The 142,594-nt window shown below is 47.9% G+C and overlaps 3 protein-coding genes, 1 long non-coding RNA gene and 1 pseudogene across 7 annotated transcripts in view; 3 read left to right on the top strand and 2 right to left on the bottom strand.

Annotated features, from left to right (window-relative positions):
* Positions 1-6,172, top strand: part of NODAL (nodal growth differentiation factor) — a gene marked incomplete at its 3' end in the record, with an annotated part of 6,786 nt that extends 614 nt beyond the window's left edge. Inside the window, exons 2-3 of the mRNA XM_082674040.1 lie at positions 3,480-4,177; positions 6,020-6,172. Coding sequence (XP_082530166.1) covers positions 3,480-4,177; positions 6,020-6,172 — 851 coding nt within the window. The remainder of the gene's footprint in view (positions 1-3,479; positions 4,178-6,019) is intronic.
* A 2,667-nt stretch (positions 6,173-8,839) lies between these two features.
* EIF4EBP2 (eukaryotic translation initiation factor 4E binding protein 2) lies at positions 8,840-33,105 on the bottom strand. Of its 2 annotated transcripts, XM_082674181.1 has the most exons (4): positions 32,648-33,105; positions 17,334-17,519; positions 15,704-15,778; positions 8,840-9,355 (listed from the first exon to the last, which is right to left on the bottom strand). In XM_082674181.1, exons 1-3 carry the CDS (start codon positions 32,790-32,792, stop codon positions 15,747-15,749), a joined length of 363 nt encoding a protein of 120 aa, XP_082530307.1. In that variant the 5' UTR covers positions 32,793-33,105; the 3' UTR covers positions 8,840-9,355; positions 15,704-15,746. The 2 variants fall into 2 exon arrangements, with proteins under 2 accessions (XP_082530307.1, XP_082530306.1); XM_082674180.1 differs by lacking the exon at positions 8,840-9,355 and having other exon boundaries at positions 13,592-15,778.
* A 1,114-nt stretch (positions 33,106-34,219) lies between these two features.
* LOC309834962 lies at positions 34,220-37,050 on the top strand. The gene is made up of 3 exons (XR_014297913.1): positions 34,220-34,613; positions 35,384-35,441; positions 36,416-37,050. It is a non-coding gene; the product is annotated as an uncharacterized lncRNA (long non-coding RNA).
* A 34,597-nt stretch (positions 37,051-71,647) lies between these two features.
* On the bottom strand, positions 71,648-72,862 carry LOC309835033 (transcription factor E2F4-like; annotated as a pseudogene). Its single transcript has one exon. The product of its transcript is annotated as a transcription factor E2F4-like (transcript).
* Positions 72,863-74,215: 1,353 nt separating this feature from the next.
* On the top strand, positions 74,216-140,745 carry LRRC20 (leucine rich repeat containing 20). 2 transcript variants are annotated; one of them, XM_082674255.1, is made up of 5 exons: positions 74,216-74,308; positions 80,110-80,248; positions 110,039-110,188; positions 120,699-120,866; positions 138,187-140,745. In XM_082674255.1, the coding sequence occupies exons 2-5, from the start codon at positions 80,167-80,169 to the stop codon at positions 138,339-138,341; spliced, it is 555 nt and encodes a 184-aa protein (XP_082530381.1). In that variant the 5' UTR covers positions 74,216-74,308; positions 80,110-80,166; the 3' UTR covers positions 138,342-140,745. The 2 variants fall into 2 exon arrangements, with proteins under 2 accessions (XP_082530381.1, XP_082530382.1); XM_082674256.1 differs by lacking the exon at positions 120,699-120,866.
* The last annotated feature ends 1,849 nt before the right edge of the window (positions 140,746-142,594 follow it).

The following is a 142,594-nucleotide window of genomic DNA, read 5'->3' as shown; positions in this document are numbered from 1 at the left end:
TGGCGAGGGCTACGGACAACGCACATAGAACGCTTAGCACAAAACCAGGCATGGTAATGTATGGTCGTTATTATTGCTACAATTATTTTGTCTTGTCAAAAAAAAATTTTTTTTCCCTTTTCGCGAGTGAGGGTGAAGGCGTTCCGGGGTCTGGCGTTGGGAGTGTCTCTGGCTGAGACTGAGGTTCGAAATAGGGTGTCAAGCATGTGACATCAGGGATTAGGTTTCAGAAATTATGGATTAGAGATGAAATGCCCCGAAGTCGAGAACTGCGGCAGGCTTGGGTCATCCACCCCAGGCTGGGTAGGTGTCAGTGTCCCGGACGACACCGGGCTCGGGGCCTAGATTTGGAGCGGGCGAGGTCACTCCCATGGTGACCTTGAGAGTATCAGCCACGAGGATGGGGCAGCGTGCGTTCTGGGAACTGGGCGCAGGTAGATGTTGAGAAGAGGGAGCCCTTCCCGCGGGGCTCCTCAACTCCGGGCAATCCACATCCCAGCGCCCGGGGTGGCCCCTGCCTGCCTGCACCTCTCTCTGCCTGCCAGGGCCAGACGGCCCTCCCCGGAGTTCGGGCGAAATCCACATCCGATAATCTGATTTGACGGCCACCCGCCGGCCCCCTGTGATCTGGGGGTGGGGGCTCCTAGCTCCCTGGCCAGCCGCGCCTGGGGTCAGACGGCCAGTGACCGTCTCCGGAAGGGTCATATGGGGACTAGTCAGACTAGGGACACACGGGGGGCGGAGCAATTTGAAAATTACTGGAGTGCTCTGCCCTGCCAGAAAGTTGGGGTTGGGGGGTAGGTGGATGTGCAAAGAGTGGGAGGCGCACTTTTGCAATTCACTCCCTCCTTCCAGAGAGTTCTGGAAGGTTTGTGGTGATTTGACAGTCTGGGAAACTGGGTCTGGTCCCTCAAACCCTGCTTCCCAATTCCCCATGTGTCCCTGGCACATCAGCTGACTTTTCTAGTCTCCTCCCCGTTTGTAAAAATTAAGTGCCCGGCTTTCTTTCTACCTCATTTGTGTGAGCGTGGTACCTTTCCATCTCAGGTTTATTTGTAAGCTGCACAGGATAAGGGGAAATGGGTGTTGGAATCTAACCAAATCAGGTGTGCATCCGTGTCTTGTGTCTTTCACTGTTTAACCATCTTCACCTTGGACCTTAGTTTCTTCATCTGCAAAATGGTGATAAAGGTGGGAAGGATTTAAGGAGACAAGGCTTATAAAACACTTGGCATGAGGGAAGCAGTTAATGGTAATCACCCTCATAATTTATAATAATGTAGGGTGGGAACTCGGTGTCACACTCACCCTCTTTTTCTACAGAGTCTGTGACTCTAACTCAACACCCTGTTTGAGGGGAAAGGAACCCAAGATCATGAGCCCTTCCTTCTTTAGAATTGGAAGTGGGTCGAGATTTCACTGGGGCCCGTGTGGCCAAGTCTGCATTCAGTCTGTGGATGGGTTTCAGGGTGTCCATGAACCCCTTTCTTATAACCACCCCCAAATCACATTTATTGTGTTAGTAGGAAATGCAGTTTTTCTGGGGAGAGCATTCTTGGCTTTTATCAGGCATTGGTGACCCTCAAAGATTAGACCTCCCCATTATTCTAAGATGAACCAGAGCCAGATCTAAGAAAACCTTTTAGCACTGTGTCCTGGGGAGCCCTTGGCTGCAGGTAGGCTAGTGGGGTCTCAGACTCTTCCAGCAGGAAGGAGTATCCTCCTCCCTGCCCCTGCACCCACACTGCCATCCCAGCAGCAGATGACTTTGTTCCCCTGTCCAGGTCCCTCACTGCCTGGACATCTGCATTTCTAACTTGGACTTGGGTAATAATAAGAGGCAGTTGATGATGGCCGTTTATTGCACTTTGGTGGTTGTGCTGGGCAAAGCACTTTACACACATTATCTCAGTAAATCTCAACACCCCTGTGAGGTGGATACTGTTACCATCTCCCTTTTACCCAGAGGGAAACTGAGGCCCAGAGAAAGCTGGCTGCCCAGTGTGGCAGCAAGTGGCAGAACTTGATCCATCACCAGAGACACCGGGTCCCTCCTCTTAAACACTGAGCTGGAATGCCTTTAAAAAGCCATTTGTGGATACTTGAGATAGTGTGTTTTAAGTCCTGGTGTAGGCGGAGCTGTAGCAGAGTTGCTACACGTCACGGGGCGATGCTGCGAAGGGTAGTGGGTGGTGTCAGCCTCCTCCCCACACCTCTGGGGAGTTGCTAGTCAGGGGCCGGTTATTGCCTCCTGCAGGTGCTAATGAGAAGGGAAGTGGAAATTAAGTGAAAAAGAACATCTAGGGATGGGCTGGGAGAAGCTTCAGGATGCTGAAGCTGGGAATTACCCCCTTCTAATGCAAGCTGGACTTCCCAGAGAAATCCACTGACTATCTGACCAAAGATGTTCTGTGAGACAAAGAACCAAAGGGTTACTGTTTTTATTTCTAATGAATAACCTCTGCCTTTTATTTAGCAATAGACCTTGAAACATCTTCATTTCCCTGGGTCCTCATGACAATGCAGGGAAGGGTAGGGCATTACTATTGCCACTGCAAAGATGAAACTGGGCTTGAAAAAAGTTAAAGATCACTTTTAGCTGACCTGAAACATCCACCAATATGTGCTATTCCCAGACATCAGACCACATTAGTCCAGAACTAAAATGAATGGAATGTGCTTCCCCATTCCTTTTCATTCAGGATGGGTTTAATTGTCTGGGGTGTGTGCTTGCTGTGTCTGCCCTGGTGTGTGGATGACCTGGAGTGGGAAAGGGTGAGCGCCCTGCAGGTAGGTAGGAGAGACTACTGGGTGGAAAAGTGCAAGGTCAGCGCACAGTCAAGCTTAGGATGTCTTTAGAAACCTATTTGTAAGGTTGCCAAGAACTCTTGAAGTGTCTGCCTCTGTCTTTAGGAATTGGTGGGGGAAAGGGTGACCAGTCTTTGGCTTCCGTTGCCTATGCCTCCCTGGGAGCTCCAACCCTTATGATCTGTGAATCGACCTCATTGTGCTGTAAAACAGGCCACCCTTTCCAATGAGAAGACAAAGCCTGGCAAACGGGCCACAGGGTGGGTGGAAGTCCAGGATTTCTGTCAGAAAGCTCAGGGCTTGTCCTTAGATTGCATGTGTGAGGGGAGAAGGGAGAAGGAGATGCACTCATCCAATTTTTACCAATTGTTCTCTGGAGTGTCTTGAGGGGGGAGCAGCAGAACAGTGATTTGGAGGTTGGACTTTGCAGTTGGGCTTATTCTTGGCTTTGCCACCTTCCAAGAATGACACCTCACGCAGGTAATTTAACTTCTCTGAGCCTCAATTTTCCTCATCTCTAAAATGGGTTCAATAACATGCCCAGCTCATAGGGTTAGGGTGACGATTCATATAAGGTAAGGGCTCAGTCATGAGCTATGGTGGTTGTTACACCAACTGAGGCTGCAGGAGGCCCCCACTCACCTGCTTCCTTCTGTTTTTTTCTCACCCAGATGTGGAGGTGGACGGGCAGAACTGGACCTTTGCTTTCGACTTCTCCTTCCTGGGCCAAGAAGAGGATCTGGCATGGGCCGAGCTCCGGCTGCAGCTGTCCAGCCCTGTGGCCCTTACTCCTGATGTCCCACTCTCAATTGAGATTTTCCACCAGCCAAAGCTGAATGAGGATAAGGACCCACCCAACTGCCCAGAACGTCTTCGAATGGACCTGTTCACTGTCACTCTGTCCCAGGTTACCTTTTCCTCAGGCAGCATGGTCCTAGAGGTGACCAGGCCACTCTCCAAGTGGCTGAAGCACCCTGGGGAGCTGAGGGAGCAGATGTCCAGTTTGGCTGGAGAGTGCTGGCGGCGGCCCCCCACATCACCTGTCACCAATGTGCTCCTCATGCTCTATTCCAACCTCTCCCTGGAGCGGAAGCGGCTGGGTGGCTCCACCCTATTGTGGGAAGCTGAGAGCTCCTGGCGGGTCCAGGAGGGACAGCTCTCCCGGGAGAGGGCCAGGAGGCACCGTCGATATCACTTGCAGGACAGAAACCAACTGTGTCGGAAGGTCAAGTTCCAGGTGGACTTCAACCTGATCGGATGGGGCTCCTGGATCATCTACCCCAAGCAGTACAATGCCTATCGCTGTGAGGGCGAGTGTCCTAACCCCGTGGGGGAAGAGTTCCATCCAACCAACCACGCATACATCCAGGTGTGATGCCAAGGCCTGGGGAGGGGAGGTGGTAAGCTGTGGGGGAGAATTGTCCTTACTACCAGATCAGGACACTGGCTTTGCTGTTAGGTTACTGTGTTCATTCATGCACAGTTATTTGAGCACCTACAATGTGCCGGGTTCTGTGACAGGTGTTAAGGATATAGAGATGACCAATGATAACACCCTCAGAGAGCCTACATGGAGTCATGCCTTGTCAGGTGACCCTGAACACACTGCTTTCCTGGTACTTTTTCCTTCTGTCATAAAATTAGGGGTGGAAAAAAAAAATAAATAAAATAAATTAAAAAAAATTAGGGGTGGAGTGTGTAGACTGGAGGGTCTCAGTTCCTCCCACTGCCCTGACATTCTAGGAAAGGAAGTTCAGAATTTGGAGTTTGGGAATAGACAGGCCTGGGTTTGAATCCTACTCATTAGCTATGTGATATTGATCAAGTTGCTTACTCTCTCTGAGCCTCAGTCTCCTCATCTGTAAAATGGGGATAGCAATGCCTTACTTCTAGGGTTACATGAGATGATATGCATACCACATGTGTAGTATCAATAGTTAGCAGGTAACAGGTATAATGTTGTCTTACCATTACTAGAAGTCTGTAACTCATTAATGCAATGGGGGCCGCGTTTATGAGGCCAAGGTAGAGATATTACTGTTCCAGCCACTGTACTTCTGCTGCCTAAAAACAGGAGTTGGACACTCATTTTGCAGAAGTAATAAAGCCAGAGGCTACCACCAGGTGCCACTAATCAGCCTATGGTCTAGAAGGTGGTGGAGGGAGAGGAATGGAAGGAAAATGAGGTGGAGAAAGCAGAGAAGAGAGCTTATATATGGTGGTCCTGACCTGCTCTCAAAGGTCACACGGGATCAAAGTGTTTTTATTTTCACTCTATGAGGCCTAGACTGAGAATCTCTTGGACCTGTAGTACATCCTCCATGCCAAGCCTCAGGCAGGGTCCAGAGGCTCTGGGAAGAATGTGAGCTGAGCTCGTGAGAGGGAGGCAGTGGTGGGGGCTGGCATCCTAGAGGAACTGTCCTGGGCACAGGCCCTCCTGAGTCTCTCCCAGGCCCCACTTCTGTCCACCAGCCTACCTGCAGCACGATCAGAGGGAACCAGAGACCCAGATAGTCCCAGTCACCAAATCTAACACTGACCCGAAAAGCCACCACTGGACCACAGGGACAGGGCCCAGTTCCAGAATGCCAAGGGCTTGTTACCTTTTCTCCCGTTGACTCTGTTTGCCCTTCTCTGGGAAACAAAGCAAATCCCACAAGAATTTCCGCATGACTCTCTTCTTCATATTTCTGGAACTAAACCAGGAGTTTCTTGGAAGATTTTTAAAGTTGGTATTCACTCTAGACTAGAACAATAGGAGAACATATGTTACCTACTGCTCTACCCAGATACAGCTTTTAGAATCTTCTGTTTAAAGGCTGTTTAAAAAAATTTATTTTAGGGCTTCCCTGGTGGCGTAGTGGTTGAGAGTCTGCCTGCCGATGCAGGAGACACGGGTTAGTGCCCTGGTCTGGGAAGATCCCACATGCCGCGGAGCGGCTGGGCCCGTGAGCCATGGCCGCTGAGCCTGCGCGTCCGGAGCCTTGCTCCGCAACGGGAGAGGCCGCAGCGGTGAGAGGCCCGTGTACCTTTAGATATTAGAGTTGATGATGTATTGGCATTCTGATTCCTTTATGAAAAGAATTTTCTATTTTTGCCCCCAGAAACTGATTTTAACTCTCTGTAACTTTTTCACCCTTTACCCAGAAATGACACCATTCTGACCTCACCACTGGGATGTGAACTGACACCCCTGTCCTCCCTTTCACAGAGTCTGCTGAAACGGTACCAACCCCACCGAGTCCCTTCCACCTGCTGTGCCCCAGTGAAGACCAAGCCCTTGAGTATGCTGTACGTGGACAATGGCCGAGTCCTTCTAGACCATCATAAAGACATGATTGTGGAAGAATGTGGGTGCCTTTGAGGAGCTCCTGCAGGTGTGTTGGATTTGCCTGTACCCTGGAAGGTTGGGAAGCTCCTAGAAGACAAGATAACCATCTAATCCAATGAGGAGAAACAAAGAGGGGGAAAAGTCCCTCTGTCCACCAGACCTAAGGAGGAAGGGCTGCCACCCTGTCCTTGAAGGCTCTGTGGGGTCTGGTTGAGCACAGAGGAGAGGGAGGAGGAAGCCTGTGAAGCAGGCTTGCTGGGTTTTCTCTTTGCTGAACAGACAGTAGCACGTGAAAGCACTAGTGCAAGAGTCCTTTAGCTGACTTTTTTCAACCCATGATCCCCCGGAAATTGTATGCAAGAGCTGGAGCATATGTGCATTTATTTTTGAGGTGGGACAAGGTTGTATTTAACTTTTGTGTATTCTCAAAAGTGGCCTTTGACATACACTCACCCACACCCTTGCCGCCTGAAGATTAAGTATCACTATGTAAAATTAAAAAAGTCCACTGGCTTTGGTTGCCTCAGGCTGGGTCAGGGAGCCCCCGCAGAGTGGATCTCTGCTAATGAGTTGTACATACAATGAAGCCATTGTATAGTTCTCCTAGGCCCGCTGGTGCCTTTGAAGGGTGAGGCAGGAACTCGTCCAAGAGAACTGGCCACGTTGGACTACAGAAGCTGGAGCCCTGGGGCGTCCCCAAGTCAGTCTGCTTTGGCGGGCACAATCCATCCAAGTCTAAAGCTCTCTCGACAGTTCACCTCAGTCTGTCAATGCGTGCTATTGAGGCCCCTGGGCTTCCTATCCATAGTGGTGAAGACACTGCCCTGGGTGGCAGACTTGCGTTATGGTCGCAGCTCAGCCACTGAGAAGCTGTGTGACCTCCGGTGAGTAATTCACTGCTCAACCTCATCTTGTGAAATTAAAGCAGGCGGATCCTAGTGCCTTTCTGTGATTCTTCTTTTCTCTCGCCAGCTGGCCTCATTGAGCACTGCCAAAACAGGGGCTGTACTTTTTTTGTTTGGCAAGGCGAGGGGACCATTTTATTGGGAATGTCAGTCCACAGTAAACTTACCCTGCTTTCCTAAGAAGCCCATAGACTAATGCTCCAACCTTAGGAAAAATGATTCCAATCTATGGGAATACTTGTTTAGAGGGGACTCAAACTTGACTTGGTTGAGTCAAGGTAGTAATCCTGGCCCAGGAAGGGGTTGGCTAGGCTAGAGCCAGGCCTGGGCCTGAGAAACCTCAATGCCCCGATTCAGCAACAAAACTGATCCAGTTGCTCATTCCCTGGAGCGGAAATAACCTGCCCTCCCCACAATTCAGAATCGCAATAGGATTCTGCATTTGACTCTACTTAGAAAACAGTAGAGCTGGGGAGGCCCTGTGAGGTCAATTTTTGTACCATCCTCTTTCCTAAATGAGACCCCAGTGAGGCCTAGCGGCCTGATGCTACAGCTAGGAGTGGCAGGGCCAAGAGCTGAGCTCTGCTCTCTGGAGCCCCAGGGGCACCATTCTTCATACCATCTAGGGGTCTTTGCGCTCTTAGCTTTGGGTCAAGGCCTTAGCCTTTGGAACCAGACATTTGAAACCCCACTTCCACTACCAAACTTAAGTTCTTGGGAGTAAAAATCCTATCCCAGGGCTTTAGAGCACCCTCTGTACTAAATGGGTGCCCAACTGTTCTTCTATGGCTGGGGCCAGGAAAGCGAAAGGTCAAGCTATTTGTGGCTATAGCTTGTGGGAGTGTTTACAGTTAGCAGCTCTACCAACTCACAGAACAAACCCCACTGATGACAGGACACCACCTCATATCAAGCAGAAGACGCAGGCACAAAGGAGTGAAAGGACGTTTTGCTGACCCCTGCTAAAAGCTCACTGCAGTGTGTCAGCGGCAGGGGCCTTCTGCTGCCTGGCCAGAGGTATTTGGGGCTGAGCCTACAACACAGCTCCGTGCTCTGGAACCTACCTGCTAGTGCAGGCTTTGTTAAGTCTGAGGAAATGCTGCCTGCGGGAACTGAGTCCTGCCCTACCCTGAGGGCCAGGAAGGGGCTTTCAGTCAGAGGTATTTTAACTTGCTCTGAAGGCAAAGGTCTCCTTCCGCTGTTCCTGTAGCAGTGCCAAGTCAGTAGCCGATTGGGGGAAACTGGATGCATTACTCTCCTTGGCTGGGGAAGTGGGCGGGCCTGGTACAGGGAGGAGTAGAGAAAAGATAAAAGCAGAAACTGGGAAGCGGCTGTGACTCTCACACAGCAACACAGTCGGGTTAATCTCCATCATGTAGTCTCCCCTTTTACTAGCAGTAAAAGCCTTATCCCTCTATCCTAAATTGCCTTTCAAGGCGATACCCTATTTGCCTTTGGGGCAAAGTAAAGGATATATGAAATGGCTTTCAAGATTATCTTCCCTTGAAGAGATTATTTCATCCTTCTAGGGGTCACACAAGCCTGCTCCACTCCCAAACTTGCACATTCTGGGGAAGAGCAGACCCAGTTGACCCACCTCTACTGGTCACACCAACTGAGCTGTAATTGAGCTCTTGACATACCAGCCACTGGGCTAAGTGCTTGCCATGATCCCACCTGAGCCCACAGTCACCCAGGTAAGACCTACTTCTTAACTTAACCCTATTTTAGAGAAGGACACCAAAGGTTACAGAGACTGGGAATCCTGTCGGAGAGAATGTGACTGCTACTAAGTGGTACAGAAGGAATTCAAGCCTGTCTCACTCCAAAGCCTGTGCTCTAAACCTCTACGCTGTTTTGTTCTGTGGACCTGTTTACATGGTCCACAGGATTCTTGAAAGGACAGGATTCTTGCTCTCAATACTAATATGTGAGCCTCACTGGATTAATAATAGCAAGGAATGTGATGCTCACGCAGCAGAGTCTAGTTTATTTTCAGACATCAGATATGATGGATTTCTAACAAGTGCTCCTGAGAGGCAGAGGCAGCCCTCGTCAGGAAAGCTGTTGTCTGGGCTTCCTCCAGGCTGGTACCTAAAGAAGGGCCTTCTTGGGTGCATCCAGCCCCAGCATGTACATGTTCACTTCCAAGCTCCTTAGGGAAGGGACACATCACCTCCTGGCACATACAGGGCCAGATGGACAAAGTGCTCCGTAAATGTTGAGAGGAACTGACACACGAAGTGGCCAACTGCCTTTGCCCATCTTCCTCACCAGGCAAGATGCCCAAAATGTGTCAACAGGATTTCACCTGAAATTTAAAAAAAAAAAAAAATTAAAAACACCAAGGTGATACTCAAGATCTTTATTGATTCAAGTGTAACAGCAACCGTTGGTGAGAATTTAACTTTCCCCCTAATTTCCAAACACTTGCTGGTTTGGAAGGACAGTTAGAAAAACAAGAAACAAAAACCTGATCACGGAGTCACACAGGACTGCCTCAGGACTGCGTGGTGCCCTCTGTTCTCCATCCACGACAGTGAAATGGACAGGCTGGGTAAGGGGATACCCACATTAAGGGAGACGAAGGGAAGACCAAGGAAAGTACTGGCAGTCTCTGTTTTTCCATTCAGAATGGATGGAACTGGGCCACTGGTGGCACAACGACAGGGAAGAACATTTTTTTTTTTAATATATAAAAAACATTTTAAAGATGCTTAAAATGGACATCCGAAAAACGTGAGTGTCCTCTGGGCTCTCCAAGACACCCTCTTTAAGGTTCGCCCCTGGGTAGCAGAGGGTCTCCTCACCCAGGTGGCAAGAGATGGGCTCCATCTCCAGGCGAAGGAAAGGCACTGGCTCACAGTCCTCAGTGATTGGAACACACACCAGGAGCAGGATGCCTCACCACACAGCTTGCCCCTCATCTCTCGTGTTACTCCCCCACTCTCCTGGTTTCAAGTAAAAATGACCCTTGGCCTGGGCTTGGGTTTTTTGTTTTGTTTTAAAGATCAAGATGGAGACAAAGGGGGTACATTGGGGCAAGAACGGATATTCTGTGCTAGATTCATGCAATCTCAGGTGTTCAGGAATTTGGGGTTTAAGCACCAGCAAGAGCTCCCTTTGGAAATTTCAACGTGGCCAAATGATTATCAAGCACTGCAGCATCTCTCTGCCAGCCTCCCACTCTTAGAAAGGTGGCAGAGAGAGAGTTTAAATACCCCAGGAATGTGTTTCATCTCAGTACTATTTTCCATTGGGGATCCAGACAGTATGGTCTGCCAGGGCTGCAGGCGGAGGAAGCAAAGAGAAACCACAGATCATCTGAACAGGGACTTGAAATACTTCTCCTAAATCTAAGCTTTGCCAAAAGGTGTCAACTTCCAGGACCAGCCCAGAGAAAGAAATGTAAATTACAGAGGGTGGGAAAGGTGACAGTAATGACTGTATCAACCATCCTTAGTCTTCAATCAGACATGTCCGTGAGCAAGCCTCAGGGAAACGCCAATACTCAACTGGAAAAACATGACTAGAACAGGAAACGCCCCTGGGGTATAAGCATTCTAAAGAATTGTGACCCGACTGCCTCAAGATCTGATGTCATCTTTTATCAAAAGCTGGGAGAGAGGTAAAGCGGTGGGGATAGTAATGGGTGGTAACTACGCCCCCTTTCAAAGTCCAGACAGAAATTGCCCTCCCAAGGAAACAACGCTTCTTTTTTGTTTTTTTTGACAACGCTTCTTTAAAACAAATACTACCCCCTCCTAGATATCATGGGCAGCTAAGAGATTGGGTTTCGCAGATTAATAAATAGCTCCCCTTATCATGTAGTCCAGAAACATGATAAGGGGAAGTTTTGACCCAGAGAGAAAAGCACCGGGCCTCCCTTCTGGAGGGGAACGTAAAGGGCTGAGGGCCCAGGCTTCAAGCAGCCAAGATACATGATACCCCTAAGGTCTGACAGACCCAGAGAGCTGGTAACCCAAACAGCAAAAATAGAAGACCACCTATTTTGACTCCACCTCAAAATCAGACGGAAAAAAATTCACTTGAAGGTGCTTTGAAGATGAGTTCGTTAATTCTGGAAGAAGTACCTTTTTCTTTTTTTTTTTTTTATAGCTGCCTCAGCAGCAATGCTTTTTTATTCAAGCATACTCTAAAGCAAGCAGGGCTATAGATAAAATGCTGGGAAGAGTTGGAGCATAAATCCAAACAAGAATTTGCATCCTTAAGATGTCTGAAATCTCTAAAAACTTGGCACAGGTGCCAGAAACACATAGCAGACATTCACTAAACACGTGTTGAACTGACAAGCTTCATCTAAGTTTTTCTTCAGGGTGAAGACAGCACTGGTTCTCTTTAAGAACCCGTTTCCATCAGGAAGCCCAGGATGAGGTGGGCACGCAGAGTTAACCTGCAGTGGATTTAAAGAACAATAAAGCACAGACAGACATTTCTAATTCCCAGATGTTCCCTACTTATTGAGAAGTGGCTTCCTGAGTGACAGACCTGGCTCAAGTCTGCTTCAGCTGGTGTAGTTTGTGACAGCAGGTGCCAAGCATCGACTCTGGTGGGGACCTGGCTTCCGGATGCTCTCAGCTATGTCACCCTGAATCAGAACGGTTAGCTTTCCTCAGCCCAGTAACCCAAAATGTAATTCAAGTTTGCTCCCTTTGCTTAACAGCCCTGACTCCAATTAAGTCCATTTGAGTGGCTCAAATAGAAGGATCCAATTCCCTTTGTCAATTCCTGGCTAAAGGAGATACCGAGCAAGTAGTATCGAGTCTTAGATACCAAGCCAAGGACTTACAAAGAAGCAACCTTGGGCTGCTGGCAGTATACGCCAGGCAAATGTATAGATACATTCTCCTGGGAATTGCCATTTCTTGCCTCCCCTCTTAAAACTGGCAGTAGCCGTGGGGAGAGAATCCGTTTTTCATCTGTTTGTCGATGCACATCTTAAGAGAACTGTTTTCAGTAACAACACCTCTCTCAGTATATCATCTACTTTAAACCTACCCCCTCTTGTTGACCTGGTTTCATTCTCTATTGGGGGCGAGGTGGTTTTAAAGTACACCCAAAATTCTTTGATACCGCTCCATGCAGTAGGTGGGGTGTAACTCCCCTCCCCTTGAGTGTAGGCTGGCTTAGTGGCTTGCTTCTAAGGAACGGAATAGGAAGGCGTGATGACGTGTGCTTTCGGAGACTGTCATAAAAGGCACTGCAGATTCCTCCTTGCCCTCTTTCTCTGGGATCACTTGCTCAGGGGGAGCCAGCTGCCATGCTGTGAGGACACTCATGCTGCCCTAAAAAGAGATCCACACAGAAAGACACTGAGGCATTTTGCCAACAGCCACAAAGAAAGCTCAGAAGTGGATTCTCAAGCCCCAGGTGACTGCAGACCCCACTAACATCTTGACTGCAACTTCCTATGACCCTGTGCCAGACCCATCATGTGAAGCTGCTTCCCAGGTCCCAACCACAGAAACTGACAGATAATGTTTGCTCTTTTAAGATGTTAAGTTTTGGGGTAATGTGTTAAACAGCAATAGATAACTAACGCAGATGGAGGGACAAAACTCTTGGCTTGGAAGCTAGAAGCCAGCTTCTCTACACTGTGGTCTTGAGAACACAATAGCTATTTCAACAGAATATGAGGAAGTGGTGAACTTAATGCACCACACTACGAAGGAGGTAGAATCATGACAATGCATGTCTCCTGCTGGAATTTGGACAAGGTCATTTCTCACCGACATGGATTGTCCCCAGAAGTACAGAAACATGGTTTTCTCCTAAGAAGAAAACTACAAATAATCAATAAGATTTTAAGAACCGCCTAAATCAAATGCTACCCTAAGGGGGTTCCCTTTCCAGGAAAAAGCCCAGAGAGATTATTCATTTAGGGCTTCAACTGTGAGATTCCTTCCAAACATACAGGAGTAAACCACCTACTGGATTCTGGCTTGCCCTGAAAATGATTCTATGAGGCATGGCACAAAGGTGTCATCTGTTGGAAGTTCATCTATTGCCTTGTGAAATTATCTTTGAAATGCCGATTTATGGAGGCCAAAGTATCTCTAGTAGCAGTGGCCTCCAGGAAGGAATTGCACCAAGCAGTATGGAGGTCGTTACAGAGATGGCTAAAGGATTGGGAAGCTGCTATATTATACAGCTGACACTCCCAAGAAGTACTAGAAATATGGCCTCTGATTAGGGGGCCACATGCAGCAATTCCTCAAGAGAGCAAACAAGGGGAACATGGCATCTTAAGACTACTCAAGCTGGCATGTTTTAAATTCACTCCCCGTCTCTCAGTGAGGAAGCCGAGTTTTCATGTGCAGCAGTAAAGAGCAAACAAGGGCACGTGCTTCTGCTGACAGCCCGACTACTCGCTGTAGTGGAGTCAGATTCCAGAGGATGCCCAGGCCGGGCCCTGAGGAGGATGAAAGCGTCACTCCCAAAGAATCAAGCTCCCAGGGGACAATGAGGTCCTGAGCAAGCTTCTCATGCAAATTACCAATGCACCTTAAGTTGTTCCAAGAGTATGTAAAGTGAAATTTGGAGTTTAATTAAAATCAACACAGAGATACATTAAAAAGCAAACAAAAAATACTTTTCCATTCATCAATTTTTGAAACTGAAAGCATCTCCAAAACTGGAGATCCAGCTTATTCCTGAGAGACATCAACCATCACAAAAGGTTTCACTTTTTGAACTCTTCACATTTTGTAGCAGAAAACAGAACAAAGTTCCTCAGACACCCTTCCTTCTTTCTGTCTAAAATGTATTCGCAAACAGGGTCTCTTCATAGTTCAAAAGAAAAACAGCTTTCTATCTTAGCCAACTGGCCTGTTACTCTCACCCTGGGATCTGATCTCTTAATAAGAGGGTTCAGGGCACCAAATCCAACCAGAAATTCCCAGGACACCAGTGGCTATTTTACTTGTCTTTCTATGAGGAGAGTCACTCTCCCAGGATTACTGGGCCAGTCAATAGTCAGGACAACGGGATGGGGGATGAAGCAGCAAAGGGTAAGGGAAAAGAATGAGGTTCCATGAACAACCCAGGGAAGGCAGAAGGGTCCAGTTTCACAATCCACCCACTTACAAACTCCAAACATGCACACCCAAAACTAGAGCGAGAAGGAAAGAGCTCGTAAGGGACGAGGGAAGACGAGGGATGGTGACGTGGAACAGCAGACTCGCCTACGGACAATCCTCACCCTCCTAACACTGGAAGATGTGTAATTAAAAAGTTGCTGTTCAAAATTGTACTGAAAACATATCTAAAAATAGGTCTGTACTCATCTTAAAAATAAAAGGTCACTCCTCAGTTAAGAGGAGTGACAGATACTATCAGATACCGACACTTGAGGTATCCCGGATGTACATTTGAAAAATGGCCTGGCAGAGATAAGGGAGGGAAGGAAGGAAGGAGGGACGGAGGGAGTGAAAGACGGGGAAATTCAGAGTACCATGGGAAAGATAGAAAAGCGGAAGGAACGCATTTTTAAGCCCATGCTTATCTATCTCAGCAGCCAAACAAAGCAGGTCCACAGAGGAAAGAAGTTCAGCTCTTTTCTAAGAGCGTTTCTGAAAGTCAACTTCAAACTCAAAAATCACAGACAACAAGTAGCACAATGCTCACTGGACTGAAAAACAAGGACTACTGAGCCTGGGTACTCAAACAGTTCAATGTCTTCCGAGGTCATTCCTGGGTATCATCCTGTAGAGGACTATTGGGTTGGCCAAAAAGTTCGATCTGGTTTTTCTGTAACATCTTATGGAAAAACCAGAACGAACTTTTTGGTCAACCCAATACATCGGGCCTTATCCAAAGAGCCTCCGGGACCTGCTCTGGGAGCAGGAGAAATCACGTGGATAGCTCAGAGTACAAAAGGATTGCAAGCAACAAGATGCAAGCAGGGAGGGGTGGGAAAAGGGGAGGAAAAAGAACAACTGGTGACCGAAGACCCCCTTCCGATGTAGAGTTAAGAAATGTTTGCACAATTGTGATAAGTAAACAAATGGGAAGATGAACTATAATACTAAAGACAGAAGACATTCCTCCCAGAGGAAGGAGGGGAAGTGGACCTCAAAACAGTGCCCCAGGGTAATGCTACCAGAGATGTACAAACAGCGTTCGGTCCCCAAGGACAAACACCTCAAGGTAAAAGAGAAAGCAGCTCTCTTCCTGTTTACTATTTCCATCCAAGGGTTTTCAAGACCCCAAACTCAGACTTTTGCAGCACTGAAACATGAGCAAGACAGGGAGGAGAGACAGAGGGTAAGAACAGGAATGATGCTGAACCTATCAAACCTCCATATCACTTCCCCAGACTTCCCAGCCAGCCAATTATTGGTAGGTTGATATTTGATTTGGGATTAAAAAAAAATGGGGGGAAGGGGGAACCAGAGGTTAACTGTTTTAGTCTGTGGGCTGCTTAGTTCTACAGAAATATGCGAAGGGCCTTCAATCTAACTGTCTAACTGGGAAGGGGAACAGGAAATAGGGAGAAGAAATAGTCAGATGCAGCTCATCTTTGCATCCTTTGGCACCCGGAGAAGGAGCAGGGGAGCAGGAGACTGCAGCAGGGATCGCTGGGACTGCCTCTTCTGTCTCTGCATTGTTGATCATATTGGCCAAATCAGGTACACACATGTCTCAGTGTTGCCGCTTTTCTTCTGATCCTCGCAGGACAGTCAGATGTCCATCTCAAACTGAGCATCATCTCCTGGTTAGAATGAAGAACAGGAAAAGTTAAGCATGAAGAGGTAAAGAAAAACAGTCTTAACTATAATTCCCTTTGCACAAAGGTCAAAAAGGAATTCAAACTGTCCCATTCCCTGCAGCCTTGAAACAACTATTCTGCTTTGCTTTGGCTAGTCTTTTTAATCTGGGGGAAAAACAAGAATGGCAGTCAAATCACCCACAGGGAGGAGCAATTGGGGGAAAGGATACAAGTGAAAACTTTCTGAGTGTCCCTTTGTCCAGAGGTTGACCAAACGGGAGCTCCTGGGGAGCACCTGGCCATCTATCAAGTCAGCACATTCTTCTGGAGGCTCTGAACTTTGGCCTTGCTCTGAATCGACACTTTGTCCATTAAAAACTCATTTGGAATTTGAGGAGGCAGAATGCTGGCTCGTGTAAAAGGGTCATGGAGTGCAATCCAAGGTGTACTTCAGGAGCTGGCCATTTCCACAGACACAGAGAGGACTCATTAATAAACGTGTGTGTGTGAGTATGGGGGAGTATTTACTGAAATATTATAGGCAGTCCTGGAAAACGGGGTGAAAAACCATACTGCTTTTCCCTACACCAGGGGTCCCCAACCCCCCAGCCACGGACTGGTACTGTGGGCAAGAAGCTTCATCTCTATTTACAGCCGCTCCCCATTGCTCGCATTACCGCCTGAGCTCTGCCTCCTGTCAGATCAGCTGCAGCATTAGATTCTCACAGGAGTGTGAACCCTACTGTGAACTGCGCATGCGAGGGATCTAGGTTGCGCGCTCCTTATTAGAATCTAATGCCTGAAGATCTGAGGTGGAGCTGAGGCAGTGATGCTAGCTCTGGGGAGCGGCTGCAAATACAGATTATCATTAGCAGAGAGGTCTGACTGCACAGAGACCATAATAAATCAACTGCTTGCAGACTCATATCAAAACCCTATCAGTGAGGGGCAAGTGAAAACGAGCTCAGGGCTCCCACTGATTCTGCATTATGATTGAGTTGTATAATTATTTCATTACATATTACAGTGTAATAATAATAGAAATAAAGCGCACAATAAATGTAATGCACTTGAATCATCCCAAAACCATCCCAGTCCATGGAAAAATCGTCTTCCACAAAACTGGTCCCTGGTGCCAAAAAGGTTGGGGACCGCTGCTCTACACCACAAAAATGACGTTCTTCTTGTAAGAAGCAAGGTCTGTTTCTTGAGGGTGATGGAAATGGGAGCTATTAAATTGTTTTGTTTCTCTGTGTGTGTGTTACCCTTAGTCCAACAAAGCCCAGGTTCAAGGAGTCCTCTTTGGGATTTACCATTCCCTGATTTTGGATTCTTCCTCACCCCCCAACCCCCACCTATATTAGATCCGGTTATGGTTTAGAACTCAGGGTTTTCAGAACAATTCAATAAGCCTTGGTGAGGGGAGTGTGGGGAACCTTAGAGACATATGACTGAATATTAGTTATAAGTGAAGCATCAACATTTTTTCAACCCACAGCAGACTGACATTTGAATCCCAGGGCTACCCTCTTGGTCCCTAATACCAGCATTCTCTTACCAACTGCATGCTTCCTGTCATGATTGTTCAAGTTGTTCAAATTGTTTACTTCTATTTTGGAGTCTTCAATTAAGGTGCCGGGGCTAGTGACTCCTGGGATATTGGGCAGGTGGCAGGGCGGGGTCTGAGCCATGGGAGAGTTGCGACGATCCAACAGAAACTTTCGATCATAAATGATTCGAGTTCCTGGAAAACAGGGTTTAAAGAAGACAGAAGTTTTGTATCCTGTTTCAAATACAATTTTAGGACAAGGAAAGTAGAAATTTACCTTCACTTTCCTTGCTTTGAAAAATAAGAACTTAGTAACAATTCAAAAAGGCAGGACTTCCCTGGTGGCGCACTGGTTAAGAATCTGCCTGCCAATGCAGGGGACACAGGTTCGATCCCAGGTCCAGGAAGATCCCACATGCCGCGGAGCAACTAAGCCTGTGCACCACAACTACTGAGCCTGCGAGCCACAACTGCTGAGCCTATGTGCTGCAACTACTGAACCCCGCTTACTCTAGGACCCATGTGCCGCAACTACTGAGCCCACGTGCCACTACTGAAGCCCGCACACCTAGAGCCCGTGCTCTGCAACAAGAGAAGCCACTGCAAATGAGAAGCGCACGCACCACAACGAAGAGTAGCCCCTGCTCGCCACAACTAGAGTAAAGCCCGCATGCAGCAACGAAGACCCAATGCAGCCAAAGAAAACAAACAAACAAACAAAAAGGTAGCTGAAATTATGAGGAATGAATCATTCTGGAAAGCAGAAAACTTAGTTCAATTTTCGAAAAATGAATAATTTGAACTATTTTGGATGGAAATTTTTCTAATACAGATTTTAAAACTTTTTACCACCTTAAACTGAAAACCAACCCTTTCTTGATGAATCCGGTTGATTATTATGAAACTCATTTATTATACTATGTTGTGACATAGGAAGTCTCAGGGCCTATTCAGTTGGTGCTCTGTATTTTCCTTATACTGAATAGGATTCAGATAGCCAGGTTGTGCTTATGGCCCTCCCCACCATGGTTTCCTTGTCTCCTCCCTCACTGTTTGGCTAAGAACCATCTTTTGTCCATGTCGTAGTTTGGTTGCCCTAACCAAATACCACATTTTGGGTGTGTTACACAGAAATGTATTTCCTTACAGTTCTTTCTCATCGTGTCCTGCCACGGGGGAGAGGGGAGCAAGCTCTCTGGTGTCTCTTTTGGGACACTAATCCTATTGTGAGAGCCCCACCCTCAGGACTTCATCTAAACCTAATTACCTCCCAAGGCCCTATCTCTAAATATCATCACATTGTGGGGGTCAGTGCTTCAATATATGAATGGGGGGGGGGAGCACAATTCAGTCTACAGTACATCCTTTACACCCATTCTAACTTGATACATCTAATCTGTTGGGTTTGGAAACTGGTGATCTGCTTATTTTAACACTATGTAAAATACGAGCAAGTAGGCTGGGAAGGCGCCTGATGGTTTTCCAATGAACAAAGGGAAGGAGCTTTAGTGGATGGATTTTGTTGTGTCACCTCCACTTTTGTCCATGGCTAGGTTTCAGAAGGGTGAGATTTCACCGTGAGATGTTCTTACTAATATTCACGTTGCAAGTCGGAACAAGATTATTCTCACTTCTGTAGTACACTAAGCTTGGAAACTGAGGTGAGGTGGTGAAAAAAAAGCACAGGATAAAAGCAAGCTTTCTATTTCTAAATTATATATTAACAACAACATAAACATTAAAGAATTATAATTGAACCAAGTAGGAAATAAGTAGTAGAAATTCTACCTAAATGTGTCAGATATAAGAGAAACTTTGAAGAATTCCTGTGACTTTGCAGGGGCAATAAAATACATTTTTTAACTTCTTTGGGATATAATTCATGTACAATTCATTCAAAGTGTATAATTCAATAGTTTTTAGTATATTCATAGAATTGTGCAATCATCACCACAATCTTTTTTTTTTTTTTTTTTGGCTGTGCCATGAGGCTTTCAGGATCTTAGTTCCCCGACCAGGAATTGAACCTGGGCCACAGCAGTGAAAGCGCCGGGTCCTAACCACTGGACCCCCAGGGAATTCCCATCACAAACTATTTTAGAACACTGTCATCATCCCCAAGATAACCCATATACATTTAGCAGTCCCTCCCCACGTTTTGCCAACCTCTCCAGCCTAGGCAACCACTGATCTGTTTTCTGTCTCTATAGATTTGCCTATTCTAGACATTTCATAAAATACAATCAAGCAATATGTGTCCGTTTATGACTGCTTCTTTCACTTGCAGGTTTTTAAGATTCATTCACGTTTAGCATTTATCAGTACAGTTGACCCTTGAACAATGCAAGTTTGAACTGTTTTTCAACAGGAAGTATTGCAGTACTATATGGTCAGTGTTGGTTGAATCCATGGAGGAAGAGAGCCAACTACAGGTTACACTTGGATTAACCCCCACGTTGTTCAAGGATCAACTGCACTTAATTTCTTTGTATTGCCAAATAACATTCCATTGTATGTATAAATCACATTTTATCAATTAACCAGCTGATGGACATCTGGGTTGTTTCCACTTTGAATAATGCTGCTATAAACATTCACGTAGGGAGTTCCCTGGGGGCGCAGCGGTTAAGAATCCTGCCAATGCAGGGGACACGGGTTCGAGCCTTGGTCGGGGAAGACCCCACACGCCGTGGAGCAATTAAGCCCGTGCGCCACAACTACTGAGCCACGCACGTAGAGCCCGTGCTCCACAACGAGAAGCCACCGCAATGAGAAGCCCGTGCACCGCAACGAAGAGTAGCCCCCGCTCGACGCAACTAGAGAAAGCCCGCGTGCAGCAATGAAGACCCAATGCAGCCAAAAATTAATTAATTAAAAAAAAAATCAATTGGCCGTAATTGTGAGGGTTTATTTCTGGACTTCCACTGATCTATGTGTATCCTTATGGCAGTAATACACGGTCTTGATTTGTAACAACTTCTGAAATCAGGAAGTGTGAGTCTTCTAACTTTTTCTTTTTCAAGATTGCTTGGGCTATTTTAGGTCTCTTAAAGATCCATATATGAATTTTAGAGTCAGCCTGTCAACTTCGGCAAAGAAGCCAGCTGGGATTTTGATGGGGATTGTGCTGAATATACGATAAATTTGGGGAGTAGTGCCATCTTAACAACATTAAATCTTCTGATTCATGAACATGGATTGTCTATTTATATAGGTCCTCTTTCTTTCAACAATGTTATGTAGTTTCCACAGTATATGTTTTGTGCTTTTTTTGTTAAATTTATACCTATGTATTTTATCATTTTTATGCTATTTTAAATGGAATTATTTTATTTCATTTTTGGATTGTTTATTGAAAGTATACAGAAACACAATTGGTTTTTGTATACTAATCTTGTTTCTTTCAGCCTTACTAATAAACTCACTTGTTTTAATAGTTTAGTGGATTTTTAAGATACATTTGGTTTCAAATGCACACAAAATAAACAATTCAGAAGAGAAGACACCCTGAAGAACTAGGATCTTAACTGATGCTGTTAATGTTCTTAAATATGGCCAGGGAAAATATGGGTACAAAACCACGGTATTTTAAGTGTTTGAATTTTAGATCACTGCAAGCTGAAAAAATTAACTGTAGCAGATACAGAGCAAAAAAAAGGGAATTAACATGTGACTAAGGATTCTGTGGTGTAACTGAAAAGCATTTGACATTCAAAAACCAAAACTATTAAAAGAAAAACATTAAGACCTGACTATGAATAAAATGCCAGGGGAAAAAACCCTTTATATTTCCTTTTTTAGATATTGTGTTTACTGTGAAATTATATGAATTCCAAGACAATTAAAAACCTAATATTCAGGGTCTCTTATACATGTGCATAGACACATTTTCTGAAGCAAGAACTTCCAATAATTCAAATTTCGACTGCCGGCCACATTTATGTCAGCCCAATTCAACATCAACCAATGCATCCACAACTAACTAGAGAAAAGTTAACCATAAATTCCTAAAGAAGGTTAAAAAAATCCATAGCTTGCATATAACACAATATTAAAATGGAGCATGATTTTAATAAATTGATGGAGTGTTAAAAAAAGAATCTATTTGACATTGACAGTGGAAACTTTTTCTGTCCAGTGAGTGTTCCATTTCCTTTTCTATGAAAATCATCATACTCCTTGGTTTTATATTGAAAAGTTACAAAATTCATAGTATCGTATATGCTATTTATTGACTTTCAATGTTTACAATCAAACCATAATAAAAGTGAATTATCATAGTTAAGGAAGAGTATGTAAATATTACAGACCTTGATATTGTAAAAAAATAATGGAAAGGCAGACCTACCAGGGAAGTAGAGGCAGGACAGGTAGATAGTATAATCTCATATGGTGGAGAGTTAAAACTATCAGATTGAAACACAAGAGGTTTAACTACAGTATTTACAGTTTTAAAGGTAACTACCCAGAAGAACCCAAAACAATAAAACAATCTACAAAAATTGGTAAATGGAGAGAGGAGGGAAAATGAGAGGATAGAAAGTAATGAAAGTGTCCTATATGCCTCATTTTCATAATAGGGAGTCAACAGTATCATCCAATGTTAAGAAATCAAGAAACTGTGGTATACGTATATTATTTACAGTAACAGTGGTGTAACCAATAAAATCACTATAAACAGAAACTGTTAAAAGCAGTAGTCTCTTAGCATTTCTGCATTTTATGTGCTTCTGTTCAATTTTTCTTTTTCTATTTTGTTTTTAACACTTGCATATATTACTTTAGTCTTCATGTTTGGATTTCAAAACAAATAGGAATCTTTAGATCTAGGTCAACATTAGATATCTATAAACATTCTTCATCCCTTGGTGACCACTTTTTCGGATAAATCTAATACCCTGACCCAGCATTTTCTAAATGCTACATTCCTAGGAAAACATGAGAGTAAAACTGAGTCCCTTTGATGGAGAACAAAGAGGAGGAAAAAAAAGGCTCTATCTTTTGATCTAAAAACTAGTGATTTTCAAATGGCAGGGAACAAGAGGGTGAATGAAGAAGGCCCAAAATTATGCTTGTGAAGATGGTTAGTACACAAACAAGGTCATTCAAGCCTAAGGGCCTCTTTCAAGACCAAGTAGCTTAGTTTAAATGATAATTAATGCATATATTAAGCTATATACACCCAAGAAACTGTATAACCTGAAATAAAACCACCTAGACAAAGTCCACTGTAACATGGTTAACTGACAGGGTAGTAGTTACTTTACTTTTGCAGGGTCCTGACCATAAAACTGTTTTTAACTAAGGCTGCTTCCAGAATTAGAATTAAGCATCCACTCATGCAAATAGACACTTCAGAAAAAGAAACAATAAGTAACTTGCCCAAATTGAAAAGCTTGAATAGCTGGTGACAAAACCCTCAAAGAAGGCTGAGATGAACCTACACCCTCCTAACAATATCCTAGGCAAGAAGGGAGAGTGTAGGGTCAAATAGGGCTTCCCGCAGGGGACTTCAGCCATCAAAGAGGAAAATCTTTCTCAGAAAAGCGTTAGTGGTCTTCCCACTTACAATCCTTAGGCCAGAACTGGGTCAGATGCCCGCCAGCCCAGACACTGGGGAAGCCACAGAGTAGTCAGGGTGCATCTTCTGGGACTTGGCACACTACCACTTTAAAAAAATGAGGGAATGTGGGGTAGCACGGAAAAAGTGAACGGCTGTTGGGCTGGAAACCAATAGAGTCAGTCACGTCACGTCTGTATTTAATATTTACCTAAATTTAAATCCTCATCTTCCACAGTAGGAAACTGTTAATATCTAAAACTGAGAAATAGCATTAAATCATGTTATTCAGAAATCCAGAGGTAAACGCTAGAAGAAATGGCTGAAAGAGTTTAAAATGGTTTCTCTGGGGAGTGGAACTGGAGATGAGATGGGGCATGAGAATGTTGCTTTTTGTTATTAGCCTAATACTATATGACTTTTAAACTTTACTTGCATGGTTACAAAAAATAAATGTAAAAGAAAAATAAAAGGGTGATTGCATGAATACTGAAGGCATTTTGCTAAGTCAAACAAGTCAGTCACAAAAGACAAATATTTTATGACCCCACGAGTATGAGGGACCTGGACTAGTCAAATTCATAGAGACAGAACATAGAACGATGGTTGCCAGTGGCTGGAGGTGGGCAGGTAATGGGGAGTTATTGTTTAATGGGTATGAAGTTTCAGTTTGGGAAGATGAAAGAAGTCCTAGAGATGGATGGTGGTGATGGTTGCACAACAATGTGAATGTACTTAATCATGGAACGGTACCTTAAAAATGGTTAAAATGGTCAATTTTATGTTATGTATATTTTCCAATAAGAAATATATATGATTTCAGACTTCTAGCCTCCAGAAATGTAACAGAATAAATTTGTTGCTTAAAGAACCCCCCACCATCAAATTTTTTTTTAAGACCAAGAGAAAGTGTTAAAAAAAAAAGCAAACCCCATTATAAGGTATCGGGGAAAAAAATGACTCAAAAATAATTTGCAAATATACATACATACATAACAGACTGACACTAAAGCCATGAGGAAGAAGGTATCCTTCAAATCTAGAAATGAAAACAACAACATCAACAACAAAACACTTGGCAAGTAACCTCAGTATTCCATTAGAAATTCCTGACATTCTCCATCTATGCCTCATGTAAGGGCCCACCAAGAGATCAGAAACAGATACAAGATGAACAAGCAGCAAGTGTTTCCAATACACTCAGAAAGGTAGTCTGCCGCTTTCCCTCTTTCCTCCCAAGCCCGTCTCCCCCAATAATAAGAGAAAATAAGAAGTGAAAATACAGAAAGGACTTACAAATACAGTGGTTTTCTTTGCTTTTTATTATTCCAGCTTAAGAGGGTGATTAACAAGGCCTGTGTTTGATTGACTGTGTTAGAGAACATTCTTCAATGAACTACAGTTTTAAACATCTGTTCTTCATGGAGGCTCTGGATGAAAGGACAGACTCCTAAAAGCTCTATGCCAGATAACCCAGAGGAGGCTAAAAGCTGCCTAACCCAGTCTCCTCCAGGGAAGTTGATGGTGGCCAAACCACATTTACTGTGTACAACCAGCAAATCCCTAAAATGCTAATAAAACCATGAGAGGGACAATTTTTACATCAAAAAAAGGCACAATTGGAGCCAGAGTGTATTATAACTTAGTATGGCTAAATAATTATGGCAAACGGAAGATTTCCAAGGTTTGTGAAAAGCCAATCCTTATGGTCCTTTGATTAACTCCAATAAAGATTTCCAAGATATTAATGTCAAAGGATGGCTCCCTGCTCAATCACGTAGGACACTGCCATAGCAGAACACAAACCTAGGCTGAAAGGGAAGTTGATAATGACCATCTTCCTATGCAGAAGGTCCAGCGCTTAGAAGAGGCTTTAGACAGCATCTGGCAGAAGGCTGTCATTTTACAGATGGAGAAACTAGCATCCAAAGAAAGATCACACAGTGACACAGGAGCCAGGAGACCGACACAAATAAGCAAGGTACTCTAAGCAAATCGGGCTCTCTTGAGTCTTGGTTGCAAAATGATCTGAAACAAATGACCTTTTTAGTTAGTACCAGGTCCAAAGTGGTATACAAACCACAAACTAATCTCAAATAAATGCCGACTGATTTAAAGTCTATCAAAATGAAGTACATCAAATATGTCCACGTCTGTTTGGGCTTGAACATTCATCTTGAAATAAATTTTCTCAAGAAATGCCTGGCTCTGATTCCAGGAAAATGCTGGTTGGATCTGCCAGACTGTTGACTGCATCCTGGATCAATTCTTTGGATTAGATTTCACAGATGTTGTGGTTCAGCCTCTGTAATGCTAATAATTAATGAAGGTTCGCTCACTGCTTTGGTATGGGGAAAGCACTCAGATTCAAGCCTGGCTTTCATTCCCACTTCTTGTTTTCCTCCCAAGTTCACTCCTCTTGAGCACTTAAAAAATAAAAATAAAAACAATGCATATATACATATCAATGTCTTCTACTTTTACTCATAGTGAGGAACTCATCAATAAAGTTCATAAGAGGCAAAGAAGCCTACTGGAGATCACTGGTCTAGGTCACTTTTTTTCAGTGCTGCTTCTTCATAATGGTTCTAGGAATTTATCAGACCAGAGAGTGGTTTCATTTCAATGTAAAAGCAGCCCGGCTCTAACATAAACATTCTCTGGTAATGAGATGAGCACCTTTCTCAAGCTCAAAGGATTAATTATGACATCTTAAAATGAACCACAAGCCTCTCAAACTTTCTGATAGGTACCTCTTAGAACCTAGAGAGCAATGGTCTATCTTCACCAGTGCTCACTTCTGCTATAAACAGCAGGCCATTTCTAAAAAAATTAAAATTGAATGAGGTATTACACTGATACTAAAACCAGACAAAGATACCACAAGAAAAATACAGACTAATATCCCTTATGAATATAGATGCAAAAATTCTCAACCATTAGCAAACTGAATTCAGCAACATAGATAAAAAGGATTATATTCCATGACCAAATGGCACTTATCCCATGAATGCAAGGCTGGTTCAACATCTAAAAATAATTAACATAATACATCATACCAACAGAATAAAAAACAAAAATCACATGATCATCCCAATAGATGCAACATATATATATATACATACACACACACACACACACACACGCACGCACGCATTTGACAAAACCCAACACCCTTTCATAATAAAAACATTCAACAGACTAGGAATAAAAGGGAACCTCCTGAATCTGATAAAAGAGTATCTACGAAAAACCACAGCTACCATCTTACCTAACGATGAAAGACTGGAGGTTTTCCCCTAATATTGAGAACAAGTCAAGGGAATCTTGTCACTCTCTTGCCATTTTTGCTCAACACTGTACTAAAGGTTCCAGTTCTAGCCAGGGCAATTAGGCAAGAAAAACAAAACAAAATGGGGCACCTAGATTGGTAAGAAAGAAGTAAAACTATCTCTATGCACAGGCAACTGTGATCTTGTATATAGATAATCCCAAGGAATCTATAAGAATTGAATTGTATTTTTCAGTTAATTGATCCTTGCTTGTTAAGGATTTTACTTTTAAAAACTACTCAATGAAATGAACAGCTTCAGTTTGTCGGGGCATTTGTCCTAAGGATCTGAAAGATCATTTATTCAGATATAAACACTCATAAATTTCTGAGCTTCTGGCTTCAAACTGTAGCCTGAGTATCAGGTGAAGAGGTCCTTTAAAAATGAGCCACACATCAGATAGATAGCTGCTGGGTGTTATAACACAGGTTTTAAGGGATCTTTGCAAAACAAAGTTCTGTGATAGACAAATTTGAAAATGGTAGCCGAGGCCTTACCTATTCAATAAGTTGAATGACAGCAAGTTTCAACTGACTTTTGTTTTATTATAAATAGATAAGCAAAAATCTTTTTTTTAAAAAAAACTTTTGTTTATTTATTTTTGGCTGCATTGTGTCTTCATTGCTGCGCAAGGGCTTTCTCTAGCTGCAGCGAGCAGGGGCTACTCTTCGTCACAGTGTGCGGGCTTCTCATTGTGGTGGCTTCTCTTGTTGAGGAGCACGGGCTCTAGGCACGTGGGCTCAGTAGTTGTGGCTCATGGGCTCTAGAGCACAGGTTCAGTAGTTGTGGCGCATGGGCTTAGCTGCTCCGCAGCATGTGGGATCTTCCTGGATCAGGGCTCGAACCCATGTCTCCTGCAATGGCAGGCGGATTCTTAACCACTGCACCACCTGGGAAGTCCCGCACATTAATCTGTTCATCGAAACACTTGGGAGCCAAGAAAAAGATCTATCCTTCACCAACAAACTACTGTCCTGCTCAGGCTCTCTTCCTCTCCAACCAGATGAACTAGCTTTCCCACATTAACTTTACCTTGTCTGATCTGCAAATCTTTTTTTTTTCTCATCACAGCCTTTACTTTACTGCTGATTGGCAGTGAAGCATCTCCTACAACGTTATTTACTACTGTAGCTATTTGAGTTCCAAAAATTATTTTGGCTGATTCCATATAAAAATAAAAAACCTTACATTCCTTAGTCATTAGTTATGACATGTCCACACACCAAAATATTTTTTTGTCCATACAAATCCATGAAGCCTGAATATTATTCAAGACAATATCGAAAAATTGAAAGGACTTGACCTGCAAATCTTTACACTGTCTCCAAACCATGCAAGACCCCTCCCATAAAATCATCTTTAAGACTCCAGTCCTCACAAGGTCTTTGCACCAGGGAACAACCCTGGTAGTGCCAATTTACAGACTCATCACGTTCCACCCTTCCCGGTTCACACACAGGCCTCCGGAGAGCAGAAGGGAGTGGTGCACTATCAGCCTGGACGAGCTCTGTCTTCCCTCGTCAGGCTGTGACTGACGTGGAGCAGGCAGAGGCACTCCCCTCCACACATCACGCTGCTATATGCCTTGCGGCTGAGGGCTGCTGCCTTCCCAGGCTCAGAATTCAGTCCCTCATCAGCAAACATGCACCCAACACAAAACTGAGCTACATCTTCTAGTACATGCTTTGGCAGCTGACGAATATGAGACTACAGCCAAATCTGCTCCGGAATGACAACACATGTTAATTTTTGTTACTCTGAGATAAGTAAATGCCATCTTCCTCTAACACAAGGCAAAGTGACTGGACAACTTTCAACATGTTTTTCACACACTTCTCACATGTAATCATGAAGTCCTTTGGTTAATAACTGAAACGAGAGAGCCAAATAAGTACTCTTGCTGGTTCAGAAGTTTTGGCCTAGAATAAACTCAGCCCAAGGTCATTGAATTAGAAATTTTATAACAGTGAGAAACTGGCCTTCCTTCCCCATATCTACACAGAGCTCTATTCATTTCTCCCAAGAAAGGAATCAGATTAACACTCAGGACTCCCCCCAAATACTCTTACTTTATTATGGCTCACTCCAAGTGGATTCTTTTCCCTTCTTCCTGTCTTCTCCTTTATCCCCAGACCCTTCCAATGGCCTTCAGTGAACCAATCAATCACAGCAACTCTCCAGCTGGCAGAGAGGAAGCACAGAGTATGAACAAGATTTCAGACCATCATAGTTAGTTCCCCTCTGGTGCTCTTGTTATGGCAACAGCATACTTTTCCACAGCTGATGAGGATGTTATGCAGGAAAAGAAAGGCAAAAAGAAAGGCTCAAAGAGGTCTCTGTGTTTCTGCTCACTCCCCAGAGCACAACCCTCCCACAGGGAGACAGTTCAGAACTTAAAAAAAATAAGATAACAAAAAGAATCGCATTAGCTAGCATTCCAGAGGTAGAAGAGTCTTTTTAAATGTTTGTAAACCTCCTTTCCTAGGAAAATACACATCTTAAGACAAGAGAGGAAAAAACTGGACTAGGTATCAGGACACTAAATTTGCGACTACCCACTGACATTTATTAGCTGTATGACACTAACAAGTTACTTAATTTCTCTCAGTTACAGAATGAAAGCATTAGGTTCCTTCTTAATGTCACAAAAGTGAAGGAGACTTCAGTAACTTTACCTTTCATTGAGGCCAGAAGCAGCTTCTCAAAGTTAGAAACGAACGTCATTCATCCCCATTCCTCCACAGGCAGATAAAACAAAATAAAATCCAAGGGCATTTTGAATTTACTCAAAAATTTTACTCTTCCTTAATAATGAGAAAATGTACACTTCTAAAAATACGAGAAATACAGCAAGTATGTTTTCACCCAACTCTCATTTTCCAAACCACAGGAATGCAATTTTGAGAAACCTTTTCAAGGGTAAGCTGTATCCTCTGTGGGGAGAGATGGTAAGTTCACTGTGCTGTGAATGTCCTTGCCCAGTCTGATCATTTAGGACATTCAGCACATCAACTGTTATCCTGGAATGCTCTGACATGTGTATGACACTCCAGAAAGTTTCCAGAAGTTTGAGACAAAAAACTCTAATCCCCTTCCTTCCTACTAAATAGATTTTTCAATACAAGCCTTCTATCGCTTTTCTAAATGTTTTCAAGTCTGAAATATATAAGTTAGCACTTGACTCTTTAAAAGTTTTTGTTTTAGAACTAAAAAGCTTTTCCACCCCTAACCCCCACCAAGATTTTAAGACCATTGAGAGCAAAGACTGCATTTCCTACTTTTGTCTGTAGTCCCCTTTTCTGCAAAGCACTTCGCTAGACCCACAAAACTCACTTAAGGTACCTAACCGGATTAATTCAGGTGCCTAGAGGTGACCAAATAACAACCCTGGTTCAGGGAAGGAAAATTACATGAGAGGAGAGAGGGAAATGTAACAAAAGAGATGAACAAACCATCAGAAAATTGGAAATTTTCCAAAGCGGGGGGAAAACTAAATCAGTAAGTACTGAACATCTAGGCAGCACTGAGTTAATTGCTATAAAATAGTGATTAAATCCAATCACAACAGTGCTATATCTTATAAACACATTATGTAAGTCTTTGTGTTAAAAATTTAAAGATGACAATGTGCTCTACCAATAAATATTGGCTCAATATAAGAGATGAGCTAAGATGACAAGTATTTAAAACAGAAATTAAAAACTGTAGAAACTGGGACTCCCCTGGTGGCACAGTGGTTAAGAATCTGCCTGCCGATGCAGGGGACACGGGTTCGTGCCCTGGTCCAGCAAGATCCCACATGCCGCGGAGCGGCTAGGCCCGTGAGCCATGGCTGCCGAGCCTGCTCGTCCAGAGCCTGTGCTCCGCAACGGGAGAGGCCGCAACAGTGAGAGGCCCGTGTACCGCAAAAAAAAGAATCCGCCTGTCAATGCAGGGGACACGGGCTCGAGCCCTGATCCAGGAAGATCCCACATGCTGCGGAGCAACTAAGCCCGTGCGCCACAACTACTGAGTCTGTGCTCTAGAGCCCGCACGCCACAACTACTGAAGCCCGTGTGCCTAGAGCCTGTGCTCCGCAGCAAGAGAAGCCACCGCAATGAGAAGCCCGTGCACCGCAACGAAGAGTAGCCCCTGCTCACCGCAACTAGAGAAAGCCTTCCCGCAGCAGCAAAGACCCAACACAGCCAATAAATATATTAATTTAAAAAAAGAAGTGTAGAATCTGGAGACAGGGTCAGTGATATTTGAGAAAGAAGTAGTGTCTATGTACACAGAGAGGCAGGATAAATGAATCAGTATTTCTGGCAGAATCTTTCCAAGCACTGTAGGAACTAATCCAGACTATGAGACAGGCTTCTTTTTTTTTTTTTTTGTGGTACGCGGGCCTCTCACTGTTGTGGCCTCTCCCGTTGCGGAGCACAGGCTCCGGACGCGCAGGCTCAGCGGCCATGGCTCACGGGCCCAGCCGCTCTGTGGCATGTGGGATCTTCCCGGACCGGGGCACGAACTCGTGTCCCCTGCATCGGCAGGCGGACTCTCAACCACTTTGCCACCAGGGAAGCCCCAGGCTTCTATCTTTAAAGTACGCCTAAAGACTATACCCTTACTTTAAAAGCATTGTAGCTTGGCTGTCTGAAATATGCCAAAAAGGGTGTCCCTGTGGCTCTTCCTTCAGGGGAATAATGATTAATATACAGCTAAAAGTTTAGTTCCTTCCTCAAAGAAATAATATCTGAGTGCAGTTGCTACTATGACATAAGTTCTGAACTGCTGGAAGCACAGGCATTACGGAATTCACAAAGAATTCTGGAAGAAGTTATAAATCTCTGTCCATCACCTTGGAAAACAGTATCCATTTCCTAAAAGCTGTCAGTTCAAGTTCAAGACAACCCTATCTGGAGCAGATTCTGATCTGCCAAAATCTTTCACGATTAAAAGGCCAGAAGATTTCAGCATGTTCAGGGTCTGGCCTTGAACAGATCAGGTGAGGAGGGAGGTTTCTCCAATGAGGTAAGCCACCTCACTAGAAACTCCACTCCTCTGCAAAGTTATAACGTTCTTAAGCCCAGTTCTCCACACTTATTGATGAACTTCTCCTGCCTGGGTCATTTAAAAGTCTTCCAAGGCAGCCACCCCACCCCTAGAGTGGCCTGGCTGGATTCCTCTGTAGAGCTCTCTCCTAGATTTTTATCCCCTGTTGGCAACGTCTTCTTACTCTACCGCCTTGCTATTGTGCAACCGATTAAAGGATCGCCCAAGCCTAACTGCAGGGGATTGGTTGTAGTACAACTGGTGAGCCCAGCCCACAAGAACGAAGCTAGCAATCTTGCAGACTGCAGGGGCTGCCAGCAAAGTCCCAACCCTCTAGCCAGAGGCCGTCACCAAAAGGCAAAGTTACGAAGTTAAAAATGAAGCACCATTCCCTTCATAATGTCCTTCAAGATCGCAGTCCAGTCTCCTCCCTCTGGAGAAAAGCCCAGTGAGGGGAAAGACAACCTTTGAGCTCCCTTTTCCCGTGACCAATTAATTCAACGCTCTTCACCTCTACCCCAGTGTTCTTCCTTGTAAACAGTTTCTGGTCGTACTTTGAAAAGCAGTGTTCAGAAACCCCGCTCTGCATTGCCCCTTCCCCAGGATCAAGCAAGCCCCCCAGCAAGGGTGCCCTGCTCGACAACGCCCTCTTCGATCTACCTCCAAAGGCGGCGCCGCCAAAACTCTACCCTCAAGGCTGCCAGCGCTCTACCCTCAACACTATTACTTGAGCACTATTTTATCACTCCTCCTCCAGCCTGGGGACTCCCCCCACCCGCGGGGCCTGGTCCAGCAAAGTAAACAATGCTGTCAAAGCAGGATAACACTGGGCGAGGCTTCCAAACTCCGCATTCCAGCCTTCTCCTGGTGTTCTAAAAGCAGCTAAACAAGGCATCGCAGCGTCCCAGGAGCGACTTACTCTCCCCAACTTCCTTTCTACAAAGGCCCGGGAGACGGCTCCAAAATCAAGCGTCAATGTGCACAACTACACAATATGTAAGAGGCAGAGGTAATGCGGAGTGAGTGCAGGGCCAAATGTAGACGAATTTGCCCCGGAGCAGGAGGAGAGGGGGCAGAAAACTGGGCAGAGTGCGTAAACCTGCCACGAGGCGGGAACAAGGGCTTTTTTTCGCTACAGGAGAGCCACTTCCCAGAGTGGGCACGCACTGAATCGAGCTGCAGGCGAGAGAGAACGCGAAGTTAAGGTTCCCGAAAGCTGTCTCACGGGGGCTTTGGTGGGGCTGCGGCGGAGCCGGGGTGGCCGGAGCGGCCAGCGTGGACACGCCCTGAGTTAAAGGATCGTGGCGGGAAACTGAGGGGACACCGCGGAGGCTGGCGCGGACGCGCTCGGGAGCCGGCTCCAGGCTCGGGTGAGGGCCGCGCGGGCGGCCGGCGCTCACCTCCCGGCGTGGTGGAGAAGAGCGTCCCCCCGGGCGTGGTGCAATAGTCATGAGGTAGCTGCGCGGCGTCGCTGATGGGCACGGTGCGGGTGGGGATGGCGCGGCTCTGGCTGGGCTGGTGGCCGTTGCCGGCGGACGAGGACATGGCTCTGGACGCGGGCTCTCGGGCTTTGTCCGGCGGGTGGGCAGGCGGGCGGGCGGGCGGCGGCGGCGGCTGGGGGCCCGGGCTGCTTCGGCTGCTCCGGCGGGCGGAAGGGCGGGCGGAGCTCGGCGCGCTCCGCTAGCTCCTCGCTCGCTTCCTCTCGTTCCCTTGTCCCGCTCCGCTCCCGCCGCCGCCCTCTCAGCCGCCGCCGCCGCCGCCGCCCGTTCCTCCGGCCTCCGCCAGCAGCCTCAGCAGCAGCAGTAGCAGCAGCAGCAGCAGCGGCAGCAGCGGCGACGACGACGACGACCGGAAGCGGGCGAAGGCGGGAGCCAGAGAGAGCTCGGGGTAGCTGGTCGGCCGGATGTGACGTTACGAGGGGGCGGGTGCTGTGCGACGAGGCGGGGCTGCTGATGGGCCGGGGCTTAAGCCCTGAGGGCTGGGCGCGAGTCGGGCAGAACCTACGCCAAGTGTTTGTCAGCAGCGCGTCGGTGGGCACGGAAAACTTGCGTGTTTTTTGTTTGTTTTTTGCGGTACGCGGGCCTCTCACTGCTGTGGCCTCTCGCGTTGCAGAGCACAGGCTCAGCGGCCATGGCTCACGGGCCCAGCCGCTCCGTGGCATGTGGGATCTTCCCGGAATGAGGCACGAACCCGTGTCCCTTGCATCGGCAGGCGGACTCTCAACCACTGCGCGGCCAGGGAAGCCCGCGTGTTGTTTTTTTTTTTTAATTGTCAATCAACACTACTTTCCTTGAGCCGACTTCTGTTTCCTAAACCATCTAAACAAAAGTGTTATTTTACTTTTAATTGCTCAATATTAAAATAAGCAATGCATGCATTTATTAAAAAACACAGCAGAAAGGTTTACGATGTCACCTTTCCCAGTTTCCCAATTCCCCTTTCGAGGGTGAACCACTGGGACGAGCTTATTGTGTATTCTTCCACAGACAGTCCTTATATACAGACATAATGCAACATATAAACATTAAGAAAATAAATTAATAGCTGCCCATGTCACATGAGTGAGTATTGTGTTAGAGATAAAAGAAACTGAAGCACAGGGGAAGGTTAAGACCACGAGGTACCTGGAAAATTCAAATCTGTAACACTTTCTTTCCTCTAGGGATCCTCAAACTTTTTGATGTTAAAATTTACATTCTTGAAAAATTATTGAGGATCCCAAAGAGCTTTTGTTTGTGTGGATTATATCTTGATAATTACTCTATTAGAAACTAAAACAATCTTTAAATGTTTACCAATTCATAAAATAATGTCATCCCATGTAAACATAATATTTTATTTTTAAAGTTATATTTTCCAAAAAAATTAGTGAAAACAGTGGGGTTTTTTTACATTTTGGCAAACATTTTAATGTATCCGTAATAGGAAACAGCTGCAATCTCACATCTGTGTCTTTTTTTAAAGATTTTTTATATATTTAATTATTTATTTTTGGCTGTGTTGGGTCTTCGTTGCTGGTTGTGCTGAGCGTGGCCTACTCTTCATTGTGGTGCACAGGCTTCCCATTGTGGTGGCTTTTCTTGTTGCAGAGCATGGGCTCTAGGTGCGCGGGTTTCAGTAGTTGCAGCATGCGGGCTCAGTAGTTGTGGCTCGCGGGCTCTAGAGAGCAGGCTCAGTAGTTGTGGCGCATGGACTTAGCTGCTCTGTGGCATGTGGAATCTTCCTGGCTCAGGGCTCGAACCCGTGTCCCCTCAATTGGCAGGCGAATTCTTAACCACTGTGCAACCGGGGAAACCCTCACATCTGTTTCTGCGTTCAATCTGTTGTGTTGATTCAAGTATAAGAAGAAAACTCAGATTCACACAGGTATGTAGTTGAAAAAATAGGAAACTCACAAGTCCCTGGAAGGGGTCTCAGTGACCCCCAGGTATCTCCAGACCACGCTTTGAGAACTGTTGCTCTAGTCAACATTGCCTCTGTCCACATCATTCCCAAAATGGAATTGAAAAGAAAATCATGGGTACCACAAACATAGCTATCATCGTTCCTATTTGACGAATGAGGAAATTGAGACTAATACCCAGTGTTCAGCCCAGGTAAAACAGCTATTACTTCTTAACAAAAATACAGACAAAAGAACTTATACAGCAAAGCAAATACTGTGGTTGGTGGTCAGGTTGGACCAGGGCATGAGGTGGAAGGGATTTTATGGTGAATGTCCAGGAATCTAGGAAAAGCCCCCTGCCTAACCTGCAGTCTGGAGGTTCCCAGAGTTGGAGAGGACTGAGCTCAATCTTGAAAGATCCTAAAGCTTTGCATATGTCAAGAGAAGTCACTTCCTAGAGGAAGGAAAAGGTGAAATGCTAGTTTACATCTGTGTAGAGCTTACGAAGTACACTGATTACAACATGTACCCCTCCTTGATCTCTTTTTTGGTAACAGATTTTGGGACATTCAGGGAGAACAGGGAGATATTTCTGGCCAGAGCAAAGTGTGAAGGAGGTAGGAAAAGTTGGACATAGATGTTGGGTTGTAGTATAGAATGAGAAGAAGTAAACGAAGTTGACACCAGGGTACAGTTTTGAAGTTTCAGGGATGGGGAGTATCAACTGTTTTTTTTTTATTCATTTTGATAGGTAGCCTGGAGTAGAGAAAGGAGCTCTCCCGTTAACATGCTGTGTGACCCCAGGCAAGGTACTTACACTCTCTGATCCTCATTTGTAATATGGAGATAATGATGCTACCTCACCGAGTAGTCCCATGAGTTAAGTGTATAAACTGTTTGGCAAATAATTGCCTTCTAGCAAAGTCATATTGAAATTAATGGTGATATGGGACTTCCCTGGCAGTCCAGCAGTTATGGCTCACTCTTCCACTGCAGGGGGCATGGGTTCAAACCCTGGTCAGAAAACGAAGATCCGCACTACATGTGGCCAAAAAAAAAAAGATTGTTTAGGATTTTCTTCTTGGGACCTCTGGTGTCTTTCTTTCCCAGTTAGAAGGTGTCAGGGAGTTCCCTGGTGGTCCGGTGGTTAGGAGTCGGTGCTTTCACTGCCTGGGTTGGATCCCTGGTCTGGGAACTGGGATCCCGCAAGCCTGGAGGCAAGGCCAAAAAAAAAAGGTGTCATAGTCACATGTTCTGTTTTCAAAAGTACCACAAAATTGCTTCAGTGTTCTTTTGAAATTAATGTGTGTGTGCGTGCATGTGCGCGTGAATGCATTTGGTTGTGTATGTACATGCATTTGTGTATGTACATGGTATGGATTTCATCACCTCTAGAAAACCCTAAAAAAACTCACTCAGCTAATTTTTCACACCCTTTCTAAAAACTTGCTCCATTTTTGGATAACAGCTTTATTGAGATTAAAATAATCTACCATAAAATCCAACTTTTTAAGGTATACTATTCAGTGGGTTTTAGTAGTACATGCACAAAGTTGTGCGACTATCACCACTGTCTAATTCCGGAACATTTTATCACTCAAAAAAAGACACCCAGTATGTATTAGCAGTCACCCACTGTTTATTCTCAAACTCCTCAGCCCAGGCAACAATTAATCTACTTTCTATTTGTATAGACTTCCCTATTTGGGATATTTCATATAAATTAAATCATATAACATGTGGTCTTTTGTGACTGGTTTCTTCCACTTACTATGTTTTCAAGATTCAACCGGGGCTTCCCTGATGGCTCAGTGGTTAGGAATCCGCCTGCCAGTGCACGGGACACAGGGTCAAGCCCTGGTCCGGGAAGATCCCCCACGTCACAGAGCAACCAGGCCCATACACCACAACTACTGAGCCTGCGCTCTACAGCCCGCGAGCCACAACTACTGAGCCCACGTGCCATAACTACTGAAGCCCACCTGCCTAGAGCCTGTGCTCCGCAACAAGAGAAGCCACCGCAATGAGGAGCCCGCTCACCGCAAAGAAGAGTAGCCCCTGCTCGCCACAACTAGAGAAAGCCCTCTCACAGCAACGAAGACCCAACGCAGCCAAAAATTAAATAAGTAAAATTTAAAAAAAGAAAGAAAAAAAAAGATTCAACTGTATGTAGCATGTATATAGTACTTGGATCATTTTATGGCTGAATAATATTCCACATTTTGTTTATCCATTTATCAGTTGATGGAAATTTAGGGTGTTTCCGCTTTTTGGCTATTATGAATAATGCTGCTATGAACATTTGTGTACAAGTTCTTGTGTGAATGTGTTTTCAGTTCTCTTGGGTATATACCTAGGATGGAATTGCTGGGTTGTGTTGTAACTCCGGGTTCAATCATTTGGGGAACTGCCAGTCTGTTTTTTGGAGTGGCTGCACCATTTTACATTCCTGCCAGCAGTGTATAAGGGTTCCAATTTCTCCACATCCTTGCCAATACTTGTTATAATCTGTCTTTTTGATTGTAGCCAACCTAGTGGGTATGAAGTGTTATCTCATTGTGGCTTTCATCTGCATTTCCCTGATGGCTAATGACATTGAGCATCTTTTCATGTGCCTATTGACTATTACAAAGTATATTTTCTTTGGAGGAATGTCTATTCAAATCATTTGATCATTTTTTAGTTAGGTTGTCTTTTTATTGAGTTTTAAATGTTCTTCGTACATTCTGAAAACTGGAGCCTCATCAGATACATGATTTGCAAATAACTTATCCCACTCTATGGGTTGTCTTTTCACTTTCTTGATGGCATCCTTTGAAGCACAGAAGTTTTTACTTTCAGTGAAGTCCAATTTATTTTTTTCCTTTGATTGCTTATGCATTTGGTGTCATATCAAAGAAACTGTTGGCTTAATCAAATGTCACAAAAATTTGTGCCTATGTTTCTTTCTAAGAGTTCTATAGTTTTGGCTCTTATTTAGGTCTTTGCTCCATTTTGAGTAAATTTTTGTATATGGTATGAGGTAGGGGTCCGAGTTCACTCTTTTGCATGTGGTTATCCAGTTGACCTGGCACCATTTGTTGAAAAGGTTATTCTTTCCCCTTTGAATTGTCTTGGCAAAAACTTCCTTCCTAAGCTGACATTCTCTGGGGAAATGTACTCCCAGATGAAGAACTCAAGGAAGTGGGAGCATTGTAGATTAGCAAAGCACCTTTTAGATTCAGCTGAGTGATAGCAACCACAGCAACCAACGTCCAAGAGTGACTACAATACCCCACTCTTCTAAGCACTTTATGTGCACCACTGCTTTGTATTTTTCTGACAGCAACCCTGTGCAGTAGTCTCCATTATTATATCCGTTTTACTGAAGCTCAAAAAAGTTGAATAACTTGATGCATTAGTTATGTATTGCTGCATAACAAATTACTGCCCCAAAACCTGTGGCTTAAAACAACAAATGTTTGTTAACTCTTAGGTTTTGAGGGTCAGGAAAGCCACCCTCTCATGAGGTTGCAGTGAAGATGGTTTCCTGGTCTGTAATTACCTGAAGGCTGGCTTGACTGGGACCAGAGGATTTGCTTCCTAGCTCTTTCACATGGCTGGGGGCAGGTGGTCTCAGTCCTCAGCACATGGACCTCTCCATAATGTTGCTTGTGTCTCTCCATGTCATGGCAGCTGGCTTCTCCCAGAGTGATTGAACCAAGAGAGGGAACAAGGAGTAAGCTACAGTGAATCTTATGACCTAGGCTTGGAATGTAACTTCTGCTACATTCTAATCATTAGAATTAAGTCACTAAGTACTGCCAACATTTTTTGGGAGGGGAATTAGGCTCCACCTTTTGAAGGACAGCATATCAGATAATTTGTGGACATGTTTTAAAACCACCACACTTGCCCAAAGTCAAGAAGGTTGTAAGTGTTTTAGCAGGAGAAGCCCAGTGTGCAAGCACTCATAAACCCTGGCTTGCACCACACTCGTTAACGTCCCACTGGCCAAAGCAAGTCACATGGCCAAGCCCAGAATCAACGTGGCAGAGGACAAGAGCCTACATACCAGGAGTTATAGTTCATTGGGGGACACCAGTATAAGTCTACCACAATGCAGTATCTTTTATCTCCCTCAGATATTAGACTCTTTGAAGTTCTAATATCTTTGAAGATATCTAATATCTTCAAAGTTCAAAACTTTGAAGTTTTGCAACCTGCATTGTCTCTATTTCTTTGGGTTTACTTTCTCTACCTGCTTTTAAGGCCCTGTTTTTCAGGTTAGAAGCGTTCCTCACATGCCTGATGAGTTTTGGCTGTCCTTCCATAGTCAGCCTCTAGTGAGGGGCTAAAATACTTAGAGGAGGCTCTGCGTGAGAGGAGCGGGTGGGAGGGCTTGTCTCAGGATGAGGTCCTCTGTGAGATCATCAGATCCAGACCAGCCATTTCACTGGGGGACCCCCAAATGTCAGTGTCTACAGATGTTTTGTCTTTGCTGATCAATATTCCCCAAGAAGCGTCCTCCATTCTCCTGCCTGGGGAGTAGAAGTCTGTGTGCCGGGTTCTGAGACCCAGGCTGGGGCAGGGCAAGGAGTGGGGGTCTCCATCCAGAACACAGACTTTCACTGACTCCATTGCTTTCAGTATACCTTCCCCAGGCCACACCTGGGGGGTGTCTCCAGGCACCCAGGTGTCCCCAGATACCTGCTGCATCTATTGTTCAGCCTCCTTAGAAGGTGACCCTCCCATCACCTGCAGGCGTTGGGGAGGAAGGTGACACTCCCATCATCTTAGCTGGGCAGGATGGTGGAGCAGATTTGGGAGGATTCCAGCTGCTCCTTTGAAAGATTTTGAACTAGTTTTTGTTTTATCTCTTCAGCCCTACTTTGCACCTCTGACTACAGAGGTACCTGGAGCCTCTGATTCATCAGCCCTCCTGGAGTGCTGTGCTATGAACTGGACTTTTTCTTTTTTTTTTAAATTGAAGTATAGTTGATGCATAATATATGTTACAGATGTACAGCATACTGATTCACAATTTTAAAGGTTATTTTCCATTTATAGTTATTATAAAATATTAGCTATCTTCCCTGTGCTGTATAATATATCTCCTTCCTTGTAGTAGCTTATATATTTTCTACATAGTAGTTTGTACCTCTTAACCCCTATCCCTATCTTGTCCCTCCCCGCTTCTTTCTCCCCACTGGTAACCACTAGTTTGTTCTCTATGTATGTGAGCCTGTTTCTTTTTTAATTAATTAATTAATTATATTTATTTTTGGCTGCATGGGGTCTTCATTGCTGCGCGCGGGCTTTCTCTAGTTGTGGCGAGTAGGGGCTACTCTTCGTTGCGGTGCGCGGGCTTCTCATTGCGGTGGCTTCTCTCGTTGCAGAGCACGGACTCTAGAGCGCAGGCTTCAGCAGTTGTGGTGCCCGGGCTTAGTTGCTCCGCAGCATGTGGGATTTCCCAGACCAGGGCTCGAACCTGTGTCCCCTGCATTGGCAGGCGGATCCTTAACCACTGCACCACCAGGGAAGTCCCTGTTTGTTTTTTGTTATATTCACTAGTTTGCCGTAGTTTTTAGATTCCACGTGTAAGTGATATCATATTGTATTTGTCTTTCTCCATCTGATTTATTTCATCTCCAAGTCCATCTGTGTTGCTGCAAATGGCAAAATTTCATTCTTTTTTATGGCTGAGTAGTATTCCATTGTGTGGTGTGTGTGTGTGTGTGTGTGTGTGTGTGTGTGTGTATACACATCTGGTGATTATACATATATCACATTTTCTTTATCCATTCATCTGTTGATGGAGACTTAGGTTGCTTCCATACCCTGGCAATTGTAAATTAGTGCTGGTATAAATATTGGGGTTCATGTGTCTTTTCAAATTAGTGTTTTTGGGGTTTTCGGATATATACCCAGGAATAGAATTGCTGGGTCATATGGCGAACTGGCCTTTTTCTTGTTAGCTGTTCCACCTTCACTTTTCCCACTCTGCTAAGTCACTTACCACTTCCCCCTCTGCTTTCCAGCTTCCAAAATCTTGTTGCCTTTATTCTTCCACTGCTATATCCTTTCCTGACTTCTTAGTCCTTATGGGTTTATACTTTTTTAAAAAAATTCCTCTGCTCTTACTTTAGCGGGGGGTCTAATGGGAAAGAAGAGCTAAACACATATGTTTATTAATCTACCTGGTTTCCTTTAAAGAGCACAGCACAAATGTTTAAATAGTATATCCATCAGGAGTCAGTTGCAGTAACAGAAAAGGTTGATTCAGAGAAGTAGGTGCTTGAAACACACTGGATAAACTAGAAGAATGGGCTCAAGGCTAGTCCTCCAGGAATGATTGTCAGAACCCTGCAGAACTGATCCTGCAAGAGAGCTGCAACCTGGTTGAGAGTCAGGGACCTGTGAAATAATAAACAACTGCCAGGCCCATCTTAGCCACATTCAGAGATCAGGCTGCTGCTGCCGCACTTTCAGCTTCAAAGCCACACGGTCTGCTAGACCGATATCCGCTAAGTGGAGGCCCAGAGCAACACTGCCACTCTCCCTTCTACACTCAGGTAAGCACTCAAGTCTTGTGTGAAGGTGTCTGATTTTTTTTTTTTTTTTTTTGCCGCGCCACGCGGCATGGAGGATCTTAGTTCCCCAACCAGGGATCAAACCCATGCCCCCTGCATTGGGAGCATGGCGTCTTAACCACTGGACTGCCAGGGAAGTCCCTGAAGGCATCTGACTGGTGTAACCCCAACCTCCGAAATGCATCTGGGGCGTTTTGCTGCAAGGGAACATAAAAAATACTGTTTTTCAGCCTTCCAGCCTCTGCAGTGTAAGAAGGCAGACCAAAAGGAAGTTAGATCAGGTGTCAAGGGCATTAATCTATGTATCCACCAGAAAAGGTAAGTCAATGTGTACACTCATTTTGTAACTGGACAATGAAGGATCCATTCGCATTGTTTTTCTCACCTTACCTAATTTCCTTCCTCTTAGCCTTTGGGATTAACTCTAAAAGCTTCGCCTCCTTGCCTTTGCTCAGGGGTTAGCAAACTTTTTCAATAAAAGATTGGAGAGTAAATATTTTAGGTGTTACAGGCCATATGGTATCTGTCACAAGTTTTCAACTTTTATTGTTGTAGTGAGAAAACAGCCTGAGACAACATGTAAACAAATGAGCATGGATCCAGTTAAGACTTTATTTATAAAAGCAAGTGGCCAGCTGGATTTGGCCTGTGGGCCATAGTTTGCAGACCCTGTCTTTGCTTTTTTTTTTTTTTTTTTCTTTTGGCCATGCTGCATGGCTTGTGAGATCTTAGTTCCCCGGCCAGGGACTGAACCTGGGCCCCCGCAGTGAAAGCGCCGAGTCCTAACCACTGTACCGCCAGGGAGCTCCCCTTTCTTTGTTTATATTGTCCATTAACTCAACAGATCCTTAATGAGCACCTACTGAGTGTCAGGTACTTTCTAGGGGAGGAGATATAGCAGTAAACAGGACAGAGGGCCCCCAGCTCAGGGGAGTGACCATTCTGCCTGCGGTGATGCTCTCCTCCCCACCTCCCCTTCCCTGCCTAACCCAGACTCCTATTTAATACTCTGTGTGGGTTGACCTGCCTTGACTTTCCTCCTTCCGGCCAGAGCTGATTCCCTCCCCCAGAGCTCCCATAGTGCCCTGTGTACACTGAGGTCACTTGTACCAACCTTGTGCGTGAATGTTGCCTGCTTATGCATCTGGTTCCCTGCAAGACCGTGAACTCTTCAAAGGCGAGAACTGGGCCCCTCCTCACCTTGCATCATCTGGGGCCTGGCTCAGAACCAGCCTGTGGTCCGTGGTGTTGAATTGACTTTCGGGAGTCTTTGTGGAAGCTGAGATACAAACATTAGACACAGTTGCGGGCAGTTCTGCAGTGGCCCTATTCAGGTGAGCATTTGTGTTTATCAACTGGGTTATGGTGTAATTTATGTGCACCTCTTTCAAGTGTGCATGTCGACGAATTTTGACAAATGTTTCCATCTTTGTAAATACCACCACAATCAAGATCTAGAACATTCCCTCACACCCCAAAGTTCCCTTGTCCCTCTTTGTAGTCGTCACCTCACACCCCAAGCCCCAGCCTTAGATAATCACTGATCTACTGCCTATCACTACAGCTTAGCTTTGCCTGTTCTAAAACTTTATATAAATGGAAGCACACTGTGTATACTGTTTTATATACAGCACAATGTGTTGCTATATCAGCAATCCATTCCTTCTTATGGCTGAGTGGTATTTCATTTATGGATATACCACAGTCTGTTGATCAGATGAGAATTTCAAGGAAAAAGATATCTCTGCTCCCTCTCCCAGAACCTACCGTAGGGAACTAGGAGGGTCTTGTTTGGCCTCAAATGTACAGGCTGTGTATTAGCTCTTGTAATATTGTGATTTATATCAGGAAATACGTATTTGTTCTCAGTCCCTGTTCCTAGCACTGAGTTCCTAAGACCCTTGGCATTTCCTAAGTGAAGAGAGTGATCAAGGTGTCTTTTGTGATGTTGAGGTGACTCTTGAAATGCCCTTAGGTCACCTAAGAAGGAGGGCTGGTCACCAGTGGAACCAACCAAGTAATTGGAGAGCTGGAACTTTCAGTTCCACCCCTCTGACCTCTGGGGAGGAAAAAGGGACAGGAGATTGAGTTCAGTCACCAATGGCCAATGATCTAATCAATCATGCCTATGTAGTGAAGCTTCCATAAAAACCCAAAAAGATTGGGGATGGGCGAAGTGGGGAGGTTCAAAGAACTTCCAGGTTGATGAACATGGGGAGATCTGAGGAGAGTGGTACGCCCAGAAAAAGCGGGAAGCTCCACACCCTTTCCCCATACCTTGCCCTAAGCATCTTTCCTATCTGGCTGTTCTGAGTTACATCCTTTAATAGTAAACCAGTAAGTAGTCTAGTAAGTAGAATGTTTCTCTGAGTTCTAGAGTGAGCCGCTCTAGCAAATTAATCAAACCTGAGGGGGGCAGTAATTGGAATCACCTGTTTATAGCCACTCGGTCAGAAGCACAGGCGACAACCTGAACTTGAGATTGGCATCTGAAGTTGGAGGGGAGCAGTCCTGTAGGACTGAGCCCTTAACCTGTGGCATCTGACACTATCTCCAGGTATTTAGTGTCAGAATTATAGGGCAGCCAGCTGGTCTTGGAGAATTGCTTGGTACTGAGGAAAAAATGCACATGTTGGAATTGGGAGCAGAATCTTATCTCTGAGTGAGATTATCTAGATAGTTGGTGATTTGAAAGCTGCTGATGCCATTGTGACCCCTGGACCCATACCCGCTGTGCTGCCAGGATTGAACATGCAATATATACCACATTTGGGCAGCCCTTTCTAGTTTATTAGTTTATTTTAATGTTTTAGTGTTTTATTTTAATGTTTTAATGTTTATTAGTTTTTTGTTTTTAATGTTTATTAGTATAACTTGAGTTTCAAAAAATGGAAGTGGCCTGGGTGTCCCCAACCCAGGGATGCTCCTTCTGTAACTTATTATTCCAGTGTTTAGCCAGCAGGGCCTCCCCAAACTCATTCCTTCTGACTCCCCTGTACGTAACTGCTACCTCTGTTCTCTCTGGTTCTGTCTTTCCCAGGGGCAGAGGGGGGCTCTTTCTGCCCTCTGTAATGAGGCTACCCACTCTCCATCTGTATCATCATAGGGATAATAGCTCCTGATCTTTAGATAACACTTTTCCACTTTAACAAGCACTGTCAGACCATTATCTCACTTAAGCTGAGCCACAGCCCTGTGATGGAGGCAGCCTGCTTATTATTTTCATTATTATTATCAATATCATTATTCTTACACTTCACAGATAAAGCAACTGAGACTCAAAGAGGTTATGACTTCTTAAGCTTCTGGCTGGCCATCCTATGTGTTTCCTCTTGTGCCCACTGGCTTCCTGCATCATAAAGAGGGCAAGGTGCCCCTTGGGGACCCATTCTTTATTGTCACATCTGCTGAACTCATGCACGGATGAGCAGCAGCCATTTCTTGAGCTCCTGACACATAAAAGGCAGAATGTGTTCAGAAGGTAATAATAATCATCGATGACTTTTATAGACAGCGAGCCTGAATCAAGGGCTATTCTAGGCCTTGTAGAGATCTTATCTCAAATACTCCCAACTTCCATACAAGATGGGTATTATTATGCCTGTTTTACAGATAAGGATGCAGCCTCAGAGAGGCTAACTTGCCCGAGGTCCCCTGACGTGTCTCTGGAAATTCTCTACCCTCTCACTGCGTTGGGAACCGTCCACTGCGCACAGGCTGTGACCTCACACGTGCTTTGGTTTAAAAGCTGGCTCTCCCACCTGCTTGCCGTGTGACCGTGAGCCTGAACGTGTTCTCTCATGTGAATAAAAGGAGGAGTCCCTCATTCACAGAGTGCTCTTCTGAGGATTAAGTGTCAGGCCCAGCCAAGGTCTGGCAGATGGGAATGATGATTAGGTACCAATCTGGGTCCTAGAAGATGCCAGGGCCCCTGAGGGTAGAGGGCAGCATGTCTGACTGAAGCAGAGGCCATGCTTCAGTCTTGGTATTTCCGCCTTGTCAGGTGACACCAACAAAAGTTGTAGGAACTTCCCTGGGGTCCAGTGGTTAGGACTCCATGCTTCACTGCAGAGGGTAGGGGTTCAATCCTTGGTCGGGGAACTAAGATCCTGCAAGCCTCGCATGGTGCGGTGTTGCAAAAAAAATAAAAGTCTGTAGTTGCCGACTTCAGAAAATGAGGTACAGTTTGTTCCAAGTTACTTAGGTATCATAAGTCCTCTGCTGAAGCCTGTTTATTGTCTGCCTGTTTACTACAAGTCAGCACCTGCAGTTCCTGTCTTTCTCTCTCCATCTCAGTATTTAGTAGAAGATTCTTCATGGGTATAACGTTTCCTCTGTCACCCCTTGCCTGCAGGGTGAAAGTGGGCAGTTCACTTAATGCCATACCATATCCAGTGGCATGTGCTGGTTTAGATAGCTTGAGCTCCAACCGGAGACAGCACTTTTTATTTATTTTTTAATGAGAGCACTTTTAAAACTGTCATCCACAATGAATGGTGTGCCACGCCCTGTGCCAGCCACAGCCCAAAGGCAAGGCACACAGCGTACAGAGCCTGGCAGCCCAGATTGGGTGCTTGCCACGTTGAGTCAAGAGGCGCTTTTGCCCCGGGAGCTTCCGCGCTCTCTTAGGTGAAGCCCAGGGTTTTCACTGGGAATCCTTTAGTGGTGACTGGGTGGTGCTGTCGAGTTCAGGGTGGAAGACTTGACTCGATTAGGGGATCTGATTCTCCACGACGGCTCTGGACAAGCTACCTGGCTTCCATATCTCCATTAACTAATTCATTCAGAAATATCTGCTGAGCTGCTGGTATGGCCATGGCTCTGGGTTCAGGGGTGAACAAGGGCAAACCTCATGGAGCGTCCATGGGATGCATTCAGCTCCTTGCATCCAGGTCTTCTGGCTGGATTTAGATGGGGTCATTCATCTTTCCAGACTGAGTTAGGCTCAGAAGCCCTGGAGTAGCAATGGCTGTCAGTGTATACTGTCTTGTACCACCACCTTCTACCCATGACATCCCACACCTCTTGGGATCCTGAATAAGGCCCTCCATGATCTGGCTTCATCTCCCTCTCCCTTTCTGTGCTCTGTTCCTCAAATGGACCATGCTCACTCCCATAACAGGGCCTTTGCCCATGCTGTTCCCTTTGGTTGTTCTCTGTGATGTACAGACTTTAAGGTGACCCCCCATGACCCCTAACTCCTGGTGTTCACACCCTTGAGTGAGGGTGGGACCTGTGACTTGCTTGTAACCAATAGAATATGGCAAAGGTGACAGAATGTCGCTTTTGTGATTGTGTTGTGTAAGACTCCATCTCGCTAGAGCCTCTGAACCTTCCCTAGTCAGGCCTCCATGTGAGAACACAGCCCTGCCTCATACCTTGATTACAGCCTTGCAGAGGACCCAGCTAAGCTATGCTAGGACTCCTGACCCAAAGAAACTGTGAGATAGCAAAGGTATTCTTCTTTTTTTTTGGCTGTACCATGCAGCTTGCAGGATCTTAATTCCCCAACCAGGGATTGAAACTGGGCCCTTGGCAGTGAGAGTGCCGAGTCCTAACCATTGGGTGTCCAGGGAATTCCCACAAAGGTATTCTTTTAAGTTGCTAAGTTTGTTGTTTAAAAAAGAAAAAGCTGCGTAAATGTGTTACTATTTTCTATATGCAGCGTAGAAAACCAACCTATTCTCTAACATTCACCTAGCTTACTCCTACTCATCCCTTACCATTCCCATCCCACCGAGATGAGTTTTCTCATCAGCCAAGATGCCAAGGCCTGATCTCCTTGTTAGAGGCTCTCGTGCCATTGTGTGCCTCACCTCCACGTGACTTATACATTTATAACTGTGTGATTATTTAATTAAAACTGCCCCCCCTCCACCACCACCCCCAGATTGTAAGTGCCATGAAAGCACCTTGTCATGGTCTCTTCATTTCCCCAGGGACTAGCACAGTGCCTGGCACATGTAGGTGTTCAGTAAGTATGTGTTGAATAAATAAATGATTTATAGGACATTCAGGGTCAAAAGGAGTGAAGGGATAGGCAGAGGCTGGACTGTTCAATGGTTAGAGGCTAAAATGACTTGGGTGGAAAGTGGATATTGTAGTCCTAAAAACTCACTTTTATTGTGACCTAGCTGGACAACTGAAGCTACAGGTGTATTTGGGGGCATCCTTGGTGGGAATGATCTGTGTCCATACAACAGTCACACGAGCCACCCCATGGCTTGGCATGAGGGTGTTTCTCTTGGACGCTCCAGACTCCTTCCTCCTTCCAGAAGAACATCTTGTATTTTGACCATCAGGCAATTCTCTTAACAATGTCCTTCCTATGAGTCAGAGAAGGGAAGACACAGGCGGAGAAGGGGAGGGTGTGGTTAGGTGGAGGGAGCTCCAGCTTGGCAGTTTCAGTGAGGCCCACGAAACGTCAAATAGCTTGCTCCAGAAATAGACAGAAAGGTGAGTACATGGCATGCTGGTCACTGAATTATATTCCCTCCAAATTCATTTACTGAAGGCTTAACCCGCATGTGATCACATGTGGAGATGGGCCTATAAGGAGGCAATTAAGGTTAAAAGAGCTCACAAGAGTTGTGTCCTAATCCTGTAGGGCTGGTGCCTTGATAAAAAGAGGAAGAGATGCCAGAGCTCTGTCTCCACCATGTGAGGATACAGGGAGAACGTAGCCATCTGCTAGTCAGGGAGAGAGATCTCACCAGAAACCAAATGGACTGGTCCCTTTACCTTGAACTTCCCAGCCTCTAGAACTGTGAGAAAATAAATTCATGTTGTTTAAGCCACCCAGCATATGGTGTTTTGTTATGGCTGCCTGAGCCGATTAAGACATGGGGTTATGTAGAAGGCTGTATCTTATGCTATAAAAATAAGGTTGAGGGGCTCCAGAGTTCAGGTCAGTGTTTTCCTGTCTCTCCAAATGGACTTTCTGTGCCTCCCCTGATGTTTTGGCGTCAGACATTACATATGCCCAAGTTTACCCTCTCTAGGGCTTAAGGCCCTTCCCAGTTTATTGAGGCCATGTTTTCCTCCTTTCCTTCCATCCAAGCTTTTAGAAGGAGTTGTCTGCCCTTGCCGATCGCGCTTCCGTTTCCAGGCATCCACTCTTCGGCCACTTCAGTTGAGCCTCCATCCTGCCATTGCACAGAAGCTGCTTCCATGCCACATCCAGTGGGTACTTTTGGTCCTCATTTGACTGTTCTCTTTTTCTTAACTCTCTCCTCCCTTGCATTTCAGGATTTCTCGTCGCCCCTTCCTGGCATCACCATTTTGGTCTTCATCTACTATCTGCCACCTACTGCCCTTCATGTAAATGTTGATGTTCCCCAGGTTTTGCCCTTGGTCCTCTTGCCTTTTCGCCCCACATCGCCCTAAGGTGAGCTCGCCTCCTCCTGCTGCTTCAGCTTCTGCCGATGGCTCCCATATCTTGTAGCTTCAGCCCACAATTCCTTGCTGAGCTCCCATCTCAGATTTTAACTGCCACATGGATGTCCTTCAAGCACATCTAACTGTACATCCTCTAAATCAGGGGTCCCCAACCCCCGGTCCGAGGCCTGTTAGGAACCGGGCCGCACAGCAGGAGGTGAGCGGCGGGCAAGTGAGGGAAGCTTCATCTGCTGCTCCCTGTCGCTCGCATTACCGCCTGAACCATCGCCCTCACCCCTTCCATGGAAAAATCTGTCTTCCACGAAACCAGTCCCTGGTACCAAAAAGGTTGGGGACCGCTGCTCTAAATCGAGCCTGCTGCTCCCCCTCTGCTCCAAATCCTCTCCCACCTCCTGCATGCCCTTTCTTGGGACATGGCACCATCAGCCTCGGCTCACTCCAGCCAGAGACTAAAGGTCAACCTCGATTTGTCTTTTGCTCACCCCTCATATCTAATCAGTCACAGTGACCTATGTTTTCTGACGTAAGTATTTACGTGCATCCACCTGTTTCTCTCTTTTCTGCCTTAGTCCCATATGGACGGCCTGAAAGATTCTGATGTATCTGTTGTCTCTGTATGGCACTTTTTTTTTTTTTTAACCAGGCAACGAGAAAAGGGTATTGGATGCATGGAGGAAGCGGTCTTATGCTTTTTTTACGCTGCAATAGAGATGTGGGTTGATGTCTGGAATTGTAGGATTTGGTGGATTGTTAATGAACTCTTGTGTCACTGGAGGCATTCAAGGTGAGGTTTGGGGAGCCCTTGTGCAGGATACTGTAGTGGGGTCTACTGCTTTCGGTATGAGGTAGGGCTGGACCAGACGTGGCACTCTGGTTGACCACATCTAGCTCGCAGATGTATTTTATTTGGCTCACATATGGTTCAAAACCACCTAATGAATTTTCCACATTAAAAACCTAGAGATTTCCACATAAAAAGTGGATTTCTAGCTTTTCTTGAAAAATCAAATTTAATAATTCTTGGCCCAGAGCAGATCATCAAGACTGGATGCTGATTTACCGCTGCCCCATCTGGTGGACCACCTTCCAGTCTCCACCTGCCTACTTCACTCACTCATGCTACTGCCTGGACCCCAGAAACATCTGAGTTTGCTCTACCTGAACCTGATATTCTCAAGTTTTCATGTAGCCTATGATTTTACATTATTGTATGTAGGCAATGGAGGAAATTCCCTTGGGACTTCCTCTAGGTTCTCCCCTCTCACCGATCCTAGTAAATCCACCTTCCCTAGTCTCCTCAGTAGGAAGCATTACTAAACCCATCTGCTTTTTGCCTCTTTTCTCACTTCCCTTTCTCATTCACCCCAATCACCATCCTGTTTCTAATTCTCCTCCGGCTCAGCCTTTAGCTATGAGGTCCACTGCATTCCAATAGCGTGTCTCTTCAAAGCCCAGGCTTCTCAGGCATTTCAGTAAAGACTCTGTGTGCCTGTGTCTTGCCGTTGCTCTGGAAGTTACAAGAACTTTAGAATAAGACATCAGAAGACAGATGAGTGGGATGTTCTTATATAAGATTCTGAAGGTCCCCTAACAAGTGCAGATGAGCTAAAGACAGTCCAGGGAGATGGTGGACCAGTTAAGAATGCATTCAGCTGCAGGTAATAAAAAACTCTCCTCTGGGGCTTCCCTGGTGGCGCAGTGGTTGAGAGTCCACCTGCCGATGCAGGGGACACGGGTTCGTGCCCCGGTCCGGGAAGATTCCACATGCCGCGGAGCGGCTGGGCCCGTGAGCCATGGCCGATGAGCCTGCGCGTCTGGAGCCTGTGCTCCGCAACGGGAGAGGACACAACAGTGAGAGGCCCACGTACCGCAAAAAAACAAACAAAAAAACCCCCCAAAAACCTCTCCTCAAAAGCCTGAATGAAAGCCACGTAATAAGATGCCCAGAGCTCTGAGGTTGCTGGAGTTGATTCAGGGTCCCTCTGTCATGGTCAGAAGATGGCACCCAAGGCTGCAGCTATTACATTTACATTCAAGGCAGGAAGAAAGTTGTCTCATTGTATCAGGAAAGTAAACACTTGCCCAAATACCCCCAGCTGACTTCTGTTTTTATTTCATTAGTGTTATGAGTGGAATTGTGTCCTCCCAGGAAAATATATGTTGGAGTCCTAACTCCCAGTACCTCAGAATGTGACCTCATTTGATGATTGTATCTTTTTTTTTTTTTTTTTTTGGCCGCACTGCATTGGTATGTGGGATCTTCGTTCACCGACCGGGGATCAAACCTGAGCCCTCAGCAGTGAAAGCGCAGAGTCCTAACCACTGGACTGCCAGGGAATTCCCTGAAGATTGTATCTTTAAAGAGGCAAGCAAGTTAAAATGAGGTCATTAGGGTGGGTTCTAATCCAATAGGGTGTCCCTGTAAAAAGGGGAAACTTGGACACAGAGGGAAGGCACAAAGGGAAGGCAATGTAAAGATACATTGGGAGAAGATGGCCATCTACAGGCCAAGGAGAGAGACGGAAGTAGATCCTTCCCTCCCGGCCCTCAGAAGGAACCAGATTTCCTTCTGGAAATCAGACAACTTGATTTCAGACTTGTAGTCTCCAGAACTGTGAGACAATAAACTTCCATTGTTTAAGCCACCCAGTCCATGGTACCTTGTTATGGCAGCTCTAGGAAACTGATACTGTTGACCAGGCCATGACACAAGGTTTCCCCTAGTTTCAAGAGAGGCACAGAAAGCGAGTGTGTAGTTGGCATATTGCTGCCCCAAACAAAAGTGGATTCTATTGATGAGAAAAAAGAAGGGCGTGGATGTTGGAATAGCAGCCGATAGCATCAAACAACATCCTGGGGAGTCAGAGGCAAGACAAGCTGATCTACAAGAAAGTATGAAGAGAATGGATGAATTAATGATTCCCTGGCCTGCTGATAAATGAATGGTTGATCAATAAACACTTCCTAAGCAGGTAGGGTCTGCAGCCCTGTGCCATGTAGAGGATACTTCCACAGTCAGTCTCAACCCTTCATAATTAGACTCTAGACACAAAATCTTTAAATCATATTTTCCTGGACCCCAGTAGTTTGAGCATGAAAAACAAGATTTATTTCTTTGGCTTAATCTCTACCTGTTAAAATGTAGGAAACCCTACCCCAAATCCCTCCCTTGGGCAGAGATCACTAATCGTTCCCCAGTGTCCATTTTCCCCTTCTTTTTAGCAATAAAATTCACAAGCTTTAGCTGGGCACATGAACACTCAGACATGGACTACATTTTCCAGCCTCCCTTGTAGTTAGGTGTGACCAGGATCAAGTCCTGGCCACGGGATGCAAAAGAGAGTGCTACGGAACTGACTGAAACTGAGTCCCCCTAAAACTGAGTCCCCTTCCCGAGTTTATGATTAATCTCTCTATCCAAAACTTGATTCCCTTGCTTGTCTCCTCTGAACTCAATCCCTTTCTTGTCCCCTCTAACCTCAATCCTGTGCTAACTGAACACCCATTAACCAGAGTCAGATGACTAAGATTGCTGCTGCCGATAACATCGTTAATGTACTAAAATTGCTGTTGTAGAAATCATTGACGTATAAACTCAGGCTGTTTCTCCAAGGCAAGATGAGCTCACAGACCCCTGAGCCATGGACCACCTGGCCAAGAACTGTAAACCAGAGACATCCTGATTCCCGAAACCATGATTAAGAAATGTCACAAGGTGATTAATCCCAGCCCCTTTGTTCTTCCCCCTTAAAACATCCCTAACTCAAAGACCAAGCTGGAGTGGATCTGAGACTTGTCTCCCACTCCCTTGCTGGGCATCCTGCAAATAAACACTTACTTTGCTGCAAATACCTGCTGTCAGAGTTTGGCTTTCTGCGGCTGTGGCACATGAGCCCTCCTTAAATTTTGTATCTTGGGAACCTTTGGTACCTTTGCTTAGTCTCAGCCCTGCCAGGAGTCATAGCATTTTCATTAAAAAACTTAAATATATGCTTGTTCCGTCCTAATTGCTAGGAATTCACTGCTAGGAATTCTTCCTATGGCAATAAATGAGCAGGGCTCTAAACCATGTGTACAAAGTGATCATATATGTAAATATGAGACTGGAAGGGCATGCATCCGAATGATAACAGAGGTTATCTCTCTTTGAGAGATAGGGTTATAGGTGATTTTTTTCCATTGTATTTTGTGTATGTGTGTGAGTGTTTTGCAAATTTTCTGCACTCGGCAAGTAATATTTTTGTAGTTAGGGGGAAAAAACATTATTTAAAATATTTTTAAACTGTCCCTCTTTTCTGGGTGACCCATCGTGCTTGGGCTAAGCATGTTGCTGTACTCTTCCCTTCTGGGCAGCACTTTCCCATGAGGCTCTCTGATCCCTTATGCCAATAGCCCCACAGAGACTCAGCCCACAAAGCTCTCAGGCAGACAGGCCCAGACATATCTGAATCCACAGACAGGTTGGGACAAGCCTGCCGGGGGTGCTGTCTTCTCTGAGGGCACTGTGGGAGGGGATATGAGAATAAAGTAGGGGTGTAGGCCTTAAAGGCCCCTCCCCAACTTCTACCTCCTCCCCCAACTCATTCCCAGGGGTAGCTTGGGGAATTGACACCCTTGTGGATGGAGTCTGGTGGACAGGGTTTGAATCCCTGACTCTGCCAGGTACAAGCCATGTGACTCTGGGCAAGTCATTTCATCTCTGTCCTCAATTTTCACATCCTTAAAATGGAGATAACACTGGAAGTTACTGCACAGTGGTCTTTTCTGGAGCCAGTAAGAAGATGTATGTGAAGTGTGGCTCCCAGTCTGGCACGAGGCGACCCAACAGAGGCAGGTGTTGACATTGTTATTGACACCCCGGTGGATGTGTCTCCCACGTCTCAAACACAGCATTGGACATGCTGAACTCTTTCTTTTTTTTTTTTTTTTGCGGTACGTGGGCCTGTCACTGTTGTGGCCTCTCCCGTTGCGGAGCACAGGCTCTGGACGAGCAGGCTCAGCGGCCATGGCTCACGGGCCCAGCCGCTCCGCGGCATGTGGGATCTTCCTGGACCGGGGCACGAACCCACATCCCCTGCATCGGCAGGTGGATTCTTAACCACTGCGCCATCAGGGAAGTCCCTGTATGTTCTTTTAGTGTCTGTCTCTAATACCAAATTAAACACTCCAGGAAAGCAGGGACCGTGTTTCTTTTGCTAAATACTGTATCCACAACACCTAGTACAGTACTTGGGGCAAAGTGTACATGAAATACAATATTTGTTAGAAGAATTAGTTAAATATCAGAATAAAACATCTCTATATGTTAGTTGTTAGTATATGTGCTATATAAACTTGCAGAAGGGACTTCCCTGGTGGTCCAGTGATTAAGACTCCGTGCTCCCAGTGCAGGGGGCCTGGGTTCAATCCCTGGTCAGGGAACTAGATCCTGCATGCCACAACTAAGAACCCACATGCCACAACTAAAAAGAGCCTGCATGCTGCATCGAAGATCCCGTATGCCCGTGCAACAGCTAAGACCTTGAGCAGCCAAACAACTAAATAAATATTAAAATATTTTTAAATAATTAAAAAAATATAGCCCCCTTAGGAACATTAAAACAAACAAACAAACAAACAAACTTGCAGTAAATGGTATAGGAATTTGGATCAGTGAGAATTTATTCTGGGCTAGTTTGACCTGATAAATCACCTTGGAAGAGCAGTAAACATCCATCTATCTATCCATCTACCCATATAGCAATCCACCCATCAATCCATTTATTCACTCATCCATCCACCCACTTGCCCAACTGTCCATCCATCATTTCACCTAATGTTCACGGAACATTTATGCACATTGACTCAAAACGTTGAAAGGTGGGGATCTAATGTAAAACATCGTGATTTTAGTTGATAATACTGTATTGTAAAATTAAAACTTGTTAAGAGAATTGAACTTAAATGTTCTCACACATAAAAAAGAAGAGAATAAATATGTGAGGTAATGGATGTGTTAATTAACTAGATGGGGGAAACCTTTCACAATGTATATCTATACCAAGTCACTACGATGTATGCTTTACATATCTTACAATTTTATATATCATATATAATTCTATAAAGCTGAAATTTAAGAAATGCTGAAGGAGGGAAGGGGTAAATTTGGAGCTTAGGATTAACAGATACACCCTACTATATATAAAATAGATAAACAACAAGGACCTACTGTATAGCACAGGGAACTACATTCGACATCTATAACACACATACATATATATTACCTATAATGGAAAAGAATCTGAAAAAGAATATATATATGTATAACTGAATCACTTTACTGTACACCTGAAACTAACACAACATTGTAAATCAACTATATTTCAGTTTATTTATTCATTTATTTATTTTTAAAAATTTTATTGGGGCATAGTATTTTATATATAGCAGTGTGTATATGTCAATCCCAATCTTCCAATTTATCCCTACCCACACCCCCTCACTCCCTAGTAACCATAAGTTTGTTTTCTATATCTGTAATTCTATTTCCATACTTCAATTTAAAAAAATGCTGAGAGAACCAAGCCATCACCTAGTACAGTGGCTCATAAGCATTTTTGACATTGATTTACAGTTTAAAAATCCCACACTTATATCATGACTCAGTACGTTCATACATATGTATAAGATGGAAACAAAAGTTTTGTTAAATAATACCCTTACCACATGTGAATCTCCCTGTTGTATTCTATTCTATTCTATTCATAAGAAATGTTGGTATTACCCACTGTGGTTGGCAGTTTCTGAAAAGGCTCACAATGTTTCCAACCCCCTGATATTCATACGCTATGTAATCCCCTCCCTTTGAGTGTGGGCTGGACCAAATGACCTGCATCTAATGAACAGAAAACAGCAAACATGATGAGATGTCACTTCCAGGATTAGGTTAAGAAAGACTGCGACTTCTGTCTTGCTAGCACTCTCTCTTGCTGACACTCCCTCTTGCCCTCTTACTGGCTTGCTTAGATAAAGCAAGCTGCTATGTTGAGGGATGTGCTATGGAAAGGCCACATAGCAAAGAACAGAGGGAGGTTCTTGCCAACAACTTCTGAGGATTTGAGGTCTTAGTCCAACAGGATTAAGAGGATTCTGGGGCTTCCCCGGTGGTCTAGTGGGTAGGCCTCTGTGCTCCCAATGCAGGGAACCCGGGTTCAATCCCTGGTCAGGGAACTAGATCCTGCATGCCGCAACAAAGATCCTGCATGCCGCAACAAAGATCCTGCGTGCCGCAACAAAGATCCTTCGTACCGCAACTAAGACCCAGCGCAGCGAAAATTAACTAATTAATTAATTAATTTTAAAAAAGAGGATTCTTCCCAGTCAAGCCTCCAGAGACACTGAGAGACAGTGAGAGAATCAGAGCCCAGGGACCCAGCTAAGCCATGCCCAGATTCCTTTTTTTTTTTTTTTTATGCCCAGATTCTTGACCCATAGAAACCACGATACGATAAACGTTGTTTTAGCCACTAAATTTTGGGTAATTTGTTATGCATCAATAGATAACTAATACATATACTAAATTGGCTTCTCAACCTGCTGATGAGTATTGACCTATAAATTTGAAAACACTGATTTAGTTCTAGATGCAAGTACTGTGCTGGGCATCAAAGAGAGATTCGAGGAGGAATAAGTCCCAGTCATTGCCTTTAAAGAGCTTTCAGTGTTTTTCGAGCATCTGAAAATTTAATAGGATGCATGTATTTCTGGGGCAGAGTTCAAAGACAGTAGAAGTAAATGAGAGGTTCACCCAGGCTGAGATAGTCCATTGTGATGAGCACAGAGATATCCTGGTTGGGGGGTCCTTATAGGGGAAAACACTGTCTTCACAGGAGGATCCAAAGGGATTTCTGTACCCAGAAAGGCTTGGAAGAGAGAGGATGTGCCCACGAAAAACTCTGCTCAGGGGAAGGATCAAAGCAGCCATATCTTATTTCCACTGTGGTTAGAGTCTGAGGATTACTCAGGAGGCTGGGAGTAGGGGAGGGGGGAGGATGACAAGGGCCATTGTAAGGAGTAAATGAGTAAATATGTGTAAAATGCTTAGAATGGTGCCTGATGCATACTAAGTGCTCTGTGTTGTTATTCCTCTTGTTTTGTTATAGCTGTCTGGTCCTGCCCCTAGCAGTGTTCATCAACAACTGGCAAATTACCAGAGCCAATGGTTTTCCTCAGTTCCTCCCCTCCTCACCTCCCTGCAGCACCTGGCTCTGCTGCCCAATCTCCATGGAGGCTCTCCAGACCCACACATTTTGGCAGCCCACTCTGCCCTCTCTGGCCGGCTGACTTCTCTTCTCTCACCCTCAGCGTCCACCTTCAGATGTTCCTCTAGTCTTCATCCTCAGACCTTGCCACTTCTCACTGTGCCCACCCCTCCCTGCTCTCTGAGGATCCTCCTCTCGCATGCTTTCAACCAGGGCTCTGACCTATGAAACTGTAGCCTTGACCTCCAGCCCTCTGGGTCTCCTGACCCCTACTTCCAAGACTTTGTTGGACGGCCCCAAACGGACATCCCCTTAACATCCTTCCCAACATCCCCTAAATCCTCCTCCTCTTTATTCACCCTAGACCAGCAAGTCCTCCTGGTACCTTTTTCTCTTTTTTTTTGGCTGCACTACGGGGCATGCAGGATCTTAGTTCCCCAACCAGGGATCGAAACTGTGCCCCCTGAAGTGGAAGTGCGGAGTCCTAACCACTGGACCGCCAGGTAAGTCCCCCTCCTGGTACTTTAATCCTGTGCAGGGCACAGCCTAGTCCCCCACACCTGACACCTCTCCCAAACACTTTCCTCCTTCATCCCTACATCACTTTCCAAGTGCTGCAGAGTCTATCTCAGAAGCATCTCTGAATCTGTTCTTTTTTTGTCCCCTTTACAACTTCCCTAAATTTGGCCCCGTCTTCCTCACACAGACCACCAAAAGGGCTTTTTCGTGGGTCCTTCCATGGTTTTGAGAATGAAAATATTGACTGCCATATCAGTAAACAAAGGATGTTGCAGCCATGAAGCCATTACAATACAGCCGCCCCGAGGGAACTCAGGATGGAGACAAAGGGGCTGCCCACTGCCAAGCCCATCTAGCAGTCAGCTGCTGCAGCCACCCCGACGGTTCACAGAAGGAAACTCAGGCTGAGAAAACACAGGCTACCAGCCCCAGATAGCTGCTGTAGTGCTTATCAAAGGAATGATTTCAGTGAGCCCAGGCTCTTGCACCTTTCCATACATAGGAAAGTGCTAAATTCCTTAACTTGAGATATCTGGTTTTCTTTTATTAACAGTAATCTTTAATGTTCTGACTACCTGGTTTTATTGCAAAAACTTCCATATGTTCTGGCTTCCCTGCTTCCTCTTCAGAGCAGTCTCTCAGCATTATTTGAGATGCTGTCTCCTGGGTTTGAAGTCCTAAGAATGTCCACCGAATAAAACATAACTCTCAACTTTTAGGTACTGCATTTTTTTCAGTCGACAGTGCAGTGTTTATACGTGCCGGATATGGAGTTAGGCTACCTGAAATTGAATCCTAATTCTACCACTTAGTAGCTGCATGACCTTTGACAAGCTCTTTCACTTCTCCATGGCTTGGTTTCCTCATCTTTAAAATGGGGCTACTAACAGATGTGGGGTGTGTGTGTGTGTGTGTATGTGCGTGTGTGTGTGTATGTATGTAAGTATGTATGTATGTATGTAAAGACTGAATAGATAAAATAGGGTGCTTGGTGGAAAAAGTGACATTTTAGGTATAAACCATCATTGTTATTGTTATCATTATTGTTTCAAATAATCCCATGCTCTGTTCCTTCCTCCCATAATGCTTCCATAATCACACCACTCCCTTGCTCAAAGGCTTTCAGAGCTCTTCCATTATCTACTGTGGGAGACTGATGCAGTTATGGTCCCAATATGTTTACTCCTCCCTGTAATCACACCCTTGGTGCCCTTGGTGTCCGTATTGACTCCAGGCTTGGCCATGTTTTGGTTAATCGGATAATAGAAAATCTGTGCCACTAGCAGAGGCTTAAAAAGTGCTTTTGCTGTGTGTTTGCTTTTTAGCCTGGGCTGGCCCCCTGGGAGATAAGAGACCATGTGGAGCAGAGGCCCCTCAACCCACAGCCTGCCTACTGCCAGACACAGGAGTGAAGCTGTCCTAGACCAGCCAGCCTCAGCCAGGTGCCAGCTGACTGCAGAGACCAGCCAAGCCAGTTCAGATGGAACTGCCCAGCTGACCTACCGAATTGAGAGAAATAATACACATTTGTGGTTGTAAGCCACTAACTCTCAGGGAGGTTGGTTGCAAAGCAGGAGCTAACTGAAACACCCAGTAAATCGAAATCAAGTACCCCCTCATCATTCTGGCAGCAAAGGCTCTCACGGACAGCTCAGTGCATCCTTTCCTACTATTGCCACTGCTTCCTTACCCCCCACCCCAAGCCTCAGGAATGCTCTCTGTGCTCCCTGACTTCTAAGCCTTTGTTCAAGCTGAGTCCTCATCCGGGAATTGTCTTCTCTCCTCTTCTCCTTCCCCACTCTCACCCCCTTCTTGCTCCTCTCTGCCTATTGAAATGCAGCCCATCCTTTAAGATTTATTCAAGTTATCATTTTTTTCCTGCAGTTGGTGGGCACAGTGGGAGCAGCCTGTCCTTGAAACTCTTTACTTGGTACCTGCTGAACTCAAATTTCTCTTTGTTTCAGTACAACAGTCTTTCCCAAGGAGCTGATTCTTAGAGCTCCAGGAGCACTGATGTGAGAGTTACTGACTTTTCAAATCTTGTTCAATCATTTTGAATTAACCAAGGCGCTGGTATGCTTTACAATCTCCCTAACACTTGCTAGACTCCTTTTATAACAAAGAGAACATCCCCAGAAGCAGGCCTTTAGCAGGCAACAATAATTTGCTATAATTTAATAACGTTGATTCATTTTAATTATATTTTTTAATGTTTTCCACTTTTATTGAGATATAATTGACTTAGTGTTTATTTTTAAGGTTACTTTCTATCTATGGCAAATGTTACTGGTTTCCATTTGCAGTAATGATACAAAGTTTCCTTTTAAAATAAACATTTAAAAAAATTGAAGTATAGTTGATTTACAATGTTGTGCTAGTTTCAGGTGTACAGCAAAATGATTCATATATATATATTCTTTTTCAGATCCTTTTCCATTATAGGTTATTATAAGATATTGAATATAGTTCCTGTTCTATACAGTAGGTCCTTGTTGTTTATCTATTTTATTTTATTTTCATTAATTTTTATTGGAGTATAGTTGCTTTAGTTGTGTTAGTTTCTGCCATACAGCAAAGTGAATCAGTTATACATATACATATATATATACTCTTTCTTAGATTCCCTTCTCATTTAGGTCACCACAGAGCATTGAGTAGAGTTCCCTGTGCTATACAGTAGGTCCTTATTCGTTATCTATTTTATATATAGTAGTGTGTATATGTCAATCCCAATCTCCTAATTCATCCCACCCCCCACTTTCCCCTCTTGGTAACCGTAAGTTTGTTTCCTACATCTGTGACTCTATTTCTGCTTTGCAAATAAGTTCATCTGTACCATTTTTCTAGATTCCATATATAAGCGATATTATATGGTATTTGTCTTTCTCTCTCTGACTTACTTCACTCTGTATGACAGTCTCTAGGTCCATCCATGTTGCTGCAAATGGCATTATTTCATTCCTTTTTATGGCTGAGTAATATTCCACTGTATATATGTACCACATCTTCTTTATCCATTCATCTGTTGAAGGATATTTAGGTTGCTTCCATGTCCTGGCTTTTGTAAATAGTGCTGCAAAGAACACCAGGGTGCATGCATCCTTTCAAATTATGGTTTTTTCCAGAAGTATGCCCAGCAGTGGGATTGCTGGATCATATGGTAGCTCTATCTATTTTATATATAACAGTGTGTATCTGTTAATCCCAAACTCCTAATTTATCCCTCCCTCCCCCCCTTCCCCTTTGGTAACCATAATTTGTTTTCTAGGTCTGTGAGTCTATTTCCATTTTGTAAATAAGTTAATTTGTATCATTCGTTTAGATTCCACATATAAATGATATCATATGATATTTGTCTTTCTCTGTCTGACTTACTTCACTTAGTATGGTAATCTCTAGGTCCATCCATGTTGCTGCAAATGGCAGTATTTCATTCTTTTTATGGCTGAGTAGTATTCCATATGTATATACCACATCTTCTTTATCCGTTAATCTGTCAATGGACATTTAGGTTGCTTCCATGTCATGGCTATAAAATAAACATTCTTAAGTTAAAAAGTGAGTCAATTTAAAGGAAAAAGGAAGTAAGCTGTATCTTCCCCCCCCCCCAAAAAAAGTCCTGATTTGTAGTGTGTGCTGGTTTCCATGCTGTAAATTCTCTCACCATGCCTGTTTCCAATAACCTACAGGATGCCACTAAATGCAGAGTTGGAAAAAGATGTGCAGGACTTATATGGACACCCTGAGTCCATATAAGTGACTCAAGCTCACTGCTGGGTGGGGCTCAGATATAGCAAATATCCAGAAAGTGGTATGGCAACGGCTGAAGCTTGAGAAACACTTTATTATAGTTACTTTTTATATGAATCTCACTCCCCATGGCAAACTGCAAGCATCTTGAAGGAACTGACTGTTTCTTGATCATCTTTGCAAACCCTGTAGTATCTAGAGGGGGGCTCCAGGCTGAACTTTCTGGAAGAGGGGCTGGGGTGAACTGCTCTTCTGTTTAGGGTGGCAGTAACTTGGAGTGCCCTTGAGCTCCTGGCTATTGGTAACTTAGCTCCAGGCAGAGGTGTGGCCCCAGGTGGAGGACTCAGGGAGGCAAAGAATGATACATGGGGTCTGGCTCATCCATGTCCCTGAGACTTCATGTTTTATTTCTACCTAAATATACTTTCCCCTCAAGGGGTGTATGATAAGGGTAAATACGAGGAGAACGGAATAGAAAAGGAGAGATTGAAGGCCCTGTGTTAGTTTTGTAACAGAGTACCACAAACTGGGTAGCTTAGCAACAGTAGTTTACTATCGCACAGCTCTGGAGGCTCGAAGTCTGAAACTAGGTGTTAGCAGGGTTGACAAATTAAGGTGAGAGCCGTGAGGGAAGGATCTGTCCCAGCTCTCAACCCTTGGCTTGTAGATGGCCCTCTTCTCCCTGTGCCCCTTCACATTGTCTTCCCTTTATGTGTGTCTGTCTGTGACCAAATTTACCCCTTTTACAAGTATATCAGTCATATTGGATTAGGGTCTACGCTGCTGTCCTCATTTTAATTTGATTATCTCTATAAGGTCACAATCTGAGGCACTGGGGTTAAGATTCCAACATATCTTTTTGGGAGGACACACTTCAAACCACAGCAGGCCTGGAGATTGATTCTAGTAATTCTCTGATAGGAAGCGTTCCCCATCAGGGCTCTCAGTCATAGGAATTGAGCTGCGGGCTCTGTCCACAAGATGTGTCCCTTCCATAGGTGCCCTGAGAATTTATCCTGCTCAGTGGAGGGATAGACCTTCCAGGAAACAGCCAGATAAAAATTCTGTCGTCACACAAAATTGCTTCCTATCTGGCAGGCAGCTTGCAAGACAATCAGGCTTAACGGGGGCTGTGTTCGAGCCCTGAGTAACATCTAAGTCTCTCTCTGTTCACAGGTAGAGATGTTTGGTTCCAACCACGTGACCATGTTTGGACCAGGTCCCTAGGGGACCCAGTTCTCTAAAGATGCTTTGGATCCCTTCAGAGAAGGCTGTTTGGGGCCAGCTGAACTTCTTCCCAGGGAAGCCTTAGTGGGGTTTCCCCTCGCACAGGCCTGTATTCCTGACCTCATTTGCTATTCTGAAACTGAAGGTAGTAATGGATAGCTTATGAGTGAGGGCTAAAATTTTGCCAATTAATTGCATTGCATGAAGTCTGTAAACATTGTGATTGAAAATCTTAGCACTGTCAATAAATACTTACTAAGTACCCACTATGTGGTAGATATTGTGGGAATATTTTTGAGTACTGCAGTAGATTGCAAAACTAGCCCCAATTCTCTATCCATCCCTGTATCCGTGTTCCTTTCAATGTGACTTTGCTGCTCCTGCCATCAGGAGATGGAGTCTATTTCCCCACCCTTGAATCTGGGCGTTGTTGTGACATGGTTTAGTCAATACAACTGTGGAAGTGACACAGTGCCAGTTTTGAGCCTAGGCCTTGAGAAACCTGCATCATTCCAGTCTCGCTCTTGGAAACCTGCAACTCCATGTGAACCAGCCTGGGCTAGACTGCTGGTGCATGAGTAACATGTGGCCCAGTTACCTCAGTTGACAGCCACCCCCAAGAAGTAGAGCCTCTGGCTGCCTAGCAACTACCCCTGAAGCATGAGAGGGTCCAGCTGAGACCAGAAGAACTGCCCAGCTGAGCCAAACCTAAAATCCTGACCCACAAAATCATGAACTAAATAAATATTTTTTAAAGCCATTTCTAAGTTTTGGGGTATTCTACTATGCGGGAAAAAAAAAAAAAGTACTGACTGATACAAGCACTTACCACAGGCCAAGCTCTGGCTCTGGTCTATTTGAAATCAGGCAGGGTCTTGGGAGCAAAGACCTGTGCAGATGTGCCATATTAATGGGTGTGTTGCAGAAAGTGCTCTGGAGAGCACACACACCAGGAATAGAAGAGGTGGCATTTGAGCTGGGGAGGAGTCATGTCCATGTGGAGTAGGCGGGCCCAGGATGAAATTCCTGAGAGAGGAGACTGAGTGAGGTGAGGCATGAACATGGGAAATCCCAGGCTGGGGCCATCAGTGGTATTTATTGAGTGCTTACCTTGTGCATGGAAGCACTACACACGCTATGCCAGGTCTGCATAAGGCCTAGCAGGGGAGAGAAGACATCCATATTGCTGTAGCAGAAACTAGTTGAGGCACCCCCATTATGTTAACCCTTATTCAGCCCTTGTTCTTTCTGCCCGTTCAACCGGTCTCCTATAGATCCCCCCTCACTTTCTTGCTTAATTGCACTCTGAAAATGACTGCCCTCTAGCTAAAGTTGTACTATGTACCTGATGTGTACTCCTCTAAGACAACACTGCCTAACACTCCTTTCCTCTGTGAGCATTCTTCATCCCATAAAGAAGGTCACATAACGATAACCTCAATGACCACCAGAAACCGCTCTGGAACCACCTGACGCCAGCCCTGATGATCTCAGTGTCTCCAGGAGGAAAGAAGTATGCAAGACTACATCAGTCCCAATCCTTATCTACAGCCCTATCTTCCACTCTGAAACTATAAGACGTCTTCCTATTTCCCAGGAACGGGGCCACAGCTTTGAGGGTGTTAGCCTGCTGTGGCCCCTTTTGCCTGGCAAAGTAACAAAACTACTCTTTTCTACTCCTCCAAAGCTCTGTCTCTGTATTTCTGTTTGGCAACAATGTGTAGAAGTTGGCCAGAAACGTCAGGCTGGTTTTAAATGAAACAGAAGTAGCAGAGTCTGCTTTGTCCAGAGCAGTGAGGACCTTGGCTTGGGCAGAATGCGACTTGATTGATTTGTTATTTATACCTGGTACCTGGTATGCGTGTGGCAGGGATGGGGTGATGATGAGGTTGGGGAGAGGCCTTCATAATCTTCCCGGGAAGGCAGGAGGAGGCACAAAACATGGCTGCTTGCCGCCCACATCCCCCCACCCCCACCCCCTGCCCACCGTGAGTGGTAATCTCTTAAGGGCAGAGTCTGTCCTATTCACTTTGGTATACCCCATGACACAGGGCCTTGCATACACTAGGCATTCAGGGGTTTTGTTTGTTTGTTTGTTTTTGCCTTAGGCATGGTCTTTATTCACTTGGACACTGTACAAATATAACAATTTCCTTTTGTTGCAAAAAGTATAAAGATAATCTTTATATAGGAATCCATTTGTTACTGCAAATCTTTCTAAATCTCTGCAAATGGCTCTAAATGAGGATAAATGAATACACAAGAGGGGTGCTGGAGATTGGTTCAAGATGGCAGAGGAGAAGGACGTGCTCTCACTACCTCTTGCAAGAGCACCAGAATCACAACCAACTGCTGAACAATCATTGACAGGAAGACACTGGAACTCACCAAAAAAGATACCCCACATCCAAAGACAAAGGAGAAGCCACAATGAGGTGGTAGGAGGGGCGCAATCACAATAAAATCAAATCCCATAAGTGCTGGGTGGGTGACTGGAGAACACCTATACCACAGAAGTCCAACCACTGGAGTGAAGCTTCTGAGCCCCACATCAGGCTTCCCAACCTGGGGGTCTGGCAATGGGAGGAGGAATTCCTAGAGAATCAGACTTTGAAGGCTAGTGGGATTTGATTGCAGGACTTTGACAGGACTGGGGGAAATAGAGACTCCACTCTTGGAGGACACACACAAAGTAGTGTGCACATTGGGACCCAGGGGAAGGAGCAGTGACCCCATAGGAGACTGAACCAGACCTACCGGCTAGTGTTGGAGGGTCTCCTGCAGAGGCGGGGGTGGCTGTGTCTCATTGTGAGGACAAGGACACTGGCAGCAGAAGTTCTGGGAAGTACTCCTTGGCGTGAGCCCTCCCAGAGTCCGCCATTAGCCCCACCAAAGAGCCCGGGTAGGCTCCAGGGTTGGGTCACCTCAGGCCAAACAACCAACAGGGAGGGAACCCAGCCCCACCCAACAGCAGAGAAGCGGATTAAATTTTTACTGGGCTCTGTCCACCAGAGCCATAGCCAGCTCTACCCACCACCAGTCCCTCCTATCAGGAAACTTGCACAAGCCTCTTAGATAGCCTCATCCACCAGAGGGCAGACAGCAGAAGTAAGAAGAACTACAATCCTGTAGCCTGTGGAACAAAAACCACATTCACAGAAAGACAGACAAGAGGAAAAGGCAGAGGGCTATGTACCAGATGAAGGAACAAGATAAAACCCCAGAAAAACAATTAAATGAAGTGGAGATAGGCAAGCTTCCAGAAAAGGAATTCAGAATAATAATAGTGAAGATGATCCAGGACCTCGGAAAAAGAATGGAGGCAAAGATCAAGATGATGCAAGAAATGTTTAACAAAGACCTAGAAGAATTAAAGAACAAACAAACAGAGATGAACAATACAATAACTGAAATGAAAAATACAGAAGAAGGAATCAATAGCAGAATAACTGAGGCAGAAGAACAGATAAGTGACCTGGAAGACAGAATGGTGGAATTCACTGCTGCGGAACAGAATAAAGAAAAAAGAATGAAAAGAAATGAAGACAGCCTAAGAGACCTCTGGGACAACATTAAATGCAACAACATTCACATTATAAGGGTCCCAGAAGGAGAAGAGAGAGAGAGGACCTGACAAAGAATTTGAAGACATTATAGTCAAAAACTTCCCTAACATGGGAAAGGAAATAGCCACCCAAGTCCAGGATGCATAGAGAGTCCAATACAGGATAAACCCAAGGAGAAACATGCCGAGACACATAGTAATCAAATTGGCAAAAATTAAAGATAAAAATTATTGAAAGGAGCAAAGGAAAAAAGACAAATAACATACAAGGGAATTTTCATAAGGGTAACAGCTGATTTCTCAGCAGAAACTCTACAAGCCAGAAGGGAGTGGCATGACACATTTAAAGTGATGAAATGGAAGAACCTACAACTAAGATTACTTTACCAGGCAAGGATCTCATTCAGAGTCAATGGAGAAATCAAAAGCTTTACAAACAAGCAAAAGCTAAGAGAATTCAGCACCACCAAACCAGCTATACAACAAATGCTACAGGAACTTCTCTAAGTGGGAAACACAGAAAAGAAAAGAACCTATAAAAACAAACACAAAACAATTAAGAAAATGGTAATAGGAACATACATATTGATAATTACCTTAAACATGGATGGATTCAATGTTCCAACCAAAAAACACAGGCTCGCTGAATGGATACAAAAACAAGACCCATATATATGCTGTCTACAAGAGACCCACTTCAGACCTAGGGACACATACACACTGAAAGTGAGGGGATGGAAAAAAATATTCCATGCAAATGGAAATCAAAAGAAAGCTGGAGTAGCAATACTCATATCAGATAAAATAGACTTTAAAATAAAGAATGTTACAAGAGACAAGGAAGGACACTACATAATGATCAAGGGATCAATCCAAGAAGAAGATATAACAATTATAAATATATATGCACCCAACATAGGAGCACCTCAATACATAAGGCAACTGTTAACAGCTCTAAAAGAGGAAATTGACAGTAACACAATAATAGTGGGGGACTTTAACACCTCACTTACATCAACGGACAGATCATCAAAACAGAAAATTAATAAGGAAACACAAGCTTTAAATGACACAATAGACCAGATAGATTTAATTGATATTTATAGGACATTCCATCCCAAAACAGCAGATTACACTTTCTTCTCAAGGGTACACAGAACATTCTCCAGGATAGATCACATCTTGGGTCACAAATCAAGCCTCAGTAAATTTAAGAAAATTGAAATCATATCAAGCATCTTTTCTGACCACCACGCTATGAGATTAGAAATCAATTACAGGGAAAAAAACGTAAAAAACACAAACACATGGAGGCTAAACAATATGTTACTAAATAACCAAGAGATCACTGAAGAAATCAGAGGAAATCGAAAAATACCTAGAGGCAAATGACAATGAAAACACGACGATCCAAAACCTATGGGATGCAGCAAAAGCAGTTCTAAGAGGGGAGTTTATAGCAATACAAGCCTACCTCAAGAAACAAGAAAAATCTCAAATAAACAATCTAACCTTACACCTAAAGGAACTAGAGAAAGGAGAACAAACAAAACCCAAAGTTAGCAGAAGGAAAGAAATCATAAATATCAGAGCAGAAATAAATGAAATAGAAACAAAGAAAACAATAGCAAAGATCAATAAAACTAAAAGCTGGGTCTCTGAGAAGATAAACAAAATTGATAAACCATTAGTCAGACTCATCAAGACAAAGAGGGAGAGTACTCAAATCAATAAAATTAGAAATGAAAAAGGAGAAGTTACAACAGACACCGCAGAAATACAAAGCATCCTAAGAGACTACTACAAGCAACTCTATGCCAATAAAATGGACAATCTGGAAGAAATGGACAAATTCTTAGAGAGGTATAACCTTCTGAGACTGAACCAAGAAGAAATAGAAAATAGGAACAGACCAATCACAAGTAATGAAATTGAAACTGTGATTAAAAATCTTCCAACAGGGCTTCCCTGGTGGCGCAGTGGTTGAGAGTCCGCCTGCTGATGCAGGGGACACGGGTTTATGCTCCGGTTTGGGAAGATCCCACATGCCGCGGAGCGGCTGGGCCCGTGAGCCATGGCCGCTGAGCCTGCGCGTCTGGATCCTGTGCTCTGCAACGGGAGAGGCCACAACGGTGGAGGCCTGCATACTGCAAAAAAAAAAAAAATCTTCCAACAAACAAAAGTCCAGGACCAGGGCTTCCCTGGTGGCGCAGTGGTTGAGAGTCTGCCTGCCGATGCAGGGGACACGGGTTCGTGCCCTGGTCCGGGAAGATCCCACATGCCGTGGAGCAGCTGGGCCCGTGAGCCGTGGCTGCTGGGCCTGCGCGTCCAGAGCCTGTGCTCCACGACGGGAGAGGCCACAACAGTGAGAGGCCCACGTACTGCAAAAAAAAAAAAAAAAAAAAAAGTCCAGGACCAGATGGCTTCACAGGTGAATTCTATCAAACATTTAGAGAAGAGCTAACACCCATCCTTCTCAAACTCTTCCAAAATATTGCAGAGGAAGGAACACTCCGAAACCCATTCTATGAGGCGACCATCACCCTGATACCAAAACCAAAGATACTACAAAAAAAGAAAATTACAGACCAATATCACTGATGAACATAGATGCAAAACTCCTCAAGAAGATACTAGCAAACAGAATCCAACAACACATTAAAAGGATCACACACCATGATCAAGTGGGATTTATCCCAGGATTCTTCAATATACACAAATCAATCAATGTGATACAGCATATTAACAAATTGAAGAATAAAAACCATATGATCATCTCAATAGATGCAGAAAACGCTTCTGACAAAATTCAACACCGATTTATGATAAAAACTCTCCAGAAAGTGGGCATAGAGGGAACCTACCTCAACATAATGAAGGCCATATATGACAAAACCACAGCAAACATCATTCTCAATGGTGAAAAACTGAAAGCATTTCCACTAAGATCAGGAAAAGACAAGGATGTCCACTCTCACCACAATTATTCAACATAGTTTTGGAAGTCCTAGCCATGGCAATCAGAGAAGAAAAAGAAATAAAAGGAATACAAATTGGAAAAGAAGAAGTAAAACTGTCACTGTTTGCAGATGACATGATACTATACATAGAGAATCCTAAAGATGCCACCAGAAAACTACTAGAGCTAATCAATGAATTTAGTAAAGTTGCAGGATACAAAATTAATGCAGAGAAATCTCTTGCGTTCCTATACACTAATGATGAAAAATCTGAAAGAGAAATTAAGGAAATACTCCCATTTACCCCTGCAACAAAAAGAATAAAATACCTAGGAATAAACCTACCTAGGGAAACAAAAGACCCGTATGCAGAAAACTATAAGACACTGATGAAAGAAATTAAAGATGATACAAACAGTTGGAGAGATACACCATGTTCTTGGATTGGAAGAATCAGTATTGTGAAAATGACTATACTACCCAAAGCAATCTACAGGTTCACTGTAATCCCTATCAAATTACCAATAACATTTTTAACAGAACTAGAACAAAAAATCTTAAAATTTGTATGGAGACACAAAAGACCCCGAATAGCCAAAGCAGTCTTGAGGGAAAAAAACGGAGCTGGAAGAATCAGACTCCCTGACTTCAGATTATATTACAAAGCTACAGTAATCAAGACAATATGGTACTGGCACAAAAACAGAAATATAGATCAATGGAACAGGATAGAAAGCCCAGAGATAAACCCACACACCTACGGTCAACTAATCTATGACAAAGGAGGCAAGGATGTACAATGGAGAAAAGACAGTCTCTTCAATAAGTGGTGCTGGGAAAACTGGACAGCTACATGTAAAAGAATGAAATTAGAACACTCCCTAACACCATACACAAAAATAAACTCAAAATGGATTAGAGACCTAAATGTAAGCCCAGACACTATAAAACTCTTAGAGGAAAACACAAAAAGAACACTCTTTGACATAAATCACAGCAAGATCTTTTTTGATCCACCTCGTAGAGTAATGGAAATAAAAACAAAAATAAACAAATGGGACCTAATGAAACTTAAAAGCTTTTGCAAGCAAAGGAAACTACAAACAAGACGAAAAGATAATCCTCAGAATGGGAGAAAATATTTGTAAATGAATCTACAGACAAAGGATTAATCTCCAAAATATATAAACAGCTCACACAGCTCAATATTAAAAAAAAAAACAACCCAATCTAAAAATGGGCAGAAGACCTAAGTAGACATTTCTCCAAAGAAGACATACAGATGGCCAAGAAGCACATGAAAAGATGCTCAACATCACTAATTATTAGAGAAATGCAAATCAAAACTACAATGAGGTATCACCTCACACCGGTTAGAATGGGCATCATCAGAAAATCTACAAACAACAAATGCTGGAGAGGGTGTGAACAAAAGGGAACCCTCTTGCACTGTTGGTGGGAATGTAAGTTGATACCACCACTATGGAGAACAGTATGGAGGTTCCTTAAAAAACTAAAAATAGAATTAACATATGACGCAGCAATCCCACTACTGGGCATATACCCAGAGAAAACCATAATTCAAAAAGACACATGCACCCCAATGTTCACTGCAGCACTATTTACAATAGTCAGGTCACGGGATCAACCTAAATGCCCATCGACAGATGAATGGATAAAGAAGATGTGGTACATATATACAACGGAATATTACTCAGGTATAAAAAGGAATGAAATTGGGTCATTTGTAGAGACGTAGATGGATCTAGAGACTGTCATACAGAGTGAAGTAAGTCAGAAAGAGAAAAACAAATACCATCTATTAACGCATACATGTGGAACCTAGAAAAATGGTACAGATGAACCAGTTTGCAGGGCAGAAATTGAGACACAGATGTAGAAAACAAATGTATGGACACCAAGCGGGGAAAGCGGCGGAGGGGGATGGTGGTGGTGTGATGAATTGGGAGATTGGGATTGACAAATATACACTAATATGTCTAAAATGGATAACTAATAAGAACCTGCTGTTTAAAAAAATAAATAAAATTCAAAAATTCAAAAAAAAAAACCCCAAAGAACAAGAGGGGAGCTGCGGGTCAGACGGAGGCTGGACCAATCCTCAGGGACTCTCCCACCCAGATTCCTAGGACTCTCCCACCCAGATTCCTAGCTAGAGATCTCCATTCCTCCTGTTAGCAACCTGCTCCTCCCCCCGCCCCCAGCAGGTTCTCAGGGCCAAGGGTCCAGCAGAAACGGGCACATGAGCGGTACAGAGGAGCGGTGTGATCTGCATGGGGAGAAGTGAAGGAGGCTAGGCTAGGTGCTGGCAAGTGCCCAGCCCCACCCCATGCTTCCTCCTGGAGGGGGAGGGGCTGGCAGGTACAGGGCGATGGGGCTGGACGAGATGCCCTAGGAGGGTGATGGAGGGTCCTTGGATCTGTGCCACTGGGTGGCAGCTGAAACTGAACTCTGGGAGGGCGGGGGGAGGCTACCAGATAGGGGAAGTCCCCAAAAAAGGAGTGGCAAACACTTTGGTTCCACAGTGGAGCAGGCTAAGCCCCTTTCCCCTGCTCTCCCAGCACAGAACAGGTGTTGGTGCAGGAGTGGGACTTGTGGCCAGAACTGTGTAGTGAGGGAAGGCTGGGGAAGCCAGGAGTCTGCGGCTCTCAAGCTGTGTAGGGGTGGGGTGGGGGGAGGTCCCCAGGCAGCCCCCAGGTTAGACAGTCTAACCCCCAGGTTAGACAGTCTGTGTCCCAGCCACAAAGGGCATGCCCCTGTCAGTCAGAGGTTGGGGACAGGCACATCAAAGAGGTCACAGATACCTTCACTCTCATCCAGGTTGTAGATGTAGTCGTGGTCTCCATGGGATGGAGAAAGGTGGAGGAGGGGTGCAAACACTTCTGAGGACATCAGCTCCTCCAGGAGCTCTGAGCTCATGCACTCTCGAGTGGGATCAAAGATTTCTGACAGCTCTTTGGGGAGCTCCAGGACACCTGTGGGGTCTGCCTTGATGGGCTCAAAGGAGGTAGAAGGGTTGGGTCCGGATGAACTGCTATTGCTGCTACTGCTGTCCAACAGGGCAGAGGACTGCAGCAGCCGGGTGTACAGTGCTGTCAGGCCCAGCGGGAGGGAGCTGCGCTCACCACTGTCCTTGCTATCGGTTCCAGGGCCACCACTCACTGTGATCTCAGCTGCTGGACCGGCCACCCCCTGGGCTTCGGTGCTGCCGGGAACAGGGTTCGGGGTGGTCACCTGGGGACTGCTTGGGCGTGAGGCATCCTGGGGCTGGGCCAGAGCAGGCTTGGGCAGAGGTGGAGGGGGAGAGACAGCAGGTGGGCTCTGGAGCAGATCTTCGGGTGGTGGCATAGGCACCGCCACGAGTGGTGAGCTCCATGCCCCCTAGTTCACCAGCAGCACCTCGATGGCGCCACTTACATTCTTCAGGTGTATCTGGTACTTCTTCTGCCCATTGAGGCCCTCTGGGATGGGCACCTCCAGGCTGGTGCCCGACGGGGCCTGGAAGGCATCTCCAGCAAAGCATCTGCAGATGTCCTCATGAGTCACATAGGCCAAGCAGCTGTTCTGCACATCCTCTGTGATGTTCCGGATGCTCTGCTGCACCCACACCTTGTGCTGGTCTAGTTCTTGCTCTCGCTGCTGCAGCTCCTCCATCTCTGCCTTGAGCTCAATCAACTTGTCCGCAGTCTCTCGGGTATTGCAGCCAGGCCTCACGCCCTTCTACTGGATGCTATGCTTGGATTTTTTCTCCATCAGCCTGATACCTTCCAGCACATTAGTAATGTCATAAATCCGCCACTTCCGGCGAACAGCTAGGGTGTCAGCTGCCAGCTCGAGGTCAAGCACGCCGTCCTTTGCCTCCTGCAGAAGCGACACGAACTTGGTAGTGAGAAGTTCCAAACTCTTCTCGTGCCGGCTTGGGGTGCCCGGGGGCGGCGGTGCCTGTGGCCCAGCCTCCACCATAGCGCCCTCCCGCCACCTCCCCTCAGCCAGGCCAGGCCAGGCCGGTGCAGCCCAGGCATTCAGTTTTGAAAGACTTTCTTGGAGGTGTTTCTCATCCCCTTCCCTTTATTCCAACTCACCTATTGTAGCAGTTTCCCAGGGCTGTTGTAACAAACTGCCACAAACTAGGTAGCTGAAAACAAGAGAAACTTATTCTCACAGCTCTGGAGTCTGGAAGTCTGAAATCAAGGCGTCAGCGGAATTGGTTCCTTTTTGGAGGCTCTGAGGGAGAATCCGTTCCTTGCCTCTTCTTAATTTCTGATCCTTGCCCACAATCCTTGGGATTCCTTGGCTTGTAGACACATCATTCTACCCCTCCTCCATTTTCACATGGCCTTCTCCCTTTGTGTCGATGTGTCTCTTCTCTTCTTATAAGAACACCAATCACAGCCTATGCCAGTATGACCTCATCTTAACTAATTATATCTGCAATGACCATATTTCCAAATAAGGCCACATTCTGAGGTACTGGGGGTTAAGACTTCAACATATCTTTTTTGGTGGGGAGACACAATTTAACCCATAATATCCCTCAGGACCCAAGTGAATGTGTGTTCCTTATCTAACTACCCCAATCCCCAGGGGCAGAATTAAATGTTCTTTCTTCAGGACTCCCACATATTTAACACACGCTTCTGTTTATTAGAGCATTTGACTCATTGACCACCATCGCTGGCTGAGTTAGGGGCCTCATCTCTTTGGTCCTCCCCACAGTGCCTAGTAAAGAGTCTGTGGGGAATCCTCTGTAAATGTAGGCCTGCGAAGCAGCCACCCTTCCCTGAGCCATCGTGCCGGGCACTGCACTAAACTTTTCAGGTATTAATCCTCACAATGACCCTGTGAACTAGGTTTTTATACATTTTAATTCTTATTTGATAGAAAAGAACACTGGGATTTAGAGAGGTTAAGTAACTTAGTGTAGCCAGAATTATTGCCTCTAAAACCCTGAATGGGCGCCTTGAAGGCACCACGGGAAAAGCTTCCTAGTCCCATCTTCACCTTTCTCAATGTACCCCTGATCTAGCTAATTCAACTCTTCTCCCGCGAGAAAAACAAATCTGGAGACTCAGTCCTATTAATCCTGGGATCTGTTGCACGTTCCGGTCTACACTCTCGCTGTCCAAAGCGTTTTTCCTCCAGAAGCCGAACACAAAGCGGATCCACCCTGCGGACGAGAGCGCACAGGCCGCTTTTCCGGGGGCGCCGCGTGAGGACCCGCGCTCTAATTGGTTGCGCGCGGCTGCCTGCTCCCGCCCCGGGGCGGCTCCTGGCGCGGCGATTGGCCGGGCGACCGTGCGCTCAGAGACCGCAGCCCCTCTGCCCCCTCCCGGCCAGTTCCAGCTCGCCGCTGCTGCATGGGGCGCCGCCGGCGGCCGAGGGAGCGTGACTGCGCTGCGCAGGGCGCTAGGAGGCATTGTCGCCGTAAGTGGAGCAGAGAGCGGCCCGGAACGGGGCCCCACCTTCGTGCCCCGCAAAGTAAACGTAGTCTGAGGCTAAGCGCTGGAGGGGCTGGGGGAGCGAGGGAGAGAAATGTCCCCGTTTCTGTAGTGTACCCTCCCCTCCCCCAAGTCACCCCGTGGAAGGAGCAGCGGTGCACCAACTGCGGCTTCTGTAGTGCCAAGGGGCCCGGCGCCGCGCCGGCTCTGGCTTGCAGACTGCGGCTGGACCCCGGCTGGCTCGGGGGAGCGGGCGCCGAGGTACCAGGGAATAGGGAGCCTGGGGAAGCCGTCCTGAGGGGGCCTCCGTTCCCCGCGGGAGGCGCCCCTGCTGGGAGAGGCTGTTGTAAATTTCGTCCCTGAAGCCACACTTTTCGGGGTTTGCTTCCCCTCTGGGGAGCTGCAGACGCCTGTCCCAGAGTGTTCCTCTCGGCCTCCGGGTAGCGCGGGAGTCCCCGGCCCTCAGCGTTCACCGGCGTTCTCCTCTCATTGCCTGCTTTATTCTCCCCAGTCTCCGCCTGCCTGGCGAGCGGAGGGCCGGCGACGAGGAGCCATTGGCTGCGGGCGCCGGGGGGTGGGGAAGACGGTGAGGCGGTCCCCTAGCGCGAGGCGTGGGGACCCTGGCCTGGCCACCGCGCTCAGTCCTGGGAGGCGCAGCCCGAGGATGCTTAGATGCCCATACAGAAGCATGCACGCGGCTCTGGGAACCTCATGGCTCAAAAACAAGGCGCCAGTCCGTCCCGCTCTCGCCCCAGCGGGCTTCGTTCCCTTGGGTGGAAAAGTGGGTCAACTCTGTCTGGGCTCGAGTGGGCCTTCGGGGCTACTTGGGTCCGATCCAGCCGACTGCTTCGCACTTCCCCAGTGGCTCCTTAGCTTGGGCGGTCCAGAGGACCCGCTGCAGCCAGTGGCGGTGGGAGTGGGGGGAGCTCGCACACATGGAGCAAGAGGCTCGAGTTGCCCTTCGGAGCGGCTGCCAGGCTCTAAAGTTCCCAAGTGCCCACACCAGTAACTAAATATAGGAGCAGCTGGTGCGGACGGGGTGTCACAGCAGCTCCTTTGCACAGATCTCGGGGCTTCAGATAAGGTAGAGTTCTCACTGATGAGGGCTGGAGCCCTGGCAGAGGGTTAGGGTCAGTGTTTAAGCAAAAATCATCCCCCCCAAACCTGTATCCAGGTGAAACCAGGTTATAGATACAGGAGGACTCTATTGCCAGCTCTCACAAAGCAGGACAACTTCTTTTCTGACATTCCATTTATTATATCCTAACTTAGCGTCTGTAGCGGTTTAACCACATATCAGTAGTGCCTTGGTGTGCAACAGCTTGTGAAGATCTCTCGAAAGTTATACGTCATTTACTTCTCAGAACAACCCAGTGAGGAGGATGGTATTTCCATCTGACAATGGGACTGCTCACAACGGTGATAATTTTCCAAAACTCTGGCTGGATTAGGCTGCTTTCCTCAAAAAACCTTTCATAGTTCCCCGAAGAGAAGCAGAGGACAGACTTATAGGGTGGCTTCCAGCCCCTCCCCAAGTAATTTGGGGACAGACTGGCTTCCTGTCTCCCTCTTTCTCTCATCATTTGGGTACTTCTGCTCAGCCCCTGCCTCTGTTCCCTCTTCTCAGCCATGCCATGTGCCTTCATGGCAGAAGGCACACATGGTCCTTGGGCCTGGCCTTGTGGCCTCCAGCATCTGGCTCATTCTGACTTTTTTTTTTTTTTTTGTGGTACGTGGGCCTCTCACTGTTGTGGCCTCTCCCGTAGCGGAGCACAGGCTCCGGACGCGCGGGCTCAGTGGCCATGGCTCACGGGCCTAGCCGCTCCGCGGCATGTGGGATCTTTCCGGACCGGGGCATGAACCTGTGTCCCCTGCATTGGCAGGTGGACTCTCAACCACTGCGCCACCAGGGAAGCCCTCATTCTGCCTTTTGTCACTGAGTCTCTCTTACCTGATGGGAAGCTTATTCTGGCCCAAGCCCTGTCTCTGTACCTTTACTCTTCCAGTGAGGGCCTTATAGAAGGGCCCAGCACACGTTTGTTGGATTTAAACATTTCCCAGGGCTATGATGCACACTCTGAAGAAAGAGGAGTTGGGGAGGGATGTGGAGAGGGATGTGTTGCTGAGGAAGCAGCAGTGTGAGTATGAGTTTGCACCCTGTGTTGAAGGGTCTCCAGGATTTGGAGCACTTTGGAGCAGTTTTCTAAGGCTGACCTCTGATGACTGGGACCCCAAACCCAGAACAGACCCATATGGGCTGGTGGTTCCTGTTTCCCCCCTTTGGGACACTCTCTGATTTTCTGCTACTACTACCCCTGCCTGTGGGGTAGTAGTAACAGAAAATCAGAAAGTGTCCCAAAGGGAGCCTGCATGTAGGGTTGGGTTGTCTTGGGGCCCTGTGGTTGTGGTCTGGTTCCAGGAGGGCTGCCTTGCGTGCTGATTGCTCCCACTGGCCGGCAAGGTCTTTCTTTCATGGAATTGCATGAGACTGGGCAGCCAGAATGGTGCTGACATGCTGATTTTGATTGACTCAAATTGTTTGCATAGATAGGGGCCCCTCATGTCCTAGGGTGGCCCTGCCTAGGAGGCTTCTCACTCAGTGAGGAGTGGGTCCATAGTTCTCTCCATCACTCATATGTGACTCAGACAATTCTCTATTTTTCTTAAAAACAGTTTAAAACCAAAGAAAGGAAGAGCAGCTTGCCTTATTTCTCCCCCGCCCCCTGTCTCTGAGGGCTCCTGTTACATGCTCAATAAATTCTTGCTACTTTTTGGTCAGAGAGGTCCAGTGTTGGTTTGGGGCTCGAAGGAGCAGTCAGGAAAGTTGGACAATCTTGTAGGACCTCTTTTGGGGACCCACTCCAGGCTCTCGTCATCTCAAGTTTGTTCTCCCCTCAGTTCTGGGACCCTCCTACCCCATCTTGGGCCTTATACCACATATGGCCCTGCCACCCTCCCATTTCAGCCCTGCCCATGCCAAAAAGTGACAGGCCTTGGTCACCTGACCTGGGAGAGGGACTGTCAGCTGGAATTTATAAGAAATTCTCCCTTGGGGAATGGGTAGTTTTAGGTGAAGGGAGGGTGGTTTCCTAGCCAGTTAGTGGGGTTGGTGATTTTAGGTAGCTGGAACCTCTTGGGGGCCTAGGGCACATCTGTGCTGTATCCAGAGCATCCTCTGGAATGTCAGGGTCGTATCCTTCTAGTGACTTACTCTGACACCTAGACTTTACAGGCTGTTCCTGCTTCAATGTCCAATCTCTTACCCGCATTATAAGGTGTCTGAGCTTACCACCAGGGGTAAGGTTTTTAATTTGACTAGTTTTCTTCAATAGGTTTTTTAGCTTAAGGCACCACTGCTCCCACCTGGTGGCAGCTAGTAGAATTGCAGGCATAGTGCCTGATTGAAAGTAGCATATGCAATCTCACCAGGGTTAGCACAGACCCTGGGTAGCTTGGAGATTTACCTTACCTTTTGTCTCTGTGTGAGGCCAGGATTGCCTCAGTGATGTTCCTTAGAAAGGTCTTCCTCATCAGAAGCTCATAAGTCAGAGCTATTTCCTATATTTCCTTCCTCCCTCTTCAGTCTTATGCCCTGTTCCTAGTAGATGCTCAATACATGTTTGTGGTTACTGATGATGAATACTGGAGATAGGAAAAGGAGGGAGCATGGTATGTACGAAGGATCCTGGGCTGGGAGTTAGGAGACCTAGGTTTTTCGTTTCTGTTTGGCTGATTTACCTTCCTTCTTGGGTCCTCAGTGTTCTTATTCATAAAGGCATTAGACTGAGTCACCAAGATTCCAGCAACATTGCTGTGACTCAGGCTCAGGGGGTTGGTCTTCAAGGTAGCATGATAAAGGTGTTGGGTCCAGTTTTCCATAGTCCTCACTCTTCCCTGCTGTTCTACCCTGGACCACCTTCTGCAAGTTATCCACCTGGCATTGTTAGGACTTATGACCCTTCTCATTTAGATGGTATCTTTGTTGTAAGAGTCAGTTGACTTGTATTTAGATTTGAAACCCAAATGATGGCTGTTGATCATCATCACCATTGGGGGAAACTAACTGAACATCTGTTTCAGTATGTGGTATAAAGTGCAGCGGAAAAGCATAATATATATCTGCTCCCTGCCTTAAGCTGTCTGCAGGCCAGCTGGTGGGGATAAGTATGTATATTTTTTAAAGCTCATAAATAACCTAAGTGGCTTGAGCTAAGGCATTGCGTGCTACTGAAACTTAAGGAGGAGAGAACGCTGAGGGCTGGGGCAATCTGGGAAGACTTCCTGGAGGTGGAGAGAAGGAAGTTCTACTCATTCCTTAAAGATGAGTTCCACTGACTTGTTTGTTTGAGTCATATGGGTATGTAACTGGGATTAAGTGCTGGCATCATATCTGCACGTGTACTGTTTCATCATTTCAGCTAGCATTTATTAAGTAACTTATGTGTCCTGAGCCCTGGGCTAGAAAGATATGTATTTTTTGTTCAATCCTCATATGAACCCACTGCAGCAGGTATTACTAGATCTCCTACTCAGATGAAGAAACTGGGGCTCAGAGTAGTTAGGAATCTTTCCCAAGCCTTCTCAACTAATAGATGTCAGAGTTGGGCATTAGGCCTGTCTTCTTCCTTGGCGAGATGCAGGCACATCTGAACTCATCACTAACTCTCCCTGAGCAGCTGAGTGGGCTTGACTGGGCCTCCCTGTCCAGTTGAGCACATGTGGACTTTTTCTTGGTATCTGTTTGTACCCTCACCGCCTTCTCTCTGCCCTTCACATTCTTCTGCCTTTGACCCTCAGATGTGTTCATTAGAGCTCCTTGAGCTGTCTGTGGATCTGGGATTGGGATCCAGGAGCAAAAAAGGGCCTCAAATTCATTATCTGCATGGGGTGCTGCCGCTGGTGATGTGGGTGACTTTTGTAAAGAAGTGAGCACTGGATGTAGAGTTGGGCCAGGTTAGTGCCATTTACTTACTTTGACCTTGGCCAGGTCATTGAGTCCCTCTCTCTGCCTCAGTTTCCTTCTCTAATAAAAAGGAGTTGGAGACATTTCCCGAGTCCCTTATGTCTTCTACACCTGATCGTTTTGATTGTGTCCTCACCCTTCTTTAAGCCTTTTCTCCCCAGTGATCTTGCCCCCCTTCCTTTTTCCTTGGGGTCTTGCCAGTGAACTCAGCAGCAGGCTAACAATCAGATCTGTGGCTAAAACTGTAACTTTCCCTCCATATTGCTGCATGGAAAGGGAATTCTTAGAAACCACCCACCAGCCAGACAGTGAGCTCTGGCCAGGCAGGGCTGTGTTTCATTTGCCTTTGTGTCCCCGCTTCCCGCCTGCGAGAGGAACCTGGCAGAGGTGGCTGAGGAGGCCTGGGAGCTGGAGTGGTTGTCCTGTGGACTGGGCTCCGAGCCTGTGGGATGGAGGGACAGGTGTCTCTCCTTGCACTTGGCTGTACCCCACCTTCTCCCCACTGCTCTGCCTGTTAAGTGAGTCACAGGCCAGCACGCACCTAAATCCTCACATCCTCCTGGCCACTGGTTCAAGCCCTGGCAAGGTCATATGTGTCAGTCCTCCCAGGAAACTGGTAGGGCTGGGTGGACGGGCAGATCAGTCACTCTGAAGGCTGAGCCGGATGTGGCCTGGGCTCTGGGCCCCTCAGGAGGAGGTGAGTGGCCTGGACCCCTCCCTGCGTGCTTCCTGCAGCCTGATTCCCCGGGGAGGGTGGGTCAGGGGTGGGTCCCTGGCTGGTGGTGGGCAGGCGCTTCATGGCCCTGTGTCTTCCCCAAGCGCAGGTCCCTTTATGAGCAGCAGACCAGCCTGGTGGCTGGCAGCAGGACACCTGAGTCTGCATGCTGAGGAAGATGGGTGAGGCCGTGGCCAGAGTTGCGAGGAAGGTCAACGAGACAGTGGAGAGCGGCTCCGACACCCTGGGTGAGTGAGGGCACGGCTTTTCCAGCTGTAGGGCACTGTGTACGTGGTTTATTGAATCAGTTTGGAAATGAGATAGAAAGGGAAGGTGAAAGACACAGTATCAGCATGCACCCCTCGCCATGAGGAGCTGTGTTCCATGGACTTTTGTTTTTTTTAAATTTATTTTTGGCTGTATTGGGTCTTCGTTGCTGCACACAGGCTTTCTCTAGTTGCGGCGAGCGGGGGCTACACTTCGTTGTGGTGCGCAGGCTTCTTATTGCGGTGGCTTCTCTTGTTGCAGAGCATGGGCCCTAGGAGCGCGGGCTTCAGTATTTGCAGCATGCGGGCTCAGTAGTTGTGGCGCGCAGGCTCAAGAGCTCAGGCTCAGTAGTTGTGGTGCATGGGTTTAGTTGCTCTGCGGCATGTGGGATCTTCCCGGACCAGGGATCGAACCCATGTCCCCTGCATTGGCAGGTGGATTGTTAACCAATACGCCACCATGGAAGTCCCTCCATGGACTTTTTATTGCAGTTGTGTTTAGTTTGTGTATACGGGGTCCCAGCGTAAGATATATTTCTTACTATGGGTCATAGTTCACAGAGGTTTGAAAAGCACCGAGTAGGGCTTCCATCTGCCGGGAGCGTGTCTGCCTGCCCTCAGACTGCTGATGACTCAGAGTGTGTATGTGCCCTTGGACCAGGTGGCAATAGGTGGCACTGCTGGGTAGCCCCATGTACCAGGCCCTGTGCAGGTGCCTCCCAAGTGTTGCCTTATTGAATCTTCACAACTTCCCTGTGATGGATGATACCCACCAGGCATGACTAGCCTCGGATTTCAGATGAGGAGATGGAGGGTCGAAGGCAGAGTGGGCTTTTTTCAGGTCACACAGTCAGGCGGCCCCTTTTCATTCCACTGTTTTAATTGAATTGTGTCATATATTGTTGAATTGGTTATTGCGTTTTAGCCCATGCAGCTACCCTAAGGCTGTAAGCACTTAAGCAAACTATCCCATTTAATTGAATTCAGCAGATATTTGTTGACTATCCACCACGTGCAAGAGTTAGCGGGGGATCGTGTGTGTGTGTGTGTGTGTGTGTGTGTATGTGTATGTGTGTGTCCCGCTGGAATGTAAGTGCCATCTTAGAGCCACAGGTGTGTTGCAGGAACACAGAGGAGGTGAACGCAGGTCTGCCTGGGGGATGATTGACGGGGTGGGATTTGAGTTGGGTCTTCGGCACACAGAGGAATTTCACCGGCAGGTTAGGGATGTGTGTGCCTGTGTGTGTCTGTGTCTGTCTGTCTGTTTCATGAAGGAGCCTTTGCATGGAGGTTACTGCCTGGTAGTGGCCCAGAGACTGGAAAGGTGGAGCGTTTCTGTGAGCACCCATTGGTCAGGTGTGTCTGAGGGTCCTGGGGCAGGGGGTGGTGGCCCAGAAAGTGGAGGGACACTCAGCCTTCCAGATGCACTTGGTCACCACCTCTTCCAGGAAGCCCTTGGCCCTGCCCCATCCACCCCTTGCTCCCTTCCTCCTCTGTGGGACTCATTCAGTGTCCCTGGAAGGGAGGGATCCTGTGGTCTTTTGTCCCCCACCTGCCAAGAGCCAGAGCAGCGTCTGGCACTTTGTAAAGCACGTAGCGGTGTTTACTGAACTGAGCGATAGTGAGAGAAGCATCTCCTCTGTCAGCAAACAGACTTGAAGATTGCTGTTGGTTTTGGAGGGAAGTCTGGCAGGGGGTGGTGCCGGGGGGAGCCTTTGGCTGGTGCACTGAGGGCTGTGGGCCCTCAGGAAAGGAATTCTGGAATCCTGTGCTGGTCACTCATACGGTTGCACTTACCCGAGTGCTCAAGGCGCTCCACCACTGGTACGGCCTGGATTTGAATCCCCGCAATGCCACCTACTAGCCTGCTTCCTTCGCAGATTGCTTTACCTCTTGGAGCCTTGATTTCTTCATCTATAAAATGGGATGGTAATTGTGCCTGCCTCATCAAGGGAGCAATTGTAATGTCTTAAGGTGCTTGGCATGAGTAGCTCAATAAACGGCAGCTATTATTTTTAATTTTTCTCATCTCCAAGGGCTGGAGGTGGGGCCTAAGTCCCTCCCTTCCCCCACCACCAACGCACCTCCTCCAGGTGTCAGCCAGTCACCTGGCTGGGTGTCCCCACTTGCCTTGGGATGGGGAGTTCAGTGCAAATCGACGGATCTCAGTGGTGAATAACCTACCCCTACCTTAAAATGGTGCAGGGGAGAGGGACACATGTGCGGCTCATTCTCATCCAGATGTGTGAAGGGGGCAGGGTGGAGGGGCAGCAGAGCTGGGAGAGTGGAGTTCTGTCCTCCTGGGGACGTGCTGTTTGAGGGAGGATTTCAGGAGGCAGCAGTGAGGAGGCGGGTGTCCCAGGCACCGGGAGGGCTGCGCCTGAGTGGGGGGCAAGGCCGCTGCAGAGTTGCCGCTGGGGATGGGGGAGATGAGGGATGCCACTGGCAGGCGGAGAGCCTGCAAGGCTGTGTTGAGTTTAGACTTCCATGTCTGAGGACCAGAGATTGCAAATTCAGTTGCCTCTGCAGGCCAGGTGGGGATTTCTGTGAACAGAGTGGATGCCCTGCCTGGAGTGAAGTGTGCAGGACGTCTAGGGTAGGGCACTCTGTAGCCAGCTTCTCTCTCTGCCCGGGTCATGCCCACTGAAAAACTCAAGCCAGGCCTCTGGCAGCCCTGCCTGGCCACTGCAGTGCCTGGGATTGGAACCCTAGCTGCCTGGCACCAGCGCCTGGGCCCTCGCTGTTCTGGGGTGGGGGGCAGATGGTTGCTGATCGCCGGTCAACTTGGGAGAGGAGTTCAGTGCTTTGATGGTCTTGGCTGAAGCTCGAGACTTTCACATGGAGGTGGCTGGGTCTTTAAACTCAGGGCTGAATGAGGGGGCCTTTTTACTTCTTCAGTGCCCGACGAAGAAGCAGAATGTCAGAGCAGGCCACTGTGGGCGCCTGCAATCCCGACCCTTTGGCAGGTGGAGCTCATCAGGCTCGTGCAATCTGAGGGGTCAGCAGTCAGCACGCATTGAGCACCTGCTGTGTGCACAGTGCTGGGGAGCTCCCAGGGATACGTGCAGTGGAGTTCTGGACCTGAGACTGGCCCGCCACTAGGACAGCAGTGACTGATGCACGGGCTCCATGCTGAGCCATGTCAGATGGACTACAGGTGGTGGTAATTCAGAGGTGGGAGATATTGCTGGGTGTTGGGAGTCTGGGAAGGCTTCCTGGAGGAGGTGGGAATTGATGTGGGTCTTGAAAGATAGGTGAAGTAACCCAATATGGTTCTCATGTAAAAGCGCAAACAATCTGAAGCAACTAAAAAGCCAGTACTAGAAAATTGCTTGAAGAACTTTTGTTACAGCTAATATATAATGCAGTTTACGTAGCTATTAACCATGGTGTGTAAAATTTCATTACGTGCTTCCATGAGGACTGGCAAATTCTCACGTATAATGTGAATTGGAAAAGAACAAGGATCCCAAACTCTATAGACAGTAAGATGCCAATTATGTTAAACATGTGTATATACATAGATAAAAATTGGAAAGAAATAAGATACAAATGGATGTTAGAAAATACCATTCTTCATTTTCTGAATGTTCTATGATGAACATATTACTCTCACAAGCAGAGAAGAATAGATTTTAGGGAAAGGACCACCTGCCACTCTAGAAAGTGAAAGTAAAACCCACTTCCCAACAGCAGACAAGAGATCCAGGAGTTAAGGGAGTAGCTTCTGCTCTAAGCCCCTGCCCCTGGGTGTGGAATGAGCTTCCCTGGCTTCTCCCCTTCTGCTGAGTTTCCCAGCTTGCCTCCCTGTGCACAGGCTGGGGGCACAGGCCTGGTGGGATGTCTGTTCCAATGCTGCAGAGTGGGAGATCCCTGCAGAGGCTGGGCTGGGGAGAGCTCGGTTACAGGCTCTCACCTTACTCAGGTAGGTAACCCTGGGAAGCATCACTCGTGCTGCCCCGGCCACTCACGGGTGCACTCCAGAGCCAGGCTTGCTCCTCCTGTAACCTGAGCTTTGGTTCACAGCCCTTGTTGCCTCACTCCAGGCCTCCTGACCCCCAAGAAGTGGGCTTCTTTCCATCTGGCCCCTGGTCTGCCCCTAGGTTTGAGTTGAAGCCACTTTCTTCCAGCCCCTCACCCCTCCTCAGCATCATCTTCTAGACTTTTCGAATGAGCTTGCAAAGAGTTGGGAACTTTGCACTGTATTCAGACTCGCCTCCCCTGAACCAGGCACTCCTCTCTATCCCCCTCTTGTCTCCCCAAGTTAGTTTTTCCTCTTTTTAAGGGCCTCATGCCCACCTGGACTTCCCTGGGTCCTTGCACCCTTGAGGGGCTTCTGACCTCACCCTTCCCTCCCTGGCATCAGATGGCAGCACATCCAGCCAGTGGACCATCAGGCCAGGCTACTCTGCACCCACTCCTTTTCAGGGGGAGGCTCCCAGGTTTGGGGGGATGACTTTAAAAAATTGATCATTACTGCAGAAGAGCAGGATTTGGAAAGGCTTGGGAGAGTGTGGGAAGGGAGGGCTTGGCTGGCTGAGATCCAGGCACTGGCAAAGATGGGAAGAAGGAAGAAACAAGGTGAGCTGGGAAGGAAAGGAGCTAGCATTTATCTGGGGCCTGCTGTGTGTCAGGCTGCCATACTGGGCATTTAACATGCCTCAGGTGGGCCCGCGTGCCTAGAGCCCGTGCTCCACAACAAGAGAAGCCACCGCAACGAGAAGCCCGCGCACCGCAACGAAGAGTAGCCCCTGCTCGCCGCAACTAGAGAAAGCCTGCATGCAGCAATGAAGACCCAATGCAGCCAAAAATAAAAATGATAATAAATAAAAATAAATATTAAAAAAAATATATGCCTCAGGTGGTAAGGAGAAGGGGGAAGCCCCTGTGGGCTGCTTCTGCTTACGTGCAGATCGTGGACCCCACTCTAGAGCTTTCACAGTAGAATCTCAGAGGCTGGGCATGGTGACTTGCATGTTAATGGGAACCCTGTATGATTCTTCCCTGCCTCAAATTTTGGGAACCAGTGGCTTACTACTTACAATCTGGAACTTCCTTCTCCTGGTGGGTTCTGGAGGGCTGGGTGGCAGGGGTGGGGTGGGGCGAGGGGGGGTGGTGTTGTCTGGGCAGGCCTCTGGATTTCTGTGTGTGTGTGTGTGTGTGTGTGTGAGTGACAGAGAGGGAGAGAGAGGGAATGAATATGAACATGGACTTGATCCATCCTCAGGGAACTGAGCGGCTAGGCTGGGCGCTGTGAGAAAACCAAGTGAGGAGACCAAGGCTAGTGAGAGAAGGGATGTGTTGTTCCCTACTCTTCCCCTTCCCCTCCTTTCCCCCCTCCCCTCCTGTCCTCCCTCCCTCCTCTCAGGCTCACTCATGCTTTGGCCACTTTTCTCCTGTCTCACCAGCAGATGGCACCCCATCACAGCCGACCTGGTGACAGGCAGCAGAGTCAGGGACTTGGCCAGGGTGTGAGGGCCAGGTCCCGACAAGGGCTTCCACGTCCTGGCCGGCTCACATCCTGTGTCTGCATTCCTAGCTGACTCCCCAGTGATTTGATTTTGCAGCCCCTTTCTTGAGCAAGGGTGCTGAGTAAATGCAGTATCAGGAAGCACTCCATACATACCCACTGGACCAGAATAACATCTTCCCTTGGGTCAGATACTGCCACCGGCTCCTTTGTCAACAGACACACATTGAACACCTACTGTGTGTACCTTCCCTGGAGGACCCAAGTGTCCCAGAAGTGCCCAGTCTGGAGGGGGAGACAGACACACACACGTACTCACACACACGTCCCGAGGGAGGGGGCAGCCAGGGTCTGTGGTGGAAGCAGTCTTTTCTGGCTCCAGGAGGGGCTTTTGGGTCTACAGTTCCTGGCCCAGAGCCCAGGAGGCTGGTGCTGGTAGTAGGGGAGGGGTGTGTGTTTTGCTGCCATGTCTCCTGGCCTGGGGAGTCCTGAGGATCAGCCAGGTACAGGTCAGCTCCGAAGGCATGGAGGAGGGAGCAGGCTGTCTGTCACAGGGCAGCCCTCAGCCTGGCCGGGGCCGCCCGTCTCTTTACCGCGAGGGCTGGAAGCCTCAAGTCTGCCGATCGGCCACCTTTCAGTTCCTTGAATTGCTAAACCCTTTCCAGCCTCAGGGCCTTTGCACATGCTGTTCCCTTTGTCTGGGATGCTGTTCCTTGTTCTTCATGGCTGGGCCCTTATACGTTAAGGTTCAGCCTAAATGTTTCGTCTATAGAGAGACCTCCCTGACTTTCCTTTCTAAGTGACCTTCACCCAGTCATTTTTCTTAAAAAAAAAAAAAAAAAGAAGAAGCTATGAAAAGGTATACTCAGGTAGCCAAGTCCATAAAGTCATATATACTTAGTTCAGCAGATATTTGTAAAACGAATACTCATGTAACTACCATCCAGGTCTAGACATGGAATATTGCCAGAATCTCCAAAAGCCGCTCCACCCCCAGAGGTAGCCACCATCGCAACTGTTGTGATGAGCTTTTCCTTCCCTTCTTTAGTTTGATCTTGCTTTCCTTTCATTTTCCTGGTCCTTGGGTATTGGAGAGAGCAGACTGTGGGCGCTGGTGGTGGGGAATCAGGAGGTCTTGCTTGGCAGGATGTGCCAGTGCAGAGAAAGGGGTGGAGGTGAGACCCTGGCAGGGGCTAGTGTGTGAGGGTATCATTCAGAGGCAAATAACCAGTATACAAAGGGAAACCAGTAGAGCTTTCAGAGAGCCCAAGGATTTCACTGGTACTGAGTTGGCACAGTGCAGTAGCCTGTGGTGCAGAAATGCAGGGCCTGCACCTGGCGTGCCCTTCTCATTTCAGAGGAGAGTGACTGGTGTCAGCCCAGCTCAGGGTGCCGGTGGAGTCCTGGCTGCTTCTGAACTGGCCCCAGAGAGGTGGACACATATGGCCGTGTCCAGGCAGGTAGCACTGAGCCCATTGTTCAGGCAGGTGAGGAGGGGCCCGGGTGGGGGTTTCTGGAAATCCTTTTCTTTCTCTCTCTCTCTCTTTTTTTTTTTTGTCTGCACTGCACAGCTTGTGGGATATTTGTTCCCTGACCAGCGATCGAACCCACGCCCCCTGCATGGGAAGCGTGGAGTCTTAACCACTGCACCACCAGGGAAGTCCCTGGAAATCCTTTTACACCATGCTGTGGTCTGGTATTGCTTCTTTGTGCTCAGGTCGGTATGGGCTCGTTGGGGTCCTGTATGGACCCCCAGCCTCAGGTATAGAAGGGGCCGTGGAGGGAAAGAGAGCTCAGTATTGGAAGGCAGCTCTTGGGATGGAGAGAGAGAAAATTTGTTCTGTGGCTCCAGCCTGGGCATTTGCACTCTGCGGAATACTTTTAAAACTATATATGTTTAACTTAAAAAACAGGGCTTCCCTGGTGGCGCAGTGGTTAAGAATTCGCCTGCCAATGTAGGGGACATGGGTTTGAGCCCTGGTCCGGGAAGATCCCATATGCCGCGGAGCAGCTAAGCCCGTGTGCCACAACTACTGAGCCTGCACTCTAGAGCCCGTGAGCCACAACTACTGAGCCTGCATGCCACAACTACTGAAACCCGCGTGCCTAGAGCCCGTGCTCCGCAACAAGAGAAGCCACCGCAATGAGAAGCCCGCCACCATAACGAAGAGTAGCTTCCACTCGCCACAACTGGAGAAAGCCCACGCGCAGCAACAAAGACCCAGTGCAGCCAAAAATTAATAAATAAAAATAAATAAATAAATTTATATCTAAAAAACCCAGTATGTATCACCTGTGCCTAGTGCACAAAGCACAACGCCCAAAGGGTAAACAGAGAGGCCGGGCTTCCTCCCACCCTGTCTTCTGGTCCACTGGTCCCTCCCCGCTGGCACAGTGTCTTGTGGAACTAGAGGAACAGTTGCAAGGTTATGCTGGCTAACTCTAGAGTTGCTAAAGGGTGAGGGTGGTGAGCTGTGTCCTGAAGTTGTTTCTGTAGCAGTGATGGGACAGAACCCCAAAGCCCTTTGGTAGTGGCTCAGGTCTCTCTGTTGGTGGTGGGGGAGTCCCTGAGTCCCCTTCTAGAGCTTTGGAAGCTCCAATGGCCACGAGCCCCACCCATCTCCATCCCAGCCCCACTGTGGGCCTCAGTCTTCTGGAAGGAGGGAGGATAAGAGTGGGGGGTCTGTGGTGGGCATTCTCAAGCACAACACACCTGTCCCTTGGGTCCCTGTTTGCTGTGATGCTGCCCCGACACAGCGTTGGTGCTCAGAAGTCATGTGTCAGATGGATGGAGGAATTCCCTCATCCCACAGGTACAAATCGCGCAGTCTTCTCTCCTTAGTTTTCTCTCCTGTTCATTGTTCGGTCTGCAGAAATCACCCCAGCCATGAGAGCCGGTCCAGCCCTGAGGGGCCTCCAGGGAAGCCCGGGCAGTGGGAGGTGGAGGTCTCATCACAGCAGGGAGACTGGGCCCTAGATGGCGCGGTGACTTGTGGAAATGCCGCAAGCCCTGGAGACAGGCGGCCAGCTGATTGCATGGCGTGTGGAATGCTTGCAGAACCTAAAGTGAACTAAGTGAGGATGAGTTCCCCTTCTACTGTCTTGAGTTGTGTACACGCCGGGTGTTGGCTTAGCATCCGTGTTAAGGGGATTGAACAGAAGAGGCGGCATTTCAGCTGAACCTTAAAGGACGGAGCAGGTTTAGCGGTGTAGGTGTGGGACAGGAGTGAGGGGAAGGCGTTCTAGGTGAGGGTGTCTGAGCAAAGGTGGGGCAGCATGCAGGCCCGTGCTTGTGATGGGAATAGCAACACGGGAGAGCAAAGGGAGCTGAGTCAGGAGGGGAGGTAGGGGCTGGCCCAGATCTCAGAGGGCCTTGAGTGTCACCTTAAGTAGCTCCTACAGTAAAGTCCTAACTTACACAGAGGTTAGGTTCTAAAGAGAGCCTGAAAAGTGAAGATCACCTAGAGTCAAATGACCCATGAAAGAAAACAACCGGGTGATTTAATCATCGCTCAGCCTTAGCAGGTAGCTGCTGTTATTGTCCCCATTTCACAGAGGAGGAAACTGAGGCACAGAAAGACTAAGCAACTTCCCCAAGCCGGGGATTTGCACCCAGGCACTCCGACTGCAGGGCCTACATTCTTAGCCCTGTGTTAACCTGCAGGCTGGGACAGACCGTTTTGATGGTTGGGGACCAGGTGAGGTTGCGGGCTCACAGATAGCACACCCAGGCTGTAGGGAACCACGTACCTTCAAAAACGCTAGAGTCACACTCAGCATCTGTGTTCAGCAAGTTAAATGGGGCCCCAAGCTGCCTCGGCTGTACCTGGTCTGGGCAGCAGTGGGGGGCCCCTGGCAGGTTCTGAGCAGGGCGTGACGTGATCTGGGCCGGGTTTCAGAGGAGCACCGCCGGGCACGGGATGGATGTGAGACCATGGAAAGGATAGCAGGGAAGAGGCACCTTCCATGCGCCGGGCCTGTGCTGGTGTGGCCTTGTCCTGAGTCAGACCAGTGGGAGGAGGACGAGAGGAAAGAGAGGCTGCGGGAGGGGCTGGGCAGCCGATTGGCTGTGGGCGGCATACAGTTTGAAACCTGGTCATCATGTAAACTAGGGAGGCCTGGGCCGTTTGGGTGGATAAGGAGATTCTGATGATTTGGGGTCCCCAAGGGACACCCCTGAATAAGCACATAGCCGGGAAATATGGGCATAGCCAGCTAGAAATGAAGATGTCTGCAGAAGTGCTGCTGCCCCAGAGGGGCCCTAGTTCTGGGCTCCCTGACAGCCCCAGTGCATCCTTCACGCCTCCCACCAGCACAGACCAGCAGACATCCCAAGAAGCAGGTGGTTAAATAGGCTGCCAGGCTGCCCTGTGTCACTGGCACTGAAGAAGCATTGTTTTGAAGGCAAAGAGAAATCTTCTCTGAAACCACGTGGATAATTATGCAGCTTTAAAAAATGTATGTTGGTGGAAGAACAAAAATGTTCTGCCTCAGAGAGATAACCAAATAGATAATTTGGTGGCATCAAAAGCTTGTGTCGGGCTTCGCCGGTGGCGCAGTGGTTGAGAGTCCGCCTGCCGATGCAGGGGACGTGGGTTCATGCCCCGGTCCGGGAAGATCCCACATGCCGCAGAGCGGCTGGGCCCGTGAGCCATGGCTGCTGGGCCTGCGCGTCCGGAGCCTGTGCTCCGCGACGGGAGAGGCCACAACAGTGAGAGGCCCGCGTACCGCAAAAAAAAAAAAAAAAAAAAAGCTTGTGTCACCCAAGTATGAGAGTGTTAGCCTTGAGGTTATTAAAATCAGCAAGGCTGAGGAAGTTATTAAAATCAAATGCTTCCAGAAATGCAAACATGGCTCTGGTTGGCAAGGCAGCTGGGGATGGAGGGAGGTGATGCAGGGGCCTGGCAAAGCCAGTCATTCTGGAATGGAGCCCCGACACACCCCGAGCGTTAAGTGTGGTGACCCAGGCTGAAATGAGTGATCTGTGCTCACCTTTAGACGTTAGGAAATTGTAGTTTATTCAGAGACAGTTGCTGCCAAAGGTCGTTATCATTAAAGATGAGGTTGAATTAAGAGCTGCTTAATTGGCATCTGCCTCATCGTGGTTGACTGTGTTTTGCTAAGACGCATATTTTTGTCATGCTCCAGTGTATCACTGGGATTCCTTATTCTGTCGAGTTCATGTCAGCAAACGTGTATTCACTGTGTGCCCCGTCTGTCTGTGTCAGGCTCTGCAGAGGATGGGGAGGGGAGAGGAGGAGGAGGGAGCTGATTACTGAGCTCCGGCAGGTGTCCCATTACGCCGTGCACTTGCTGGTATTGCTGCCTGGATCGTGCTTTGCCCAGATCTTTGCATGCCCTGCGCCTTCTTTTTTATTCTTGTCTCAGCTAAATGCCGCTTCCTCCGAGAAGCCCTAGTGAGGGTTGCTGCCCTTGCCCCTGCCTCAGTTACCTGCTCCCCATTACACCGTTTTATGTTTTGGAGAGCAGTGTCATTGCCTGACATTCTTTCAGGTATTTGCGTCTGTATTTACCACTCTTCTCCCCAGGCTGGCGTGTAAGCTCCTCGAGGCCAGGGACTCTGTCCTGCTCATCACTGTACCCTTGGACTGTGCTACCGTGTGCTGGGTACTCAGGAAATCTTTGTCATATGAATGATTGCGTCTGATTTTCTCAACAGCTCTGGATGGGTGGTGTTTTCATGTCGCTTACAGAAGGGGAAACCGAGGCTCTGAGAGCTGTAGTGGTTTACCTGGCTTCTCACAGCCAGCAAATCTTGTGCTGGAATTTAAACTCGAGTCTCTTGGCCTCCCTCGCCCTCTGCAACAGGCCACCCGCTTCATTGGGACCTAATCCTTGCCCTCAAGGAGCTCTCCGCCCTGCCAGGAAGAGTGAGACAAACACATTAGTCATTCTCATGGAAGACAAACGGGCGAGGCGCCCTGATAGAGGCGGCAAACACACACCGGGAGCTTAAGCGCGGGAGCAGTTCCATCAGTTGAGGACTTGAGCAAAGGCTTCTTGGAGAGGTGGTCTTTAGACAAGACCTTGTAACATGGTGTTGCCGGGAGAGGATGTTGAGGATAAGGGGCACGTTCTACTTAATGGGAACGGCACCAGCAAAAACAGAGGTGGGAAAATAAAGGGAAATAAAGGGAACAATGAGTAGTCTGGCTCGGCCAGAAAGTGGGAGCAGAGTCGCAAGCAGGATACCTAAAAAGGGAGGTCGGACCCGGATCCCTTGGCGGGATTGCTGGGCTGCAGAGAGTGGGTTCATTCTGTGTGGCATGGGGAGTCCATTCTTGAATGGAGAGAGGTATTCAGGTGATGGGTATGGAAGGGTGGGGCAGGGTGTGGAGAGATTCCTCAGTGAAGAAGCGGCCATGGTCATTGTCAAGGTGGATTTCAGGGTTGTTAAGCTGATGTCTTTTAGGTAACAGTAAAACCATATTAATCACATCTTTGCCACAGACAGCAGGGTTCTTGCCATGAGTTCAAACCCTAAACAGATATTAGCTCATTCCTTTCTTCATTCCCCAAAAGGGCATTTGAACACCCATTTTATAGAGGGGGATCCCAAAGCAAAGCTTCCCAAGGGTGAGGGGTATGGTTACGTTCAGAAATGTTTGCCCAGCTCTGTGCTGGGCCTGAGGGGTAGTCAGCAGGAGGGCACGTGCTCCTCTGGTCAGGTTCATCGCTCACGGATCCTGTAGGCAAGTCTGCGGATACTTACCAGTTGGGGGAAGATGGTCCAGCACAAGCACGAAGGCAGGTGTCCTGAGGCTGAAGTGGTTGGGACGCCCTTCCTGGGGGAGGTGGGCTGGGCTGGCAGGAGGAGCTCTAGGGGCAGAGCGGAGAGGGAAGGGCATTCTAGACCGTGGGAAAGGCATGAGCCACACCTGGGTGATGAGTGAGCTCGAGGACTGGCAGGTGGGTGGCTGCGGTGAGGTGTGCAGCCGGCGGCCAGGCCCTGGTGTTTGGCTGGGTCAGATGCTGAGCCCACGGTGCTGCTTGGAGACGTTTGCTGCCACTTCCTGGATCCATTCAGTTCTTCAGCTGTGACCTCAGGAAGCCCACTTACTCCTCTGAGAAAGCATGCCTTACAGGGCAGAATTCCTTATTATTTCAAGTCTGAGTGATTGTTTGAGGAGGAGAAAAGGCATTGTAAAAATCCAGTCAGTAACTGCAGCTCTTTCGTGCCCGGGCGCTGCCTTTGTTCAGTAAGTACAGTCTCCCCAGCTGTCAGCTGCAGCCCCCCTTGCCTTCTGCCCTGCTCAGAAGCTGGCTCCGGGCTCGCTGAGTCATCTGGCATCTCGTCACCCCTGGAGAAGCCCACATGCACACGTGGGCTTCTGCTATGGCAAGAGTACTGTCAGGTCTCCTCTGCCCAGCAAGTTAGACCGGGGAAATATATTCTGGGACATGCACTGGCTCCTCCTGTGGGCCAGGCATTGTGCCGGGCACTGGGGGTGTTGGGGAGGATGAGAGGTGAAAGGACACTGTCCCTGCCTGCAAGGAACAAGTGTTTGCCTCCCTTTAACCATGTGCATGTGATGTTCACGGTTTGGGCCATGTCAGAGGGCCAGGTGTACTCCCAGTCACAGGTGGAGTAACGTGATTGACTCTCAAGTCAGGCTGCCCTGGTTTGAAGCCTGGCTCAGCCACTCATTAGCTGTGTGACCCTGGGCAAGTTACTTGATCTCTCTGATCAAGTTAAGTCTGATCTGAGTTAAATCTCCATTTTCTTATGTCTAAAAGGTCCTTACTTTCTAGAGTTGTGAGCATGAAAATTGGGTAATGCCCATAAATGTTTAGAATGGTGGCCAGCGTATGCTCAGTGCTATGAGTATTAACTATGATTATTATTACTTAACATTTTTCTTTAAATAAATTTAGCATAGATACAATTTAAAAAGAACTTTATATCATTACTGTAAATGGAAAATCAACATAGTTTTTCATTAATAGTTGATAACTATAAAAACAAAGATGAAAACAGAACACGGTTATGAAATCTTAGGTTAGGCTTGAATCTGCTTCCCCATTAAAGAGGGGGTAAAGCAAGGACTAGAGGACTGAGAATTTGAAATGGGACTTTCTCACCGTGTGGCTGATTGTTATTTGTACAGTGAGCACCATCTAAGACCCTCTCGAAGTGTGGTCCAAGGACCAGCAGCATCAGCATCCCTGGGGGGCTTGTTAGAAATGCAGATGCTTAGGCCCCATCCCAGATCTGCTGAATCAGAACCTGCATCCTGGGACTTCCTCGGTGGTCCAGTGGTTAAGACTCCACGCTCCCAACGCAGGGAGCCCGGGTTTGATCCCTGGTCCAGGAACTAGATCCCGCATGCATGCTGCAACTGAGTCCACATGCTGCAACTAAGAAGTCCGTGTGCCACAACTAAAGATCCCGCATGCCACAACAAAGATCCCCCCTGCCACAACTAAGACCTGGTGCAGCCAAAATAAATAAATAAAATTTTAAAAAAACAACAAAAAAACCTGCATCCTAACAAAATCTCCATGTAATTCACGGGCACATTGCAATTTGAGAAATCTGGTCTTTTGTTGCCAGATTTGTGAGTTCCACACCTGGAGAGAGATGGGCTCAGTTCAGTCTCTGTGTTTCATGCATGAGGAGGTTAAGGTCCAAGAGTGACCTGCCCAAGGTCACTTGATGAGTTAAGAGCAGCAGCAGATCAGAATCCAGGTCTCCAGACTGGCTCTGCAGGGCAACATCCTTGAGAGAATGGGAAGCCAAGCCAAGCTCCTTCCCATCTTCACTTACTATGTGACCTTGAGCACGTTCTTAACCTCTCCGGGCCTTAGTTTCCTTATCTGCAAAAGGGGACTGACACGACTGCTCTTCCTCAGAGGTTGTTGTCAGGATTAAATGAGATGATGCTCAGTCAGCGTTGGCTGTGGTTATCGCTGTAGAAGACCTCAGAGCCTGCCTGGGCCTCTCCAAGACCTGGCTCAGCTTGTGGCCTCTGCTCAGACCGGCTGTGACCGCCTCAGAGCTGATGGTGGCCACGCTTTCGGCATCAGTGTGGCCACCGTTTCTGTTCCCTTTTGTTCTACGTGTTAGTGATGAGTCATTGATTGAATGAAGTAATTTAATATCTCAAATCAGTGACTGTGCGTCACTTGGTTGTATTCTGTATGGGATTAAATTTTGTTTTTAATTAAATACAGGATTTTATTTTTTTTAAGTGATTGGCTGGCTTGCCGGGAAGAAGCAGGGATTGTTTTGCCAAGTCCCACATCCCACAATAACACACACATATGGTTGTCTCCTTGTTGTGATGTTGTTGGAATACGTGACTGCCAGGGGTCTTCTTCGTCCTTCAAGGAGCAACGGAGCTAAAGCACATCCTTGTAATGAATTCTCGCATCAAAACAATGTGTTTTCATCCTCATAACAGCATCTCTTAGTTACTGAGTACACACTGTCTGCCATGCTGTGCTTGGCCCCTTGTGGACCTTTTATTTCATGCTCAGAACAACCCTGTTAGTTAGATCATCTTGTCCTCATTTTTTTTTAAGTTGAGGAATAATTCACATACCATAAAATTCACCATTTTAAAGTGTAACATTCTGTGGCTTTTTGTATATTTACAAGATTGTGTAACCATCACCATGATCAATTTTAGAACATTTTCATCACCCCAAAAAGGAACGCTGTACCACTAAGCAATTACTCCAGATTTCTCAAATCTCCCCTAGCCCCTGGCAACCACCATTCTCCTTTTGTCTCTATGGATTTGCTTATTCTAGACACTGTATATAAAGGGAATCATCCAGTATGTGGCCTCTTGTGGTTGGCTTCTTTCACTTAGCATAATGTTTTTGAGGTTCGTCCATGTTGTATCAGTACTTCATTCCTTCTTACGGCCGAGTGATATTCCAGTGTATGGAGCTACCACATTTTGCTTATCCATTCCTCAGCTGATACACATTTGAGCTATTTCTACTTTTGGCTGTTGCAAATGATGCTGCTATGAACATGCATGTAGAGGATTTTACGTGAATTCTTTTTTTTTTTTTTTTTTTTTCCCGTATGCGGGCCTCTCACTGTTGTGGCCTCTCCCGTTGCGGAGCACAGGCTCCGGACGCGCAGGCTCAGCGGCCATGGCTCACGGGCCCAGCCGCTCCGCGGCATGTGGGATCTTCCCGGACCGGGGCACGAACCCATGTCCCCTGCATCGGCAGGAGGACTCTCAACCACTGCGCCACCAGGGAAGGCCCTTGCGTGAATTCTTGTTCTCTTTTTATGGAGGGGGAAACTGAGGCTGGAGTTAAGTGACTTCCCTGAGATCCCATAGCAAGAAAGCCCCGGCCCAAGAAAAGCCTCAGTTTGGATCTGGAGGAAGAGAGTGCTCTCAGGCCCACACTGTAGGTGCCTCTTCCTTTTTTAGGTCTCTGGCTGTTCTTGTGTGGTTAGAGCACATCCTGACTGTTGGGTGTGACGGCCACTGGCCGGGGGCCAGAAGCTCCGCTTTGTTTGCGGAGGCAGACACTCTGCAGTTCCATCATTTCCCAGAGAGGCTGGGACTTCTGCAGTAGGTCACGGAGAAAGCACCTCTGAGTTCCAGAGTCTCACGTGTGCAGCATTTGTTGTTGGGCTGTCGGCTGTGCTCTGCAGTAGCCCCTCTGGGCTTGGCCCTGGTGGGATTTTTTACCGCATTCCCCATGTAACCATCAGGATGGATGTCCACTGACCAGCCTCCTTGGCCTGTTCCCCATGGATAGCTGGATGTTAGGGATGTTACTTTCTTTAAACTGAGGATATTTGTAAGAAGTAGTAAGCGCTTGTTGTAAAAATATCATACAATACAGAGATCTATAAGGTAGGTAGTAGAAGAAATAACACCCCCAAAACCATGGCCACATTCAGTGGTCTCGCCATGTTCCCAGAAGATGCCATGCACATTTCCCCTTTCCTGGGCACCTTTCTGCCCTTCTCTAACTCCCCGCCAGGGCCCAGTATAACTGCTGTTGTGGTGGAACTTTCTGGACTACTGCAGTGCTCGGTGAGCTCATCCTGTGACCTTTCCTCCCCAGGTGGCATGAGACAGATGGGGAAAGGCCAGGAAAAGGCTGCTCTAGAAACTGGGAGTTAAACACCAGCAAAATCCCCGAAAATCCCCAAAGCAGCTGTCTCTGGGGAAGGGGATTTTCCAGGAGGCAGGCCAGGGCTCTATTTTTCCTCTTAAACCTTCTAGAGCTAGTTAGCTCTATAAACATTGTGTGAGATAACAGAATCCAGCCTAATTGTGTGCACTGGTGCGTTGACACCAGTCCTTGATGACTTGTTTCACTTGCTGTCTGCACCCCACACATCCCAGCTTTGGAGATCAAACAGCATTTCAGAAAACGGCAGCCCTTTGGCTTCTTACGCCAGGATGCCAGCTCCCAACCCCTAGCCCTTGAATATACATGGAGGTGCTGGGAGTTTGATCTTCTGGAAGGGGTCCTGGCTCTTCCCAGCAGGCCCACGCCTAAGTTTTCATTTTCATGTTCCAGAAGAATCTATTTTCTCTATACCAGGCACCTGAATAAGAGTCTCATCCCACCCAGGGCCTCTGATCTGAGGCCCTTGCACAATCCCACATGTTGTTTTGCTAAACTGAGCTCTCTCAGGGTAGACCGCCTGGGTTCAAATCACAGTTCTTCTAGTAGCCTACTAAGCCTGTGTTTCTACAATGATAAGATGGAAATGAACGTAATACTACCTACTTCATGGGGTTGTTGTGAAGATTAAATTAGATAAAGTGTGTCAAATATTTAAGAAAGTCTCAGGCACATAGGAAGCCCCATACAAGGGTAAACTACTATTATATCACCTTTTTTTACGACTATCTTCTGACGGTAGTAGGAGGAGGGAGCATAGTGTGGTGTAGACTGATGTAGGGTCGTAGAAAGACCATGGGCATCAGAGTTGGGTTACTCTTGGTTCAAATCCCAGCTCTCTACTCGTGGACCTGGGTGACCAACTTTCCTGAGCTGCAGATCCCCCCATTATACTGCGTGTTCCAGCACGTTCTAAGGCACAGACAATTCTAGAACCCTTGGCTGCAGCTTGCAGCCTCTCTTCTTTGACAGGAGCACTGGCCAGAGCTCTTTGCTCAGTAGAATCACGGAGTCACAGAATGTCCAGCCTGGTTGAGACCCCCACAAGTACCATGGTCTAAACCCTCATTTACAGAAGAGGAGTCAAGGCCCCTGGAGAGGTTGTTTCCCTGAGACCCCACAGCTAATAGCAGAGGGACCGGGATGAAAACATGGGTCTCCTGAGCCCAGCCCAGCTGCTTCCACACCGATGGTCACCTGTGCCTCTTTCGGAGCCGGAAACATGAACAAGCAAGAGAGAAGAACGAAGAGACGGTGGCTCTGTCTTGAAATAGCCCAGTCTTGGGGGAATCGGGAGGCACCCAGGGCAAAATGACTTTCCTCGAGTGAGCAAACTTAAAGCCCCTGCACAGGCATGGACCAGCCAGCACTTAGTTAATGTGAGTTGCTGTCATTATTGTCACCATCATCACCATCAGTCAGGGCCAAGAAACCACAGCTGGTGGAGGCCTAGTCTCTCTAAGCCAGTAATTCTCAGACTCAAGTTGGAGGGCTTGTTAAAACACAGATGGCTGGGCCCCGCCCCCAGAGCTTCTGATTTTGTAGGTCTGGGGTGGGGCCTGAGAATGTGCATTTCCAACAGATTCAGGGGAGATGCTGATGCCCCAGACCCCCCTTGCCACTGAGAGTGGTCCTTGGACCTGCCTGGTAGAAATGCAGGATCTCAGGTCCCGCCCGAGACCTGTAGCATCAGAAGCTACAGGTCCCGCCCGAGACCTGTAGCATCATCTTAGCAGGATCCCCAGATAATCTGTTGGCACATTATAGTTGGAGAGGTGATGGCGTAATGCAGAGTTCTGTACCCTGGCTGTATGTTAGGATCACCAGGGGTGCTTGGGAACCCCTGATTCCCAAGCCCCAACTCACACTAATTAAGTCAGAATCTCTGCGAACGAGACTCAGGTATCAAGAGTCTGTAAAGCTCCCTGGGTGACTGGCCCAGTGTGTCGCCAAGTCTGAGAACCACCAGCTAGAATTCAGAGTGGCAGCCAGGATGGGTCTCAGAGATGATCAGCTCCAACCTTGGCATTTGCCAGAGATGCACACCAAGGGCTTAAGAGCCGAAGGGTCCTGCCTGAGGTCCCACAGCCAATTAAGTGACACATCCAGGCTCTGGATAATTCTTTCACCAGCTCTTTCAACTCTAAACCTCCTTAATATAGCTCCATGGTAACTGCAATATACCAGTGTCCACAGGAATTCATTGTAAATCTTGGAAGGACTGTCTGCTCATTGGAACTCAAGATCTCTTGTTTCAGAGCAGCTGACCATCCCAAGTGACAGTTACATATCGTAGGGAGGCTGTGTACATAGTGGTTAGGAGCACAAGCTCAGGGCCAGCTATGCCCTTTACTAACAAGCCCACAGGTCTGTGTCTCAGATTCTTCCTCTAAAAGCAAAGATGGTGATAATAGTTCCCATCTCATGAGGCTGTTGTGAGGATTAAGAGTTAATATGAGGGCTTCCCTGGTGGCGCAGCGGTTGAGAGTCCGCCTGCCGATGCAGGAGATGTGGGTTCGTGCCCCGGTCCGGGAAGATCCCACATGCTGCAGAGCAGCTGGGCCCATGAGCCACGGCCGCTGAGCCTGCGCGTCCGGAGCCTGTGCTCCGCAATGGGAGAGGCCACAACAGTGAGAGGCCCGCGTACCGCAAAAAACACACAAAAAAAGGATGAAATTTTGCCATCTGCAACAACACGGATGGTCTTGGGGGGTATTATGCTTTGTGAAATAAGTCAGAGAAAGACAAATACTTATGATATCGCTTAATCTGAAAAATAAAACAAACTAATGTATATAACAACAACAGAAAAACAGACTCACAGATATAGAAAACAAACTAACGGTTACCAGTGGGGAGAGGGGAGGGAGGAGGGGCAAGATGGGGTAGGGAATTAAGAGGTACAAACTACTATGTATAAAATACACAAGCACAGGGAATGTAGCCAATATGTTATAACTACAAATGGAATATAACCTTTAAAAATTGTGAATCACTATGTTGTACACTTGAAACATAAAATATTGTATATCAGCTATACCTCAATAAATAAAATTAAAAATAAACTTAAAAAATTTAAAAGTTAATATGACAATGCTGAGATCACTGACTTTCACACAGGAAGCACTCTATAAATGTTGATTATTATTTCATTAACTGAGTGACCTTGAATAAATCATATGACCTTGGGCAATCCAATCTTTTAACTTCTCTGTGATTCAGTTTCCTCCTTTGTTAAATGAGGGTAAGTGTAGAACTGACCTTACAGAGTACTTGTGAGGAGCAGAAGAGATTGTGGATCTGAGGCCCTGAGCAGTTTTGGACCCACAGCTGGTGTCAGTGAATGGTGGCTGTGGTCATATGTCACAGACAGAAAAACTTACAGTAGTAAGTTCTGTCTGGGGCAGGGTCTGAGCTGGGCTGTTCCAGACTCTCTGAAGGGAGCATCTAAAACCATGGGGATTGAGGTTTCTGAGATGTTTTGCCTGAAGTAAAGCTTGTCATGTCCTTCATCCTCATATATGTAAAGCATTGTCACTTGGGAGCAGATACCTATGTGTGATCCAAGAGGGCAGAAGGACCACTAGGTAGTGGCAGGGTAGCAGTTATCATATGGTTCATGAAAGAACTCTCTAACAGTTCGAACCATTCTGTGGAGGGGAGGGGAGCTCCCCATCATCAGAGGTGTTCAAGAAGAGCTCTGTGCCCTCCAGTGGAGACATTGAGAGAATTTCAGGTCTGAGATTGGAGGCTGCATTACTCAGTATTTCCCAAGTTTGCTTATGGGTAAGAATCACCTGGGAATACTTGTTAAAAAACACAAATTCCAGGGCTTCGCTGGTGGCGCAGTGGTTGAGAGTCCGCCTGCCGATGCGGGGGACGCGGGTTCGTGCCCCGGTCCGGGAGGATCCCACATGCCGCGGAGCGGCTGGGCCCGTGAGCCATGGCCACTGAGACTGCGCGTCCAGAGCCTGTGCTCCGCAACGGGAGAGGCCACAACAGTGAGAGGCCCGCGTACCGCAAAAAACAAAAAAACCCCCCAAAAAACCCCCACAGATTTCCTGGTGCCATTCCAGACCCACTGAGGCAGAATCTCAGGAGTAGGGGCCTAGGACCCACCTCTCCAGATGCTTCTTACTGGGAAATTTGGAAAACATGGGCCAAATGGCCTTCAGCCTCCTTCTAATCCTGAAAAAAAGAGTCCACGAAAAAAGACGTTTGTGAAAAGAGATATTTTGTGAAAACAAGACATTCTGGGTGGGACTGGTGGCAGATTTCCTCCTGCAGCCTGGGGAGTCTTGCATCTTGGTCAGGCCACAGAGCCCACACACCCTCCAGCCTGAGTCCCCGACACTTTCTCCTCGGGTCCTGTGGCTTGGTTACCAGGGGCTCCATGATCCTCTGCGCTCCCTGCACAGGCCCCTGTCACCAGGCCCACCTCTCAGCGGGAACTGAGCAGGGGTCAGAGTTCTGTTTCTAAGGAACAACACAAGCTTGACTCAGCCCTCCTGACTTCCCACAGAACGTTCTGTTTACTGCTTGGATTTTGCGTTTTCTGCCCTTGTTTTTCCCACCAGTTACTTTTCATTAGGCATTCGTTAGAATTTACAAGATAACCTTTAAGGACCCATGCACTTTGAATTAAAGAGCTTCTTTATTAACACGAAGTACTATTCTAATTAGAGGTTTGGGGACATGCAGTTTGGCCTTCTTGTGACAATAATTATGATTATGAGGATAATTATGCCTTGTGTTTATTACAGTGCCTTCCCCCCAAGGGTCTCTGTTCTCTACTATAGCTCAAGTGTCGGTGCCGGGGGCACTGAGGAAAGGCACACTTGAATCCAGCTGCCATCCAGATGTTGACAGAGGACCCTGTGTTAGTAACCCCAGCCCCTGATGGGGTCTGTGGGTGTGCATGCACCACCAAGTAGCATGAAATGATTCCTTCCTCTCTGGTGAGGCTCCAGAAAATTGCAGGAGGAGCCGAGGCTCAAAGGTGGAGCCTCAGAGGAAATGAAGGTTCTCTGGGCTTTTGCACATGCCATGGCCCATGCCTGGGTTGCCGTCCCTCTCTCCTCTCTGATTCTAGTAACCTCTTATCCATCAGTGTGCAGCCTGAACCTAGGCAACCAATTGTCCTGAGTTGTCTGGGGCTAAGGAGGGGTCCCCCAGGATGCAGGGCTTTTGGTACTAAAATTGGGATTGTCCCAGGCAACCCAAAACAAGTTGGTCACCCTACTGGAATCTTTGCATTCCGATTCTTTGCACTCCGTCATCTCCCCCAAATGACCTTGGACGATTGGCCTATCAACGCAGGCCTCATTTTCCACCTGTGAGGGTAACTCATGATTAATACATAAACAGCGCCTGCTACTGTGCCTGGCACATGGTCAGTACTCGTGATGCTAGCTATGCCTGTTTTTTTTAGTTGAATGAGAACTTTGAGATCACCCAGCCTCCATCTGGTTCAGGAATCCTCTCAGTGGTGACCCTGCCTGATCACCCCATGACGCTGCACTTACTTCCTCACGTGGAACCTTTTCCTTATGACTGCTGAACTAGCCCCCGTCCTGTCAGCTCTGAGGACCCATAGAGAATGGGACTCTCGGTGACATCCCATGGCTCCTGGAGGATGACTTGCCTGTCTCCAGCCTGGGTCTTCTCTTCCCTCGGTAGGGTCCCTCTCTCCCTTAGTGGGACCTGGCCCCCAGCTACATCCTGGCTGTGTCTTCTGGAAGTTGTGCTGTCTGCCCTCGTGAGCATTGGACTTGGCTCAACCCCGGGGGCTTTTCTCTACTACACACAGGCATAGTGGGTATAGAAGGTGCCGATCCTTTGAATTAGACCTGGAGGAGAAGTTCCTGAGGACAAAAGGCTCATGAAGAAGGCTGCGGGGGCTCTGTCCCCAGATCGCAGGTGCTGAACTGGAAAGGCCTACAGGAGTTTGTAGCCAAGGCCCTGGTGTCCCATTGAGCTGCTCAGCAGAGACTCCACTTTCTCTGGCCTAGAGACAACTGGGCACATTCTTGACACAGTGGGGCAGGATAGCAAAATGGTTAGTACCCCTGGCTGCCTGATCAGCCTAACCTGTATCCAAATCTTACTCCCCTACATTTAGCTGAATGACCTTGGACAAGTCACTTACTTGCAGTTTTCTCATGTGTACAGAGAGGATACTTCTGACAGCTTAGCTCACATGAAATAGTGAGTGGTGCTATTTATGGTTATTATTATCCCCACCCCACCCAGGGAATGGACATGAAGTGTTTTGCTCCATCTGTACAGATGGGAAGGTGACTGGGCAAGGTCTGGGTACCTGGATCTCCATATTCTTTTTTTTTTTTAATTTATTAATCAATTAATTTATTGTCTACGTTGGGTCTTCATTTCTGTGTGCCGGCTTTCTCTAGTTGCGGTGCGCGGGGGCTACTCTTTGTTATGGTGTGCGGGCTTCTCATTGCGGTGGCTTCTCTTTGCTGTGGAACACAGGCTCTAGGCACGCAGGCTGCAGTAGTTGTGGCGCAGGGGCTTAGTTGTTCCGCGGCATGTGGGATCTTCCAGGACAAGGGCTGGAACCCGTGACCCCTGCACTGGTAGGCGGATTCTTAACCACTGCACCACCAGGGAAGCCCCCTGGATCTCCATATCCTTGACCCAGGGACCATGGAGAGCTGTGCCGGAGATCACAGGCCTGTCCTCCCAGTTGGGATGGGAGTTCACAGGCAGTGTTAGTGGCTGGTGACGTGGCCTGGATGGGGATGTTTGCATCATATCCCAGCAGGGCACTTTGTAGGAATCCTTGGGGGCCTTTGCCATCAGAGGCAGCCAGACTGTTCTGAGCAGGAGCTCCATGGTGCACACTCCTACCCGAACACCAATCAAAGGATGAAGGGAACAGACGGAGTTCCCAAGAACAAAAAAATCATAGGGAAGCCACAGGGCACAATGCGGAACGGTGCCTGGCACACAGTAGGACCTCAGTAGTTATTTGTGGAAGATAAATGAAAGCAACAGGTGTGGATGCATTTTGGGCCCTCAGCCCCCAACCCCCCCAGATGCCGGGCCACATGCTTCTGTGACTGTGTCAGTGGGCAAGTGAGGCTGCAGAGGCCATGTGTTGCTTGCGCTGGGGACTGGGAGAGTGGGGTGGTGTACAGTTGGGATGGCGTGTGGGCAGCCCAGGTGGGAGGAACAAGGCTGTGGGCCGGGCGTTTCTGAGCTGACCTCCTCTGGAAGACAGCTGCTTTGAGGATCGTTGGAAATAACCTGAGTGGCGTTATGTCTCTTCGGCCTTCTTCGTGAGCACTTTCTTTCCCCACTTTGGGGAGCAGAGTTCATTATATGATTCTTTAGTAGTGCCTCAGTGCTGAAAGTGCCAACTCGTAACTTCGACTTCAGTCCAGTACAGAGAGCTACTGTCTTTCTTTCATGGCTCTGCCTTCTCTGTGTCTCAGATTGATGAGGAGCTGGCTGGCTTCAGTTTATCCTTGAATATGTCAGGTTATTTTTTCCAATAAAAGCTATTTTTATGATACGTTTATTTTCTATTTTAAAAGTAAAGCATCACCATATATACTTAAAATATTTTTATGCAGATAATAGTGGTACTTATTTTGTACAAAATAAACAAACAGCAGGACTATAAATAGTAATAAATTGCTCAAATCCTTTGTAATAACCATTTAACGTTCTGGTTATTTTCCTTTTGGTCTTCTTTCCCAGGCATGTATACTTTTGTACATAGTTGGAATTACTGTGTGCGTATAATTTTTATATTCTGCTTAAAAAAAAAAAACACCTAAATGCTATAACTTGAACTATTAAACAAGAAAAAGGGCTTCCCTGGTGGCGCAGTGGTTGAGAGTCCGCCTGCTGATGCAAGGGACACGAGTTCGTGCCCCGGTCCGGGAGGATCCCACATGCTGCGGAGCGGCTGGGCCCGTGAGCCATGGCCGCTGAGCCTGCACGTCCGGAGCCTGTGCTCTGCAACGGGAGAGGCCACAACAGTGAGAGGCCCGTGTACCACAAAAAAAAAAAAAAAAAGAAAAACAGTGAACAGACATAGGTTGATAATATTATTTAGGGACCTCTACCAACACCTAGGGGGGTGATGGAGTGGGTGGAATGCCAGAACTCCAAATAGAAAAATAGCAAGAGACCTGAACAAGATTTTCCACCAGGGAAATAAAAATGGTTAATTAACCATAAAAGATAATCAGTCTCATGAAAGCAAGGGATACCATTTCCCCTGATCATATTAGCAAGGATTTTTTTAATGATCCTCTTACTTGTTGGCTAGAATATATGTAAATTGGTATAAATATCCTGGAAAGCAGTTTGGCAACACATATCAGTGGCTGTATATTTATTTACTAATTATATTTTCTCCCTGGTGAATATCTATCATCTGGTGGCCTTTCTTAAATTGAGTTACATTGAGCATTTAAAATAATCAAGATAACAACTTATGTATCCTATTTATAGATCCTTTTTCACAATCTGTTGCTTGCCTTATTTTCTTCTAAGCATCCAGGTGTTTCATATTTTTTTATAGTTAGGTTTGTTGATCTGTTCCTTTGTGATTCTTCAAGGCTCCTAGGTTGAGAAAGTCTTCCTCACTTAAGTGGTTGTATAAGTCTGTTTACTTCTGATTTTTTGATTTCATTTCAAAAAATATTTAAAGTGTAATTTTATCTAGAGGTTTTTTTTTTTTGATTCTTAGGTTAATTGAGAGTCTCTTTCTCTTATTTTCCCCAAATTGTTCATTGGTTATTCTGACATCAGTTATTAATCCTTCCCTTCCCTAATTTATTTGTGAGGCCTCCATTTTAGTGTTTATTAAACTATGACATATTATTTATGGTCTGTATTTTCTGGACAATGGATCTGTATTTTCTTCTATGATCCATTTTTCCTATTACCCTCTGTTTTAATTACTGCAGCCTTATAAGATTGGTTCTCACTCCACCTTCTTCTCTTTTAGAGAGTCTTGCTTGCTTATTCCCTAGTTGAAATTTAAAACCATTTCATCAAGTTTAAAAAAAAACTTTTTGGGCTTTGAGTAGGAATTGCATTAAACAATCTGTAAATTAACTTCTTTAAAAAATCACTATTATTTCAATATTTTAACTTGTTGTCAACGAATGCTATATATCTCCATGTACAAACCCATTTTTATTTATTTATTTATTTTTTACTTATTTTTTTGGCTGCATTGTGTCTTCGTTGCTGCGCGCAGGCTTTCTCTAGTTGTGGTGAGTGGGAGCTACTCTTTGTTGCAGTGCAGAGGCTCTAGGTGCACGGGCTTCAGTAGTTGCAGCATGTGGGCTCAGTAGTTGCAACGTGCAGGCTCAGTAGTTTTGGCTTGCAGGCTCTAGAGCGCAGGCTGAGTAGTTGTGGCGCACGGGCTTAGTTGCTCCGTGGCATGTGGGATCTTCCCAGACCAGGGATCAAATCTATGTCCCATGCATTGGCAGGCAGAGTCTCAACCACTGAGCCACCAGGGAAGTCCTCCCATTTGTAAAAATATCTTTGTGAACCTTTCTACTTTTTTTTAAATCTTTTTTTAAAATAGATCTTTATTGGAGTATAATTGCTTCACAATACCGTGTTAGTTTTCGTTGCACAACAAAGTGAATCAGCCATATGCATACACATGTCCCCATATTCCCTCCCTCTTGAGCCTCCCTCCCATCCTTCCTATCTCACCTCTCTAGGTCATTGCAAAGCACCCAGCCGATCTCCCTGTGCTATGCTGCTGCTTCCCACCAGCCAACTATTCTACATTCGGTAGTGTATGTATGTCGATGCTACTCTCACTTCGCCTCAGCTTCGCCCTCCCACCCCATGTCATCAAGTCCATTCTCTATGTCTACCTCTTTATTCCTGCCCTGCAACTAGGTTCATCAGTACCGTTTTTTTTTAGATTCCATATATATGCGTTAGCATACGGTATTTGTTTTTCTCTTTCTGACTTACTTCACTCTGTATGACAGACTGTAGGTCCATCCACCTCACTACCTATTAGAGAAATGCAAATCAAAACTACAATGAGGTATCACCTCACACCGGTCAGAATGGCCATTATCAAAAAAGCTAGAAACAATAATTGCTGGAGAGGGTGTGGAGAAAAGGGAACCTTCCTACACTGTTGGTGGGAATGTAAATTGATACAGCCACTATGGAAAACAGTATTGAGGTTCCTTAAAAACTAAAAAATAGAACTACTTTTCATAATATTGGTCAGATATATTTTCTATTATGATTCTCTCTATATTTTATATTATACTGCTGTTTGGAATAGGATCCTAAAAACTATATTTATTGCTAGCATATAGGCAATTCAATATTACTGAATTTTGCACTTTTAATTAGCCACTTTGCTGAGATCTTTTTAATTTGTGTACTTTGTCAGATGCCTGCTTTGTTGAGGTTATGCAGTCATCTCACATGCACTTAATAATCATTTTGTCTGTTTCTAATGTTTATGCTTTCTATTTCTTTGGCCAGAACTTCTAAGACCATATTCAGGGATACAGATGATGGAAGGCATCCTTATTTTGCTCTTTGTTTTAAAGGGAAAGCTTCTGGCATTTTCCTTGATGTTGTTCCTAGCAGGTCTGAGATCTGTTGCTTTTAGCCAAAGGGGCTGTTGTGATTCACAACCACAACAAGACTCCTTTCTAGACCTTTGTGCTTCTGGCACCAAGCACTAGGGGGCTCATTGTTTGGAAGTGTTTGCTCTTTCAAGAATCCTCAGCTTGCCCCAAACTTCGAGCCTACAGAGCTGGTCTAGTTCCAGCCCTTGATCTCTTTTTACTGAAAGTCTGACCTCTGGGCATTCGTTCTTCCCGGCAGGACCTTGCACTCTCTTCTGTAAACCCCACTTGCTGCTATAAGAGCAGGTACCTGACATTGGACTGGTACACAGGGCTGGGGTCACCTAACATAGCCCTGGACCAGAGCAAGCAGTAAAGACACTTCTTTTCTTTTTTTTTTTTTTGGCCACGCCACACGGCTTGTGGGATCTTAGTTCCCCGACCAGGGGTCGAACTCAGGCCCCCTGCAGTGGAAGCTTGGTGTCCTAACCATTGGACCAACAGGGAATTCCCTAAAGACAATTCTTAACAGGATGTCCTACCCCTGTGGTTCCTCAGTCTTTTGGACTTTTGCCCTTACCCCTACCTGTCCCCTTTCTTTCCTTAAACCAGCTTAATGAGGTCACCAGTAACCCTGCCCTGCCCTCCAAGCCTGGTGGACCTCTGCTGACGCTGTGCTCTGGGGGCCTTCCCAGTCCAGTGGGAAAGCAGACACAAAAGGAGGTTAATACAATACAGGATGAAGAGGTCTCATTTACACCATATGAGACTCAGAGGCTGGAGCTTAGGGCCGTCAGGGAAGGCTTCGTGGAGGAGATGACATTTGAGCTGGTATTAGAGCCAGAGTAGAAATTCTGTGAGGCAGATAAGGGAGAAGGGCTTAAATTTTGATTATTTCTATAGACTTTGCATTATTGTTGCTGTTCAGAATAAGATCTTTAAAAACTGTATTTTATTGTTGGCATATAGGAATATTATTGAATTTTGTATATTAATACTGGAACAATCTTCAAAGGCTTAGAGGTGCCTGGGGAAGCCCGGCCTCTTTGGGGAAAAGATAAGAGTTTGTTGAGAGATGGGGCAGTGCTGTCTGAGTTGATGAGTGCTCCTGAATGGGGTTGGGGGGGCAATCACCAGTAATGGGGGTGATCCAGGAAGATTTCCAGAAGAGGTGGGATGGGAACTGGCCTTGAAGCATGGAGACAATTTGGGTAAGGTGAGAAGGGGAGAGCAAAGTGGAAGGTGAGTAGGGAAACAGCACTTGTATTTAGCATTCCCACTACTTATCTGCCAGGCACTTGGTTAGTACATTGAGTACTTATTATTATATTTACTTTTCCTGACAGCCTTGCTAGGTAGACAACGATACCCTCATTTTACAGATGAGAAAACTGAGGCTCAGGAAACTTAAGTGACTTAGATGAGCTGGACAGCCTGATTTCTGAGCCTCCATGCTTTCAGTGTCTCTCTGCTGCCATATATATATGAAACAGGTTTATTGAGATATAATTCACATACCATACAGTTTAGGGTGTACAGTTCAGTGATTTGAGTATATTCACAGAGCTGTGCAACTATTACCACATCCAATTTTAGAACATTTGCATTACTCCAACAAAGAAGCCCCTCACCCCTTAGTTGCCAGCCCTCAATACCCCCAGCCCTAGGTAACCACTAATCTACTTCCTGTCTCTGTACATTTGCCTGTTCTGGACATTTCATATAAATGGCCTCATACAATATATTGTCCTTGGTGACTGGCTTCTTTCATTTACCATAATGCTTTCAAGGCCTGTCTATGTTGTAGTATATATTGATGCTTCATTTCTTTTTATTGCCAAGCAATATTCCTTTTTGTGGATATACACATTTTGCTTATCCATTCGTCTGTGGGTGGATACGTGGGTTGTTTCCACTTTTTGGCTATTATGAATAATGCTGCTGTGAACATTCATGTGTACTATTTTGTGTGGACACACGGTTTCATTTTTCCCAGGTATATACCCAGGAGTGGAATTGCTGGGTCATATAGTAACTAGGTTTAACCATTCGAGGAACTGCCAGACTGTTCTTCACAGAGGCTTCCCTGCTACCTCTTAGACAGACCTGTCTTCAGAGTGACAGGAGGGGGAAGAAGGTCATACCACAAAGTCTGTGTGAATTGCCTGTTTTCAAAGAAGCAGACTATTATAAAGTACTCTTAAGACCCTGGCTTCGCCGTTGAGTCTGATGACCCTGGAGGGACTTGTGGGTCCTTCAGGGCCTCAAGCACACGGCTGTGAGTGCTGGTCATCAGAGCTCTGTCTTCTGCATTCCAGCTAGCAGGCTGTGCTGTTAGAGAAGGTGCTATAATAAGCTGTTAGGTTCAGTGTGTGAGACCTGGACAAGTGTGATGAATGGTGATGAAGGCTCTTGGAGGAGGGACTGCAGGGTCTTGAGCCTGGCACAGGGGAGCCAGGTAGGAGACAAAGGAGGCCGGGAGGAGATACAGGGTCGGGTCTGTGGGGTTTGGGGCAAGTCCATGGGCAGCTGTGGCTGCTAACTCTGGTCTTTGTCCTTTGGCTGCAGACCTGGCCGAGTGCAAGCTGGTTTCCTTCCCCATCGGCATCTACAAGGTCCTGCGAAATGTCACCGACCAGATCCACCTCATCACGCTGGCCAACAACGAGCTCAAGTCCCTCACCAGCAAGTTCATGACCACGTTCTGTCAGCTCCAAGGTAGGCCCTGGTCAGCTGAGGCCAGGAGGGCATGCTGACCCTCATCCTTCAGGCTCCGACCCTGTCTAGGGAATGTCACCAGGGCTAGTCCCCAGTCAGCTAGTCTCAGCAAATCCTTCCCAAGGGGAGGCTCTAAGGGTGGACCTATGTCCTCTGGAAATCTCTAAGTGCCACTCCTGCCTCTAGCTGGCTGTGAATCAGATTGACTCATGGTCAGGTGTGTGGGTCCCGGAGTGATTCTCTTGTTTTGAACAGACCAGTAGAGTATTTGGGGTCCTGCAGCTCAGGAGTAGTTATTTTTCGGTAGACTTGAAGGAGCCCCCTTCTGACCGCCATGCCCCAACCCCCCTGCAGTCTAGCACTGTTCTCGCATGTTGCTTTCTCAGTTCAGGAGTGACAGACGCCAGGGCTGTTGTTTTCTGTGCTGTGCACACGTACAGCAAGCAGACACGGGTGCTCGGCAGGGAGGTGGGCAGGAGGCTGGCAGGTGGGCGTTGTAGATTCATCTGAAATGGCTCCTCCAGGTGGACAAGCAGGCGGCAGTGCCCGCTCTCCACTCTCCAGGTAGCCCCTCCATCCTTCTGCAAGAATCCACTGCCACGCAGGGACCCGTGGGATGGAGTTGCAGCCTGGGCGCTTGGTGTGTGTTCATGAAATAGTGGGGTGGGAGAATTGGGGAGGGCACAGGGGGCACAGGAGATGTGATTCCTGCCTTCAGGAATTCTCTATCTGATAGGGGCATGAAAGGAGTCTAAGAGCCTGTTTAGAGAAACCAATACGTAAAATGCTGATGGTACCTGAGGGACTTGAGAGGAGCATTTTTTTGTTTTTGTTTTTGCGGTACGCGGGCCTCTCACTGTTGTGGCCTCTCCCGTCGCGGAGCACAGGCTCCGGACGCGCAGGCTCAGCGGCCATGGCTCACGGGCCCAGCCGCTCCGCGGCATGGGGGATCTTCCCGGACCGGAGCACGAGCCCGTATCCCCTACATCGGCAGGCGGACTCTCAACCACTGCGCCACCAGGGAAGCCTGAGAGGAGCATATTTCATGCAGCTTCCTACAGGAGGTGTGAGCCCTGGGCGGAGTCAAGAGGGGAGGGGAGAGGTGTGAATTGGCAAACCCAGTGCAGGGACAGGAAGCAGCTTGGACAGTGGCTCAGGAGGGAGCTACAGGCAGGACCTAGACTGGGCGCAAACACAAGGGCAAGCAGGAGGGATTGGGCTGTGTTGTCGTTTCTGACCGAAGCCCACAAAGCTCATTGCGTTTGTGCCTAAAAAGCTAAAGTGCTTATGTTGGGGGTGGAGGGGATCCAAGGGCAACACGTGTTTCCCCAGGGGCACCTGTGGGTGCTTTTGACCAGGCCCACTTTTCCCGTCCTTCTTTTTCTGGTGGCTGCTTCTTTACACGGGTGAGATGGGTCCTCCCAGCTGCCGGGGCCCTTGGACCAGCAGCTCTCGGCCTGGCTGAAATTAGAATTAACTGAGGAGTTTTTCTACAAACATCATTGCCTTGGCTCTACTCCAAGACCAATTGAATCAGAATGTCTGGATGTGGGCCTGGGCCTAGGCATCTGTTAACATCAATATCAGTTGTTCTAAAGTGCCGGCAGCCAAGATTGAGACCATAGTTCAGGGGTTATAAACACCAACGCTTAAGAGACTAGCATGTAGGTAATGAGTGACTCAGATTGGGCATGGGACAAGAGGGAGTGGTGGGGACTGTGGCCACCTGGTACAGGCCCTACTCAGCTTCTGCCAGATGTGCCACGGGATTGTTCTGATAGTTTTATTCAGTTGAAGCTGGAAAGGTGGATATTTATATGAATTTTATCCATTTTTACTTAATTTGTATTTTAATCTGGAAGCCAATAGAACACATTTTGCAAGCTAGACTTAGCCTGTGTGCCACCAGTTGGGAGAATCTCCCATAAAATATTAGAGCTGTCACTGCCATCTCACCTCACGGGTGGAGAAGGAAGGTCAGGGTGAGAAGGCATTCGTCCGGGCTGTCAGAGCCATACACCGAGGTCACCCACCCTGCAGCCAGGGCTGCCTTTCCAGGCCACCTGCGTGAGCTCAAGGGCCTGGAGAGGACTTGACATGGCAGTGCCTTATGGGATAAGCAAGTAGGCCCTCTCCAGGGACACAGCAGCGAGTGTGGAGAAACACACTTAGGGCCCCTGGATTCGTGACGCATCATGATACCCTTCCATCAGAAGTCTGTTGAAGAATGCCGTTTGAACCGCCTCCTGTGCTCTGGTGGCTCCTGGCTCCCCGCACGCCACCTCCGATTACAAAGGCAAGGCTGTCATGTGCCCAGTAATTGGATTTCACAGAGGCAGCCGTGGATGAGGGTTGGTGATCAGGCAGGGAGGGGCTGGAGCTGAGAGACCCACCTGGCTCTGGACCCCAGCCTTTGTTTCTCTTTCAAGTAAAAAAACCCTCTCCTTTTATGTGTGAAGAGGAGACTTGAATAGGCTGTGCTGGGCTCCGCACTGCCTGCTAGCGTCGTCTCCTGGATTTTTATTTATTTATTTATTTATTTTTACATCTTTATTGGAGTATAATTGCTTTACATTGGTGTGCTAGTTTCTGCTTTATAACAAAGTGAATCAGTTATACATATACATATGTGCCCATATCTCTTTCCTCTTGTGTCTCCTTCCCTCCCACCCTCCCTATCCCACCCCTCTAGGTGGTCACAAATCACTGAGCTGATCTCCCTGTGCTATGTGGCTGCTTCCCACTAGCTATCTACCATATGTTTGGTAGTGTATATATTCTTGACAGAGTGGGTATATGCTGCCTTGGTGCTGGGGAGAGAGCCACCTGCTTGCTCCCTGACTGCCAAGTTGTTTCCTGTGGGTACCCTGGGGACTTTCTGCTGCTGGGGTCACAGCCGCCTCAGAGTTGGGTGGTCTTTAAATGATTACATCCCATTGCTCTCCTTCAACCGTCTTATGGCGGGAAAAATGGAATCTGTCCAGAGGGCACATCGGTTCTGCGGAGAGGGGATCCTGAGGTCTGGCTGTGGCTCCTCTGGTCCCTCTCCTCCTGTGTTCCCATCTCCCCACTTCCTCCAGATGCAAGTCATTCAGCTCTTCTTATTGAGTGTGTCCTGGGCCTGCCAGGCCGGAGGTGTGTAAGACACACCTGCAGAAATAGACAAAGACCACCCAAATGAGAACCAGCAGAGGCTGTTCATTCAGAGTTCGCTCTAGCCAGGGAGTCAGCCACTGTCACTTGCATTTGGCGGAGACTCAAAGGCAGGCAGAGGAATGGGAAAGCTTCATAGTGGATGAAAGGGAGAAGTCTTCAGGTGGGCCTGATGGCAGGCTATTGGCCTGGGGAAGCTGGAGGCGGGCGGGCCAGCCAGCAGCAGGGCGTCCTATGGGATTGGTTAGGATGCACATCTGGCTGTCTCTGGTTGGTCCTGAGTGGGATGTTGGGACAAAAATTTAGGGAAACTGTCAGTTAGTAATCAAGTCCCAGCCATTTGGGGCCAACTGTTACAGGGGGTATTCTTTGGCTTCCTGGATTGTCGATGGAGATAGTAGTCTGACTTGCTACAAGCCTGACTTACAGAAGACTAGCTTCCTGGGCTGGCTGCTTTACTAATGGTTTGGTTTCTTGGGCAGGATGCTTCAGGTTATGAGTCCCCGTTCTGTTTTTATACTTGGTCTGGCCATTGCCTGTGTGTATATTCAGCCTGTCACAGCCTGCCTTTCAACTCAATTCATTAGTTCCCCCTGAGCATCTGTTTAGGGCCGGTGTGAGCATGAACAGGAAATAACATGAAAGCCCAAATTCGCTGGGCACTTAGCCCCCGCCAGCTCCACACTGAGGGTTTTACACACGTCATCTCATCTAATCCTCATAGCACCGATGTTTGGGAAGGATAAGGAAACCAAGACCTAGACCTGGTCCTTGAGGAGCCCACAGTCTCTCAGGGAGACAGGTGTAGGAGCAGACAACCACTTTATAATGTGAGGGCGCATTTACTCAAAGTCTGGTGACTCTGTGAGGTCAGTCCTCTTATTATCCTTGTTTTACATGAGGAAACTGCGGCACAGAGAGCTTAAGTAACTTGCCTGAGGTCACACAGTGAGAGAGAATAGGGTCAGGACTGTGGGTCCAGATCCAGAGCTCCTTTATAAACTACTAATGGGGGTAAAGTGTATGTACAGTTTTGCAACTTGCCCCTTTTACTTAGCAATATATTTTAGGAACTGGTTCACGTTGGTAGAGTAAGAGCCACCTACCCTTTTCATGGGGGCAGAATGGCTAGCGCTTCATTTTAGTCTGTCCCAGACTCCTCGGTTAGAAGAGTTTTCTCACCCCTTCCCTCTGTCCACCCAAGGAGTGGATGGGGCTTTCGGAAACTTCACTTCTTTCCTCTCTGTTCCCCATGGGCAGCAGCTGTCTCTGTGTGAAGAGTCTGCAGTGCTGAGTATGGGCCACTTGAAGGACAATTATTGTTCCACCTGACCCACTGACTCTGCCCTGCAGGCGGGCCCCTGCAGGTAGGAAAGTAATTGCTCATGGATGCAGTGTGGCAGCCAAGGTGCTGATTGACCCTCAGTGGGCAGGTATTTTTGGAGTTGGCACATTCCTTTACCACCAGGCTGCGTAATTACTGCAGGCCAGCCTCATCTGTCCCTTAATGTAATCAGCTGGCCTTGTCTCCGCTGGGGTCAGCCTGAGGCCTCTGAGTCAGCCCTGACAATTGTCCAAGATAAGGATGATGAGGAAGTAATAAGGGGAACTTGGGGAAGGAGAGATCCATTTAGCAGAGTCCAGAAACCACAGCTCAGAAGGGATAGAAAATAAGGGCATGTCATGCCTGGCTGCTTTCAGGCTGGGGACAGTCTTGGGAGTGGGATGGAGTAAGGTCTTCTCCCAGAGACCCTGTCCATCCTGGGAGCCTAGGTTGTTTGACTCTGAACCTTGGTGTAAGAGAGCAGGAAGAAACATCTGGAGCTCCTCTAATACAGCCACACACACACACCCCTCTGCCCTGCGACAAGAGGGCAGTGAGACCCTGGGCATAATTGTGAAAGTCTGATTGACTTTCCTGCAAGCCATGTGTCCCAGCTGCATCTACCTTCTCTTATTTTATCTTTTGATTTCTGCCTTTAATGATAGCTTTCAGGGTTTTTTTCCACAAAAAGCTCCATAAACCAGTAACTAGGTCTCATGGATGTTGTACGCCTCTAACAGAAACAGTGCTTTTACTGTTCAAAGATTATCCTTTTCACGTTCAAGCATAGGGCTGAGCGTCTAGTAGGTGCTTAATAACTATGTGTATTGTGCAGCACGTCCTGCTTTTCACAACACTCTCGACTCATTCTCACAGCCCTGCTGTAAATGGGCAGGGAGGACTTTCTCATGGAGGCTGTCCGGGGAGAGGATGGTCCCAAGGACACATGATGAGTCAGATCAGAACTAGGTCCTCCTGGGTTTTCCCCCATCATTCATTCACCACTAAATAAGCAGGGATTTGCTGAGTATCTACTCTGAGGACAGGTGCTGCAGGGATTGGAGGTGCAAAACCGGAAAAAGCAGGTGGCCGGAATGGCCCACTTCTCTTGGGGAGGTTGGCTGGGGTTCACATCCTGGTTTGGGGGTTGGGAGAGGAAGGTCAGATTAACTGGGGGAGAGGTTGGGGTTTGTGTGACCTTAGGCAAGTTATTTCATCTCTCTGTAAATTGGAGGTAATGGGTTATAGTAAAATTAAAATGATGATTGCGTGTAAACTCCAGAGAACAAGTACCTGGAGCACAGTACTGCTTATTAGATGTTAGCCATTATTATTCGGTTTTGGTCTAAGCCCCAGACCCAGTGCGGCTGGGTATCCGGCACAAGAGCTCTTTCCTGGAAACCCTTCCCCACCCAATCCCAGCACTTCAATACTTTCTTAATGCAGCAGGAGCCTGACTAACTAGAGTGGGTTGACACTGCCTTTCCAGAGCAGATCTGGGCTCCCTTTGAAGCTCAGTAATGGAAAGCTCTCCCTTCCTTCCCAATCTCAGCACAGCCCCTCTGATTACCCTAATGCAGTCAAGGAGCTGAACACCAAGGGTGCAAGCCCTGCCTGCCCAGCCGTGACTCCCTCTGCACCTTTTGCTTTTCAGAAGTGCTTCTGAGCCGGGGGAGAGGCCGCCTTTCAGGCAGATTCAGCTTCTCCTCCTTGCAGCTGAGCGTCTCCTTAGAGCCTGCTGCTGAAGAATGGCTGGACTTTAGAGAGCAGCCTTCCCTGGGAAACGAGATGCTGGGCAGGGCCATGATTTTGTATCCACAAGTCTCAATCTTGAGAGTAATGATCTCCAGAGAAGGATACACAAAGCAATGACTTGGAAAGCTGCCTCAGCTTTACTGAGTGAAAAAAGCAGTTCTCAAAAGAGTATATAGTCTATGATTCCATTTGTTTTTTAAAAACAATATCCATCCATCCATCCATCCATAAGCATGTACATAGAAAAATATAGAAGAATGAATACCAAACAACAATGGTTCTGGCGGGGGGGAAACACGCAGGACTTTCATTTTCCTTTGTTCCATATTTTTGTGATGTCTCTGTTTTTACAGTGAGCTTGCATTGCTTTTATAAGTAGAAAATGCATTTAAAGTGAAACAAACTGCATCAGTCAGGATAGGCCAGTTTTACATTAGGAACAAATAATTTCAAATCTCAGTGGCTTCAAAAAACAAAATCTTGTATTTACAGTTGGGATAGCGTTGGGTTTCTGTTACGGTTATTGGCACTGCGCACGTGCCTGAGGGCTAGGCGACCTGCTGCCTTCAGTGGTGATGGAGGACTGGACCTGAATTTTCTCAAGAAGATAACTCGGCACAAACAAGGCCCAGGAGGGCTATGCACAGAGTGGGGAAAATATTAAATCAGTGAAAACAAAAATCTCCCTTGGTGATAGCAAATTTCAGCAAGAGCATCTAATTTTAAGCAGCGCATCTTTCTGAAGCTTCTCCAAGACAAACTAGCTAGCTGAGCAGCCTTGTGTGTGTCAGGGTGTGGAGAATCAGTAAGTGGCATGGATAAAATTACGGACCCGGGAGCCACACTGGCCTGAGGTCAGAACCTGGCTCTGCCACTTCTAACGTCCTGATCTGTAAAACGGGATCCATTCTACGCACCTTCAGTGGGTCATCGTAAGGATTAAGTTGAGGTAAAACATGGTGAACACTGAGAAGAGGGTACTAGTGTGTGGTGAGCGCTCAGGACGGTTCGCTCTCTCTGTCATTCTGTAGCAGCCCCCCCCCACCCCGTGTACTCGTGTCCAGACCCTGCCTGCTCCTCCCAGGAACACTGACCTGAGGAATCCAGGCAGAGCTTGTCAGGAGGATCCGTTGTACTTTTGGGATGGACCACCTAGTGAGCAAATAGTCTATAATTTGATAGGAGTGAAAGTTGCCCTTTTCCAGAATGGGGTCCAACCAGATGGAATCAAGCTGGAAAGTCATGAGGGGCAAAAGAGCTCCAGAAGAAGAGTCTGCTGTTCAGAGTGGTTCTTGAGCAAATACTTCTGGAACAGGAATGCCTTGTTTGGCTTGGACTTTTAATTAACCTCACTGGGCGAGGGAGCAGTCTTGGCTTTCTGACACCTGGGGTGTCAGAAGGTAGTGAGTTGACGCTGGTTTGTAAAGCTTGGAAGAGTAAGTCTCCCATGGGTCCGTCAGGCTCTGAGCCTGGGCAGAAAGGGTCCCTGCCCTCCTGCTTCTCCCTCAGCCCTGAGAGGAGCGGATGTGATCATACAAAAGCCTCGGGATAATGTTCATTGTAGCCGCACACAAGGGCAGGAGATTTGCAGAACCTTTGAGTCATGAATGCATCAAGACAGAGACGTATGGGAAAGCTATTGAACATCAGGGAAAGAAACCTGGGAGGCCACACTGAACTGTCATTAAAAAGACAACCCTCAGAATGGGAGAAAATATTTGCAAATGAAGCAACTGACAAACGATTAATCTCCAAAATTTACAAGCAGCTCATGCAGCTCAATAACAGAAAAACAAACAACCCATCCAAAAATGGGCAGAAGACCTAAATAGACATTTCTCCAAAGAAGATATACAGACTGCCAACAAATACATGAAAGGATGCTCAACATCATTAATCATTAGAGAAATGCAAATCAAAACTACAATGAGATATCACCTCACACCGGTCAGAATGGCCATCATCAAAAAATCTAGAAACAATAAGTGCTGGAGAGGGTGTGGAGAAAAGGGAACACTCTTGCACTCTTGGTGGGAATGTAAATTGATAGAGCCACTATGGAGAACAGTATGGAGGTTCCTTAAAAAACTACAAATAGAACTACCATACGACCCAGCAATCCCACTATTGGGGATATACCCTGAGAAAACCATAATTCAAAAAGAGTCATGTACCAAAATGTTCATGGCAGCTCTATTTACAATAGTCAAGAGATGGAAGCAACCTAAGTGTCCATCATCGGATGAATGGATAAAGAAGATGTGGCACGTATATCCAATGGAATATTACTCAGCCATAAAAAGAAACGAAATGGAGTTATTTGTAGTGAGGTGGATGGACCTAGAGTCTGTCATACAGAGTGAAGTAAGTCAGAAAGAAAAACAAATACCGTATGCTAACACATATATATGGAATCTAAGAAAAAAAAAAAGTCATGAAGAACCTAGGGGTAAGACGGGAATAAAGACACAGACCTACTAGAGCATGGACTTGAGGATATGGGGAGGGGGAAGGGTAAGCTGTGACAAAGTGAGAGAGTGGCATGGACATATATACACTACCAAACGTAAAATAGACAGCTAGTGGGAAGCAGCCGCATAGCACAGGGAGATCAGCTCGGTGGTGTGTGACCACCTAGAGGGGTGGGATAGGGAGGGTGGGAGGGAGGGAGACGGAAGAGGGAAGAGATATGGGAACATATGTATATGTATAACTGATTCGCTTTGTTATAAAGCAGAAATTAACACACCATTGTAAAGCAATTATACTCCGATAAAGATGTTAAATTAAAAGAAAATGATAGCAGTTAGATGAAAAGTTTTTCAGTTTCCCAACTGTGGAGATGCCCCCCGGCTGATTCCAGGCACATCTTCCCAGCAGGATGTGCAGACTGGGCTTCACACAGAAGTGTTTTCAGCCTCCCCCAGAGACTCTGCTTCCTGAAGGTTCCACCCAGACCTGCTCTGATGTTGGTGTCTGGATGGACCCCTCCCCAACCCCACTTTCCTGAGGAAATGGGACCGTCATTCCATTCCCCACTTCCCTCCCTTATCTGTGAATCTCAGGGAACATGGGGGACTGCTAGGTGCGTGTGCCCTGGGGCAGGTTACTTGACCTCTGTGAGCCTCAGTGCTCTCATCCATAAATTGGGAGAGAAATTTGTTGGGAGGATTGTATGAGATTTCATGCACGACTAATACATTGCCTGGGACATTGCATCCCTCGTTAAATATTCACACCTGCCTCTCCTGTTGCCTCTGTCACCAGCCCCTTTGTCCCATGTTTTGTGACCAGCATCGAGTCATCCAGGTCATCTCAATCCTGGCTTCCCTGCCACCTGGTGGTGTGATCTTGGGCAAATTGCTTAACCTCTCTGAGCCACCATTCCTGGTTCTGTCAAATGGAGCAGAATAAGATAAATCTTGCAGAGCTGTTCTGAGGATCAGATGAGACACTTAGCATCAGCTCCTGGCAGTGTGTGGGACTCAGCGTAGGCACCCCCAAAAAGAAAAAGAGAGCTCTCGTTACTACTTCTTTATGGGATGCAGAACCATGCAGGAGTCCAGCAAGATGATGTTGTATGACTTCTCCTGTGATGTGTCTCTTTGCTCGCGATCATCCCAGAGGACGTTCCAGGGCAGCCAGGGCACAGACCCAGGTGTGAGTACTGGACCTGCAGGAGCAGAGAGCTGCAGGGGCCTGGTCACAAAGGGCCTTGATTGCCTAAGGAGGAGGCCCTTGGGGAGCCACTGAAGGTTTGTGAGCTCAGGGCTGCACTCATGAGGTTAAAAAGGTCCCACTGTGCAGCGTTGATTGGAGAGGGACTGGAGGCAGGAAGCCAGGGAGGAGGCTGCCAGAGTGGTCCAGGTCAGAGGGACGGCTTCTGTCCTAGGGATGTGTCTGGGTGGAACAAAATCGAGGGGCAAGCCTGATTGAGCCGCAGTAAGGAAAGCCTCTCTGGTCATTCTGGATGCCTCAGTTCAAGGATGTGATGGTCCCTAAACCAGCCTTAGGAATGACCCCAGATGTGCCACCCTGAGCAGGGTTGAGAGACCTCTGCTGGGCAGAGCCTTCCATTCCAAAGCCAACAGCCGGGAGCCCAGCTGGAATGATGGGTGGCAGTGGTAGGGGTTACCCCTCCTTTTGCATTAATATGGAGTTCGCCCCTTGGGGGGCTTCCTTCCTTGCCGCCTTCCTGGCCCAGGAGGCCAGCAGTCACTGTGGTCTCTGGGTTGCTCCCCTTCCCCCCGCCCCTTACTCTTCCTCCCCACCTGGCAGAGCTCCACCTGGAAGGGAACTTCCTGCACAGCCTCCCCAACGAGGTCAGCACCCTACAGCACCTCAAGGCCATCGACCTGTCCCGGAACCAGTTCCATGACTTCCCTGAGCAGCTCACCACCCTGCCTGCGCTGGAGACCATCAATCTGGAGGAGAACGAGATCGTGGGTGAGTGGACCCAGCCCACCAGGCCCCTCACCTCCCTCTGCGTGCAGAGCCTCCCCTGAGCTCCCTTTCCCGAGTGAGGTTCACAGAGCCTCACAGGGCACAAGGCATGGGCCTCTGGACTCAGAGTTTCATAGACGGGAGCGCAAGGTTGGGCTTTCTGGTCTGAGATTCCCGAGTACAGGTCACTGAGCCTAGGAAGGTAACCATTACGAGGCCCTGCCACCTGCCAGGGGCCAGGTCAGACACTTGCTTTCACCTGGCAGGTAGAAGCTCTTGGCTTTCCCCACAGCGAGCCCTGAACTGGCTGGGCCACCTTGGGCCACAGGCGCTCCCTCTCGCGTCTCCTTCTGCCAGCCTCAGGTGCCTCTGCGACCCTTCAGCTGGGACCCTCTATGCACTGACTCCTGGCAGAGTCCCAGGCTCTCCCTCGCTGGCGTCACAGTGAGCTCTTTGCCATTATTCAGCAGGAGCCACTAGGCAGAGGTGTTCAGAACAGTGTCTCTGTGCCTCCAGTACAGATACGCTCCCCCCAGGGAACCAGAGGGTCTTCCCGTCTGGGTTGGAGATGGGCCTCCTGCAGACAGCAGATCCCAGCGAGCTGGGTTCCTCTGAGGTGGAGGAGGGGTCCCTCTCTTCCTTTTGTAGCAGTTACACACCTGCCGGTCTCATCAGGACCTGAGCACCTCCCCAGCTGCTGTCTAACCTCCCCAGAGAGAGCCTGGCACTCACAGGGTCCTTTTGCGCTCCTCCTCGGCCCCTCCTGCGCCCGCCTCAGTGGGCTCTGGAAGCCCACCTGCAGCCCCATTTCGTCCTCTCTCACGTTGCCTCTAATGTTGATGGTTAATAATAACCCCCTTCAGTTATGCTTTTATTTTTGTAAGCTCTTTCACAGCCATTTTGCCATTTGATTAAAAGGAAGAGGTCTCTGGTGGTTTGGAGCTGCTCGATGAAGAGCAGCCTGCCTTGTGCGCCGGCAAGCGTCCCTTCTATCAGGGATGCCGCCTGCAGGGCTGAGTGGGAGGTGGGACCAGCTAAGTTCTGAACGTCTGGGTCCATCCTTTTAGAGATGAGTAAACTGAGGCTCAGAGAGGTTATGAGAGAGCATCGGGTGGCACAGTGAGACCACAGAAGCGCCAGGATAAGAATACATGATTCTAAAACTCAGCCCTGTGCCTGGAGTGGGGTTCCATTGCCTGGTCTCTGGGAAGGCCCTGGGGGTGGGCTCTGGGTCAGTCTTGCCTCCCAAGACCAGGATCACTGGGTGGCTGGCCCGTGCGTTGGCCCCCCTGGTCACTTGGGCCCTTGTTCTGTCTTTAAGCGGAAGGAGCATGCCCAGAAGTGCCTTTTCACTGCACAGTTCTTCCTCCTGTGCTGTCCTGACCACCCGAGGTCTCGCCCTGAGCTCTTCACTCTCAGCCGGGCTCTCCTTGCTGGGCCCTTCCTCCTCCACCTCTTGTTCTTGGAGGCCATTCCTGATGCCTCCACCTCCTTCTGCTGCTTATCTAAATGGGGCAGTAACCAAGCAGGGGCTACTTCAGGCTGATACCAAGACCAGAGCTGGGTGGGTAGCTGCAGGCAGGCAGGTCAGGACAAGTATTGGCCATCGGCTTCCCCACTTCCTAACTGCAGCTTTGAAAGACTCACGTCCCCTCTCTGAGCTTCAGCTCTTCTCAGCTTCCAAATGGAGTTTCTCTCCACCCTCCCCAACCCCCCACCCCAGAATGTGGCTTTCCCGCGCCCCCAGCCGGAGAACTGGCTGCGTGGTCTATGCTGGCTGCAGTACGAGCAAAAGTGGGAAGTACAGGGTGGCACAGATTCCCTAATCTTTCCCCTCCCACAAGGCTGACAACATTCCTTAGCTGAACAGCTCCCAGAGCAAAGATCGGCGGTTTTGACTTCTTCTTTTGTACACGTATCTCTAACTTTCTGCAGAGTGACAGTAATAAGTGTACACATGGAAGCATCTTACAGCTTACCAAGAGTGCTCGTGTGCAGACCCAAGGCAACAGGGTGATCATCCCATTTGACAGATGTAGAGACTGAGGCACTAAGACATTCCCCCGGCCTTCATGGTCAAGTGTCTGTTGCACACCTGGCCAGGTAACAGAGACATCAGCCACTGGGCTGTGTGTCCCAGTCAGTTCGGTCTGTGACAGAGCCCCCTGCTGCCCAGTCTGGGCCAGGCCTGGGGGACATGGAGATGTCGGGGACTGCCCCTGCCTTCTAGTTTTCCCCGAGTGTCCAGCGGCTCCTCGAGGTGCTTGGCTGATTCCAGGGCCTGTTCCACTGCGGGATGCCTGGGTGTCCTCCCCCAACCAGGTGGAAAGAGGGGCACACGATGGCAGCTATGGTTCCCTTGCAGGAGGGTCCTCACTTTTATTTTCTACCTGTCTCCAATCCATCCTAGTTAACTGCTTGGATGGCTTTCTAACTCCCAAACCATCGGAAGGCCAGGCCACAGCCTTCGCAGCCCAATTGGAGGGAAGAGAGCAGTAATCACAGTGAAGAAGGTGAGGGCTGAAAAGTCCTACATTATGGAAATAGCTTTGCACTCTTCACGAGCTGTAGCCGATCTCCTGCAGGAGCTCATGGGGATAATTGTAGTTGGAGCTTAGGATGCCTTAAGAATGGCTTATTGTTCCCCTTTAGAGCCCTCAGAGAGGATTGGAAAATTTTTTAAAAAATCGTTTTTAAAGAAATAAATTGGAGATGCATGGGTTGCCTTAAAGCTTTAGTTCAGTTAGTAGAGAACAGGCAGCTCTGAAGCAAGCCCCCAGGTGCATCCAGAGGAGCCTCTGAAGGGACCTCCTCAAAAGATGCCTCCAGCAAGGCCTCAGGAAGGCCTGGAAGTTGCCGAGGGTGGCAGCAGCATCTTGTTTCTGAACAGTGCCGCTGCCCAGTCTTCCTCCACTCTCTGGACCACGATGCAGGGAGAGGAGAGAGGGCTCCGGTCCATGGACGGGAGAAGGCACAGGACCTCATCAGGGTATGCAGGCTGGGAGACAGGCAGGGACACTGCCCTCTGTTTTCTGGTCCAACCGCCGGTGGACAGGGCGGGGAGGGTGCCCGTCCTTGGTGCTCACCAGTAGCTGAATGCCCTCAGGTCGAGGATCTGGGTTAGCATGTGGCGGCCTCGTTGCTGCCGCCTTGTACGGACAGTCCTCCAGTCCGTGTGTGTGATGTGGCCTCCCTGTGCTCTCATCTCTGGAGCCACCCTGCTCCCTACCCCCACCCAACATGAGTGTGGTGTCCGCATACAGCGGGCGCACAGCTGGTTGGGAGCACAGTACAGAGCAGGAATTCCAAAGGCTCCAAGGCCCTCTGAAATGACTGACACATAATAGGGCAGATTGTTTCGAGTTGCCAGCTGTGACCCACTAAAAAGTTGTGAAACCAGCATGTGCTGGAGTACATCACCTGTAGCATGGTACATACTGCTTTGTGACTTTTTATTTTAGTTTTGCAATGTACCCGCACAGATATAGGTACTGAGTCATGCTGTAAAATGTTTTTTTTTTTTTTTCTTTTTTCTTTTGGCCTCGCCACGCAGCTTGTGGGATCTTAGTTCCCTGATCAGGGATCAAACCCACACCCTCGGCAGTGAAAGCGCGGAGTCCTAACCACTGGACCGCCAGGGAATTCCTAAAATGAATTTCTTACAGTGAGTCATGATGAAAAAATATTGAAAGCCGCTTCCATGGGTTGTCCCGCAGAGATTTGGGGTCTGTGCTCAGCCAGCCAGCTCCCTGTCCTTCAGCTCTCACCCCTCAACTACGCCACACTCTTCCTTCCTCTCATCTCCACCCGCATCTCTGTCCATCGTGGTCGCCACCACTGCATCCTCAGGGTGACTGGATGGTGAGGGTGTCGTGAGGATGGGCAGTGATGCCTCGGCTAAGGGGATGAGCTCTCCTCTCACCCGAGTGTGGAGCCAGGTAGATGACAGGTTCAATGCCATCTGACTCTTTATCTCCACCCCATCCCACCTCAGCCACCCTGCACGGCCAAGCTCTCAGTCCAGAAGTCCTGCCTCATGTCTTACCATTTTCTCTGCCTTTGTCCTAAGCCCCTGAGTCTGTAGGTCTAGGCCTGGTTCAGATGAACAGGAAGTGGTGCAGGTCACAGGCCTCTCCTCCACCCCCCCAAGCTGGGCCCTGGCACACGCATATAGCAAGTACCCCCATCCAGATGGGAGGCTTCCCGGGTCCTTGGGGACAAGCCTGCCAGGCACTTCCGAGAGGCAGAAAAGGGTTTGTAGCTTAGAGTATTTATTCTGACAACAGTGACTCACAAGTTTCTGGGATGTGGGATGGTCCTTATATTTTCCAAACCAGAAGGAGCCTCTGGTATATGGAAGCTTCTGAGTGTGTATAAACAAGACTGCTTGGGGAGAGAGAGTCTCTGCAGAAATAGGGGCGACAGAGATGAATGAGATGCAGGTCCTGACCTTAAGCTGCGTACAGGCTGTAGGGAAAGTCTGAGTGGGAGCGGAGAGTAAAGTACAAATAAGACATGGTCAGAAGTGCTGAGGTGCTAGGGGGAGGCTCCCAGGCAGAGGGTGGCTGTCCACGTGGCCTTGTGAGGTGGGGCTCCCCAGAGAGCCCTGGAAAGGCTTTGGAGGAGGTAGAAGCATTTGGTCTGTGAGTGGTGACATGGGCAGAAGATGGGTCACCCATCCTGTTAAAACCAGGGAGTCAGTTCTTTACCCCAGCAACCATCACACAGGCCGTGAAGGTGGGTGTGGGAGCAGCGTTCACTCCGAAGGACTTATAATTACTCGATGCTCCAGAGCAATTCAGCACGTTCCTGGAGCATGTGGAGTGCAGGGGAGGCCAAGTACTGATGTTTCGGAGACTTCCTTTTGCTTCAGCAGGAGACTATTTTGGTTAAGCTAGAATTTAACTTTCCGTCACCCTCTATTTGCTGGGTTTTTTACCCCATGCAACCACTGTTCCAGAAAGAACGAGAGATCATAGGGAAACAAAAGCTTGCTAAGAATTTAACAAATAAAGCAATAGCACTTTTAAAAGGAAAAGTACAGATCTCCCCTGCTTTTCCAAAGTTTGCTTTACACCGCTTCACTTTTACGAAAGACCTGCACTGGTACCTGTTTTCTCTAATCAAGGAAATCCGAAGAGGATTTACACTTTTATGAAAAAATAGGAAAAGCGCAAATCGCATTCAGCATTTATTTTGCAGTGAGTGTTAACAGAGGAAGTTTGTGCCCCGAGCAGAGAGAGTGTCCCTGCCAAGCTCCTTCCCCAGAACCGCATCTCAGCATCGAGCCGCCATGTGCTTTATCTCAGTTTATTCTGTGTGTCCGTTAATAAGATGTGTCTTAAGGTAATTGCTTCTTCACTTCATGCCATTTCTGCTTACGAAAGCTTTTATAGGAATGCTCTACTTTCAGATAGCGGGGGACATCTGTACCTGTATCACGTAGGGATGCTTTGGGCTGCATTTACTTAATTCTGTGTTCACACAGTTTCACTTCTTACTGTCAAGGCCAATAGTTCTCAGAGTGGGGGGGACCAGGACCAGCAGGATCATCTGAGAACTTGTTAGAAATACATATTCTTAGGCTCCTCCCCAGACCTCCTCAATCAGAAACTGGGGGAGTGGGGACAGACAGCAATTTGTGCATCTTTTTTTTTTTCGCCGTGCCACTTGGCTTATGGGATCTTAGTTCCGGACCAGGGACTGAACCCAGGCCACGGCAGTGAAAGCGCCGAGTCCTAACCACTGGGCCACCAGGGAATTCCCTAGCAGTTTGTTTAATAAGTTCCCCCCCAGGTGATGCGGATGCATGCTGAAGTTTGAGAACCCCTGTCGAGGCTCTGGCTTCTCAAAGTGTCATCCACAGACCAGCAATAGTGTGGGCATCACCTGGGAACCAGTTAGAAATTCAGAACCGCAGGCTCCACCTCCAACCTCCTGAAAATCAGAATGTGTACCTGAGCAAGACCCGCAAGTGCTTTCTACGCACAGCAGGGCCTGAGAAGCACAGGGCCTTTTCCTAACGCACCAGGTGCCACCTCCGGGCAGCTGACTGTGCTAATGGCCGCACCGTCCTCCCAAGCACAACTGCTCCTTAAGCCTCACAGATTTCTCAGGGTACCCAAGGTTTCCACAAAGTACAGGACCCTTGTCCCCTGGGCTACAAGGATGGTTTGGGGGCACTGTGGAGACTTAGAGGGAGCACACCTGGCCCAAGGGGGCACCTGCGCCCCTGCCACAGCCCAGTGTATCACTGGGAGCCCAGGCCCTGTATCACAGCAACTTTTTCCTTCTCTGGGCAGGTGGGGGAGGGGCAGATCCCTCCAGGGAGCCGCAGCTTCCCTCTGGTCTCCATCAATAGAAGAGATTCTCCAGGATATCCTCCCTTAGCGTGGGGCACAAATGCCCACTAGGACCTCAGGACCGCCCTTTCCTGACGTTGACATCACTGTTCCACCCTGTTTCACAGACTAAATTGATCAGCAGCACAGGGGCAGAGAGATGTGGCTTTATTTCACTTTGGGGCTCTACCAAGCTGCCCCTTAGTGAGAGGTTCTGCAGGCTCTCCTTGCTCTTGGAACTCTCCTGTGGCTGGGGGCCTGAGCCACAAGCACTGAGTACCAAGTGCTGAGTGAGTGGTACACAAGGAAGCTGGGCTGGGGAGGGCTTCCCTGGGAGTGGGCGTGAGCGGGACCTGGTCCTGTTGTTCCGCATCACACCCACTCTGTGCCTCTGGGGGGACAGAAGGAGAGTTCTTTCAGTGGAGCCCAGAAAATAGTTTTTAGATAGAAGAAACCCTAGAAAAGCAGAAGTGGAAATAAAGCTCTGTTTGATCTGAAAAGATAACATCGCACAGACTTGAAAACCTAACAGCTATGGCTGCTTGACCCTGCTCCTCTGTAATCGTCTCATTTAATCTGCTCAGGCCTCTCTTCTGGATAGGGGGCGTTACCTCCACTTGACGGCTAAGAGAGAGGCTCAGAGAGATTAAGCAGACTGCCCAGGGGCCTGGTGGAGGCAGGGTTTGAACCCAGGTCTTTGGAGCGCCTGGGCCCACATGTCTTTGGTGTTCCGGAGCCTGCCAGGTCTTCATGTGATGGGAGAGGAGGGTGTGGATGGCGCCTGGGGTAGCAGGTCGGGTGCCACACGTCTGGTAGCACCAGTAAGCTATTGGCCAGGTCACAAGGGCAGAGTTTTCTTATGCTGGCCTCGCTCAGCCCTGGCAGGAGCCCTGCGGTTGCAGAGAAAGGAGCTCTCCCTGTGAGCGGCCTTTTAGCTGGTATTTACAAGGGGCTGATTGGCAAGCACACTTCCTGTAGCTCCCTGCCTGCCAGAGAAGGCTGTTAGCCCCTAAGACAGGTCAAAGCAGAGAAGGTCTGGGAAGACAATGTCAAACCCCTGACACATTCCTCCTGCCCCGGGATCTTGGGCTCCAAGCCCATCTGGGGGGAATGGATGGATCCCTGGATATTGGGTTTGAATTACCCCCCCACCCCCCACCCCCCGTCCCGAGCACAGCCAGCTGGCGACAGTCTGAGCCTTGCCCTGCCCTCCAAGCGCTGAGTGCCACAGTGCCCAGGGGAAGATGATTCACCCTTCAAGGTGGCAGCTGCCTGCTTGGCACAGCAGACTCATGCCATCTGCCCAGAATGCCCTTGTCCAGCACCAGCAGAGTGCTGCCCTGTACGCACGGGCAGTGAGCAGTCAGTACAGGCATCGATCGTGACGCCATCACTAGACACAGTGTAGGAGCGCTTGCTGGCTGTGGAGCCGCTTGAGGGGGAGGTTAGGAGTAAGCAAACAGTCTTCAACAGCAATTAGTGCAAGTTAGACATGGTCCCCAGACATGGAGGGGAGGGAAGCTCCTGTTGCAGCTCCTGCCCACATGTGTCTGCCTGAAGGGAAGTAGCAAGCCGGGTCTCTGGGCAGAAGACATTTCACACACTTGGTCTCTGTCCAGATGGCATTCTCTGTGCCAGCCACTGAGTGGTAAAACTTTGATTACCCACAGAACCTCCAGTTCTCCAGGGTGCTGGGAGCACTCTGCTGGGAGCACACAGGTGAACAGCAAGAAAACTTCTTTGACATCTGCTTAAAACAAAGTACTTTCTTGCTCCCTTAGACAAGCCAGTCTAAGGGACCGTCTGTCTCTCTCTCTGTCCAAAGTGCTGGAGAGCAGCCCAGACGCTCTGACTCTCAAAGCTCAGCCTTGCAAGGGCCTTATTCAGGGAGTAAGAGGCTCACAGGGTCACGAACACGGACTTAGGCATTTGGGAAACGTTCATTCGCCAGTTGTCGTTTTTTGATTGAGCAGCTTGCCGTGTGCTAGGCGCTGTGCTGGAGATGGAGGCGGACAAAGCCCGCTCCCTGTTCTCACGGGGCTCATGTCATGGTCATTTACACTAGCTGATACTTAGTGGCCATTTATTTCATATCTGGATCTTCTCTAACCATTTGCAAGTGTGCTCTTATTTAACGCTCACGACCACCTTATGAGGCAGGCACTATTATTCTCCCCAGGTGAGGAAACGGAGGCTCAGGGAAGCTAAGTAACTTGGCCAAGGTCATGCTGCCTGGACAAAACCAGGGTTTCCAACCCAGGCAGTCTTGCTGCAGAACCCCAGCTATTGAGGACAGTGCTTTGCATAAGGAGAGATGATTTTTGCATATAGCTGGAGGGAGATTGAAAGCCACAGGAAAGTTATGGCTAGAGCACGTAACTTTGGTTGGAGGGAAACTTCCTTGGGGTGGAGAGAACAGTGTAAGGTGATGAGGCAGGATTCCCTATGCCACGAACGCAGGCAATCAGCCTAGCTCTTGACAGCTCTGCCCCACACAGTGAAGCAGGTGGGCAGCATCCTGGGGTGGAAGTGCTATATGAGTGTTTTCGCCGGATTCTCTCATTAAGCCTCCCTGGGAGGACCAGTGGTACTCAGACTAGCTGTGCATTCAAATCATTGGGAGATTTTAAAAACACCTGTGTCCAGGCAATACCCCAATACCCCAGAGATCCAAGTCAGAATCTCTGATGGTGGGTTTGGGGCTTGATGATTTTTTAAAGCTCCCCAGATGATTCCAATGTGCAGGCAAGATAGAACCATGGAGCTAAACCAGAACCTTCCCTCAACAAGCACATTCCATCCCTGAAGAAGCTGTAGCCTCTTTCTTCCTTCTCTCGGTGTCTGTTGCGTGTGTGTATGTGTGTAGCTGCATCAGGATGAGAAGAGCAGTCAGCCCAGCCGTGAGAGCTGACGGTCGGCTGGGAGGGTGGCAGAGGTGAGCTCTGTGGACTTGCCTCTTTGCTCAGGGTTCCTCTTTCCCACGGAGCCTACTGTCCCCTGGACCCTGGGCACGGTGGCTCTGCTGCCGCAGTGCCCACAAACCCCCACTTGTGATTTCCCTGTAGCACAGCCCGCTCACCTGGCATTTTCAGAAGGAACTTTATCAATGAGCCAGAGGCAACTTAGAACATGCAGACAGCCAAACAGCGGGCCGGTTCCCAAAGTTCAAGTTTATTCCAAAGAATCCTAGTGTAGGTGGACAGGAGTTGGCCTGAGCTCTGACACCTTGTGCTCAGGAACCTGTGGTCCTGCCCGGGCGGGCTACTTGACTCACCATTACTGGAGGTGCTTGCTCAAGTTCAGTGACCTCACCTTGGTAGCTTGAAATTGGCCATGGGAGGAATGTTTACACCGCGCAAAATCGGCAAATGCCCCACATCAGGGCTGTTTCCCTCAGGAAGTGGATTGTTAAACGTTAGCCAGCACACCACTTCCTTGCTGCTTGTCCTGGCCGCTTCACCCACTTCCCCTCCACCACCACCTTCCACTCATTTTGTTTCTCAGAAGCTGGTTTCCCTGGTGAGGCCCTACCTAATTCACTCCCATCTGGTGCTTATCTTAGGAGCTTTTCTTCTTATTTTTCCAATTATAATGGAGGTCTTATTTCTCTGACAATGATCTTAAGCCTGAGTGGAAAGAGCTGTAAAGTTGGTGGCAGCGACCTTAGGTTCCAAGCACGGAGAAGATTTACAAAGGAGCTATTCACATGTCCACCCCACCCAGGAGAAGAGCCTGTAGGGGAGGCGATTACTTTTCCATCCCACGCGTCTTCACCCCTCACTTCCAGACTCTTGCTGTGCAGCAGATGAGGCGGCTCTAGTCTTCCGTGTGAGTGTTATAGACACACATACCTCCAGCTGTGACGGAGGGACCGGCAGACACTTAATGGGAGGCCATGGCAAAACTGCCATTCTTTCCCGAGCCCCTCCCAGGGTATCTCACTGAAGCAGTTGGAGAAGCAGAGCAGAGGGGTGAGGGGACTTCAGGGGAGAGGGGCGATGGGCACAGGGGAGCAAAATGGGAAATCTGACGGGGAAGCCAAATCCCCAGGCTTGGGCCAGGCAGTCCGAGTTACTTACTTAGCTGTCTCCGGAGCAGCCAGTAAGGGGACCGTGTTCTGACCCGGCTTTGACTGCACGTGGGATCCAGGCGGGGCAGTGTGCAGGAGGGGGCAGTGCTGGCAGGTGGCCGCACTGGGAGCCTGTGGGCCCACCTTGCTGGACAGTCTGAGGTGCGGAGGAGGAGGAAATCACAGTGGGGGCTTTTCTCCCCCTTTGTTTTTCTTTCCCCACAGCCTGCACTTAAGGTTCATTAACGTATTCCGTAAAACACTCTGTGCTCCCCATCCTCTTGCCGGTTGCCCGCCACACTCTCTACACCTCCTTGGGGAGCGCTGCGTGGTCCCTTCTGCCAGCCCCTGTGGCCCCATGAAGCCGAGGACCGTTTAAAGATGGGAGGTTGAGGTTCAGAGAGGTTAGGGGCCTGCCTGAGGTTGCACAACTCCAAATGGCAGATCCGAGGTCAGGGCCTGGGTCTCTGCACCATCCCCTCCCGCAGCTGGCCTCTCTTTCATCAGAGGACTTAGAACTCCCCAAGCCAAACAGACTTCCTTGAGGGACTCAGCCTGCAGGACTGTCAAGGGCATGCAGTGCTCTCTGTGCCTCCTGAGCGCAAGGGCTGCTGCTGCTTTCTTCCTGCACACATCCCCCCACCCCCCACCCCCGACAACCAGGGCTCGGGCCAGGGCTCGGGCCAGGGCTCTGTGCAGTGGGGGAGCTCGATCACCGCATTCCCCGGGCTTGTGAAGGGACAGACCCAGCCGTGAGTGTGGCCCGGGAGCCTCCTTGTTACAGGCACAATTCTCTGTCCTGCTAGGTTACCACAGTTTGCCTGCTTGTGTCTTGTGGCATTTCGAGTGGGGCGTGAAGCTCAGCTCAGCTCAGCATCCTTGATCTTTGTTGTTGAGGCACCAGGCACCAAAAGCTGTGTCAAGGCTGATGCCAGGCCAGCCTGAATTCTCCAGCACGAATGTGCCCACAGCCCCCTGGGGAGGCTAAGGCAGCCTCCCACGTGCTGCCCACAGGCCTGAGGCACTAGGACTGGGGCACTACCTCTGCATCTTTACCCAGCACCCCAGGTGCCATTGTAAGGAGGCCTCAGGCTCCACGCTCACCGATTGGGATCCTTTGGGGACTGGAGGCAGAGAAGCTGAAAAATCCTGAAAAATCAGGCATTCTGGCTGGAAGGAGATCACCTGGATCAGAAGTGAGACAGCCAGCCATGTGTCAACTGTCCAGTGTGGCTCCAGCCTGGGCGGCCAACAGGGCACCATGATCTGTTTCTAAGCTGCCAAGGAAGCCAGGGAACTGGGGCCCTAGGCCAACAGGTTGGGGAGCCTCTCATCCCAATTCCAGATGGGACCTTAGATGTCGTGGGACTCAGCTCCACCCAAAGCGGGCATCAGAAGTCACTGGTCTCTGCTGGGTTACCTCTGTGCTGGGAAGCTCACTCAGTACCCCTTACCACTTTCCTGGGCCCAGAACCCTCTTCCTCTCAGCCTCCTTTCAGACCATGGGCACCACACACATGATGAATCGTGCTCTGAAACAGTCATTTTTATCATCTTGCCTCTAGCTGGTCCCAGTGGCATGAAACAAGTTTGCCAGTCAATAGTGCCAATGATTAGTGAAGGGAGGTCAAGCTGACCTTGGAGAAGTAATTTTCTCTAAATACTGCCCACTCTGATTCTGCTTTTATTGATTATTTTAAGCTTCCACAGACATAGGCAGGAGTCTGGGAGGGCTGTCTGCGGTGGGAAGAGGGTTGGATCCATCTCTCATTGTCTGTAATGGCGAAAGCTGGAAAAAAACTGAATGTCTAACAGTAGAAACATGAGCCAAAGTGTGATCCCTCCATTCCACGGACCACGACGTGGGCGTAATAATGTCACAGACTTGTAACCTGAAAAGATGTTCACAGTGTGTCATCAAGAAAAGCATGTTATGGCATAGTATCTAGGAGGCCATTTTTTTTTTTTTTTGCAGTACGCGGGCCTCTCACTGTTGTGGCCTCTCCCGTTGCGGAGCACAGGCTCCGGACGCGCAGGCTCAGCGACCATGGCTCACGGGCCCAGCCGCTCCGCGGCATGTGGGATCTTCCCAGACCGGGGCATGAACCCGTGTCCCCTGAATCGGCAGGCGGACTCTCAACCGCTGCGCCACCAGGGAAGTCCTAGGAGGCCATTTTTGAAACATAGTTGTGTATGCACACACACACATGCACACACACACACACACACACACACACACACACGCATGTTTAAAAGTTGGTAAGGCCATGTACCTCACATTAACAGTGATTGGTTCTGCGCGGTGAGACATGGGTGATTTTATTTCTGCTCATCAATATTTTCTCATTTTCTAAATTGGATTATTGCACTAAAGGACCAGTAACCTATCACAGCCTTGGCCCACAGAGGCCTGGCCCTGACTGGCAAAAGTGCCCAGAATGGGTCAGGTCAGGGGAAGGGCCCCAACTCTTGAATGTACTGAGGTCAGAGTTGCTTAATCAAGTGGTGTTGGTGGTGGGTCCACTGTGTGCCCAGCCCAGGGTGGTCCTGAGCCTGAAGGAACTTACGATCTAGTTCAGGAGGTAAAATGTGCATCCATTTGTTCGTTCACTCATTCATCCAACAAACAGCTCTTGAGCACCTGTGAGCACTGTGCCAGGTACTGCACTTACAGGGTGAACATAGTCCCAGAGTGTGATGCGTGATGTGAGTCTTGTATAAAGGGTTATGGGACTTTGGATGCGGACCAGAGGGAGTGACAGGAGGGGGCCTTTGAGCTGGAATATGAGGATCCACAGGACATGGGCGAATGGGGATGAAGGCGTGGCCCAGGGGAGAGGGCAGAGCTGGGCTCCTCTTCCTCTCCAGGTGTGCCAAAGTCCAGGGACCTGGCTTCCATTACCACCATGACGCCAATGTGGCTTGTAGCCCTAGGAAGCTTATGTAGCCTCTTCAAGCTTCCGGTTCCCCACCCACAAAACGCAGATCATTTCATATCGTCCTCTCTACCCTCCAGCCATCTCCCGCTCTTGTCAGGATGCTCTGAGCGTAAATGTTCTTTTAAGCTTTATCCAGAAACTCCCAATTGGGCACTTGGGCTTGTTGCTTGCTAGCCTGCCTGCTCCAGTTTGTTGATTCTGCCAGCTTTGACACATTCTGGTGGCCCCATTGCTCCTTCCTCTAAGCTGCTCAAGCACCTTTAGCGGTTAAATCAGGGGAAAGAGATACACTTAATTCCCGCCACCACTGTCCTTGGGCAGAGTGGTTTGGAGAACGCTGAAGACCCTGAAGAGGCCAGCTCAGTGAGTGGTACTTGGAAAAGACAGGCTGAGGACTCAGGCAGCGCTGCTGTCTCTAGGCCTGGAGTCACGGGGATTTGCTCCAAGCCGGGCTGCAGCTGGTCTTCGTGCCACGCCCAGCAAACCTCGGCAGGGGCATCACAGGGAGACCCTCCTCCCCATCTCAGGAGCACTGGCCACTCTGCAGCCCGCAGGCCTCCCTGGCTGAGGGGTGGAGGAGTCACGGAGTCCAGAGAGAGAAAGTCCTTAGCAACCCCTAGTTCTTGCCTGAAGGCAGGCCAGGGTGATCTGACGTCACCTAGGGGATAGTGGACAGTGAGGAACCTGATTAGGTATCGAGGGTGGAGGATTCTGACTAAACCAACTTAGCAGAATTCTTGCTAAAATTGGACAATGAGAGATGAACACTGAAGCACAAAAGTCAGGCCTAGTTGAAAAATCCAGGGGAGCTGGAGCAGAGTTAGAGGATCATTGTCAGCATGGAGAAGCCGAGGCCCAGTTTCCTTATCTGCCAGATGGGTCATTATGAAGAACCACCTAGCACAGGGCCTCAAATATCAGTTCCTAGAAGCAGCCTCCCTTCTTGGGCCCTTTTTTTTTTTAATTGGCTGTACCCCGCGGATGTGGGATCTTAGTTCCCCGACCAGGGATGGGACCTGCATCCCCTGCATCGGAAGTGTGGAGTCTTAACCACTGGACTCCCAGGTCCCTTGGGCCCATTTTAACAAGGTGTTAACCTCCCTGGGCTTTGATTTCCTCCTGTGCCACATGGGGTATAATACCCTGTGAAATGACCTGACTTCTTAAGAGCCCAAGGCAAGAGGATTTTCTTTTCTGGGCGATCAGGGGCAGAGGGGATGGTGTGTCTGTCCCGCCTGCCCAGCTGCTGGCTGTGCTGTTGGCCATTACAAAGCTAATGTGCTAATGTGGAGAAGGGGAAGCTTCCAAGTCATTAGCCCTTCTCTTCCCAGCCATTAACTGGTAGGGAAATTGGGGGCCCACTTTCCATGAATAAAGACAAGAAATGCCACAGGCAACCCCTTCCTTCAGCCCCCACTCCAGCAGCCGCCCCACCCAGTAAGGGGCATAGAGGAGCCGGCTGCTGGCAGCTGTGTGATGTGACATTAGAATGCGGAGGAGCTCCAGAGGAAGCACAAGGTGAGCAGGACCTGAGAGCAGTTGATCTTGCTTTTCCTCCCCTCCCAGGAGTAGCATCTGGTCATAACCTTGCATTCTAGAAACGCCTTATCTCTGCTTCTTTCCCTACCTGAGCCTCCACGTTTGCCTTGGGCTCTGGGTCCCTCCCCATCGCCTCCTTCACGACTCCTGTCCTCTCATCCATCATGCAGGTTCCTGCCTGTCAAACAAGAGCCCCACTCGCCGCACTATAGCCAGTCTCGCTTGGGACCCAGCTCCCGACCACGACCCACCCTAGTAACTCCCTGCCGGCTGCCCAGAACGTGTTTTTGTACCCACCATGTCTATGTGCCAGGTATAGTGTTTGGCCCTGGGGATTCAAGGACAAAGATAGACTCTGCTCTCAGGAGGTTAAGAGTTGCCCCTGCCTCCAGCACTGGACCCGTGGTCTAACGAACAGAGCCAGCCCCCAGGGAGCTCAGAGCCACTCACCCCAAGGTGCTAAGGGAGGGCAAACTCCCGTGATCTGTGATCAGTGATCTTTGATGTTACTATTGCAAAAAGACTGACTTGCTGAAGGCTCACATGATGGTGAACATTTTTTTTAGCAATAAAGTATTTTAAAATTAAGGTATGTACATTGTTTTTTTAAACGTAATGCTATTGCATACTTAATAGACTACAGTGTAGGGTAACATAACTTTTACATGCACTGGGAAACCAAAAAAAATTCACGTGACTCGCTTTGTTGCGATATTCACTTTATTGCTGTGGTCTGGAACCAAACCCGCAATATCTCCGAGGAATCACCGTATAGATATTCTCTCATTCATCCTTAAACAACTCTGTGAGGTATATACTATTATTACCCTGATAGGAAGTTTATTTTATTATTTTTTTAATTGAAGGATAGTTGATTTACAATATTGTGTTAGTTGTAGGTATATAGCAAAGTGATTCAGCTATACATATATATTTTTTTCAGATTCTTTGCCATATAGGTTATTACATTCTTTCCCATATAGGTTGAATATAGTTCCCTGTGCTTTACAGTAAATCCTTGTTATCCATTTTATATATAGTTGTGTGTATCTCTTAATCCCATACTCCTAATTTGTCCCTCCCCGACCCCACCTTTCCCCTTTGGTAACCATGAGTTTGTTTTCTATGTCTGTGAGCCTGTTTCTGTTTTGTAAATAAGTTCATTTGTATCATATTTTAGATTCCACTTAGAATTGGTATCATGGTATTTGTCTTTCTCTGTCTGACTTCACTCAGTATGATAATCTCTAGGTCCACCCATGTTGCTGCAAATGGCATTATTTCATTCTTTTTTATGGCTGAGTAATATTCCATTGTATATATATACATCTTCTTTATCCATTCATCTGTTGATGGACACTTAGGTTGCTTCTATGTCTTGGCTATTGTAAATAGTGCTGCTATGAACATTACGGTGCATGTATCTTTTCAAATTAAAGTTTTTGTCTTTTTCACGTATATGATGTGAAGTTTAATAATTTGCTTTAGGTACACAGTTGTTATGTGGCTGACCTGGGACTTGAACCAGAGACTGAGTGATCCTAAAGATTAGGTGTGAGGAACCGTAAATGTTTTCAAGTATTAGTATAGCTGCTGCCTTGTTCTGGTCCTTTTTTTTTTTTTTTTTAATTGAGACAAAACTAACCATTTAAAAGTGTACAATTCAGTGGCATCTAGTGCATTCACAGTGTTCTGCCCCTGTCAACTCTAGTTCCAAAATACTTTCATCACCCCAAAGGAGACCCTGCACGCATTAGGCAGTCACTCTCCAATCCCCTCACCCCAGCCTCTGGCAGCCACTAATCTACTTTCTGTCCCTATGGCTTTGCCTATTCTGCACACTTCATATGAATAGAATCATATACTCTGTGACCTTTTGTGTCCGACTTCTTTCATTCAGCATAACGTTTTCTAGGTTCATCCATGTTGTAGCATGTGTCAGGCTGATTAATATTCCATTGTTTGGCTATACCACTTTTTGTTTATCCACTCGTTGGTGAACATTGGCTATTGTGAATAGTGCTGCTGTAAACACGTGTGCACGTATTTGAATACCTGTTTGCCGTTCTGCGAGTTCCACTCAAGAGTGGCATGGCTGGGATAAGTGGTAATCTGTGTTTAACTTTTTTTTTTTTTTTTGGCTGCGTTGGGTCGTCCTTGCTGCGCGCGGGCTTTCTCTAGTTGCGGTGAGCGGGGGCTACTCTTCTTTGCAGTGCGCGGGCTTCTCACTGCGGTGGCTTCTCTTGTTGCGCAGCACAGTAACTATTTTTTAGGATGCTTTTCTGCATGTGGTTGTAATGCCCTTGTGGGCCCCAATGGCCCCTCACACAGGGCCGGGTGCGGGGCACTGAGCCCATGTGCATCGGGCGATGCATCCTCCTTCTTCTCTGCCCGCTTGGCTCCAGCCCCCTAATCTGTCCCTCTCTCCCTGACAGACGTGCCCGTGGAGAAGCTGGCCGCCATGCCCGCCTTGCGCAGCATCAACCTGCGCTTCAACCCGCTGAATGCCGAGGTGCGCGTCATCGCCCCGCCGCTCATCAAGTTCGACATGCTCATGTCTCCGGAGGACGCGCGGGCCTCCCCACCCTAGACCTCCCTCCTCAAGCCCGCCCAGCAAGGGACAGAGGCCACCTGGCCTGGCGCCCTGAGGGGAGGGAGTCCCACGAGCCCATGGGAGGCCAAGTTTGGGGGGCTGGGGGCGGGCGGGCTGAATAGCGTGTGGCGGGAGGGGTGTGGCAGTCCAGGATAGATAGCGTAGAGCAGTAGTGGGCCCTGGAATGCCCGGAGGGAGGAGACGAGGAGGGGGCTGGGGCCCAGACTCTGGGCACTCACAGCTTCCGTGCGAACCTGGGCAGATCCTCTGAGCCTTACAATTTGAGGAAAGGGGCAATGGCAGGGGCTTTTGCCTCCTTTGGGCTCCCTAAAGGCTTTTGGGGGAACACATGCCTCCAAGTTACCTTCAAATCATTGGTACCTTCTGGGCCCACGGATGAGCATCGCTGAGCGTTTTCCAGGCCCTTGTGGGTTCGAGGCCTTGTTTCTAGTGCTGAAAGCCAGTGGCTGCCATAAGAGGGACAGAAAACAGTCTCCATCTATTTATTGATTCCTGAGAACCGACCAGGCTGAGGCCTTCCACAGTGCCCCGTCCTCAGCCCTGTGGGTCCCTGGATTGGCAGGAACCTGAACCAGGAGTCATGGGAAAGCTGTGGAGACAGTGTGGCCCGACACTGTAGCAGGGTTGAGAACGTTTGTATAGGAGCCCAAGAACCAGCAGACCGGCAAGTGGAGAGCAAACCAAGTAGGCTCTGTCCTTCCTCGTGACTGAGAAATCGGTGGGGTAGGCAGTCAGGAGTGCCCCATCCCTCCCCTGGGCATGAGCGAGGGTGCCTGGCATCAGCCCTTCTGCTGCAGGAGACGTGGCCCAGAGAGAAGCAAAGCCATTTGCACCTGCGCCACCCTCAACAGTCTCCCTCTGGCAGGAGTCTGGCTGCCTTGTCACTGGTCCACACAGGGGCAGAAGGCACTATGGACCATTGGATTCGTGGCCAGCCAGCTCCCAGGCCACCACCCAGAGCCCTGATGACCTAGTCATCTCTAGGCCCTCAACCTGGAGTCTAGAGTGTGGCCAGGTAATTGCGTGACCAACCATCTCTGTTTGCCCGGGACTTAGGGCTTTCCTGGGACGTGGGACTTTCAGTGCTAACACTGGGATGACACCCGGCAAACGGGCAACTGGTCCCTCTACCAGGAGAGAGCCTGAGGCTCTTGCTTCCTGACAACACCTGTGGTTTGGAGAACCTCTGACCCCTTGATCCCCAGGTATCTACCTCCCACCTTCTCATCTGTGGAGCAAGCAGACTCAGAGCCCACCTTGCCTGGTCTGTGGGAGACACCTGAGGCCCCAGGACTCAGAGCAAGCCAGGCTACCGGATCCTACACTTGTGGACCAGGGGCCAGTCTTCCACTCCCAAGGTTAGGCTGTTCAGAGCTCAGACCACCGCTCAGAGCACTAACCCTTGATCAGAATGCTCCCTGTTCCATTCCCCCTCTCCAGCTCCGAGCCCTGCCCCTGCTCAGGCCTTCTGTCTCCTGGCGAGAGGCTGACAGGTTGGGCCATTGTTGGCCCGTTGCTGAGCCCTCGGTGTTCATGTTCACTCTGCTCATCTCCCAAGGCCTGGTCGGTGAAGCTCTAGAAAAAAGGGTTTTCAGGGTGAGGAGGCTGAAACGGAATCTTCTAGGGCTTCTGAGTTCAGCCATGGACGCTGGGGACAAGTGAGTCTGCAGTCCAGCCTAGGCTGTCCTGGTCCCCCCTACCCCCCAGCCTGTGTCTTGGAGTGGGGTTTCTCCTTGTCAGAGAAGGGGCATACTCTTCCGACATGCACAAAGGCGTTGTATGGCTAGAGCTTTGCAACTCAAGTATGGTCCGTGGGCCAGCAGCATTGGCGTCCACGGGAGCTCGTTAGAAACGCAGAATCCCAGGCCTCACTCCAGACCTCCGGAATCAGAACCTGCATTTCAAAAGATCCCCAGGTGATTCCTATGAGCACTTTACTGTTTGAAAAGCAGAGGCCTGGGGTGACCCTCGGGATGTCCTCAGAGTGGAGGGTGAAGGTTCTCAGCTCTCCCCCTGCCCTGTCAGGGGTCCGAGTCTGTGCTCATCCCCCTCCCTAAAGCAGTCCCCAGAGACCTTGGGCCTCTTAGATCTTTCCAGAGTCTGTGGCACTCCCAGTGAAGGGACTGACCCAAAGCCACCAGGAGAGGAGAGCTGGGTTTGCCCGGCCCTCTGGAACCCTGCCTTTCTGGGTAACCTCTGCATGCTAAGCTGCTGCTTCCCCAGGTCCTCACCTCAAGCCCTCTGAAGGGAATGCTTCTGGAAGCTGTTTTCTACTCTGTTTGGAGAGTTTGCCCTTGCCTGCTGGGAAAGCTTGGGCGTCAGAGACGGCCCCAAATCAAAGCCCACTGTGTGAGTGAGCCCTTAGTTTCAGTCTGCAATAAAGAACACGTTGGTTTCATCTGCCTCTTGGTGTTTGATTTATTCTCACAGCACACATCTCTCGTGGCCAGAGTGTTGATCCCACCATCAGCGAAGAGGAGGGGCTGCCCCTCTTGCTGGAAGCGTGAGGTAAAGCAGCTCGGCTGGGATGAGGCTTGGAACATTCACAGTGGGCGGAGGCACGGCCAGGCAGAGCTGACGCTGTGCTGCTGCAGAGCGCTAAATATCAGCTAGGGAGACCCCGTACCTGCGGAAGCATGAAGGGACCTGCTGTGCCCCCACTTCTCCTGGACTGATGCCAGAAATTCTACCCTTAGCAATTGATTTCTCAGGGTCCAGAGTTCTGAAGGAGGCGTCTCTGGACCAGCAGCAGCGTCCAGGGAGCGGGTTAGATAGCTCCCCCCCACCCCCATATCTACAGAATCAGATGCTCTGGAGGTGGGGCCCAGCACTCGGCTTTAACAAGCCCTCCACGTGTTCTGATGCAAGTTAGAAACTGCTTCTGGGTTCAAGGTTTAAGTCAGTTTTTGTTTTCTAAATCTGGGAGGTCAGCCTGAGTTTGCCTTGAGTTTTAGGCTAGACTCGCCATCATTTTTATTTAACAAACACATATAGAGATAAGTGCATACCAGGCAGTGTCCAAGCATGTTACAGATATTAACTCATTTAATCCATCAAAAAGCCACAGTGAGCTCTGTGAGTTGGACAAATCCTTTTCCCCTCTCTGGACCCCGATTGCTGTCTGTAAAGGGAAGGGGCTGTACTAGGAGATCCCTGAGCGCCTTTCCAGAACTCACCTGGTCACTGTCTCTCTGATTCTGGGGGCTCTGCTATAGCTGTCTTCAGTGGACTAGCCTGGACTAAGGCTGCTGCCCATCCCCACCCCAAAGGTCAAGCAGAAGATTCCCCCTGACTCCGTTTCTTCTTGCTGAATGCTGGCTCACCAGAAATATCACAGATTGACCCGTTGGTCAGACAAAGCTGAGCCAACTCTTCTCCCAGTAAGGGGCAGCTTTACTACGTCTTCCCAGCGTGTCAGCATGGGGAGGGCAAAGTCGCGGTAGTGAGATTTCGGAGTCTGGTTTCAGGTGGGGCTTTCAGTGCAGGGGAGGACGCCTTGACTAGGACTGCATAAAGATTGTGATATAGTTTAGCATCGGTGGACACAACAAAGAGACGTTTTAAGGTGAGGAGTTCAAAGAGTCTTAAGCTTAAGCTCTCTTTTGATGCTATTTACTGAAGAGTCGGGCAGTTTGATGTTCATTTAAATGATTCTTTCTGGAATTTCCTAGAATGAACAACACAGTGATTTACAACTTTTACTTCCTGGGCAAGAGTTTCTTGGAATAGTACTGTTATGTTGAAGAGGATGGGATACAAAGACTTATTAATGTCGAAGGTAAGGTGTATGCGACTAGAGGGTCGTTTTGTTTTGTTTTGTTTGAGAATACAGCTGCCATATTATATTAGCTTCAGGTGTATAACAATGATTCAGTATGTGTATATACTGCAAAATGACCATCACAATAAGTCTAGTTAACATCCATCACCACACATAAAGGGTTTTAGTCCTCAGGCTCTCCCAAATTCAGTGTTGGACGAAAGGGCCTTACTTTGGAGCTGCCATTTACATGAAACATGCCTGTCCCGTCTCAGAAAGCTGGCCCTGGGCGGGGACCAGTTCCTGGAAGGGTGAGCTTTAGCAGGGGCCCAGATGGCCTGGCCAGAGCGCTGGGAGAGTTGCCAAGGCCTGGGAGGGCAGGCCTGAGAGACCACGTCACTGGATCGCTGGGCAGGTCATGGGCTGGGCCGGGCCCACGGGCAGCCGGATCATGCTGTGGACATGTGCC

The sequence above is a fragment of the Grampus griseus genome, assembly GCF_964374135.1.
Source record: "Grampus griseus genome assembly, chromosome: 16".
Classification (NCBI taxonomy): domain Eukaryota; kingdom Metazoa; phylum Chordata; class Mammalia; order Artiodactyla; family Delphinidae; genus Grampus; species Grampus griseus.
This window is presented reverse-complemented; position numbering and strand designations above follow the sequence as displayed.

Excerpts from the sequence above, each read along its gene's own strand:
- EIF4EBP2 (XM_082674181.1), bottom strand. The coding sequence starts at position 32,792 with ATGTCCTCGTCCGCCGGCAACGGCCACCAGCCCAGCCAGAGCCGCGCC. Across the intron at positions 17,520-32,647 it reads CTTCTCCACCACGCCGGGAG|GAACTCGAATCATTTATGAT; the intron begins GTGAGCGCCGGC and ends CCTGTTTTCCAG. Across the intron at positions 15,779-17,333 it reads TGACAGGAAGCATGCAGTTG|GAGATGATGCTCAGTTTGAG; the intron begins GTAAGAGAATGC and ends CATTCTAACCAG.
- LRRC20 (XM_082674255.1), top strand. The coding sequence starts at position 80,167 with ATGCTGAGGAAGATGGGTGAGGCCGTGGCCAGAGTTGCGAGGAAGGTC. Across the intron at positions 110,189-120,698 it reads CACGTTCTGTCAGCTCCAAG|AGCTCCACCTGGAAGGGAAC; the intron begins GTAGGCCCTGGT and ends CCCACCTGGCAG. Across the intron at positions 120,867-138,186 it reads GGAGGAGAACGAGATCGTGG|ACGTGCCCGTGGAGAAGCTG; the intron begins GTGAGTGGACCC and ends TCTCCCTGACAG.